This window comes from Bolinopsis microptera, chromosome 5, assembly GCF_026151205.1.
Source record: "Bolinopsis microptera isolate Bmic1 chromosome 5, MBARI_Bmic_1.0, whole genome shotgun sequence".
Taxonomy (NCBI): Eukaryota; Metazoa; Ctenophora; class Tentaculata; order Lobata; family Bolinopsidae; genus Bolinopsis; species Bolinopsis microptera.
The window spans coordinates 6548912-6667901 of NC_087076.1; the positions used below are offsets into that span (position 1 = coordinate 6548912).

The following is a 118990-nucleotide window of genomic DNA, read 5'->3' on the forward strand; positions in this document are numbered from 1 at the left end:
GCTGGGGAAAGAAAAAAAAATTCCACTTTACAGAATCATGTTATATTTTTGCTGCTGCAAAGTACCGTTCAAATGCAATATCATAAAAAGAAGAGACGAACGTCTAATCAAGACTTTTTGTAAGAGTAAAATTTGAGTATTTAATTGTGAACTGAAGGGTTTTAGCCTCAAACGTTGGCAGGTGCTTATCGTGAGAGTCATACGAAACTGCAGGGTTTAAAAGCAACCGTCGGTCAGTGTACCAACTTTTAACTGTTCAGCAGTCGTCCACCACCTGCATAATAATGAGACTCAGATAATAATATTACTAATCTTGACTAGAACTTCTAGAAGTTCATGTTCCGAGCTTCGTGAGGAGCTGTGCAAATTTAATGTCAAGACGTAAATTTAACAAGTGGTAGGTACTGGTAGCGTGTTATTTGTTGACGTTTATCAGTCTTTTTTAAATCCTCTGGTCGTTGCCGTTTTTGTATTTCTTTCTTATTGATGAAACCTCTGGTATGACTGGTTTTGTTCGCAAATGAGCATAATAAAGATACTACTTAAACAGGTGTCCTTAGAAAGGCGGATGTAGGGCGCGGTATCACGTAGACTTTCTATCAAATACGTGTTGAAATAAGAGATAATCTGCTTATCAACAGGACATTGAACAGTTGATCGTTCAAATTGACATGCAATTATTTTTAGTTACATCCTTATTAAATAATCATGTTTCGACAATTGTTTAATGTTTTCGGTTGAACTTGCCACTCCGTACTTTCTTGCTTGTAAAATTCAGCCCCATCTCAGTATTTAAACGTACATTAGACTAGGTTCATCGTACAGATGTAAGTATTATGGGATAGTTAGCCCCACTGTAATACCCAGTTTCCTGCAATCTAAGTTGGTACTGTACTCTATTTAGGTTCTTCTGAGGTAGTTTCTTTTGTATCTCCCAGTCCTTGCTCTATACATGAACTCACTCCACTTCATTGACATTGTTGCTTGTAATCACGATATTAGTCCTACGTTTTAGAGCCCCTTTTCAGTGAATGATTACCATTTTGTATATTTAAGGAATCAACTACTTACTCAGTGTCTTGACTTTAATTTCTACCCTAACTTTATTGATTTGCTGTGAGGCGCCGCTTTACTTGACTTGTTCGAGAATCGTACAGTATAGACGGGAGAGGACTTGTATTATGTAACACTAGCTCACAGCTGCTTCAATGATCTGCTCGTCCCATAACTGAATATCACTATTCTATAATACATGACACTGACAGTAAATTGGGACGTTCTTTACAAGTCAGATCCCAGTCAGATCCCCTGTCCCTTGTCGGTTGTCCCCGCACCATGACGTTAATCATTAGTGGACGTGTGTCTGTCAGATTGTTACTTTTGTTGACTATCTCAATTTATCAATATAATATAGTACTGCACCCACTCAAGCGTTGTAGGCAGCAGATGTCCACCTTTTTTCGAGTTACCAAATATTACAAATGCAATATTCGTCTCCTTACGATTTAGCTTCGAATTTCGCTGATTTCGCAAATATTGCTGTCCGATATCAAGTGGTAGATCTAGACTCTAGAGGTAGTAGTTTTAGATCACTTTAGAGCTGATAGTTATCATCGATTATAATGTCATTCGTATTGCAGCTGTATTTTCTAGATTACCAGTATTATTTACCAGAAATAGACAACTATTTACGATTACGTAAGTAGTAATTCAATGACCTCTATTTTCTATTTGTATATTATTTTGCCTCAACCTGCACGCAAATAATAATTATATCACTAGTATCACCCCAAATATCTCCGATGGTAGGTATTGAGCATATCCACGATACACTTTATTTCCTAACCTGACTTCCCCCATAGCTTGTATGATCTGAGCGGCTATGATGCCGGACGCACTAATCAGTGGAGGGCAGCTGTGTCAGAACAGAGCATTGAGCCCCACCCGTAGCAACAGCTGCAGACACCAGAGTGGAGTGATCAGGAGGGTGGCTGGCAGTCAGAGTCTCAGAGGATGCCCCACTTTACCTACCACTCGCTGTAGTTGTATCCTCATTTCTGCCAACGCTAGGTGAGTGGTCTTTAAAGAAAATCGATTCTTGAAATATTAATTTCATCCAATCAGATCTAAACTATGGATTTTTAGAATATTTCTTGATGTGTTAAATTATAAATAGTATTAACACGACTTTAAGACCTCACATAATTTTCTCCCGAGCCCAAAAACTTTTATTCTTAAAACTGAAAATATATCAAATTTCCCGATCCTTTATTCAGTTGTGAACCACATGTCTTCAAATTTGGAGTCGAGAATGTTCTAATTAATGTGCAATTGGTACTGATTAGCCGCAATAATCCACACGTGGTCAATTCTAGACTCGTCTTTAGTGATATAGATAATGAACAACGAAAATAATATTAGTGAAGACTTATAATTTATATGCGTGTCTATTCTGGTCAAAATTAACACCAAGCTCTGAGCTATTCTAAGCGTCGCTGGATTTTATATTTTCAAATTTTATTTTCTCACAAGCAGCTACCTACCAAACATTCCTCATGCTCTTTCACTGTGGACCACCACCCATTTTAGCAACTCTTGATTAACAGTTCTTTGTTGACTTCTGCCTCCCTTCTGCAACGTAAAAGTCGTAAATATCTTGCGAGCGTACAAGCCAGCACTAAGAATCCTCAACAATTGCACAGTTCCGCCCTTATCCTCCCTTTATTCCTATACTTATCACTGAAGAACACGCCAAACAATAACGGACTTCCCTGCTAACATGTTAAAGGCTCTTTCCCCGTCCGCCCTTGCATACTGCTGGCTCCGCCAACATATTCGTAAAAATCATTCATGTCAACATCAATCTAGGACTGAACGCAAATATTTTTGAATGGTGTGGTCTGATTGGATAGTGTCGTTTATGTGCTTTGCTCTGATTGGTTGATGTGACAAATACTGTGAAATGCTGTGGTTTGATTGCAGGTTGTTGTGAGCAAGTGCGGCTAACTTATTGTATCACTACTACTTGCTCGTACTTATACTTTATTCCGAGTTTAACGATAGATGAATAGTTTATTCACAGCCGACTTGTTTCAATGGAAATTAAAACCCTGTTAGAAATTTAAAGCAGAAATTTAAAGTAGAAATTTCGCTGAGATTGGCTGTTTTGTTCTCTCTGGATTCAGTTTGAAAAACTGCTTCAATGTGCTTCATGTAAGTCAACGAATTAGTTTTGACATATTTCACGGTTCTGATTGTTGCTTGATTACACACTTTCACACGATTTAAACAGTGACCAATCTCGATGATCACAAGTTATCACTCAGTATAGCCACCGTTCCAGTCTCTCTCTCTCTGGCTCAGTGGCTTAGTTGGTTAATCTGCTTGTCTACTGGCCCTGACGTTGCGAGTTCGAATCCCAGTTGGGCCAAGATTTCAAAATTGATGGGCAGCCGTCACTCACCAAACCATGGTGTGAATGGTAGTGGCTCTCATTAGAGCTGCGAAAATAACACGAGTGCATATGCCTGGGCCAGCGTCCCGACTATGCTGCAGGGAAATCTGTACCGAAAGGACCGTGGCCGCACCGCAAAAGAAAAGGAGATCGGCCCCTCGATCCTAGCTTGCTAGGTTCGCCATTGTTGTGTTGTTGTGTTGTCCAGTCTTTAAGTGGTACAAGCTCGTTAATTCTAACTTGTCATCTGGTATTATCTTGTCTGGGTTCCACCCTAACCAACCACTCACCACTTACCACCATCCTCAATCAACCTCATCTCTACAAAAACTCAAATTTAGCAGCACCTAGATTAGGAAGATCTCTCTCTCTCTCTCTCTCTCTCCCTCTCTCTAATGTCTCTTTTCTCACTGGGAGCAGGGAGGTGATGATGGAACAGTGTTGTCAGGTGCCTCTCTCTAGCAGTATATATTTTAACACCTTGAATCAGTGATGAGTAATGTGAACTGGCCCGGAAACGCGGACCCTCCAGGTGAGGTATCATCGGTGCTGCATGGTGCAGATATTTGTACCTGATGAGTGTTGTAATTGTTGGCCCTTTGACAGTTGCGGGAACACATTATTGATGATCGTATCTTTCAAGGATACGTTTTGCTAATGAAATCGTAGGAAAACCTGTTGGTAAGGCGTGATAAACCACGTGTTGTGATCACGTGACGGCCCACTTAATAGTTTCTAGTGATGTCAGTATTGATAATTACTGAGAGGTTGGAAAACGTTGTGCATTGTGCAATCAGGTTTGAGGATTTGAGTTGCCTCACATCTGACATTTAACCCTTTACATAACGTTCAGTTGACAGTTATCACGGTTTCTATTTCCATTGCTCTCACAGCTGCGACTTTAAGTCTTTCGTAACAAGCTTTGCTAACCGTTTTATTTTGAAGCATCCACTTGCGTGCAATGTTTATGTGGGAAAGGTGAGTCCGGGGAGGTCTATTTATAAAGGATTTTATACTTGTATTTGCCATATTCTTATCTACTTCCTGGAGTGGTAATTATTGCACCATTACCCTGAGTATTATCTAATTAAGATAACAAGTTTTATCACCGTGCAATGAGGTGCCCCATACTCAGAGAACCTTATCTTTCACCATCCGTGCCTTTAAGTCTACCCAGTTCCCGACTTTGTTCCTACTTCGATTGTTTCGCCCGTGTTGAATATCACAAATTAGAATCTCCTTCTTTTTTTTTGAGTTTGTTGACCTTGTTCGGTTTGCAGTTGCATGGAGTTCGAGATGAATTTTAATTAGTTGAAATGTTTGCACTCGCCAGTCACGAGGTTTGCTTTGATCTTTTAAGGATAGTTATAATGCAAGAACTTTATTCTTTACCTACGACCCTCAGTTTTTTTAAGTAGCATAAAATGTGGGGTTTGGACAGTTGTTACGGAAAACATTTTGTGCTTTGGTGGAGGTTTTCAGCATCTCTTTCTTAGAGGTTCTCCTGTCGTGAATCATCTTGGTTTGTTTCAAATTGATCTCCGAGCCAGACTGAGTCTGGTCCAAGTTTCGATTCCCAAGAAAATAACTAAACTTTACAGAAAAGATGACATAATGGTGGTCATTATATGGTTGCACGCTTGTTAATTGGGGGGTTGGTGTTCCTTCTCACGGACGCAGCATCTATACGTACCGGACGCGGCATCTATACGTACCGGACGCGGCATCTATACGTACCAATCTCTTAAATACTAATCGTACCTGTGATCCGACTTTTGTAATTGCCAAGACTTTTGTAAATTTTCAAGTGTCATGTCTGCTTTTGGCGTGTTGCCCTGGCACTATGACGGATGTAACTCCTCTCTATTCATTGTCATACCTCGTTACATGAACGTTGTGACAACAAAGCTCATAAGCTTGCTCGGCGACTATCCCATCCTGCACCGACATCATGCTTCAGTATTTTAAAGTTCAAATTTGCATATATCCGAGAACATATTCATTATTCAACGTCTGGTGCTTGACTCGTGCAGAGATGCTGAAAACTTAGTGACTTGTAGAGCTGCTGATTCAAGCTTGGCAACTTATAAGTTACAGTCGCCCTATGAGCTCCAAGCGGTTAACTTATAATTCATTGTCGCCCCACATCCAAAGCTTCTTCTACCACTTTTACCTCGTGTAGGTTTCTACTTCGAAACCTTACTTTAAAACCCAAACCACACCTTGCACATCGCGCGAAAATTGACAACTAAACCCGACTGAAATCGCACAAAGTCGCATTACCAAGTAATTGTTAGGTGACATCAAAAACATCTCACCTTCACGTGTCATCTACTGTTCCAATATTCTTCAGACAAACAACCGGAACACGACCGGGACGATTTCAGTAGTTGGGTCCCTGACTTTTACTTGTTTCAGTACGAAGAGATCGCCTGGTTCTCGGAAGATGAGAAAGAGTATCCTGCAGTTTGCCAAGAAGTTGTGGAGCTCGGAGGACAGTGGGACTAGGAGGGCGCTGTGTACTAATTGTAAGACAGACCCAGTCACCCTGAGTTCCCTCTGTAAGAAATGTTGTAGAAGATCCACTGTCTGCGCTGCTTGCTATTCTAGGTTTGAGCATTTTGTTTTAAATCACGTATATTTGATTTTTGATGTTTTCTTGGTCTATTAAGATTGTTGGTTTTTTTTGGCAGATAGTCTGCTTAAAACTAATGCTCTTTGGTTGTCAAATAATTTCGAATGTTGTGTAGTCTGTCTCAAATAGAGGTCTAACGTTACTCCTGTTACAGGATTCTGTCCCTGCACCACACCAGACTGGATAGATACGGCAGCTTAGAGGACAGGACCTACAAGTGTCCGGACTGTAACTTGTCCCCTGTCAATACGTCTCCTCACACCAACATTTTAGAAGACAACAGTGTCTCCTACATTACTCCACAAAAAGTAAACAACCTCTCCGCCAAGAAGGCAGACACTGATCCATTGTCGAGGTTCGTTAACAAGCGAACCCTCCCTAGCCTCACCTCGCCTCCCCCTCCCGCTAGGATGCCTCTCAGTTTCTCAACTTCAGCTCCTGTCACTCCTGTCAAACCAATCTCCCCTGTCAAACCCTTATCCCTGGAGAAACCCTCGTCACCAGGGAAACCCTTGACTCTGGCGAGACCTACATCACTCGTCAAAACTATCACTCCGGTGAAACCTCCCAGACCGGTGAACCATGTCAAACCGGTGACTTTAACAAAACAGAAATCATTCTCCAGCTCCGACTCTGAATATCAGTCCTGTTCCGAGAATGTAGATCCGGAAAGTCCCTTTACTCCGACCACTCCTACACCAGCTCTGGGAGACAGGACTAGTTATGTGTTTCCTGGTAAAGACAATCTTCCGGACAAAAACAAATACTCTTATCAAGATAACAATAGATACAATTATAATATGGAGGACAAAATAATGCCTGTAGTCCCTGAAACGATCAAATCGCCCAAAGTGCTGGAGAACATAAACAACAACAAATGCGTCATAGTGCTCAATAAAGATCACGAAATGCCACGAACGGTGGCCGTAGCAACCAAACCCACCCCTCCTGTGTCCATGGTAACAAGATCGCGGGTGTCGAACCCTAACCGCCCCGTCATGATAAGGTCACGTGCTATTGAGGAGTCTGACGAGTTCCAGAACGTCATGGTGAGTACAAGTTTAGTTTTTTTCTGTTATTGTTCGTTCGTCTTGTATTGTAGTGTAGTATTTTCTACAAGTTGTGTATAGTGACGTATGTTGTGTTTGTATAGTGACGTATGTTCTGTTTGTGTAGTGACGTATGTTGTGTTTACTGTTTTGATGTATTATCCGACCTCTAACTGGTTTGGTTCTAGGTTTGTTCATAGTTACATTAGTGTAAAGGAGTGGCACAGTTGGTCGGTGCTTGACACAGGGTTTTAATCTGATGTTGGGTCACTTGGGCACAATAGGGCAAAGGACTCCCGCCAATTCTGTGCCCATGACGTCACTAGGGACTACAGCAGAGTGTGTTGCCGCCCGCCAGATGTTCTATGTTGTCAGTGTTAATGATCATTACATCTGTTATTTGAAACTATTTGGGTGCTTACAAAGTGCATATCAGTGCAATTTTCACTTTTGTTAGCCATAACATACGAATCTTCGGGAAGATTCGAGGAGTTGCCTTTACAATTTCTTGCAACTCGGATTTTCACCCGGCCCGGTGCTCCACACAGCTAACATTTAGTGCTATTATTCCATATTTGAATCGATCTCAACACAGAGGATGGCTGAAATATAGCCGTTAGTGTATAGTGAGACACTTTCCTCCATTCAGCCTTTTGGAACTGTTATTAACTCTCATATTGCGATGTTGTTCACTCCAGCAAGCTATACATTACGTCTCCCCAGCATTAACCCCGTCTCCAGCAAGCTATACATTACGTCTCCAATATTATAATATGAGCTGCTCTGTTGCACGCTGGTCCGACCCCAGGGGCGTTGCCAGCCAGTTGGTTAAAGGACCATCCTGTTGTAAGTTTATCTGTGGTAAATATACTTCAGTATTTCTAGACCCCGTTCTTTTTTCTGAACTACTCAACCTTCAGTTTTGTCTCGGTTACCTCTCTGGTGGATATTTGAATTCTTGTTGCGTAATACTTATACCTTGTGTGAGTTTTATTTATTGGGCCATCTTTTGCTTTAGTTTTCAGTTCCTTAAATCACTGATCCAAGTCCGATGATTTCTATTTCAAAATTCCGTGTTTTGTACCTGGTTTTTGGTTAGTCGTTCTCAAATTTAGTTGCTGGATCTTTGCCAAATAAGTCTTGTTATCGATAGGTTATTATGTTTGTTTATCACAGTTACCGCTCTTTTAGCATAATATTTACATGTTACTTGCTTGACTTACAGTTACATCCACTAACAATCATAACTTATACAGCTAAGCTCATTCGTGATCCATTTATCTTGCTGTTCTGCCGTGTAATACCTCTTATTCTTAATTAATTTACCTAATTCATTAATTTGCGATAAGAAATTTGGATACAAGATAAAGTCAATGCTGTCGCAGTAACTTAATCTCATTTCCAGTCATGTATGCTTGTACTCAGTTATATTTTAAATATCGCTTTGTCAATAATCTAGTTTCCAATGTCTAACACGAATATTTGCTGCGTGAAATTAACGTTCCAACATTTCCAACTTCAAGAGAACACCCAATGTAAAACTAAAAGTCATTGCAAGATCAATGATAAACCCAGAATTAGATCCGGCTCTACTTCCTCTAACTGAGTATGTCCCCTAGTGTAACTCAACACCTTTCTTTCTTGCTCATGGGACTCAGCCAGCCCTGTAAAACTTGTGTTTCTCTAGGATGTCAGGGCGGCAGTGGTTCTCTGTCAGTCGCAGCTGGACTTTATTCTTTTGTTGTGGGTTTTTAGTAGGGCTCTAAATAGACGTCAGAGAGTAAAATGTGTGATTAGTTTGAAGCTTCTGGTTGGAGTATTATAGACTGGACAAATACACTCTTTTACGGTTCACATGACGATCATGTCTTATAAAGCTGAAGCTGAGGTTTTGTTACCATCATACAGCATGACTATCATGTCATAATAACTGACTATTATTAATATGCACGACCTATATAAACACCTACATGGAACTACTATTTTGAAACCTGCTGTAAGGTTGGTGTAGGTTGACACGACTATCAAATTCTTTGTCTCCTTTATCAAATTCTTTGTCTCTTTGCATTTAAAACTGTGAATTATCGTGTACACCTGTGACAAAAATAGTAGAATACTTTTCTATTTAGGATACTCGACACTATTTGAAACTTTTCATGCGTCACACTAAACTAAGATATACTTTGTTGAACTTCTGCAGCTTTTCCTTTCTTTTCAGAGTGTTCGTGATTCCAGATCCCTGAACTGCGTAATAAGTTGTCAGGAAGGTAAACACATTGGCTCTCAATCGTGCTATGAAATAGGGTTTCGCACTGTAAACCTATTGAATCCCTTTTACCCCTCAAAAGTTTCGAGAGGTCGACAGTCTTTCTGTCACTAAATGTCACCTTCTTCCACACATCTTCACCTCCAACAAAACTCGTAGAGAAACTTACTATAACTCCTGCCAGTTTAACTTGACATCCAGTGCTTCGCGAGTTTGCGATAGAAACGTTTTCTTGTGATGTCTATGGTTAAACCAGTTGTTGTTTAAATATTGGCCCGTGTGGCACCCACGTGTTGCTACAGCAACCCCACGTGCTGCTACAGCGACACTGATAAGCTTATGGTTTCAACTTTCATCCCCACCTCAACTCTTCCACGGCTTGATTGGTTGGAGTTTGTGGTGTTTAAACCAGAAACCATTCAACAAGTGCCAAACGTGATTGAGTGGTTGTCTTGCCGCCTGCGCTGTCATTATCTTTCGCTCGCTTCGTCATCACTTTGCCCTGTTGACGCTCGTTGCTCATTTAATAGACACTTTCTTCTTGCTGGTCAGTTTTGCCAGATTTGTTGATTGTCGTGTCATTTGAAGCAGGAGATAAGATTTGTGAGGTGTGATTTGAAGTGTGATCAAGAGAACAGACAGCTTTGTGAGGTGTGATAAACAGTTGAGATATGAGAGATATGCTGGTTGCTGGAATGGAGCTGATCGGTCCTGGGACTCTGGTAGACCCTCTTTCCCACATCGACCCTCTGTCACAGGTATGTCCCCACACGTGCAGACTGCAGATCACCGGGTCTGAAGTGGAGACAACTTGTTTAGAGCCTGATCTTCCTTATCTTCTATCAGCTCGATTAGTGATCAGATAGGTCACAGTTTGATAAGAATTCCCAACTATGATTACTTCCTGCACTGCAAGGACTACGATTTCTATTAGCTGAACATCTACCGATATAAGAAATAAGAATTAACGCTATACTGTAAGTGTAAACACTACTTTTCACGAAACACTTTGCCTTAGAAGTGAGAACTGTATCATTCGCTTGTTATCACCAGATTAACCGTAACAAATACTGTAGACTCGGCCTCTTAATACGCATTCTTTTCAATATTTTATTTTACCCACGACTTATATATTAAGATATCCAGTACATTTAACTTAGTGCCCATTGTATATGATAACTGTTTCAATTCGCCGAGTATAACACCATGCCATAATAGATGATAACCGTCCTCAGACTTACCAGACAAAGATCAGCATTATTGTCTCAGGAAGGGCTATTGTATCCGTTTACTAAAGACTAAAGCACAATTAAAATTCCATGGTAGAGTTTATTGGCATTGTGCGGACCGCAAGCTGTAACCACTGCTATTCTCACCTGTTCAGGCTGCGACTTCGCTCCTCCGTTCTCGTTTTTTTGGTTGGATTTTATTGACACTTGGTATTTTCATTTTTGTGTCGTCTCACTTTATTGAGACGCTAAATTGCCCTGAAAATTTGACACATTTTACTGATGTAAAAGTAGGCTAGGATCAACTATATGTTAACTTGTGAGTTTTCTTCAGGTTGTAGTTTTAAGCTATTGATAGGGATATGTATCGTACACATTCCAAAACAGCGACGGCGCGATAAAATTGTTCGGCCGCCGCGTATTGTAAGGTCCAGGTCCTCTGATCAGAATAAACTTGAGGAATTGAGCGGCAGCAGTCTTACACACATATATGCATGTGCCCAAAATGTACTCCACGCCAATAAACTGATAAATTCCTGAAATACCAACAGTTGTTAACTTTAAGATAAAGAACAATAGACTTCCATACATCGTGCCCACTTTAAGATCGATCTCCTCAGCGCCAGTTATCATTTCTTGATGATGTTTTCGGTGTTGTACATTTTTTATTGCCGTGGTGGCGTGCGATATAGTCAATTCTGGCCTTGCACTTTCGCTTCCTTGCGAGATTTGTATTACTTAAAGTTGTACTCAAATCATAACTTTTTGCTGAGTAAGCGTACGTATTATAATAGGAAAGTAAAGAAGTTTTGAACTTGACTGATGACGACACAACATGACAGATCCCTCTGATTGGGTGGTTACCCAAAATCTTCCCATTTAAGATGTACTACAAATCTTATACTATTATACTTGAGCGATGCACTTGTAGTGCACGGGTCCCGCGTCAAGCTCTATAGTATCACAACTTGAGTGGCCTCCTCTTCTCAATTTAGAATAACACCGTAACACCACTGCCGGGTGGCGTCATCTCGCCCCGCGTTTATTTTCAGCCACATAATTATACCACGTCACGTGGCTTGATAAAGGGTGATTATTGGTCTGGTTAGCGCGGCATTACAGCCCATTATTATAGTTCAGGGAATTTATTACCTGTATATCGCCGCATGTACATGAGTCCAGTTCACTCGCCGTTTACGTTTTACATGGTTTCTCTCTTCTCTTTTTCCCGCCTTCCTGACTTTTAGCATCGACTGTAACAGCAAGTTCACTTAACTTTTCAGTCGCTGTCTTTCTTAATAGGATTTTAAAAGCTTGTTAATAATATGATTTTAACTTCTAGTTTTTCTCTTTGTTACTAATTATTTGCTCCAATGAGTTTCAGTTTCGTCATAGCATGTCAATGCTCATTGCTCACTGCTCGGAAGACCTACTGTTTTCTTGCTGTCAGTTTCGATTTCTGGGAATTCCAATTTCTATTTGTAATTATCAAATCTCTATCTGAGCTACGTCAATAAATTCACCCGTCGTTTCATGGCTTGTTCCGATAAAAAAGGAACATGTGTCATTATCATGAAACCAGTTTCCCGTAGGTTGTCTCCAACTTCAAAGAGCAAATTATACGTTTCTCTACCAGATGTAATTTAGATCTGGCAATATTTGACAGCTAGTTTCTACGACCCAGACACCTTGCACTCGGATCGGAAGGGTATTATAACCTCATGATCGGTTATAATACCCTTCCGATCATCCAAGTTTCAGCTGCCTCAATGATAAAGTTATACGAGGGTTACGGCATTCAATAAAAGTTATTAGCTGAGGGTTGTATAAGTGACTGCAGATATCAGGATCGTCACTTTACTGGCTGTCTGTTCTCCATTAGCTCGTGTTTCTAGTTGGTAACTAATAGTTTGAGATTAGGTATTAAACGTATACGACTTACAAGTGTGTTTCTAATGTATTGGATCAATCCGATCCTTATTCCTTAGTGAATCCGCTTCCTTCAAAATATAACCTTATATTTTGCAAGTTCAAACTTCAAAGAGTACCGATTGTCGGAATACACGCATCTTTCCTACTCAGAATTCATTCCTTATAGAGTAATAGGATAAGTTGAGGACTATATTTCATCTATACAACCAGAAAGAATACTGTTTTGTATACCATATCGGTTCAATTGTTGAACTATTGTACTGTTCAACTGCTGAACCCTTATACCGTTCAATTGTTGAACCCTTATACCGTTCAACTGTTGAACTCTTGTACTGTTAAATTGTTGAACCCTTGTACTGTTCAACTGCTGAATTGTTGGATGGTTCACGACAGTGTCCATTGTTAACACACTCTTCTTGCAATAGTAATTATTCCCTTAGTCCCATACATGCTATAATCGATTATTATTCGGACAAAATAGTAATTTCTGGACTCTGGTTGACTTCACACTGTTACCAGCTATTTTCTTACTGGTCGTTTGAAGAGATGTAGATTGTAGTGTGCTGGTATTGGTGGAAGTATTGCCTTATCGTTCATGTTTTCATTTCTGGAGAGCATATTCTTATATTTGCTTGTTGATCAAACAATTCCTAACTTCACTACCAAGTATACCAGTACAGTATCTATTGTTATACTCTGAAACTGTATAGTTTTACTGTACACGACTAGTTACCTGCATTTACCAACTACAGGTAGCCGGCACCAGTAACATTACGTAAACTGCAACATTGTTTATTGTCTGTACAGGAAACGTATCACACCACTCATCATCACGTGACTCATGATCACGTGACAGGTGTGTGAAGTGCGCTGGTTACCGTGGCAACGCTGACAACCTGTCAAGCCCGTTAAACGGTAACTGGGTTAACAAGCTGGTGTTTGTAGACCACGTGACTACGGCTTGTTACCTATAGCAACGTGTAACATGCGCACACAGCACACGTGTACCCGTGTACAGGAAGTAAGCATACAGGGTACACTGGTACACTAATGAGCTAAGCGTCCCATTTAGTGAACATTAGCGTTAAGGTCCAGGGTTCTTAGTGATAACAAAAAGATTGCTCCCCACAGTCCCGGGTCACCATTGGTTGCCTGGTCACACACGTGATTCGTCACGTGATTTGTTGTATTGTAGCTAAAACAGGTTAAATTGAATAGCAGTAGTGGGTGCATTAGCGCATGTCACGTGTCTTCATCCTCTCCTGTGGTTGGCTGGTTTGTCATGCCGTTTGCTCTTCGTGCAGCACTAATTGTCTGCCTGGTTTCGTTCACCCGCTCTATTCTGCTTCAGTTCACCTCTGTTTTCCCTGAGGTATAATCCCCATAACCCCAACACGGATATCTCCTTGCCCAAGTTTCCTCGTACCCGGTGTGGTCGAACAACAGGAATCACCACGAGCTTGAAGCTCTGTCAACACCGACCGAGCTGTCCGAAAAGAGTTTGTAATTGTAGGCTCAGGAAAGAGTTCCGGTCATGTTCGCAGTCTGTTTTAGGGTGAGTTAACACCGTTTTCTGCTTTCTAATCTGCTAAATTCTTCGTAAAAGTCGCCCGCTGCCAATCAAATACATTCTCACCCCAATCCGCGTTTTGTTCCGTAAGAAGCACTAACAATTTCCTACGTAACACCACACCGGGTGAGTAAAGATGACGTCGTTCTAATCATTATATTGAAGAACAGTTCAACAGTAGTAACAGTTGACCGTGGTTATGTGTGTGCGTGTGGATTTAATGACCTAAGTGGAGTCACTATTTGTACGGAGACAGTTAATGAGGACTCGTCTTTACATTTCGCAATCCTCATCTCTGGTTTGGCCGCGGCTCTCCGCTCTTTGTATTACAATTACAATTTACTATTCTTTAGCATTGCTTTGTGTCGTCCATTATTATAGTAAGCCTCGGCATATCTGACATTCCAAAGTTCTTGAATCTTCAAGAATCCGCCCAATCGGAGAATCTGAATTGTGCCTTATCTACAAGTGTAAAAGATAAGATAAGAAGATAAAAGAGCTGATATTCCTGTAAAAGAGATATTCCTGTTGCAACTGTTTTGTGATGTGTGAGCTGTGTGAGCTCTGCGCCCATATCCAGGTAACCGTTTATTGACCAATCAGATTCAGTGTTACTGATCACGTGACTAAAACCGACCAATCACAGATCGGCAGGCATCCTAGCGACTGACCAACTGTAACCCTTGTTTTTTACTAAACAATGAACTATCCATGAAGTTACATGTTAAATTTGTTAAAGTTTGTGCTTTGAAGTTTTTGATACTGTTTCGACTGTTTAAAAGCACCTTCAAGTTACAGTACACTTCAGAACAGTAACTGTTATTTCACATTTCACACTTTGCTTTTAAAGCAACAGTTAGCTGTATTGTGTGCCTTATAGCTAGCCCTGTACGCTGCTAAATGGAGTACCATTCAGGATATTCTTTTTACTAAGTTACTAGTATTTTGATGTTTCATTAGTAGGAGAGCCTACTTTATTCTTGCTGTTATTATTTATGTCATAAAGTAGGGTATCATTATCATGCGTCCTGTAGTAGTGTATTTCATGGACAGTTCCTTCATATTGCTCACTGTCCACCTCAATATCCACCTCGTAATTGCTCTATTTGTGTACTGCTGGTGTAACGAGAGTGTGTGCTGAATAATGCACTAAGTGTAACATTCATTAACTAATTAGTCGAGAGATAAACCTTCTAATTGCCGTCTGGATCCATCTAATGATTCCCTCACCGACCTCCGTTTTTCCTAATTTCTCTGCCAGATACCGCAGAGCAACTGTTTCTTTCCTAGACCACAGCTTGAGTCAGATGTTGTGTATTTCTTTCTCACTTTCTGAACATATACTAGCCTCTTGTCTGCTATTCGTCAGTGGGAACGCCAAATCAGTGCTAAATGACGTTTCGTGTGTACTTGTGGTAATCGTGGATTAGCATAAGGGTGTATTGAGGGCCAGAACAAAGGGTTGCCATTAGATAGGGGCCTAGAAAACGGGGGCCCTTCTCAATTACGTAATTAGCGAGGTAATTATACTCAAATAGGGAAGGCAGCAGATTGTGAGAGGAAGTTCTGGAATAATGGCGGGAATGAGGGGCGTCCGCTCAGGAACATGTGCTGCTATATTCCGCTCCATTTAGAGTATAGACGTGTTCCAATATGTGTGATGTAGATTATAGCCCCCCCCCCCCCCCCCCCCTAGCAGACGCCCTTTTAGTCTCCAGTGTGTCTCTACAGAGCTCAATCAGCTCTTCATTGTTGTGCTGATTATAGGGTTAAATATTGCAGGTGGTTAAATATCAGAGAATGTTACCGATATTGGGTTGTACAAATGTTGCCAAACAGTCTCGTATGTTACTGTAAGTGCCATGACATGTAGTAGTGAGCTTTAATAACCTTGCAGCTTTATTAATCAACCTCTCCTGCATGCTGTTAGCTTGTTTAACGTATAATCAGGGCGTGAGCAGGCACCTTAGAGTGACAACCAGACACGTTGCTATTAATATATCGGGTACTGAAGTTACATGTACTATAACCATTTCATGCCAATTTAATTACAATTCCAGACGTTAATCTTACGTTAAGGGTTGTTATTCAGAAATCGTTAAAATCCCTCATTACAGCTGTTGTACCTGAACTTTCTACCTTAAAGTTCATTAACCTGTTTAAAATCCAAGCGAACTCAACAGCTGGTTTCCATTGACGTTAATCTTAAGTTTCTGCAAGCTATATCTCGCTTACTCTCCACCAATAACGTAGTTGCACGGCTTCAGTGGGGTGTTTATTTTGGTCAGTTATTAAACTTACTGCTATCTTAAACTCCACGTTACTGCAGAATACACACGGCCCCAAAAAGGAACACTAATCGATATGTAGGACGTATGAAGTAGTAAAGTTAATAAACAACTGATAAACCTTTCAGCAGATCTACGTACCTAACTTAATGAACCCTATAGTCTAATAGTCTATAGTCTTCAGACTCCTGTCTGAAGACTATAGACTATTAGACTATGGAGACTATAGACTATTAACTGGCGACCTTCAGACTCCTGTCTGAAGGTCGCCAGTTAATCTGGCCCCGAATATTAATAACATCTGTTAAAATGGGCTGGTTAGATGGGCTGTGAGAAGGGCCTCACTACTATTTAATGTGCAAATACCTCACTGTTCTGTACCTGTGAACTCTGGTAACGACACATTATATACTGTCTTGAAACACTTGTCAGCCCTTTTTCGCTTACTTGACTCTATTATGCGTGACATAATAGACTATATTTATCTTGAAGCCGACTTTAAATGATCGAGAGACTCGACAAGTGTTGTTACAGCTTGATGCACTTGTTATTACTATATATCCTTGTTCTAGTTTACTTCCTTGACAAGTGTAACTGACATCCTGTCAATATATTATATAGCTTGATCTAAACCTGTTTATAGAGAATACAACTACCAGCTCTATCTCTATATTTATGATATTATCTATGATATTATCGTGAGACTGGATGTCAAAGTCGCACGAGCTGCACGACGGCCAAATTAATATTGTCCGATCTACTGGAGCTGCAGTATTTATGTTTGTGTGCCTGATTTTATCGAGTCCACCTAATACGGGCACTAGCTCATGTAATATTGATCTGATTCTTGACATGAGACTCTTGACATGAGACTCTTGACATGAGACTCTTGACAGTAGTTTAGACTCTTTATATCAGAGTTCAGACTCTTATCTAACTAAAGTTCGTATTATTTTGTAGAGTTTACTCAGTTTGTGGTCTTTGTTAACCTTGTATTGAGGAATAATATGTCTTCCTGTGCCAAGACCTGTAGGTTCGTTCTGTGTGTTCTTGCCATTTTGTAAATATATCGCAATTTTTAAAATTATGTAAGATATAAGTGGGCTTTTGAAATGTCTGAGGAAACTGGAATCATTTCAGGGATTACATTCTAAGGTTTTATGTGATTGCTCAAAGTCCTCCAGAAATATGCAGACATTTAACCTAAACATTCCGCAGGTGAAGAGAACGTCTATGGGTGACAATGTGGTTCTCAAACCGGAAATAATCCTCCCTTCTCTAATGCTTGGCAAGCTGCCAGACAAGAAGGAGAACATACAGACAACCAAACCTACGAACGGTCACGTGATAGAGAAAGAGGAAGTTAACGAGCACCAGCCAGCTGTGATGAAACGCTCTTACAGCGAGAGCAGCAAGGATAGACGACTAATCGCTACTAAAAATGGTATTGTTAATTGTCTTCACTTTAGTTTTATCCTCACCACTCACACCGCCGCGTTAGATAATGATAAGCTACAATATTTTGCCAGTGAAATGAACCCTAAGATTTTAAAGCTGCTGATCGTTATCTAACCCTCGTTATCTCCCTCACAGAAAAGAACAGATCTCGACATGGCAGTGTAACGGAAGTCCGGTCCCCACGTGACATAAGTAACGACACTAACGGTACCCCTACTACACGCTCCTCTGTTAAACGTACTGTCCGCATTGCTGAGGAAGCGAACATTGAACACAGGTCCGTTCATCTCAATTGTACTATTTTACTATTGGAAGTTTCCTCGAACAAATGGTCTTATTTCTTGTATTGCAGACATACTCGTGCAATTGCTGTGTCTTCTTTAAAGAGTCTTCAGGTGAACTTCATTTAGTTCCACCTCCTTGTTTCAAAGCTAACCTGGTCCTGCCCTCAGTAGACCCTGCTCTCTGGAGCTAGAACACGTGACCGTGGGTGAAGTTACTCCTACAGTTTATGTTAAGGATAAAAACGATGTCATCGACGAGAGTATTCAGAAAAGCGAGGTATGTTGAGAGATAATCTAAATGCTCGTTGAAAGGAATGCTGAATTTCATAATTCTTCAAAATTTGATCCCCGCCATTAAATACAACAATTACATGTACATTGTACATTGTACACGACTCACCTAAAATCTCCCCACAGTCCGTCCTAAAGCGGTCCTTGTCGGTCTCCAACTCTCGGCTCCAGAGGAAACTATCCAAGAAGCTGCTGAATAAGGAGCGGAACAGTTCCAACTCAGACGAGACAGGGGCCCCAGTCTTCCTGAGAAGAAACCGGAGTTCCAGCTCAGTAGACAAATCATCGCCACCCCCTGACCTGAAACTCATGGCTAACGCAGGTACTAATCAACTTGTGTATAATTATAACAGTACAGCTGATTATTGAAATTAGTTATGTCACCTCAGTGTGCTGACCTTAACCCAGGATCAGCTTAATGTCCGGTTCATGTTCTCGGCCGATCGTTTGTTGTTATGACGATTCGTGCAAGAATCTTGGTACAGATAGTTAAAATCTTATTCCAAATTTCAAGTAATTAATTAGTAATTACAGTCTATATCGCAGGATTAGCGATGGAAGATATCCAAGCGTTTGGTTTGATGTACGTGCAGAGATTGGAGAACAGGATGAGGAACATTGACGCGATGAAAGAGCTGGAGAAGCAGCACAATATAAGGTACAAATAGTTCCACTTGTCTTACTACGTCAACATGTCTTACAGTTACACCAGTAACTTCAACATATGTCTTACAGTTTCAGTTGTAACTACATGTCTTACAGTTTCAGTTGTTACTTCAACATTTCTTACAGTTACAGTTGTATTGTTGTAACTTCAACATATGTCTTACAGTTACAGTTGTAACTTCAACATGTCTTACAGTTACAGTTGTAACTTCAACTTTTCTAACAGTTACAGTTGTAACTACATGTCTTACAGTTTCAGTTGTAACCTCAGTATTTTGTAACGGTTATAATTATTGTAACTTCAACATGTCTTAAAGTTACAGTAGTAACTTCAACAACTCAACAAGTGTTGGCTTTCAAATTAAGTCTATGTAGTCATGCAATTTGCAAATATGGGTTATAGGGGAAGCCAAGGGGTATTTTGTGGTATTTTGAGGAATGGATTTTGGAAATCCCTCATAATAAGGTCCCACATAATACCACAAAATACCCCTTGGCTTCCCCCATGGGTACGATAGACGGCACATTATTAAAGCTACCTTGATGCTGTACATTATTGAGTGTAAGAATCATACACCATTGTTGAGTTTCACACAACATAACCTCTATCTTCCTAACCTTGTTCTCCCTCAGTTGCAGAGAGCGTCTGAAAACAGCACTAGACACCCACGAACAGTTATCAGCCGGATTGGAGGACGTCAAACGTCAACTCAAGGAGTGCATGGAGAAATACCGCTTCATCAGTGAGACTTTCGTGTAGTTGTTATCATAACCTGGATTGTTGTTTCTTGGCCATGGTGATGGTTATCGCTGTCATGGTGATGGTTATCGCTGTCATGGTGATGGTTATCGCTGTCATGGTGATGGTTATCGCTGTCATGGTGATGGTTATCGCTGTCATGGTGATGGTTATCGCTGTCATGGTGATGGTTATCGCTGTCATGGTGATGGTTATCGCTGCCATGATGATGGTTATCGCTGTCATGGTGATGGTTATCGCTGTCATGGTGATGGTTATCGCTGTCATGGTGATGGTTATCGCTGTCATGGTGAGGCTCGTCCTGCACTGTTGTGGTGATGGATGTTGACTGTTGCTGCTGTAGCAAATGTTCATGTTGTAGTAACAAGGACCGTTGTTATCGGTTGTTTTTTATCGACCGCTTTTCATTAACAAAAGTTATTTTTCTAACCTTGGCCTCCGTGAGGCTTCATCATCTTGAATTTTATTTTTCGATTCGTGGAATTTCCACTCCGGTGGAAAATGAACACTGAAGCTCTGAAGTTCTCGCTGAATTTTAAAAGGGTTCTTTGAGGCATGATAACTTTATTTGTTTGATAGTTAACTGTGCACGTGTTTATTTAATTTGTTTGTTTCTAATAATCTTATGTTGATAATTTTAGACGTTTCCAATTGGTTTTATAACAGAAACGTGCCATGTTAAATTAACTTTACTTATAGTACTTTAACTAGACAGTTAACTGTCTGAGATAACTCCTGGCTACGAGTAAAATTTAGTTATACTTGTTTATTGCTGTCTCAGTTTATCGGTGATCCTTTGCGTATTATATAACTAACTACAAGTGGTTACAATACAGACGTAACCAGTAACGGTATTAACTATTATTCTAATATGACTTAATTACAATTATACCCTTTTTACTTTATCCATTGGAAGAATTCTGTGGTATCAAAGTTTCAAGATCATTTAAGTTTAATGTGCGTCAATATTGCGTGCTTAATCGAACTTGCAGCAGCTTTCATATCTACAAATCTTTACTGCTCACTTTCCATTTGGAACTGAACTTATTTAATAAAGTAATAATAATACCATTCTTTGATCATTTTATTTGTATACCATGATTTGAATATAGCTTAAAACCTTGCATTTGTCTGTTTTACTTGGAAATGAAACTTATTTGGTATAATTCTCAAGGTAGTTACACAATTCGTCTTATCTTTATAATATCATGTGCTCTTGTAGTCCAGTAGGAAAACTGAATAAAATGTAAAACCAGTATGTCAAATAATAATAGTACGTGGTCCTACTGCTACTGCAGATACATTAGAGGAATGCAGATGGTATGACAATAGGATCTATTGAGTCAATGGATCCTATTGTCTGGTGATGGACAGACCAGGTAAGGATAATGACCTGAGATTAGCCGGCTCACTTTGTCCTCAATTATTAATTAGATTATGAATGATTAAAATAAATTAAATTAAATCTGTCATTGTTCTTGAGATAATCATAAAGTATTTTGTGAATTTGTCTGTCAATGAATGATCCGTCGTAATTGCCCGGAAAATTTAATAAATTTGATCTCATTTGAAAATCAACGCTTGAATTAACGATAACGTGAAGATATAAGGAAATAAGCTATTTCTGATTTTTTGGTTGAACAATTAAAATTGATAATTATCCATCAATAACCGTGCTCATACTATATATAACGAGCCATTTTTGTAAATTGTTACTGTTAGCACTCCAAGTCCATGGCCCATGCAGTGTCGCAAACCACGGATGATCTTCATTACCAGCCACGCCACCGTTTTACTTTTAAAAATAAAACTGCGTGTTGGTGTAGCTTTGACGATTTTGCATTAGTTTTTTATTTAGTCTCACACCGTATTGTCATTTATGTACAATGTACATTGTACTTTTAAGTCTCTTTTAAACATTAACAAATACGATGCGACCACCGGACCACATGATGCTATTTTACTCAGCATGTTACTTACCAATAGCTGGGGATCTCAGGCTTCAGTGTTAGTGTTAGTGTTACTAATACTGTTACTAACACTGTTAGTGTTACTGGTAGTGGTAATAAACACGAATGAAGATATGAGTATGACGGAGTGACAGGCTGAGCAGTGAGCGCCGCCAAGTAACCTGATACATCAATAGTCTAACCAATATTTTTTTAATTAAATACTTTTCAAATTTTACAGAGTACAGCAATAGCTGATGAATATAAAATAGAATCGTTCAAAATATCGCCCCCATCTGTAAAAATAAAATATGATGGCCACCCAAACACGGTAAACACATAATCATATTCATAATGAACTATGTCCGCAGTTACTTGGAGTTAGACTTAGACCCATTACATCGAATCAATCTATAATAATATTGTTGACGTTTTACCATTCATTGTCATCTAATTTTCATAGATTTAATCGCTGCTGTTTTAAAAATGCGACGGCGTAAAAAGAACTTGCTCTGAATTAATTATACATCGTCAATGGTTCTTCAACTTCAAGTTCATGTCCACGCAGAATAAGGGGTCGTTCACATATTACGTAATCACTTTTTGGACAATTTTTAACCCCCTCCCCTCCCCTCCGTAATAAGTTTTACACATAGCTATTGTGTCAAACTTACACTAGCGTAATCATTTAAAAACCCCCCAGCCCCCTCCCCCCCCCTCGGCTGATTACGTAATATGTGAACGACCCCTAAACTATTTTTATTAGCACTCGTGGAAAGTTAATCATTCTGTAATATAATAGGTAACCACAATAATAATATACCTCCAAGTACATCAATGACAAATACGGAACCGAGGCTGGACTAAACTTGCACTATATATAATTAATTAGCCGTCTAAAGTATTATATTAATATTATATTAAATTTGATTGGGATACCAAAATTAACACAAATTGATGCATAAACCTTTTCTCTCCTATATATTATTATAGGCAGCTAAGCGAGTTACTATTGAACTCGATATTAACCAATACTTTCATTGCAAAACTTAGTGTTAAATATCTTTTTTATACTTAGTCAGCCACCTGGACCCATTATACTCGCAAATACTCTTTTTTGAACCCTACTATAATACTGATACAGTGAATACACGGACCAGTGATCCTGAGTATGATCGAGTTAAACCTCGTACATTTATATTTACTGATCATTCTTACAGCCTACTACTTTATCTAATAATCTATACTACGGTGATTTTTATTGGGTTATCTGCAGCAATGAGCATAAATAATAACTATGTGAATGTCTATAAGGTAGCTTTATATTAGTTTATCGTTATTCGATTACATATGAATACTATGATACCTGCCATCTTTTCAGCCATCGATCCGAGTCGAATAAGTTTTGTCCCTTTAGGTGTTAAACTTGAATAATATAATTAATAACTAAACTTTACGCTGCAAAGTTTTGTCCTAGAAAATGTGCTAGAAAATGATATTCTTCAGTAAAACTTAGTGTTAAATATCTACTTACAATTAAGCGAGCCACCTGGACTCGATGTGCTCGCAAAATACAATATTCATTATAGAAGTGATCCTGAGTATGATCGAGTTAAACCTCGTACATTTATATTTACTGATCATTCTTCCAGCCTACTACTACTACTTTATATTTATAATCTACTAGAAAGCCCGTGGTCACAGGGAGGAAGCTAATAGTAATAGTATTCTATTTCTTAGGTAGTCAGTACTTGAAACAGTGTGTCTAATAGTACTAAATGTTAGGTAACAGACAATGTAGCACTCTAGATAGACACTTTGACACGAGCTCTGTCCAACAGATACTGCCTTATAACTCTCATTGCAAACCATAATCGTGAGCCAGATATGTAAAGACGTTAAACCCCACCTGCCACATATACCTGACCTGATACCTTGGTATAACATCTTCTTATTCCGTTTAACGTCTGATGTTTTGTTGACAGGGTAAATATTTTCATGAATTAGAGATGTTTATATCGACTGCAGGTTTTTAAATATTCACCACCCAACAAACTAGCTGGAAACGTACCCTGGGTTTTGCGTGGCATTGGGTGTTGAGTAAGGACTTATTACCAATATTGGTCACTTTAATTTCTTTCCCTAGCTTCTGCAATGCTATTTTGTTGACTATAACTTCTCAGGTTCATATTTTTGTCAATCTAATCGAATCGTGCCCGGTACGACATACTCTTTGTTTATTTCTCTTTTTGTTAATTTTGTAATACATATGACATGTTGACACGAAGTCGTAACTAATACCGTACCACTACCAAATAGCATCTGATTAAAACATGACAATTGACAATCAGTATTTGGCTCATATGATCCGAGCTTGGCACTCAGTAGTACTCTATAGTACTCTATAGTACTATATAGTACTCTATAGTACATATTATGGTAAATGGAGCTAATAAGATAACCAAATTCACACACGGAGCTTATGTTACAAGAAGGCCAGGGTATTCAGTACACGGTCAAATTAACGAGCAAGGGACGAAATGAGCGCACCACCAATTATGTACATTTTGAGAATTCAGGTCCGCATTTATCGGCACTCCTGTTTGAACGTAGTTATCAATAGTAGGAGAATTGTATTCGAGCTTACGCATGTATTATTTTTTCACATTCATTCGATTATTATTCATTTAGAAATACAATTATAGCATGCCACTATTTTACATTCGTAGCACTAGCAGCGAAGTGCTCTTAAATACAAATTTGACTTCTCTTTTATTTTAAACACCTAATATTTGACCAGAATGGACTAATCCAGAAGTTCGCTAAGTTCGTTTTGCTAACCAAGAAGGTACCAACAAGCACTTCAGCTAGAGTTTCAGAAGTGAGATGTCACCTGACGAATACCACGAACAGACGGAACCTAGTACAGACGGTAATGTGGGTATCATAGCCCTGGGGCTGGCTGGGGTGGTGATCGTTATCATGTACAGTGTGGTTTGTTGGAGACACAGGTCCTTGGTGGCTAGAGCAAGACATCTGATAGGCAACAACAACAACAGCAGCGACAACAGTCACAACACAGATTCAGGCACCAGACCAACATCATCAAATCAGATCGCAGTTAAGAAACACAATAACTTTATCCAGAACTTGATAAAACGGCACCTGAACAAGAATAGGGTTGATAGTGATGAAAACAGCTGTCATATAAAGTTGAAGCGTGATTCTGATGTCACAAATGACTCTTACAGCCCCGTATCGAGTGATAACGACGTCATGACAAAAGGGCAGAAAATGAACACCATATCCGAGGAAGGCTCTTCTCGACCGAGTTCTGATGATTGATATCTATATTTTAAATCGCTTTAAATTTAAATGTCATTCTGCATGACCCACTTTTAAATAATATGTGATCGTTATTTGGATAGTACTATTTTGGGCAGAAGATTGTTTTCTGATAAGATACGATTTTGAATGTATTTGATAATACAATTTACAAAGTTAAACAACTAAATAGAAATGGTGACAGTAGTTTCTGTTCAGTCATGATTGAATATTATTCACATCGTAATTGTGATTTGTCAAAACTGTTGTGCAACGTACGTTTAATTCCTCAATCGCAAATCTAGAATAGAAAAATTAATCCATCGCTTTTTTTTTGACCAATTACTACTAAAAAATGTACGCCTGATCGACAGTGAAGTCAAATAAGTAATAACCTAATATTGGATTAAAAATAAAAGCTCCTCACAAGAAATATCATGCTGAGCATGGACAACAATATCCTTTAACAAATCTGTAAATTTATGATGAATAACAGTAAAGCACGGTAAATTAAACACTAGTTGAGACTAGAGAGCACATAAATATCAAAATTTCATCAATTCGTATTTTTCGGTTTAAGCAAGATAATCCCGCCGCTGATTGAGCTCCTCAGATTGAGCTCACATCAAGCCACAGTCCCACAATAAGATCTTAGTGCAATAACACACTCACTCAACAGCTCCTCATCTGCCGTGCCTCACGTATCTAAAGAGGAAGAAGGCTGCCACCCCAGCCACAGCAACCGCAGCACTGGTTGTTATTATCTTCGTCAGAGGCATCGCTGCTGACTGCTGCTGGAACCTGGAGTCGGGGTTTTTGTCAGATAGTAATACTCAGGATAAATAATCATTCAGCAGAAATGATCCTCTAAATTATTGTTAAAGTGTCGGCAAAATTCTCTGTTTTATAAATAACACTCACGGAAGAGAGGCGAAGAGAACACAGCTCTGGAATATCTTGAGTTGAGAAGACTCCCTGTCAGGCATAGCAGAGAAGAAGAGTGGAGGAGGGAGACCAGCCATTTGGGAGTACTGCTCGGGCGTGTAGTCGTAGTCCTGCTTTACTGTTGTCTTGTCGCTTTTAGCTCCTGCGTAATGAATCGTTAGTGAATAAACTTAGTGTTACTAGAGTTAGGGTGCTAGTGCACTGAGACTTCACCAATCACCATTGAAACTAGATCATGATAGCCGGGGTTGTACTTGCAATGATTCTTTAAATCAGTCAAACTTCTCATTAAAACAAACCTATGAAGACAGAGGGAACATCTAGTCGTTCCTGGATCTCGACAGCTCTGCTAAAACTGTCCTGTCTAGATGTATCGTAGAGTATTATAGCTAGATCACAGTCCCCTCCTTTCTCCAGAATCTCATCTTGGTCACCTGCTCCTACTTCTTGTACTATAAAGTATTTCTCTTCTTGCCCTTGGTACCTGGTTAAAGAGGGTAGAGTTTAGAAGATTGAGAATATACAACAAATTGAGAAAATACAACAAACTAGTTTTTCAAGAAATTTACCACGTCTGTTTACAATTTATTATGGTCTTTAAATCTTTCAATGAATTTATAATTTTAAATAAAAGCTATACCTGATCTTGTTGATGCAAATGTGTCTGTCAGTTTCAGGAGATATCTCAATCTCCCCTTTTCTTATCAGCCTGTTGATAAAACACGATTTTCCGCAACCTTTGGGTCCAAAGACGTAGCTGAGCAGAACGTTCCGACAACTTACCTGCCTTTTAAAATCCTCTTGTCTTGGGGGCGTCACTGTAAGGGGGCGACGTGTTAGGGGGTGTCACTGTAAGGGGGCGACGTGTTAGGGGGCGTCACTGTAAGGGGCGACGTGTTAGGGGGTGTCACTGTAAGGGGGCGACGTGTTAGGGGTGTCACTGTAAGGGGGCGACGTGTTAGGGGGTGTCACTGTAAGGGGGCGACGTGTTAGGGGGTGTCACTGTAAGGGGGCGACGTGTTAGGGGGTGTCACTGTAAGGGGGCAACGTGTTAACGGGACAAACAAACGTTTACAACTAGATAAGAACTCACACATCACATGATATATCACGATATTATCAAAATGTTGAGCATTTAATAAAAATATCCTCGTAAAGGGGATGAAACGATCCCTCTAAAATCTAAAAGCGAGCAAGGAACAATCCTCTTATACCTTGCACAGCAGTGAGCTGAGTGCCCCTGGTATCACTGTTATACCCCAGATAACCCAGATATTCCATGGTATGTTCAGGGTACAGCATCATGTTGAGAGTCCAGAGTGCTTCATACCCCTCCAGGGTTAACCAGCCCATCTCACTCGTCATTACGGAAGCGCTGAAGTCACCCCACGGGATGTTGGGACACACCTGATAACAAACAGTCATTAATTCTTATCGTGGACTTTCAGCCAATTCAATTCTTTACGGCTACGTTTTTAATTTAAACAAACAAGAAGTTTAAGCTAGAGATTTAAAATTGTTCGATCTTCTGAAGACATTAAACTAAATAATAGGGTAAGAAATAATTAGTACTTACGCTAAACAGATTGGCTAATTCAGAAGGTGACAAGATACCATCTCTATCAGTGTCGTGCTTGTGGAACAAACTTATCAGGTATTCAGACCTGAAAATATTAAGTCAATCACCTATTTCGCTTAAGAATACCGCCCGAAATATTCTTATTACACTAGGCCCTAAAAACCTCATCTATTTAAATCTATTGTTTAATAAATCTATTCTTCGGCTCCAACACAAACAGGAGACTCTCTAAAACAAAAACCAATTTCCTCACCCCTCATCAGTAAGCTCCACGCTAGATCCAGATTCCACGTGCAGATCAGGTCGGAGATATTCGTCTGACACCTCCAACTGGTCCGTGTATCCGAACTTCCGCAGAACTGTCCACGTGGTCTCGTGTCTAGCACGGAATTATAAATTAGAAGCTTATCTAGCTCCTTAACAAATGTTTAGTTATCAAGTCCTCGCTATTCAAGCTATCAACAATTTACCTTTATATTTTAGGTATAATTATATTATTGTCGTTTATACGGGATGAGGTTCATTTAATATGTATGTATACATCAAATATATATGATCTGACTAAGTATTATATTATACATCCACTCTTTGTGATGAATACCCTAATTAATTGTGTGTATTAGGCAACACACTGATCTAAACTAACCTTCCTTTTTGTATGAATATAGTGTGGAGAAACAGGAAACCCATCTCTGACATCTTGTTATCAATTATACCGTTATCACAATATTTCTTTATCAGATTCTTTACTTCCATTAAATTGCTCTGAAGGGAGTTTTTAAAATACTCCGGTCATGACCCCCCCTCCCAAGTGTAGAACTGATTTTAAATTTTAAATTCACAATTTCGGATACTTTTGAAAAATCATCAAGAAATATTGTATTACCTGCTGAAGCGGAGCATTAAAACACCGTTTTTGAAACTCGTTCAGTTCGTGATCACTTAGGAAACCGTCGTTGTCCATGTCACAAATTCTGAATACCCTTCTCAGAGCCTGAGAAAATGAATTGTGAGGGCTCCAAAAATGAAAATAATAGGAATAGAGCATTTCTTAACCTACTGAAACTCTGCATAAGTTGTCTAAAATACATGACAACAATCTAGGACCATTTTACAGAATCACCAGTCACAGAAACCACAATCCGTACCTCAGCACAGGCAGGTTTCAGTTTGCCAAGGTCTGGCAAGTAAAGAGGGGCAGTGGGATGAAGAACTGCTTTCTGAGCGTAGTAAAATAACTCTGATATGTTCTTCAGTCGTTTTGCACTACACTCTACACACGTTTCTATCTCAGGGTACTCGTTCATTAGAGGCAACACCTGTGATTATCAATTATTCCACCGGTTTGTCAACAAATTCACGGTTTAATTTTATTAAAATTCTTTTAGAAATAGGATTGTAAACTCTCCGAATGCTAAAAAAGCAAATTAGATATGTAATAGATATTTAGGATCCTAGATTGGATGACATAAATCACATACTGATTCTAAAGGTGACTCATCGAGATCCAACAGCAAGTCGTCCTTATTTCCCACTAGAATAACAGGTCTACTGAGATTATCCCCGTCGTTTATCTCTCTTACTTTGGGTAACCAGTAAGATCTGGTGCTTTCCAGTGACTTTTCGTCGTCCACTCCGTACACCAAACAGAACACATCTGCCTGACAAAATTAACGTTATCAAAAGTATTCTGGTAATAGGGACTATAGATCATGATTTATGGACGACAGTAACAAAGTGACCAGTCAAAACTGCAATACAATTATAATATTACTCGAGGAAACATGCCCATACTTGCGGCATTGTTTTTAAATAATTGGCGATGATTGTAATTGAGTGTTCATTGCCTCACCCGCTGCATCTCTTTTATTAGGAATTCTTCTCCGAGGTATTCCCTGGATGAAAAGTCGACTATGTGGGTAGGCACCCCTTCTGGTGTTACGGCGGCTGGTATCGTTATCTCCTCTGCCCTCAGAGGTACCTGTGATTTTACCCAAATAAAAAGATGTTTGGACTCAACGGCGATGTACAGAAAGATTTTAGTAAGGTTGTCTGGATTTTTTTTCTATTTTTAGACAATCGTTTGCTGGATAATGATAATATTATATCGGGATAATAATATGTACATTTAACCACATCGTACAAATCGGAGAACAAACAAATTACCAAATTTCAAAGTGTTGTGCGCGCGCGCGCCGCCCGCGAGAAATAAAGCCATACTTTTATCTTCGCGGCATCCAAAAACGTACAAATTTAAGTGTGACCATTTGCCAAAAAAAGGATAACGTGGTCTCCTGATCATTCGATCCTGATATTCGCAGGGTAACAGTTATTATGTTTCTGTGATTATTCGCAATGAACCACCTCGGGAACGAGTTTTCTCGCAAAAAATAGTTGGGTCAAAGTCGGTTTAACAAAAACAATAGAACTTACATGTTGAGGAAATTCTTCGCTGACCAGAGAAAGTATGAGTGACGTCTTTCCAACATCAGCTGAAACATACTCTGCATTACAAGACTTCAATAGTTCAGATATTTACGGAGTTGTTACGGGTTTCAATTCTATAAAACTTCAACATTTAGCTTGGATGTAAGTAATTATAGGAGAATATTATGTCACACTTACCGTCTCCAAGAAGCAATATTCTTACTTCTTTTTTCATCCTAGAAAACAATTGGAGAATTAGTGTTTGTACTCATCAAAAAGAAATAAATATCAAATAACGTTTTTTGAAACAAAATTCTATTTCAATGCCAATATGAACAAATACATTTTTTGTGGAATTGAACGTAATTTATTTAATTTCACTGTAATCATTGTAATCACTGTAATCATTGTAATCATTGTAATCATTGTAATCATTGTTTGAATCATTGTTTGAAACTACAAGAACCACGATAAATTTAACTAATGAATCATATTATTGTATACCATTATAGGTATTGTAAGTATAAACAAATAACAAATGTATAAATGTATTTCATAATAAACTGATGATAACTAATTTCAATTTCAAAAAAACAATTTTAAAACGACGGCACATTTTCCTATGTCAAAACTTCCCGTGTTACAATTACTAACACTAATGTACAATCAACTGAGTTATTAACGAGTCAACACTGATCAAAACCGATGCTAGCATACGACATAGCGGTCTTCAATCTCTCCTTCAGCATTTCTTTGAAGTGTATTCTGGCAGCAGTAGCAAATTAAAACAGACACTTGATTTAGGGAGGTTGTTCACAGTTCCATTCCCCTTACTGATCTTGATCGGACCTGAGCTGCCAATCACAGCGAACTGACTGAAGCCACCGTGTGGAACTCGAGAATAACCGTGATAAACTTCAGCAAAGCAACCAGTTCATCTTGATCAAACGTTTCCATTATTTCCCAAAACCAAACAATCATGTCATCCTCGGCCGTGAAATTTATGTATTTTGTGTTTTTCCGCCAGTCTTTACGGTCAATAATACTCAAGCCACACAGTATAAGTTCCAGTTCGTCAGGACCGAAAATGGCGAGGATCTTCCTAGGAACAATACTGTAGAACCCACTGAGAAAACTGTTGATCTGGGGCTTAATGGAGCCGGTCATCTTGTACTCAGTCAGTAACCTGACATATTCCACCTTGTTTTCCTCAGTTACAATTATATCTGCTCCTCCTTTCTTTAGCTCAACTGTTCCTTGCTCCCCAAACTCTTGTTCATCAACACTAAACGTCAGCTCAACCATATCTGAGATATCGTTATCTATAACCCACTGCAAACTCATCGCCAAATCGTTATCTATACTTGCCACGTCCGTGAAATCTAGCGGATCCCCCAAAATATGCTTGCAGAAACTTCTAGTGAAATGGATCCCGATAGTTATCTTGTAGTAAATCATGAGAGCGACCACCTTGCCAGCAAACTCAAAATGTTGCAGATGATCTGGGTTTACTTTTGAGGAAGGGGTAGGTTGGAAGTTAAGGCCGTTATTATACCGCTGAAACAAACCATACATTGGATCAGTTATTTTTTCAGTGAGAAGAGTAAACCATTCTCTCCTCACTCCAACCCCCATGCCGTCGTCACCGTGAAAGTTTATAGTCAGACTGCCCCTAAGGAATTTATCATCTGCATTCATGACCTGCTCGCATGATGTTGTGAATATCTGATCTCGGTCTATAAAGAAAATGTTCAGATTTTCACTGAGAAAGTTAGGGTTGTCTGGTGGTTCGTTGCCGTACAGTCCGTCGTAAAACCAACTCTTTCTCAGCTCTAGAGGAACGTCCAGCACAGCCCGTCTAATGTTCTGAAACTCAAGCATAGCAACTGGAGAATCCATGAGGAAGTCCAGTGGACCAAAGATAAGCTCAGTGTTGAATGTCAAGAAAAGTTTCAGAACGGAACTGAACTCTGAGATAAAGTCTAGAAACTCCCTGTAATGCGTCGTGTCTTCTGACCAGATGTGATAACCTTTGACAAGTGAGCAAAGTTGCGGAGCAATGTCTCGTAAATCATTGGCATCAAGCTCGTAGGGCCGTCTCATAAAGCGATAGTTACTGCCATCTTTCGTCCTGGAATGATAAGATTTAACAAGTCTCATCCATTTGTTGAGAAACTTCCACACATCATCCAACGCAGCAAAGGCATCTACTTTAGAGGGTTCACCGTGACTTGCTATATTCTGAGTTTCTATCTCAATTTGTCTGTTGAGTATTAGTTTTTCCTCTTGCTGAGGTGTTTTTGGGGAAAATGATAACATCCGTTTTTGAACCTTACTTTTGTTTCTGATGTGATCGACGGATGAGATGCCCAGGGAGCGTACAAATTTAAGGAGCTTTACAAAAAGAGGGAAACTATGAACGGTTCTCTGACAGTCGACAAGATCTTGAGCACAGTCGATAACAACATTCCTCAGGTCTGTCCACAAATCCCACACTTCTTCGGGGTGCTCTCTAAACATGTACTCCACAAATTCCTTCATAACTTCATAACTTACTGCATTACATTCGATAGCTTGTTCCAACTCTTTCATAAAACTCGGATATGCTTTTGTGACGAGATAAGCTTGGGCAAAAAGATTCTTTGTTAGACAAAGCTGAAGAGCACTTTCGTTGTGTTTGCTACGAAATGTGACGCAAGCACCAAACTTCAACAAGGCATCAACGCAGCTGACATACTTTTTAGTTAACGCAAGAATAAGAGCACACTCGATGTTTTCATCAGTAACATCAACATCTATCTTCTTGGAGAAGGTATCCAACAAGTACTTCAACACAGAGTAGTGACCATTGAGAGCAGCGTAGTGCAGGGCAGTGCGGCCATGGTTATCTTGTTGGTTGATATTACTGGTGATAACACCAAGTGACTTGATATTGTCAACCTGGCCACAAGAGGCGGCCCAGTGTAACGGCAGCAACCCCTCGTTATCACAGATGTTCGGATCACCCCCTTCTGACACCAACTTTAGGAGAATATCATTGGAAGTCTTTCTGCAGGCAATGTGGAGCGGAGTCATGCCCATTTTGTCTTTTAGATTAGGATCTGCTTTAAACTTGAGAAGTGTTTTGACGACTTTGCCCTGTTCAGCACTGACTGCCATGTGAAGCAAGCTTCTTGCATGGCGGTTCTTGGTCGTGTTGATGTCAAATATCTCAACATGCACATCATCAATGGACACAGACGTGGCATTCCGACTGCGAGACGGTAAGTCCCGTCTAGGCCTAGGTTCCGAGTAAGACAGGCGTCTGGAAACATGTGATTTTGGTTCTGGAGTTACAGGATCAAGAGAAATATGAGCAGCTACAGCCGCAGGATGATCATTGTAATACTTCTCCAGCAGCTCGCTGACAGCCTGGTGTTTACCCTGCACAGCATACTCTAGGAGCAGGTTGAAGGCCTGGTTGGGATCCTCAGGAAGCTCAGTGGTTGCTCCACGCCGGAGCGTTAGTAGATTGAGACGGTAAGGGCTGCTCCCGCCACAACTCATCTTTAGTTCTACATAACACACAGTAGTGTTGGGTTGTCCATGTACCTTGCGGGGGAAATTGGGAACTGTTAGATATTTTTGTGGACAATTTGAGGTTCAAGATCAAACTTACACGCTATAATGGGTATAATTACCACGGTAAGAATGTGTAATGTAAATTTGGCATGGTATGGAAGTATGTACCGACTAGAATACAGGTTATGTGAAATGTATATATTCATCTCCCACTATTAGTATATTTATTACATTATAGATAAATTGTTGTTATTAATCAGTTATACTCGCTTATGTTTGATAATGATTTAAAAGTATAACCTTCTCAAAAGTATACAAATTATGTGACTATTTGATGTTCATAGTCGTTAAAAGTTCAACACTACTAAAAGCATAAAATAAAATTTAAAATTAAGCATAAACCCAAACAAGGATAAAGCAAAACCGGAGGTCTTGTCATGGATTTAAAGTAAATCCCGGTAAATAAACAGAACTAATAAATTACTCTCAGATTTCCCACACAAAAAGAGTTAGAAACTTCTAAACCAGCAGAACCGCATTGATACACCCATCATTTTCAGGATGGTTAGTAACCTGGGCATATTTACCCCACACAACTTTACCTCCCGTAGTAACAAGTCCTAATTCTGAAACGTTAACTTCAATCACGGTACCTTTAGTGATAACTCCCAGCTGGGTGTACATGGGACTGTTTGGGTTTTTCTTTACTCCGATTATTGGTAAACAAAATGTGGCTTTAAGTTCTGGATGGGTCACGTGGGCCTTTTTGAAACGTAGACCCATGGGTCTGATAAATCTCTCGTATTTTGGTGGTTTTCTCGTGAATTCTTCTCCAACATACGTTACTTTTGTTACCATTCGTTTCCAAGTCTTCTTCCTCCTTTTGCCCGTTGCAAGAACTTTAAACACTTCATCTTCACCGAGCGCTTTCACTTTCGGTATGGGAACCGTCCACTTGCCGGCTTTCTCTTTCCGTTTCTGTTTGACCATGTTACTAAGAACCTTAGCACGTGTCTGAGTTTCACGATCCAGCAGATAGGCGGGTACTGCTCCCTCCTCTACATTATCAGCATCCTTAGCTTTAGTCTGCTTCTCTTCGTGCATCTTTATTGCTTTCTTCATCTGTACCTTCTCCGAGTGTCGCTTCTTGTTGTACAGTTTCGCTTTTAAGCCGTGCAGTTTCTTTGCTTTCATGGACGTGAGTCTGCATGACCTGGCGTTCTTCTTACGGAGCTTCTCTTCGTGATCAAACCGGCGACCATGTCGCTTTTGTGCTAACTCTATGTGTTCGTTTTGAGGCATGATCTGGCTTTACATGTACCTGTATTAGGAGAATGTTAGATTAAAGTTTATATTGTCAGGAGTTTATATTTGAAATTGAAAATATAATAATTCTAAATTACCATAAAATTAAAGGTTGATACCGTGGCATTTTTGCTTTTTTTAAAAGCAATAGACGTTAGTTTCTGAGCAGGTTTATAAACCGTAACTATTGAAACTCAATAATACTAATTTTAAATAACCAGCTACAATCATTACTGTCCCTATCAAGACATCTATAAGTATACCAAACATTTTCAAAAAGTGAGCTAGTAAAGCTAAAAAACAGTGATGTCTGTGTATAATTTGAATGATTCCATCTTCAAAGTAACTGTAAATCTACAGCTCTGACATAATCCACACAGTCTGAAAAAATAACCAGATTATCAGCACCTTTTTTATCACAAACTTAGATTTTAAAAGTAAACCATTAAAAAAACTGCCTTTTAAAATAAGAGCTTTAATTGCAGGGTGTCGACGCCAGTATACCAGTATATTATAGGGACTCCCGAATAGATACCAAATTAAATATGAAAGTAGATCATAGCATATTGTATAAACGGGATCATAATAAATGCAATTATAAATACCCCATTATAAATTGACCATTCAGATTGAAGATACCAACAAAACTAGATAGTTCTCTTATTCTGATTTCTATTAGCATGATAATAGGACAATGTTCACAAACATTGCAAACCTGAAACCAGGATAAAAGTGTACATCATAACAATTTTGACGTTAATCATATATCCAGGTTAACACTATCAAAAGTGATGTAAAATTTTCGTTTAAAAATTGTGGTATTTTCATTAAAAATTGTGGTATATTAGAGATTGCGGATATAACTTGCATATAAAATGTTTGAGGACTGCTTCACTACAACTAGTTTTTAACTTTCATGAAGAGTAGTCCTCTCCTAACTTGAGCTACGATATTAGCCATCAGTTTCTTCATAGCTTCATCACTGCCATTGAACTCAGGTTTCTTCCAGTATCCGCTACACCCACTGTATACTACAAACAGAGTGTCCGCTGGCAGCGCGGCGTAGATTTTCTGAACACTCTCGTCAATGTAGTTCAGGGCATCAGATAGCTGAGGATTGTTTATCATATCGTGTATGGTGGTGCATTGCCGGTAGATGGGCTCCAACTTGTACATGTGGAACCAGTAGAACTCTGACTTGGAGGAGAGTCTGCGGAGGAGAGTGTCGAGTCCCTGTTCGTCGGAAGTAGCGGGAAGCGCATGCGCAAGTCCTCGACAGTGCTGCTGCGCTACTATTGGTTTGTCGATGAAGACACCGGTTTTGCTTTGTTTCGTCAAGTATACTGATAAAGAATTTTCGTTTCCACTGGCTAATATTCCAAATTTAGGTCCCTTTTTAACTTTGAGTTTGACAAGTCTCATACACGTCATGGCATCCTCACAAGGATCATGACCACTGGCTGAGTCCTGAATCTTTGCTCTCAAATACTTCAATGCTAGAAACCTCAGACCAGGTTTCAAACTGCCCCCTTTGCCGGAGCTGTATATCGTAGCTGTGTCAACTACTTTGTCATGGTACATTTTTAGAGCTCTCAAATCGTTTTCAAGAGAATGTCCCACAAAAATAGCTTGTGTAGGCAGGATATTGTTCATGTGTTTCACCACATCTGCTAGGGTAGTGGTCACATCTTTTAATATTTCTGCCGTAATTCCACTGTAGGCTGTTACGTAGTCTATAATAGGGTTGGCTGGCTTGATGTACGTTTTGTAGAGACAGTTGAAACACTCGTCAATAATCGCTATCTGCGTAACCTCTGATCCCTCAGCTGTTTTACACATCTCACAATCAATAGCGTACAGAGGGTACTCTTTTGCTTTCACAGTTATGTTGCCAGTGAACCTGAAAGTAATTAAAATTATAAACTTTGCTTATAATTGACAACATGTTCTGTGACATAGCAGTCATTTGCATTATGAGAAGAATTATACAAATTCAATACAATTTTACAATTTTACAGTAAAAACCTGATTTACTGAGGAATTTGGGAAAGGGAAACTCCGCAGTAAATCGAGGTTTGAGGAAACCAGGGCATGATAAATGAGGGGGGAGGGGGGGCTGGGGGGAGGGGGGCTGGGGGGGGGGGGCAAATCGTTTTAATAGTGTGGGAGTTTACAACCCTTTACAAACCTTCGCCAGCCAGGTTCCTTATTGAGTGTATCCTCAGAAGGGTACTCATGAGCTAACATATACTCAGGAAGTAAGATGTAGTCCTGCACTGGAGGTAGCGCTGGTTCATCTCGACCATTCTCTGAAACAACAAGTTATTCATTTAACTTCAATTAAACTTCTTCTCCAATAAAAGACCAATTGAAGTGTTTTCTTCTGCCTGAGCTGTTTGAGGTAAAATAATTGTGCAAATTTATTGTTTAAAACTTACTAGAAGAGGAATCGTTTGCTCTTTTCTTGGGCTCTTTTTCCAATATAGCTGACCTGATCATTTATTATTGAAAATTCAAGATATGATGTAAAATATTGAGAAAAATATTCAGAGAAGTTCATAATCATGATTCCTGTCCTGCAATACGTCTAGAGAAAACAGGCACAATATAAACAGATTGCAAACTAAAACACATACCCAGCTGGTGTAACGTAGAGTTCACTGCCAGGATTTTGTATTTCAATGGGCCCGTTAGGAAAGAGGGTTGTGAAATTTGGCATGTTCAAACTCATCGTCCTGAGGATTAAAAATGGGGTAAAATATTTTACTCAATCAAAATTTCTAATTGAATAACACTGCCCCCTGGCCCTAGTAGAGGGATATTGCATATCATGTAACCTCGGGTGTACAACTTTTAACTTAACCTTAATCTAAACCATATAATTATATGAAAATATTCAGAAAGCTATTTAAATAGATTTTAAAACAATTCTTACTTGTACACAAAAGGGTAAAGGGCTTCAAGCATAACTACACAAACATTGTGGCCGGCACCTCTGTTGGTTACCAAACACCATTCTGGGCAGTGCTTAGTGCAACCTGTATTTACAATTTATAACAATCATTGTAATATTAAGTATTATCAGTATTGATTGATCACTGAGGACTACAGGAGAGTCTTGCTCACTAAAATCGTAGTGAGTGGAGATTCTCATTTCGTCCTCAGTAACCAATCATGGTTCAAGAGAGCAAACAATAAAAAGTATTATCAGTATTGGTTAAAGGATAATGCCTTGAATATAGACTAATTGAAATAGCTTCCAAGTCCTGCACCTACCTAGATAGTGAAGGATAAGAGTTTGGACATCTTTAGTCTTGATATCACCAAAGTTTTTTAGAATACTGATATCACAGGTCTCAAAAGGATTTTCCGCCTGTCAAAAACATGTATTATAATATAACATGAAGACTTTGTTGTAACTTGTATGAAAAGCATTGATAAGGTGGCAGCTATTGTGTTAATGCTAAATGGTAAAAGCAGTATAAAATGAAAGTTATGGTGTTTGCGTAAATATCCACGAGAATAACAGTAATAATTCTATACAGTTACATAATTGAAACATCCATGAGAAAGTATCATGAAACAGAATTATAACTTGGTTAATTATCAAATTGCAATAAAACTGATGCATTATTGAAAGTAGGGACTAACAGTTTCTGCACTTTTCTTTGGTTTTAATGCTCCTCGATTGAGATCTCCTTTTGACAACCCCTTCTTTTTTCTTTTATTCTTTCTAGACATTTTTGCAGTAGTTTCTTGTCTGAAAAATATTTACAGTCATTCTCACATAATTGCATAGAACTGATCATTATGAGCATTCAGATGAAGACAAATCTTGGCGATTGGAAAATTCTTGTTCATATTGTATGTTTTATGATGTAAAATACTCAATATAATCTAAACTTACTCAGTAACGTTAATTTTAGGAGCTTCGACAGAGGTATCCACAGTGGATTTTTTGTTAGATTTTTCTTCGTCTATAATTTCCTTCAACTTCCTTTTCTTTTTCATAATCTATAAAAATTTACAATAAGTTGTGCATAAATTGAGAAGTCAAATTATTAACATCTTACAACCATTTCAAATATACTGTCATCACTCCTGGAGTAAAGGATATTATATGTTTATTTCAATAAATATAATTTAATCAAAAAATTAGAATATAATCTTGTCTTTTTTCAGCTCACTCTTCTGAAACCTCTTACTCTACATTCTCAACCTCATCATCAACTTCCTCATCTTCATCATCAACATCATCACCCCTGTCTTCATCGCTGGTGGTGTGTGCGAGATTTAGGTCCAGTTCGTCAACAGGTATTGCTTTCTCATAATACCGTCCTCTGTGTCCTCTCACTGCAATCAAAACTGTTTTAAGTAGCTCAAATCGCAAAAGACGTCTTAAATTTGCCATGATGAGGCTTTTGTCCTGGCTGGTCTTGGCTGCCAGAAGTGTTGCCACTCGTTTAAGGAACATGGTAGCCTGTGTGCCCATACCTCCGGTGGTCGAGAATACAAGGCCATTGCAGGTTCCTTTTTTGCACAGCGGTCTCTATATTTCCTTTCTTTCTCTCTCATGCTTATTGTACATCTTTGCTGGGGTGTTGTGATTTGCGTTGGATTTGGCTCCAGGGTGTAAAACTCTGATATCAAAAAATACCAACCATTTCAAATCACTGCAATTTCTACTAATATAAATATATTTTACCATACGTTTTCCACAAGATTTGCGAATTGAAAATCGTTACTACATCAATGCAATGTTGTGTCAGATTCAAATATAAAATGAATAGAAACATCAGAAAAATAGAAGGTCACATGTACAATTCAACACACTCGAGTGAGTACAATGTATGTGAGACATGGTGGATCAAGTAACAAATATTGTCATTTCTTTGCAGTGTTGCTCTTTGGCAAACGGTCCCTCAAGATCTTTTAAAGTATAGTATTAGAAAGTGTCCTTCAAAGATTGTCCAATATTGTAATAGTTTCCTCCTGGAAGTTGAGATTTAGCAACCTAGCTCTAGCTCTCGGTGTAAGTCTTCTACTTTATAAATAATCTGCTTTATAAATAATCAACATATTCGAATAGACATGAGATATTAACTAAATTTGAATTAGTTTAACAGTAGACAGGTCGTTCAATAATTTAATTTTGATCGCCCAATGCAATGTTTTTTTTCTTCACTTAGTTAAGCAATTTTCTGGCAGTACGTGAACGAATGGTAATTCATTTCTTTCTCCTTCAATCCCAGGAGGAAAGTTCAGGTCTGTGCAAGCTTCTGCGATGGTAAACAGTGATTGTGGGCTAATTAAGGAGCCCTGAAAAAGGTTTAACATTTATGAAACTGATGAGGGTACCCAACAGTAAACTTTACATCGAAAATCTCAAACCGAAAAAGTACATTTCAAAGCTTTGTGTTTTGATCATATGATCGTTGTATCACGTCGTGACCCCCACGGTCGTGACCCCCACGGTCGTTTCCTGACGATACAGGGGGAGCCGCCCACTCGTGCGCGGCGGGTCATACAACGTATGACAATAATGATCTTTGGATGCAAGATTTTCGTTTTAATTGGGTAGTAATGGTGGGAGTGCAAGCCAGTATCTCTGTCAAATGAACAGCCCGCTAGAGGAGTAGGTGAGCGCAAAGTACAAACTCGAGAACAGCAGAGGGGGCCAGGGCGGCACAAAACTACATACACGGAAATGACGCAAAAGGGTAAGCCGTGCGCGGTAAATTAGCCAATGTCTGAGAGCCTTTGTTGCCCAGCAGGAGGCCTTCAAATGAGGTCATGAAGGTAACGTTCGATCGAGAGCGATGCAGCTCTAATTGATGATTGAAACTGAAAAGAGAGACTGAACGGGAAATTAAGAAAAGGGATGGGAAGGATCCAGCGAATGTTTGGCTCATGTCAGGAAATGGTGAAAAACTCACAAACAAAACCATCCGTAGCTGTCTACCCCCCCCCCCCCCCCTCCCCCCCCCCTCTAATTACGTAGGCAGTGTCTGAGATTTCAAGTATCTGATACACGAATACCCCACTACACCTCAGAGGTCGACCATTGTGCATTTTTGTATCACGTCGTGACCCCCATTGTCGTTTCACCCTGTAGCGTTTCTACGATACAGGGAAGCCGCGCACTCGTGCGCGGCGGCGCAGTTGACGGTTGTTCATAAAACGTATGACAAGTGTGGTTGCGATCATAATTATTTAATGCACGGCGCGGTCTTGTAGCGCAATTTGTAGGTTTACAACCTACCAGGACGCGCGCCGAGTTGGACTAGTCGACGAACAAATATTTTACGAGTATCATGCCCGTTAAAGTGCAATGCACCACTAATATAAGCCGCGCCGTGAATTCAATAATGCTTTTTGCAACCTTCGCTAGATCGCTGAGCTGCAAAGGATTGACATTAGGGGGTGCAAGATAAAAATAAACTTGCTCGGATTTAAAAATTTTGTGTACCACTGTTTTCTAAAGACTGTGAGAATTTTCACAATACTAAATTTGTCAATTGTCATACCTTTTTGGAAAGATCAGTGAGTTTCGCCTAGGTGCCATATTTGATGGTGCGCGGCTTTTGGAGCAAAAGTAGCTGTAAAAGTTAATTGACGATGTCAATTCATCTCAGCTCGGCGCGGCACAGTAGCGCATCTCGCCGATCTAGAGAAGCTTCATTGAGTGCGCGGCGCGGCACAGTAACGCATCGCGCTACAATTGTAAAAGTCGCGTAATTTGACCAAATTCGTTAATTATTGTCGTATTATTCAGATATATCTTCGGTTCCTTGAATGAGATAATTCTAAAAATTGGCGACGACCTTCGATCCAATAAGGCTTTCACAACTGTCCGAAAAATTTGGTAGATATCAGAGTTAATATAGTTGATAGTGATCAAAATGGGGCAAAATACGCTGCTTTTAGCTGTAACATAATGTTTGATGGTTGGATATGCTTTAAATTTTTTCGGACACTTTCCTTGTAAGTCTATGAGTAAGCTTACTAATTTTTGTTGCAATTGGAAGTCGGGAAGGATACTTGACGGATGTTACTCGTCTAAATTTCTTCGAAGTAGCGCGCGCCGCTTTCTTCTCGAAATGTTAGGCAAATGCTACGAAGTAGCGCACACCGGGCCAGACCATTAACAATGGTCAAGAAGGATACTCCATATCTATTTATTTGAAGAAAATTGTAATTGTGCTGGCCGAAATTAGCGCTAAAAAACCATCCTACAGTCGGCACGCGCGGCTGACTGTCGATGGTGCACTACCTATTGACATCGTGAATCGAACTGACGGATGTTACTCGTCTTTAAATTTCTTCGAAGTAGCGCGCGCCGTTTTCTTCTCGAAATACAATGTTACACTGGCTTGTAGGTTTATAACCTACCAGGACGTTGTATCACGTGGTGACCTGCACTGTCGCTTCACTACCCCTGTAGAGTTTCAGCTACGATACAGGGGGAGCACTCGTGCGCGGTGGGTCATACAACTTATGACAACCAGGACGCGCGCCGACGGTCCTAATATATGGAACATTCACATAGCCATGTGCCTACGCGTACTGCGTGACGCGCTTGTTTCACAAGAAGGATTTGCCGCCTCCGGCGGTCGCGCGCTACTGCAAGCGAGAGGGCTCTGGTTAGAGCAATATGGAACACATATTTTACAAGTATCACCCGTTAAACACTGCACACTGGCCCGAGGCAAGTGCTACGAAGCACGAAGTACAAAGTAGCGCGTGCCGGGCTACTATAAGTATGACAACTATGAGAACTTTATTGTGCCGTAAGTTAACGACGGAAAGGTTCTCCGCGCTACTTGGCCTGCCGGAGGCAAAGAAAACTTTACTAGTATATGATGTTTTCTTGTCATACGTTGTATGACCCACCGCGCACGAAGTGCGCGGCTCCCCCTGTAGCGTCGAAGACGCTACTATAGTGAAGCGACCGTGGGGGTCACCACGTGATACAAATGTTTTCAAGGGTCACTCGGTGACTTGCATGACGGAATAAAGTCAACGAAATTATGGCACTCAACAACATAGTTCATGAGCTAGTCCCCGCCAACATGACAAACTTGTTCCAGCTCAGCCTTTAGATATTACAGTAAATCGTACTGTTGCCAAGGACATTGTCCGAGAATGTCCGACGTTGTTATATAAGTTCTTACTGGGCCGCGCTCAGCCTGTCATTCCGCCGAATCTCTATTTTATGAAAATGATAGCCTGACACAGAACTCCGAGCGCGCTAAATCACTTTACAGTCGATCTTCGAGATTTTTCTAAAAGGGCCCCGACAGTTGAAACCAACTTGAATCGATGTATTTTTGGAGGCTGATTTAGAATCACCCCCATGACATAGGGTTAAAATGCTCTCCTGGCGAGATATCGGCAAAAAACTGTCTTGATCACGTGATATGATCGACCGTATAACTAACTATAAGGAAGTTGGTCGAATTTCTCGTTAGCAGTTAGGGTTTCAGCATATGCTTTTGTTAGGGATTGGGTTAGGGTTAGGGTTGGGATCAGATAAGAGGGTTAGGGTTTCGAATAGTCGTTCAGGGCCAGCTAGATCTAGAGAACAGGTTGAAAAAGTCACGTGACAGTCGAGTGTAGAGAGATTTATCATCATCCACAGAACTCATATTTGTGATCTGGCATTGGTTACTTAAACTAATTTAATTGAACATGGAGTTTGACGTTGCATGGAGCTTTACACTTTACACTTACAGTTTACCTACAATTACATAACCTTACCTGAATAATTGAATAGGGTGAATAGTGAACACTGAATAGTGAATACTGAATAGTAGTAGTACATTAGGCACTTGCACTCCCGCCACTCCCAGTGTGACGATTTATTAACATTATTAACATTTTGAATTTGTAGCGTATATTTGACGCTTTGCCCTTATCAGAGGGTCTATCATATTGAGTTGAAATTGAGATTGGCTTTATCTCCTTTGAGTTACATACAAATAACACACGTTATTGCCGACGTTTCGCCACCATGGCTTCTTCAAGGCGGAACAAATACTTTGTTACATTATGACCTGATAAATATCATTAATATCCATATTAATGTAAAACTTAGAATAACAGTTAAAGTGAAAAGGTTTCAAACGGTACAAAAGTTCAAAGCAATGGATTGAGGTTAGGTCAAAGAATCTAAAACTGTCCATTATTTTAGAGCTAAAACTACGTAAACATACAGCATCAAAAATAGCAGGTACGACACAGCGTGACTGTGCTTCCTACTCCCTAACACTTTCAAGAAACTGAAAGAGTCCCACGTACATATATGTTGGTGACATTTATTTAACTGGGTTGGGTCAGAAGTCTAATCATGCAGCTCACTGGATTAAGGCAGTAAGGTAGTACGTTTTCGTGAAAAGTAAGGGTGAGATGTACCGAGAGCGGGAATTGAACCCACGACCTCCCGATTAGCGCTCGGATGCTATAATCATTAAGCTATCTCGCCACAAATCAATCCCAGCACTACTTGTACTACTATACAGATTACATGCCTTATCAGTTGCTGTATTACACACAAGTGTGTAATACACAATTTATGCAGACTCTCGACTAAGGATCGTTGCAGATATAACCATTATGTTAAGTGGGGGTGGAAACTCGGCCGCACCCGTATTTCAGGGCCTAGCATTTAAGCAAGCATTTAAGTAGTTAAGCAGCCAAGAATCAAAGAGCAACATTCTGGTACATATATCTAACTGGGTTGGTGAAATTTCATAGGTGAAAGTTGAGTGTTTATTTTAGGAAGCGACTGCCTTGAAGAAGCCATGGTGGCGAAACGTCGGCAATAACGTGTGTTATTTGTATGTAACTCAGAGGAGATAAAGTGTAAAGCTAATCTCAATTTCAACTCAATCATCAATATTATTAACATTTATTAATGCTTTCTTTACCCGGAGACAGCCCAAGACAGACCTAAGTGGAGAAAGATATTTTAGTTTTAGTAGGTTACTTATAAGATTTTTAATTTGTTTATACAATTTATTTATTTGAATAAAGTTTTACAATAATAATAATTACCTGGAGAACTCTGTTTTACTTGTCCCTCGGTAACACAAAACCGTGAGCCACGACACTTAGTCACAATAATTACTCGTAAACAAAAATCTAAAATCGATTTCATGAAACCCATGATTATTTTAAATCAAGATTGACTCCAGTCTCCATTGTTCAATGATTTTATCAAAATGTTTTAGGAAAATGTTTACAGATTTGCGAATTTTGGACTCAAATTTACGTTGAAAAAACTGAATTTATTTTGGAAAAATCCCGGCTAAAACCAAAATCCCGGCCGGTACCGGTACTGGTACAAAATCGCCAAATACCGAGATACGAAGCATAGCGTCATACGTGTGATCAGGTGATTGGCTTACCTAATCACGTGATAAGGTGACCCCATTAATTAACCACCCCGTTCAACATTATATGGGAATCGTTAAGGCTGGCCAATTAAGGCGTCGTGTCACGGTGTAATATAATTACCCAGTCAATTTTGTTAACGAGATACGCAAAATGCTTGATTACTTCGTCATTTATAATCCGTTTTGCCTCATTTTTCAGATCAGATGCAATATTTCATAATCTACCGTCTCTGAGGTGTTTTAATATTGAATGGGCGTGGTCTAAAATATTCTAATTTCCAAATTTTAGGGACGGAGTCCTCGAACAGTATGTCATCTGCAAAAGCATCAACTCTCAAATATGAAACACGGCGGTGGTATAAGACACAACGTATGGAAACTTACTTTTGCCCCCCCCCCCCTCCAGTTCCTGTAGTATGGGGGGGGGGGGGGGGTATAAGGGTGACGGTCGTGCTTACCAGCACTGGTATAGATAGATAGATAGATATCAGTAATCAGATATACTTCACGACAATCTGTTGTAATTTATTACAGCGGTTCCAGAAAACCCACCTCCCGATAATCCTACATTTTTTTGCAGCACCTGACGATTTTGGGTTTTTACTGAATTTCGAAAAACAGTGCTCAGTGCTGTTAGTGTTACTGTTATGTGGAGGTTTCTTAAAAACCTCCGCATAACTTTTTTAATTTTAATTCCTGTCATCTTTGACATTGAATTAAAATTTTTGAACTCAAAATATGCCTGCTGAACGACTTTCGATGAGTCTTAATGCCTGGAAAAACAGTAAAGAGGGTAAATAGTATAGGGGTAAATAGTATAGTGAGTATTATGGCGGCGGCCCGCCGCGGCCGTGCTGGCGTGCTTGCCAACACTGTGACTACTACTCTAGTACTATATAATTGTCCAGAATAAGTTATTTGCAAAAAGACCATATTTTACTGAACCTGGGTACGTGGTATGGTCCGAACCATTGTATGAGTGTGCACTTTACCCCCCACATAGTGTGCACTGTGCAGGTGACCAAAATCCTAGCAGACTTCAATTAACAGTTTAAAATAAAACCTGACCCATTGTAAAACTCCACTTGGATCCAAAAATCAAATTATCGATGTTAATTACTCAAATGGACAAACTTTGAATTTGTTATCAGTGTTAATTTACCTGGGGACCCAGGCTAATGTGTTCATAGACATAATAAAGATTTGGCGGAATTTCAGGCTGAGCGCCGCCGAGTAAGTGTTAATTTGATCGCCAATCTTCAGACGATCTTCATGAGACATCTTTCTCGGAAATTATGTTCACTGATTCTGTTCTTGGTATATTCGTCATTTCTAAAATATTATTTTACTGAGTCCGTTTATTATCAGTTACAAATTTGCTATGGAAGAGGACCTGGATTTTAATTCAATTTACATTTAATTTAACGAGCTGCTTTGCATGCTTTGGTTATCGGGATTTAATCATAAATTTGTCAAATATTTTTACCTATTTCAACGGTTAATGTCGATTATTTACAGAGCCCCTCGTTTTTTAATAAAAAAGGGTAAGCTACCAAACCATCTTACTATATACATATAAAGCGAGAAGATACATATATATGGATGGATCCGTGCCATTTTACGACACCACGGCATCAACAATCAACTTTAACGCGACTTTCCGCAAAAACCGTAAAAGATATACGACTGAAACTTTTTTGACAGGGGCAAATTCTTTTATGGCCTTTAAATCAGCATAGAAAAAATAAAAAATTGGCCAGGGAATGAGAATTTGAATAGGTAATAATTATTTTAGTCCCTCGAGTCTTGACACCACTTTAGGTTTAGACGGGTTCCTGCTAGTTGCTTATAATGCATCAATTTCAAACAGTTGCTGTCACCAAAATGTAACTAGGTCGAACGGAGAAATTAGGTCTCACGCAGGAATTAGGTCTCACGCAAGCGCGTGATATATAAATCATAAATTCACTTAAAAGCCGCGCCTGCTTGAGACCTAATTCCTGCGTGAGACCTAATTTTTCCGTTCGACCTAGTTACATCTTGGTGACAGTAACTTATTGAGTTATTACCGCTACTAACTACTTTTTTCATTTTCTCCATCGACAAAGTCTCTATTTTATGCCATTGCCCCTCCAGTTAGGGGCATCTACTTAGGACGTCCGCCAAAATCGTACATTTTCAGACCACCCCCCTCCCCCTGTCCGGGTGTGTCCGAATTTTCAAAACCACCCCCTCCCCTCCCCCGGACGTCCGGATTTCCAGCTACTTTTAAGAGTACAAATAAAATCAACTCAATTTCATTGTGTAATTAGTGTCAAAGAGTTGAAATTAATGGGACTTTTTCGTTAATTCTGCCAAAATTTCCGGACGTCCGGATTTACAGAAACCCCCTCCTGGCCCTGTCCGGATTTGTCCGAAATTCCAAAACCACCTCCTCCCTATTTTCCGAACGTCCTAAGTAGATGGCCCCTTACTTTGAGTATGCATACCGAGCTAATTTTTTGACCATTTTAAAATTGAAGTTGAACGTGTTGGTACTGGTAGTGGTACCTTTCAACTTGAAAGGTACCAACCAGTAAAGTTATAGACTTTATTTCAAACATTTCTTTATTTTAAATCTTTGTTTTTCAAAGCAAAAAGTCTTCACATCATATTAACTTTAAACTCTTAAGCGATGAACATGTCGATATTTAAGATATTGATGCTCCTGCAAGTTCTTCGTTTATCAGCCAGTAAGTAACTCATTATTTAATCAATGTGATAGCAGTTAAAACAGTTAATGGAATAATAACAATTCGTAATGCTTTTTAAAAAAGCATTAACTGCAATTGCAAATATCTCAATGAAAAAGTAAAGCTAAAAACACTTCGATTTTTGGAATTCTAAACGATTATCTAACTACCGTAGATTATCCTACTAAATCGCTCGCCAAAATTTTAAGAAAATTCTTGTGAAAAGGCCCTTTGGGTGGGAAATTGATCTGAATCGGTGTAACTGTATTTTTTGGACGCTGATTCCGAATCACCCCCCTGACGTAGGGTAAAAATGCTTCCAGGGAGAGTTATGGGCAAAAAACCGTTTTGGTCACGTGACAGGCTAGTAAAACATGAATTCGATAATTGGTAACCATCATTTTGGTTACCATAATTTAGTCACAAATTCCGCAAATTTTAGTCTAGAACAATTTTAGTCACATTTTTCGACTTTTCGAGACCATTTTCCATTCCATTTCCATTTATTTGATTTTTCCATTATTTACCTATTTTTTTCCTCGATTTCTCATATAAAGTCATACTTTATAGTTTAACGTTAGGCATTTTGATTAAATAATTTGTTGCAATAAAGAAATAAAACAAATAATTTGTAAAATAAAATGCTATCTAGGGGGGTGACAATGACATGTCCGCCTATGTCCTGTCCTTTTTGGATTCTATGAGACAACGGACGTGTTTTTGGGACATGAGCGGACTTCACATAGCCATGTGCCTACGCGTACTGCATGACGCGCTTGTTTCACAAGTAGTCTTTTGCCGCGACGGCGGTCGCGCGCTACTGCAAGCGAGAGGGCTCTGGTTAGAGCAATGAGCGGACATTGACGGAAATTAGCGGGCTCGGACGGACATGGGCGAACATTAGCGTACAAACATTATGAGAATTTTTCGCACATAATTTGGACAATTGGAAAGAGTTTATATTCATAAGATTAAGGGGCCTATATTCATAAACTATCGAGGCATCCCCCTTGGGATTCAATCTCGGAAAGCAGGCCTCCCTTTAATTTTTCAAACCGAACTTGGAAATTGGAATCGGATTTTCGGCTCATCATGATCAGTGTAGCATGAAACATGAACAAAAGAAAAACTTGGACTTACAAAATTTTCGATCCGAGTGATTCTCAATCTCAATACTTACCTCTGAAGGCAGAGCTGATCTCGCTTCCGACGGGTCAATCTTATTAATATTTTCATTTAAACTACCCTTTTATTACAGCAGGTTGTGCAGACAACTCCGAACATGCTGAAAACTGCGCAAGTTGGACGGTTTCTGGATATTGTTATAAAGGTACAAAAGAAATAGGCAAAAAGGGGCATAATTAATATTATCATTAATTATGGAATAATGGGGCAATGGGGTTGGCAATGATTTTCTTTTCTCGCAATTTATATCAAAATGTTTGCTACGATCTGAAAACCCGAATGATCCACAGGTAGTGAATACTATGAGTTTATGACCGCTAATTGTCCGAGGACGTGCGGCGTTTGTGAAGTGGAGGAAGGTAAGCAATTACAAATTAAAGGACCAGTTAACTGAACAATTTGTAGTCTCCAATTTGGCTAAGATTTAAATCAGCTGTGACAAACTGGTAAAGAATCGTATCGCCGAAAGAACCAACTCTCTAGCGTACGTATAACGCGTGTTATTGCAATAATAAGCTGTGGCCGCGTGACGTCATAAAGTCCCTCAGTGCGCGCTTGCATAGCGTAATACAATGCACAAATGTTTATCATCGTCAATAAAACACGTGTAACTCACTCAAATTTTAGAGTTATGACTATTTCCCTAGTTCTACAAAATCCTTATAGTTTTGGCTATCACCCTAACTATATGAATAGCTGATTGGATGTACAGTGCTCACGTCAGGATTTTAAACAGTGACATAAGTTCTTGAACAGTGGCGGGTGAATGTACGGTTAGAAAGTCTCTGCTATTACAAGTTATGTCATATGTGATAATTTTGGATTGTTTTCATTGCTTCATTACAAACGAAGGGAGACTGTACCGATTATTTTTCCCCAGTACATGAAACTAATACACAAAATAATGTGCTATATATTAAATATAGCTGATAAGAGTGTAACTCTGTAATATAATATTACAGTTGTTTGGAAGAATGCGAGCAGTCGAATGGTTCGCTGTCCTAAAAGACATAGTTCCGAGAGCAATTATATTTTTAGCATAGCGAAATTTCTTACTATACTTTAATCCACACGTGCCAGACAGTACTGAGTACAGGAGACAAGAAGTCTGGCTATTTAACGGCCGTTCCCATGGGACCATTAGTAGAAGTAGCTCCTATCAGAACGGTGCCGTGGGAACCGAAAAATACCCGGTCTACTAAATACTGATTGGACTGTACAGTGTGCGGAGTGTTTTGAATTTGACTTACCTAGTTATCGTCCTACTTGTATGATCATAAAATTAAATACCAAGTGCAAACGTGTTCAGTCAATCGACCCACTGAACAACTATAGAATTTCCAAGACCCTATTATTCTTTGGCCATATATATTACGGCACGATCGATTCTTAGATGGCTAAACGACAAACTTTAATCTATACAATTCTTAAACTATGAGATAGCAATTTAATCTAAAAATACACTTTTTATATTACTCCTGATTTTTACATTTCAATTTTCACATAAAACATTGTAGCCATAGGTTGATCATGGACACTGACAGCTTAATTTTAGATAATAATGATTTATGAGTTTCTCTAAAGTTAACTCTAAACTTGTGTAGTCCAGTCATTTATGGACATTTATGGAATTGAACCTGCAAATTTTCGTATACTCCCGAAATTTTGCAAAGACCTTCCCAAAAGTATGAATAAACGATTTTCGGTTGGAGACATATTGACCACGCCGATATTGACCCAATAACGTAACCGACCCTTTGCTTCTGAAGGTCGTGGAGACTTCAAAATAGGCTTAAACGAAGCCGCATATGCAAGTTTATATAGGAGTTATTGAGCAACACATGGCCTAAAATCCTTACTTTTCGAGAAATTCGCCAAAAACCATTTTGGGCGTGGTGCTGAGCCCATTTTCGATAGGATCGTGATAGAGTCTTTAAACAGGGTGCAAAAGAACCGCATTTAGCATATTAATATATGACTTACGAAGAAACAGATGCCTTAAAGTGCTTACTTTTTCAGTTATTGGCGAAAAACTGATTTCCGGTTCCAGAAATCATGCAAAAATATGGGTGTCTCGTAAATTGGGCTATGAAGGCCCTACAGATTTTTGAATGGATGCAAATTGTGCAGAATGGCCATGTTTATATACAACTTATGAAGCAACATGTACCCTAAAACACTTACTTTTCGAGTTATTTGGGGGAGAAACATTGTATTATGTCCATTTTTACCTGTAAAATACAGTCTCACGAGCTGCTCTGTGCGCGCAAGGGACTTTATGACGTCATCGCCAAAATAATACAAACGCTAATTACACGCGTTAGAGAGCAGTTAGAGATTTAGGAATTTCGACTCGTTGCTCAGTTTGCTATTTGTCACAATCTGTCAAAATATGAGGATAACTTTTTTTTCAGTTAACTGGTCCTTTAAGAATTTGGTTCAAAATTCCTTGCACTTACAATTAATAGATATGTACAATATTGGGTGGGGGGGGGGGGGGTGACATGTCCGCCTATGTCCTGTCCTTTTTGGATTCTATGAGACAATGGACGTGTTTTTTGGGACATAAGCGGACATTGGCGGAAATTAGCGGGCTCGGACGGACATGGGCGGACATTAGCGGACAAACATTGTGAGAATTTTTCGCACATAATTTGGACAATTGGAAGGAACTTATATTCATTAGAAGCCTATATTCATAACCTATCGAGGCATCCCCTTTGCGATTCAATCTCGGAAAGCAGGCCTCCCCTTTTTCAAACCGAACTCGGAATCGAATTTTCGGCTCTTAATGATCAGGGTAGCATGAAACATGTCCGAGTCAGTGACTCAGTCGCACGATCAAATATGTAAATATACTGGACCAATTTTGAATTTTCCCATAATGTTGAGAAACCTTTGTAAAAAAGTTGGTCCCTATTGGCCCCTTGCCCGGATTTTATGGGGGCGACGCCCCCTCCCCTCCCCCGCTTCCTACACTCCTGAAACAAATCAATGATCATGATTATGTTATACTTCTCTTCTTGATAGCTTGATCCTGAACTTCGCCACTTATTCCCTCTTCTACCAGCATTGTGTTTGTTTATTCGTCACTCCTCTCTGATTCTCTACGGGATATCAAGGTAACGTGACCGAGCGTGCTAAATCACTCTACAGTCGATCTTCGAGATTGTTCTACAAGGGCCCCCGACAGTTGAAACCAACTTCAGTAGATGTATTTTCGGACGCTGATTCCGAATCACCCCTTATGACATAGGGTTAAAATGCTCCCCTGACGAGATATTGGCGAAAAACTGTCTCGATCACGTGATATGACCGTATAAGGAAGTTAGTCCAATTTCTCGTTAGGGTTAGGGTTTCAGCATATGATTTTGTTAAGGATTGGGTTAGGGTTAGGGTTGGGATCAGATTAGAGGGTTAGGGTTTCGAATAGTCGTTCAGGACCAGCTAGAGAACGAGTTGAAAAAGTCACGTGACAGTCGAGTGTAGAGGAGTGATTAATCATCATCCTAACGTGACTGCATACTGGTAACTGGACTCTAGACAGTGACTCAGCTCTAGACGGTGATTATCACTGTTCCAGACAACCGCTCCATCACTCCATGTGTTTGTAGATCACGTGATACCAAATATGTAGTGCACGTATTGGCTTGCCCATGGTCACTGTAATAGCTCGCTTAGCTTGAACAATGGATACACATAGCTGTTACTCTAATCAGAGGCTGAAGATAATATCATTAATAATACATAACATAAATAATACATAACACCTTCCCTTCGCAAATGAATTTACTTTCATGATAAAATCGAACAAAAGTTAAAATAATACGTGCGTGCTTCGCGCATTAAAATTACCTAAAATGCTCGTGGTGTTAAAAATCGTACACTAAAATCCCGTTTGGCGTCGCGCCCTACGTCGATAAATTCCTATTTATAAACAAAATCCCTGGATTACACTGTCATAATAGCCCTAAATAATCTTTTTAAAAACTATTACTGTTTCTGAACTCCCTGGATTGTTTACAAATTCCATTAAAAACAATTAAATGCTGTATAAAAAGTATAAAAGTGTACTACATGTGTGCATAAAACATGTGCTTTACAAAACATAAAAAATGTGCTTTACAAAACGTAAACAATGTGCTTTACAATACATGCAAGAATCACGGGTTCACAAACCCGGTGTTAGCATTATACCTGATCTTAGGTTTTGAACTCAACCTCCCCGAGCGTCTAACTGGCTCCTGACTACTGATCTGAGTGTTTGGTTGTGTCGGTTGGTTACTAGTCACGACTGGCGATCCTTCTCTACTTGGACCCGGCTGCTGCCCCACTGTTATTACAGGTTGTTCAATATTCCTCGGCTCAGTGTTTCTTTCTGGTATCTCAATTTGCTGCTTCTGTAACTCGATTACTGGCACTAACCGTTTCTTCATCGCCTCTACATGTTTCTTTATGATCCTACCCTTGTAGTTCACATCATACCACAATGATTCTCCGTGTCTTTTTTCAATCGTTGCTGGTTCGTACTCTTTCCGAGTGTCAGGTCGAACCCATACTGTTTGTTTCTCCTCAAATACACGTTCGTTTCTTCTACTGTCAACAACTTTCTGTTCATTATCAACATTTAGTCTCTCCGCTTCCATCTGATCACTGGGTCTGAGGTGATGTAACTTAGATCGTAAAGTTCGTCCGTACATCATTACTGATGGTGGTTGCTTAGTTACAGAGTGTGGAGTATTCCTATATGCCATTAGGAAGTTAGCGAGATTTAAATCTAAATCCTTAGACTTTTCGTACATCTTTTTCATCGCTGACTTAAAACTCTGGACAAACCGTTCGCAGCTTCCGTTACTCCTCGGGGAGTATGATGGGCACAAAACATGTCTTATCTGATTCTTCTTTAGGAAGTTCTTGAATTCTTCACTGATAAATTGCGGTCCGTTATCGCTGACTAGAACCCAAGGTACCCCTGTTCTTGAAAATACTCTTCTCATTGCTTTTATCGTAGCTGGCGCAGTAGTGTTATGAGACATCTTGATAACTTCCGGCCATTTTGAGTAAGTATCGTACATCAGTAACCAATAGTTATTTTGGAATTCTCCAGCGAAGTCCACATGTACTCGTTGCCAGGGTCTTGTTGATTTAACCCAGGGATGGTCGATGACTTTTGGTAACTTTTTCCCGTGTTTTTGGCAGGATGCACATGCTTTAACTAAAATCTCTATATCTTGGTCTATTCCTGGCCACCACACATAGCTTCTAGCCAGGCTTTTCATTCCAGTCATCCCTACATGTGTAAGGTGTAGCATCTTAAGAACCTCTGCTCTTAGTTTATGTGGAATGATTACACGATTTCCCCATGTGATACATCTTTTTTCAGTCGTGAGTTGGTTCTTTCTGTCGTACATGGCTTTCATCTCCTTGTGATCTTTGTCTATCTTTTCCGGCCAGCCATCTACAATGTACATCGCTATCTTGCTCAGAATAATGTCTTTGGATGTCTCCCGGGCAACTTCTTTTGCATCTATCAGTGCGTCCTCCATGGTCAAAGAAAATGCCTCTTCACATTCGTTTGGCTCGTCCACATGAATGACTTTTTTCGGGAATCTGGACATTACATCAGCATTAGCATGCTCTTTTGTATTTCTGTATACTATGTTATAATCGTAATTTTGTAACAGCAGTGCATATCTGGATAATCTGTTCGCCGTCATCTCTGGAATGCCTCTCTTAGGTCCAAATATATGTACTAACGGTTGGTGATCCGTCACTAGTTCAAAGTGTCTTCCATACAGATACATATGAAACCTTTTTATAGCCCAGACTATCCCTAAAGCTTCTTTGTCAATCTGGCTATATTTTTTCTCAGCATTCGATAATGTCCTTGAAATAAATTCAACCGGACGTTCATTTGTTCCATCATCATCTATGTGTGACAATACAGCTCCCAAACCCACGCTGCTTGCGTCTGTATCCAGCTTCAAACGTTTCAGCGGGTTGTAGAACGTCAATACTCTGTCAGAACAAAGTAATTTCTTTAATTCTTCGAAGGCTTTCTGTTCAGTCTTTGTCCATCGCCATTCAACTTCAGTCTTTCTCAACTCGTCCAATGGAGCGATTATTGTCGACAAATCTGGTAGATACTTGCGATAATACCCAACTGCTCCCAGAAATGCTACTAAATTTTTCACATTTTCAGGTGCCTGTACTTTTAACAGATCGTCTATCTTGCTGTTGACTGGTGACATACCATGCTTGTTCACCTTGTGTCCTAGATAAATCACTTCTTCATGCATCAGCTTAGATTTATTCAGTCTGCATCTGAAACCGTTTGCTTCCAGTCTTCTCACAACTTTATTCAGATTATCTAAGTGCTCTTTATCGTTCTTTCCTGATATTAAAATGTCGTCTATCCTACAGCAAACCATAGGTATACCCCGTAGTACATTGTCCATCAGATTCTGAAAGATTGCTGCGCTGCTATTTATTCCATACGGCAAGCGCGTCCACACATACTGTCCCATATGCGTATTCATCGTCGTGATGAGTTGATCTTCTGCTGATAGCTCCACGTTATTGTACGCTTGTTTTATGTCTATGACTGAGAACTTTTCTCCTCCTGAAACGCTTGCAAAACATTCTTCTGTAGTTGGTAACGGGTGATGTTTCATTTCCAATAGTTTGTTGACTGCTTTAAAGTCTCCACAGATTCTCACACCGTCTCCTTTTTTCACTGGCATAACTGGAGTTCCCCATGGACTTTCTTTTACTTTCTTCAAGATTCCTTGTTTCACCATGTTGTCTAACTCCTTTTCCAGTAAGTCTTTAATAGCAAAAGGTACTGCTCTTGATTTCTGCGTCACAGGTCTGCTTCCCTCCTTCAATTGGAATTGCACTTTATAGTTCTTTACTAGACCTAGCTCATCTTTGAAGATGTCACTGGACATTATCTCTTGTACTGTCCGTGTCTTTGTTGGTGTTCCAGGATCGGTTTCGTCGTCCACACTAACAAAATTTCTCAACTGATGTATTTCAGGATCAGTCTCTTCGTCCCCACATCGTTGTCCAGTTTTAAACTCTCTCTTGGCGATATCTGTCACTGGTTCTGATTCCATAACTCCCAACACGTTCACTGTTTGTACTCCTTCTCGAGTCTCAGGAAATTCTCCTTTTTGTGCGCTACAGTTTCCATCAGTTCTCACCAGTTTAACCTCTCTTGCTGGTCTCTGTCCAACTTCTGCTGTTTGGCCCTGTGTTCTCGTTACTAACTTTTCTAACCAGTTTTCACCACAAAACTCTGTAATCCAAGAGCGTCCAAACAGTGCTGGAAAGTGATTATCCACCACATACAGTTCCAACCCTTTCACAATCTGGTTGTTTATCGCCACTTCCACAACTGCTTTACCGCATACCTGCTGGTATTGACCATTCGCCACACGCAGTTGTTTATCACTACTTTTCAACTTAAACTCCACACCAGCTTTCTTCAGCATCTCTCTACTGCACACAGATACACTTGATCCACTGTCAAACTCCATCAGACACTCTCGGCGATTGATCCAAACCTTGATCAGGGGTCTAGAATCACGCAAAAAGTTCACGTTATCGAAGTAAACAGTGTTATCATGCAAAAACCTGTTATCATGCAAAATAATGTTATTGTCATGCAAATCAACATGCGAATCATCATGCAAATTACTACCATACAGAACACTATTATCATCATCCTGAATTTTAGAATCATCAATACTTGTCAGGTTGTTGCCCAAATTTGAAGATTTTTGAAACAAAACATTTAACTGGTCATCTAAACTTACGGATTTCTCCGACAATTCACAATAGTAAATATTTCGACTCACAAACTGTTCTGTGTCCTGGTTTGAATCGCTGTTTGAATCGCTGTTGTTGCAGTCTGTTGATACATGATGTGTAGATTTACCACTCTGTTTCCAGGACTTGCGTTTCGTCTTCTTACGGCAGTCCTTAGCAGTATGATACAATTCACCACAGTTGAAACATTTAGTATAGCAGTCCTTGGTTGCATGCGATTTGAGTTTGCATTTATTGCATCTTGTCTCCTGATTGGAACTTCCCTGTGAAGATTTCCCTTGAGACTTCTTGCTGATCTGTACCTTATGTACAGTTTGCTGGGAGTTTTTAATCATTGCAGCCTCTGATTTAGATCTGTCCATTGCCACCACTTTTCTATACGCTCTCTCTAGTGTCAGTTGTTCGAAATCCTCTCCAATAGCAACTCCTGTGCTTCTGAGTTAACAATTCCCATTATAAATTGATCTAACATTGAACTGCCGAAGTCTGTAAACTTGCATTTGACTGCCAGTTTTTTTAACCTCGCAACAAAGTCTGCTGTTTTCTCCGACTGCTTTTGGTGGCATTTGTAGAATCTGAATCGCTCTGCCAAAACAGTCGGTTTCGGGACCATGTGATTTATGAGAATTGTCTTCATCTCGAAATATGTAAGTTCGTTGACGTCATTTGGAGATGCTAAAGACGTAAGTAGGGAAAAGATTTCTGGATCAATGCTCGTTAAGAAGTGAGGTTTGATCGTTTGACATAGCTGATTATATTCCGCTAACAGTTGTGCATGCGCGGTTCGTTGCGCTTCATTCGGATTCTCTACTAACGGTTCCGGTTCAACCGGATAGGATTTTTGGGACTTGAGAAACCATGTGTACTGCTCGAACCAGTCTTCCGGCGCGCTGACTGTAGCGGTCAGAGGATAGGGGTAGGATTTTGTCATACTCGTCGCCAATTGTAATAGCTCGCTTAGCTTGAACAATGGATACACATAGCTGTTACTCTAATCAGAGGCTGAAGATAATATCATTAATAATACATAACATAAATAATACATAACAGTCACGTGATATCGATCCTGCATTCTGATTCGCTCCAGGGCTGCATGTCTATAAATACCCACACACAGACCACTAAGTCAGTGACTTCTTAGTATGTTCTGATATTGTTACCTAGCAAGCTAGCAGTGGAAATTATTTCTTATGACCTCATATTCCGTTCTTTTTCTCTCGTCTTTTTAAACCATAACAATTTTGATGAGTTTCGAGATGGCCAGGCCTACTCTCATGCTGTCTATAGGTGATGATTAACTCTGAAAAACTAGGGACAACAGGAATTTCAATAGCATCAGATCCAGAGTCTGTGACTCTGTAAGTGTATCACAAAGTTCTTCAGTATGCTGTTCGCGGTTTCTTTTTCACCCTTTTTCGACTTTACCATTTCTGTCGGTACAACCTAATTTATGTCGATATGATCCTTCAGCCGTTTTAACAAAACATGTTGGGATAGATCGATTAAAAATGAAATGCAATGTCCAAGAGGAGCTCTATAACCCTTTTAGTGCAATAGCTCAATAGGACTTTGGTAAAGTTTTGTGCTTCGTAGTTTCACAACGGTCTTTCCTCCCAACAAAGTAGTTCAGCAGTAGGAACGGTGATGTCATTACTATATTATAATTCAGAGAATGTACGACCGCCCACGTGCAAATTAGATGAAAATAAGAAGTTGCATAGTAACCATAGTAACGAGGGTTATTACACGCACGTGCACGTGCATTGTATCGTTTTGATCGTTTTTGTTGTTATTACGTTGTGTTCAGTGCGAGCTACATCTTAAGGGGGGGGGGGGGGGGGGGGGGGGGGGGGGCCAATGGATATTTTTTTGTGAAACTTGATTTCGAGATAGCAGTTGACCAACAAACTAGAACCAGTGACCGAACTTTTGAGGGGGTCCCGGACCCTAACCGCCAAACGGTGCCTGCGGGGCAGCCACGCCCATATTTGGTCCAAATTAGGCCCAATTTAGCCAAATACCCTGAACATGCCCAAAACCCAAATTTTAGGTGCTCTACTTGTAGCTAGTGGTCTCTTGAACTCGTATATGAAATTTCATCAAGATTGGACAAAAAATGACTGAGTTATGAGCCAAAAAACATATGCCCATATTTGGGCATACGCACCAAATTTGGTAGATTTCGTCCCATAAATTGGTTAAATATCAATATTTTTCACTGAAACTTACTTTATATGAAAGGTAAGCCTAAACTAGATATTCTCTGTAAGTTATAGCTTTATATCTGTTTAAATGTGGATACTAAGGCGAAAAGACCACAAAAAATGAACTAAATTGCCCATATCTTGGTTCGCGATATTCGCGGAATTGATCTCATTAAAATTGTAACAACTCGATCAGTTTTCAAAATTTTTCCATGAAATTTTCGGAATCGACTCGAAATCGCATTTCCACCTTAGTTTGAGAACAGATTTTTGATTTAGGCCTCCAAAAAAATTTGGCGGCCAAATTCCAAAATTTTCCCGGAGAAATTCAGAATTTGGCCGCCAAATTTTTTTTGAGGCCTTAATCAAAAATCTGTTGTCAAACTAAGGTGGAAATGCGATTTCGAGTCGATCCCAAAAATTTCATGGAAAAATTTTGAAAACTGATTGAGTTGTTACAATTTTAATGAGATCAATTCCGCGAATATCGCGAACCAAGATATGGGCAATTTAGTTCATTTTTTGTGGTCTTTTCGCCTTAGTATCCACATTTAAACAGATATAAAGCTATAACTTACAGAGAATATGTAGTTTAGGCTTACCTTTCATATAAAGTAAGTTTCAGTGAAAAATATTGATATTTGACCAATTTATGGGACGAAATCTACCAAATTTGGTGCGTATGCCCAAATATGGGCATATGTTTTTTGGCTCATAACTCAGTCATTTTTTGTCCAATCTTGATGAAATTTCATATACGACTTCAAGAGACCACTAGCTACAAGTAGAGCACCTAAAATTTGGGTTTTGGGCATGTTCAGGGTATTTGGCTAAATTGGGCCTAATTTGGACCAAATATGGGCGTGGCTGCCCCGCAGGCACCGTTTGGCGGTTAGGGTCCGGGACCCCCTCAAAAGTTCGGTCACTGGTTCTAGTTTGTTGGTCAACTGCTATCTCGAAATCAAGTTTCACAAAAAAATATCCATTGGCCCCCCAATGACAACAGGAATTTCAATAGCATCAGATCCAGAGTCTGTGACTCTGTAAGTGTATCACTATGACTAAGTTCTTCAGTATGCTGTTCGGTTTCTTTTTCACCCTTTTTCGACTTTACCATTTCTGTCGGTACAACCTAATTTATGTCGATATGATCCTTCAGCCGTTTTAACAAAACATGTTGAGATAGATCGATTAAAAATGAAATGCAATGTCCAAGAGGAGCTCTATAACCCTTTTAGTGCAATAGCTCAATAGGACTTTGGTAAAGTTTTGTGCTTCGTAGTTTCACAACGGTCTTTCCTCCCAACAAAGTAGTTCAGCAGTAGGAACGGTGATGTCATTACTATATTATAATTCAGAGAATGTACGACCGCCCACGTGCAAATTAGATGAAAATAAGAAGTTGCATAGTAACCATAGTAACGAGGGTTATTACACGCACGTGCACGTGCATTGTATCGTTTTGATCGTTTTTGTTGTTATTACGTTGTGTTCAGTGCGAGCTACATCTTAAGGGGGGGGGGGGGGGGGGGGGGGGGCCAATGGATATTTTTTTGTGAAACTTGATTTCGAGATAGCAGTTGACCAACAAACTAGAACCAGTGACCGAACTTTTGAGGGGGTCCCGGACCCTAACCGCCAAACGGTGCCTGCGGGGCAGCCACGCCCATATTTGGTCCAAATTAGGCCCAATTTAGCCAAATACCCTGAACATGCCCAAAACCCAAATTTTAGGTGCTCTACTTGTAGCTAGTGGTCTCCTGAACTCGTATATGAAATTTCATCAAGATTGGACAAAAAATGACTGAGTTATGAGCCAAAAAACATATGCCCATATTTGGGCATACGCACCAAATTTGGTAGATTTCGTCCCATAAATTGGTCAAATATCAATATTTTTCACTGAAACTTACTTTATATGAAAGGTAAGCCTAAACTACATATTCTCTGTAAGTTATAGCTTTATATATGTTTAAATGTGGATACTAAGGCGAAAAGACCACAAAAAATGAACTAAATTGCCCATATCTTGGTTCGCGATATTCGCGGAATTGATCTCATTAAAATTGTAACAACTCAATCAGTTTTCAAAATTTTTCCATGAAATTTTTGGGATCGACTCGAAATCGCATTTCCACCTTAGTTTGACAACAGATTTTTGATTAAGGCCTCAAAAAAAATTTGGCGGCCAAATTCTGAATTTCTCCGGGAAAATTTTGGAATTTGGCCGCCAAATTTTTTTGGAGGCCTAAATCAAAAATATAAAAATACTAGCTTCATCCCTGTTACCACGGGCTTCATAGTTCTTAATAAAATAGTTCTAAATAAAAGGATTGTACACAGATATCATTTGGTTAGCTGGACTTTCGTAAACTCAAGAAAGAGATCACGTCGATTAATATTTTATAATGGTAGTACACGATACAAATTTGAAATTTTGAAGTACATTTTTATGTATTTATGTTGTAATAGAATGATTGATATTTACCCACTATATTTCACAGGGTGGATTAGTCCAAAATTACAACAGAGCTACAGCCTAGAGTTAAGTCAAACCCTGGAACTAAAGACCACCATGAATCAGGTTGAAGCCCCCATAACCGTTTATTTTATTTTCCCCGAAGACGAAACTCAGTACATCAACTTCAAATGCACGGATCTTAATTCAAGCAGATGGATCCTCGTGATCCAACAATGCATGCCTGACTCGTGGGATGCGGCCCAGCCCCTGAATGGAGTTTCAAGTGACCAGATAAAAGTGTGGCGAATCACCCGAACAGAGACCAGCTTGCTAGTGGAGTGCAATGGTGTGACTGTCCTTATCTTCAACTTCGCGAGTGACTACAAGGACGGTTTCTCAAGCTGTCATAGCTTCTGGACTAGGCATTCCACAGCGATCAAGTTTAACTGGAGTGGCGGATTGTATAAAAACAACGGGCATTTGTCCATGAGAACAGCTGTATATAAGGGTATATATTTTGTTAACATTCATTAACTAATTTTGGTCTACAGCATTTTGGGTTGATATTATAATAAACCACGTGCAAATTAGGTTTTAAAAAAAGGTTGCAAAGTAACCATAGTAACGAGGGTTATTACACGCACGTGCACGTGAAATGATTATTCAACGTCATTTTGATCGGTTTTGTTGATGTTACGCTGTGTTTAAGTGTTTAGTACGAGCAACATTTTAATTGGCTGTATCTTCGGTTGTGTAGGATATTTTTTGAACTTACTAAAGTATAACTAACAAAAAATACTATTAGCTTCCTCCCTGTGACCATGGGTTTTCTAATTCTAGTCTTACTTATAATTCAGAGAATTCCCTTTGTATGTACAACTGCCCACGTGCAAATTAGATGAAAAATAAGAAGTTGCATAATAACCATGGTAACGGTGTTCAAAAGCTCACGTGCACGTGCAAAGATTTGCGACCGGCATTTTGATCGGTTTTATCGAATTACGTTGTGTTCAGTGCGAGCTACATTTTAATCGGCTGTATCTTCGATTGGGATGAATATTTTTTGATGCGATAAAAACTGTCTACCTAAGAATACTATTAGTTTCCTCCCTGTGAGTGTGGCCACGGGCTTTCTAGTATTAATTATAAAGTTATAAACAATTTAAGCTCAATAATATTCATGTCATATTTTCTCTACTGAAATTTTTGTCTCTCTAAAATTAGTCGCCGAAAAATTTAGTCTCATGAAATTTGGATTACAACAATTTTAGTCAAAAGTTTGAACAACACGGACATTAAGTTTATGAAGAGATAATAATTTAATTATCTAAGATGTTTATCAAATAGAACCCGACCGACCGACCTGCCTTGTCTGTTCTATGACCGAAATATGATTAGTCATCACTTTCAGAATACGAGATACTAATAGTGGAGAAAGGTACTGGTTCCAGTTTAGGAAGTGAATATGTCGGAATGTTCGTCCCAAGAGACACAGACGTATGCAGTAAGTATTTCCGAGTTCTTCAAACAGTTTCCAACGTTATGCTCTGAAGAAAAGGCTTCATAGGTGTTAGAGTTGGGAATGGTAATAAATTGAATGTTTACTTTCAGAATGTTCAAGGTCTCATCCCTTTTGGTGAACTGAACAATGCCCATCCAATGATTGATACCACTAAATGTCTTGAAGTGTCGACTTATCTTAATGAGGCTAAGATAGATATTGCAATACTTAACGAAACCTGGTTTAAGAGTTCTATTGCTGATAGTGAATTTCTGCACCCTGACAGATATAAGATATTTCGCTCTGATAGATCGAAGAAAACTCATCCACCAGATCCTTCTAATCCAACCCGGTTTAGGAGGTGTTGTAATATGGTATTTAGAGATATCTTTTAGGATATCTTAGTTTTAGTATAACGTTTAAGGGACGTAGAATTTAGTATGTATTTCCGGGTATATAATAACCAATGTTTTTATATGTTCGTATTTGGGAGTTACACATTTTGAGTGTAGGTCGGTTGGCTGGCAGAACTACTGTCAGACTAACTGTCTGAAACGAGCCGTCCGCTCACTTTGCACCTGACTTACAGCCAGGTTGGTCCTCGCGACCACAGCGTGACTGCTAGTGGAGTGCTCATTGGCGAGACGGCGTGCCACGTGGTACAAGCAGATGCGTTGTGCCGTCACGCAGTGTGGCGTGACGAAGTTTTTAGAGTATACCCGGAGAGCCGGATGTGGAGAGCTCACTTCTTAGTTGCCCCTTAATCATTTTTAAGGGATTCAAATTGACGGTAGCCAGTCTTACTGAGCACTACCATTTGTGATTAGACACGTCGAGTGATCTATTAGTCACGTCAATTGATTGGAGCGAACACTTAGAGGTTTTTATCTGTTGACGTTCACTTTGTATTACTTTTCCATTTAATTAATTATCCATTTTAATTTACTCGTTTCCTTTCTACATACGGTACGCCCTGCCGTTCGTGCTACGTGACTAGAGCTTGACTAGCATACACTAAACACTAAGGAACTCAGTTTTCTATATCTGGAGGCCACTTTTAGTGTTGCTATTTTCTCGCTCGTGATCCTTCTAGTATCACCTATATTCAGTATAGTTTCGTTTAAGATCCTAACGTTTCTCATTTGATAAGCTAAGTTCGGTGTACGTTGCAGTGCAGAAGAATTACGTGGAGATTGTTCGAGATCTTTCAGTACTTCCTACTAGATTTGGTAAGTGTGGCTACCCATTTTGTGGTACCTGTATATTCCAGTTGAGTGCTATCGTTTTAACGAGCACCTAGTTTACAGCCGTTTGTGAGCTTCAGTACTGTTAAATCTATATAGATAGCTCGTATTCGTGAGATTAAGCTACCATGAGAAGTGATGATCGTAGGAACACGTATGTTTGGTCACGTTATCAGCCAACTCGCAACGTGGGTAATTCTAATAATAGGGGATTACGTAACGTTCGTCATCAGTTTGAAGGTTGTTGGGAGTGTGGTGATATAGGACATTTTCAGAGAAACTGTCCGAGCAGATTTGCTGGTAATAGAGGTAGATATCAAGACAGAGGGTCTTCATATCAGAGTGGTTATGGCCAACAGAGTTGGAACAGAGTGTATAGACCTAACAGTCAGGTGCCTTTAAACTTCTAAAGGGTGGCCCTAGATTTAAGAGGAGGTCACCCGCGGTCAAAAACACACGCATTTATGAGATTGTAATGAGATTTTCGAAAGTGACGTCTTTTGTCATCAGGAAGCTTCAGGAGCTTGCTAACTGTACTTTTACCATGAAGCATATCTCGGGGAAGAGAAACCAGAAGTGTGGTGGATTTAACCGCTATAAATACCAGGGTTATGGTAAATCTCGAGAAAATGTAGCGAGCATTGGTAGCAGTTGCACTTTTAGTCTTGAAGCTGCCTTAGAGGGAGTAAACCGGGTGACACGTGAACATTATAGATGTAAACACCCGATACTGTTTAAGAGGATGCAAGTACCGGTTAGCAGCGAGACAGTGGTTAAGGATGATTGCAGTAATATGATCGAGGAATCTTGCAATGAGTTGAGTGTTGAGGATAGTATGATTCCGGCGTTTTTGTTTGATGAGAAGTTTAGTGATGACCATAGCACAGTAAACATTGTTCAGATTACGCCTGAAGTTGATAGCCGCCATTGCAATTGTAGTCTTACTCAGGCTGATACTACAGAGAAGGCATCAGTAGTTGCGGGAGCAGTTGATGCGGTGGAAAATGTTTCAGCGGTTACTAGAGATGTAAGCTCTCTAGAGAGAGGGGTCTTGTGTGCAGCAAGTAAGCCACCTCAGGCATACAATAAGGCTAAGAGCAGTGGAGCTGAGTTAAAGACGGACTCATCGGAGCGATTTTTAGATTATTCCGATAGTAATAGTGAAGAGGAGACAGATTTTCAGCTGAGAAGAGCACCAGTTGTAAGGAGAAGAGAGGTTCATCCGAAGAAGTTTCGTCTGGAGAAGGATGGTGCAGCTAGCATTTACAAGCAACCTAGTTTTAGTTCTACTCCTAGAGTGGTAATTAAACCTGCTCTCCTAGATCTCAATTCGACTAATCCTAGTTTACGCACTGTAACACCTTTCACACATAACATTCCCTCAGGCGATAGTGTAGAAACAGTTGATAATTCTGCAGAGTTTTTCACTCCAGCTAGAGAGAGATCGACCGCTAGAAGAGCATCGAGTCCGCTCGTTAGTGAAAGAACAATAGGACGTAACAGTTCTATGTCACATGATGCTGAGGAACGGAGACAACCTGACCGTTTAGAGTACGAGAAAATAAGTTTGGTCAAGGATCTTTTGAAACTCTTGAGCCAGTAAAGGACGGGGAGATGCCCAGATTGAGGGAATTTCACTTACTTTGGAATCTAGTTTCAGTACAGTAATTTCTTACGTAGCTAGCTTTTCTACTTAGTACTTAGCAGTGGTACTGTACCTTACTGAGGATAACACGTGGTATCTTTCAGAACAGTACTGATAGGGATAATAGGATCTTTACTCGCAACACGACTCGCTCAGGGCTGCTTTAGTGGCGGAAACGTAGAAACTTTCGAATTTATTTTGACTTCTTTGTTTGCTTGTCAAGGACGAATTAGAGATTCGATACATCTCTATCTAAGGATGAAGACTCAACACCAAAGACTCTACAGCTTGGTGCAAGAGGGAAGTATTTGAAGGTTTTGAAAGATTTGTGAAAGTCAATTTCAGTTTTAACTTTAGGATTTTGATGATTTAAATTTAATGCACAGGGTTAGGGCCGTGTATTATATTTTGAGACTTGACTTATTTTAAGTTTTGGACTTTTGATGCGTGGGAGCATTGAAATTTAAATTTTGAGAAGGGCGATTATTTTATTGTTTTAAAAATATTCGAAAAAAATTTTTGGGTAGAGATGTTGTAATATGGTATTTAGAGATATCTTTTAGGATATCTTAGTTTTAGTATAACGTTTAAGGGACGTAGAATTTAGTATGTATTTCCGGGTATATAATAACCAATGTTTTTATATGTTCGTATTTGGGAGTTACACATTTTGAGTGTAGGTCGGTTGGCTGGCAGAACTACTGTCAGACTAACTGTCTGAAACGAGCCGTCCGCTCACTTTGCACCTGACTTACAGCCAGGTTGGTCCTCGCGACCACAGCGTGACTGCTAGTGGAGTGCTCATTGGCGAGACGGCGTGCCACGTGGTACAAGCAGATGCGTTGTGCCGTCACGCAGTGTGGCGTGACGAAGTTTTTAGAGTATACCCGGAGAGCCGGATGTGGAGAGCTCACTTCTTAGTTGCCCCTTAATCATTTTTAAGGGATTCAAATTGACGGTAGCCAGTCTTACTGAGCACTACCATTTGTGATTAGACACGTCGAGTGATCTATTAGTCACGTCAATTGATTGGAGCGAACACTTAGAGGTTTTTATCTGTTGACGTTCACTTTGTATTACTTTTCCATTTAATTAATTATCCATTTTAATTTACTCGTTTCCTTTCTACATACGGTACGCCCTGCCGTTCGTGCTACGTGACTAGAGCTTGACTAGCATACACTAAACACTAAGGAACTCAGTTTTCTATAGAGGAATGGTGGAGGGGTCATGATTGCAGTGAGAGCAGACCTTGATCTAACTTCAAAGGAAGTTCATCTCAAGTATGGTGCAGAAATTCTTGCTGTGGAATTTAAGACATCCACTGGAATTAAGTTTGTTGTATGCACATGTTATCGTGTTGGTACACTGGGCTCCGCAAATCATGAAAAAATTGTTGAGTCTTTGAAAACTCTTCTCAGAAGAAGAGGACTGAGTAAAGTCTTCATACTAGGAGATTTTAACCTGACCGGAGTTTCCTGGTCTACCCTGGCCAGCTCCTGTCCTATTGAGCAATCTTTTGTTGAATCTTTTGTTGATCTAGGCCTTCAACAATGTGTGTTAACACCTACCCACTGCAAAGGCAAAACACTTGACCTATTGCTCACAAACTCTGTGTCAAATATTAATGACCTAATGGTAGGTGAGAGAGATAGTGCTTGCAAGTCTGACCACTTCCCCATCAATTTTAAGATCAACGTTAAAGTTGGTAGGAAGAAGCCAGTCAGGCGTATGTGCTATAACTTTAAGACTGTGAACTGGGAGAGGCTAAACCATGAACTCCGACACACGAATTGGGATGCATTGCTCAATGGCACAGAACCTGAAATTGGATGGAAAAAATTTAAGGACAAACTTTTTAATGTCACAGATAAATTTGTTAAAAAATGCTCTGTCAAGACTGATGGCCAAGATCCATGGTTTGACTCGGAGTGTTATGATGCATGGCGTAAGAAAGTGAGATTACATAAAGAAAGGCATAAAAGTGATAGAGCTGAAATTGCATTCTCCCTTGCTAGGAAAAATTTCAAAAATGTGGTTGCTCAAAAAATGAGGGAAACATTAAATGAATCTGATGATAGTGCTTTAATAACAAAAAAATTTTGGTCCTATGTCAAATCGAAGACAGCTAGTCAGCGGATCCCTGAGTTTGTAAGCCACAAAGGCACTGTCCGCAACTGCCCTGAAGACCAGGCCAACCTATTTAATGACTTTTTCTTCGAGCAGTTCTCTGAGGCATCAACTTATGACATAGATATAGATTACTCTAATGATTGGCGCTTTGATATTGAATTTGACCACAGAAGGGTTCGCAAAATCCTTTCCAATATTAATGCTAATAAAGCTTATGGACCTGATGGTATCCATGGGAAACTTTTGAAAAACTGTGCGGTTGGGCTCGCATACCCTATATCAATACTTTTTCATTCATGCTACAACATTGGGACACTACCAAGGGAGTGGAAACTGGGGCACATTGTACCAATATTCAAGAAAGGGGATAAACATGAGGTTTCAAATTATAGGCCAATTTCTCTTACATGCTTAATCACAAAAGTTCTTGAACGCATAATAAGAGATGAGTTATTGGCACTTACTAATGGCATGATCAATGACAAACAGCATGGTTTCCGAGCTGAGAGATCTTGTGCAACTAATCTTGTAGGACTGTGCGACAGCCTAGCGCTCTCACTGAATGAAAATATGAGAACAGATGTAGTCTACTTTGATTTTGCCAAAGCATTTGACTCGGTTAACCATGATCTTATATTATTTAAGCTAAAGAGCAAATTTGGTATTGATGGGAGGCTACTGAAATTCATCACTGATTATCTAAGAGACAGGCAACAACAGGTCTTGATAAGTGGCAAGTTTTCTTCTATGAGAAACGCCCAGTCTGGTGTACCTCAAGGGTCAATTTTGGGACCATTGCTGTTCATTATGTTCATTGATGATATATCAGTGGGGATTTCACCAGGCACACAACTGTCACTGTATGCCGATGATACTAAAATTTGGCGTAAGATTGTTTCGGAGTCTGATATCCTGCGACTGCAGAAGGACATTGATTATCTCCATGACTGGTCACTTTCTAATAAAATGAGATTTCATCCCGACAAATGTAAGGTCCTCACCGTCGCAGGAAGGATATCCGAAACAGTTTCCCTCCTTAGTGTCCTACCACTCTTTAACTTTGTATACTCCATGGGAAGAATCACACTTGACTATGTTGATCATGAAAAGGATCTGGGTGTAATTGTGACATCAAATCTCGATTGGAAAGATCAGTGCTCCAAAGTCCTTTCTAAGGCAAACCAAAAATTAGGCATGGCGAGAAGAAATTGTTATTTTGTCCAAGACGTAAATCGTCGTAGAGTACTGTATCTCACTTTAGTGAGGAGCCTATTTGAGCATTGCTCGGTTATATGGAGACCAGTCACAAAATCCCAGATAAGCAAGCTGGAGGGCCTCCAAAAGCGTGCTATTAAGTGGATTCTTCACGAGGAGTATATGAGTTATCCACCATCCACATACATTCAAAAATGCAGACAGCTGAAGATTATGCCGATTGAAGACCGCTTTGACTTCTTGGATCTCATCTTCTTCTTTAAAATTGTGAAGCAACATATACCTGTCACTTTACCCTCATATTTGCAACCATTTCAAGGCCACTCAAGGCTCAGAAATAGTCACATGGACTCTCTATGTTTTGTAAGCTCTATCTCACCTCGAGCAAGCTCCAACGCTTTTGCCAAGAATTTCTTCTATAGGACCCACACTAAGTGGAATCACATTCCTCTAGATATCCGTGAGATAGAGAGTATCACTGATTTTAAAAGTAAACTTTCCACTTACATGTGGGGGAAAATTATCCCGGTGGATTCGGACTCTGAACTTGACTATTCAATAGAAACAAATCCGTAAAATAGTTTATTCAAGATTATCTATTCTTGCTGTCTGCATTCACATATTTCTCAATTTCATCTCACAGCACAATATTTTATGAATTGATTGAATGGGTGTGTGATTTTGTTTAAAGTAACTTATTACAATTTTATAAGGGCCCATGCTTGTGCAGGAGCTGCATTTGCACTCAATATCTGTGTTTTGGTGACCCTCAGGTCCTTTGGTTACATACATTTTGTCCGAGACAATTTCAACTTTGACAATCCATGCTTAGAGGACAATATTATATTTAACTAATTCATTGTGTAAACTTGTATGTAATTGACTGATTTGAAAGATTTCAATAACATAACATAACATAACATAACATTATAAATAATGCCTCTCTGGGCATCTCAAAAAGAAATTCATAGAAAATGAACACTTTACGTTTGAAACCATATAATTACAAACTTTTAAAAAATGTAACTAAATACCTTTGATATTAACCTTCTTCCTCTTAGCTACCAATGGATTATCTTTCATATAACTTACATAACTATTCCTATTAGACACAGACACATCTATCCTATCAAAGATGTCATATGAAAGTTCCCAGTGATGACCAAGCTTATTAGCTCGATATCCATGAAGCCGAAAGGCATCTAATCCCCTCTTGAAACCAGTAACTGACTCACAAGCTTTCACAAGTGGTGGTAGACTGTTCCAATAGCGCAAGACCCTTTGGGCAAAGAAATCAGTCTCATTTGTGGTGAATCTATGAGTCTTTGATCTAGCAGCAACGGTCCTACCAGAACGACCAAATAAATCGGAACCATAACCCACAAAGCCTTCCTGGATCTTGAACATCTCAATGAGATCTCCACGAACCCTGCGTTCAAGCAGGGTTGTGAGGTTCAGCTTATCCAGTCTCTCTCTGTACGTCATGAGTCCCAATCCATCAATCATACGGGTGAACGATCTTTGAACACCTTCCAATTCAAGAATCAGTGACCAGTTTCCATGCCTAGCCATTGGAGCCCATGCCTGTGAACAATACTCTATATGAGGCTTTACTAAAGACTTATACAAGCCCAGCATAACGCTTTTCTCTCTTGATATAATATTTCTTGTAAGCCAGGCAATGGTACTATTAGCTTTAGCAATGCACTTTCTCACATGACCCTCAAAGTTGAAGCTGGTGTTAAAGACAACTCCAAGGTCCTTCTCGCTTTCAACACATCTCAAAGGCACACCACCAAACAAGTACTGATTCTTAGGATTACAAGAACCAATTTGCATGACCATACACTTATCTACATTAAAATTTAAACACCAACGAGACTCCCAAAGTTCTAGCAACTTCAAATCAGCTGTTAGATTAATAGAAGGATTAACAATCATTTTAACATCATCAGCAAAAAGTTTGATGATAGCTTTGATTCCTTCTGGAAGATCATTTACAAATAAAAGAAAGAGCAATGGTCCCAAAACACTGCCTTGGGGCACTCCTGAAAGTATATACTTAATCTCAGAAAATTCATCTCCTACTTTAACTTTCATAGACCTCCCTACTAAAAAGTTTTCTAAAATACCAATTATCTCCTCAGGAACACCAACATTTCTTAATTTAACTAATAAACGGTGGTGTGGTACGCTATCAAAGGCCTTAGAGAAATCAAAGTATAATATATCAGCACAGCCACCTTCAGCCAGCAAGTCATTGACAGCGTCAATAGACTCCAGTAGGTTAGATAAGCATGACCGACCCTTCATGAAGCCGTGCTGCGTGCTACTAAGCACCTGTTCAACACCGTCGAGAATATACTCCCTAAGAAGCTTCTCATAGGCTTTGCATAGTATACAAGTCAGTGACACAGGCCTGTAATTATTAGGACTATGTACTGACCCCTTTTTGTGCAAGGCCACAACAGTGGCAGTTTTCCATACCTCAGGAATATACTGCTCAGAAGCACAGGCACTAAACAGCAACACAACCGCATCCACAAAGGAACTGTTCTCACTTAAATACCTCAGGAGTCTAGGATGAACACCATCAGGACCCATAGCTTTACTAATATCTAGTGATCCCAAAATCTTGGCAACACTTTCAGGGTGCACCATAAATTTACTCCAGAAGTAATCATTATTACATTCTGTATAACAATTTTGAGGCAGAGGGCCAAAAGGTTCAGGTTTAAAAACTGACTGGAAAAAATCAGCTAACACTTCTGCGTTTCAGAAGGAGACTTGGTCTCAGAACCATCATCTGTTTTAAGTCTTTCTACAGATTTTCTTAAAACACTTTTAGATTTAAGGTAATTAAAAAGAGGTTTACAATTTAACTTAAACAATTTAGTCACTTTATTCTCATATTTGATCTTTGCCTTAATCTCAGCGTTCTGGTACATCGCTGCTCGTACTCGCTGCGTTAAACATCAACCATCGTAGGATCCTCGTCAAAATCCTTCCATGCCCGGTCCTTGCACTTTCCTTTTCCTAACCAGACTAGAGCAATCCCAGGGAACCTCTGTAAGATCTCCCACCATTTAGTTGTTTTAAGGTGGGTGGTTGGAACACGATCTGAAATGACACTAAGTTTTTGGTGTAATTCTTCCCACATCTCTTCGACCTGAAGATCTTCTCTAGAGTACCCCCAGCTGATGTCTGATGACTGTGTGTTAACAAAGTCCTGATCCACCTTATACCAGCTTTTCTTCTTAGATGTAAGGAACTCGACATTGTTTTTGACTTTCAGCTCGACCAGTAGTGATACATGATCGCTTTTACCCAGAGGAGCAAGGATATCAACATTATTTACAAAACAATCATTATTGCAGAAGACCTGATCAAGCAAGGGAGCATTGAGTTGTATCACCAACCTTCCTGACACGTGTCGAAGACCCAGTGACATACCACTTCAAACCTTTCCTGGTAAAGACATTCAAGAATTCTGATTCATCAGCAACCTTCTGTCACATGAGTTTGGTGGGCGCTCGACTAAACTTTTGTCCCAGTTAACATGAGGTAGGTTCACATCGCCAACTATCACCAACTCTTCATCCGCATTAACTGGTAAACCTTCAAGAGCACCTAACAGGCCAGCATTGTCCTTCATATCAACAAGTGAAGTAGACCGATACAGACAAACAACATTGAACCTAACAGAGTCGATTACAATATTTACCGCAAGTGATTCAAGACCAGTAAACCAATCCAATCGTTCTACCCTCAGTGCTTTGTGGACAAAGATAGCAGATCCCCAAAACGTGTATCATTAGGTCTGTCTGCACGAAAGAGGTTGAATTAGGAATAGACACTTCAGCGTCAACAATATCTGAATTTAGCCAGGACTCTGTCACACAAATGATCTGAACGTCGTGAGTCTCTGACAAAACCATGAGTTCCGTCATCTTATTGTACAGGGAATTAGCATTAGTGTACAGCATCCTGATACCCTGTGATTCCTTTACGCAACTCGCTACGTCTTTTTTTGACTTCACAGCATTCTGGACAACATCTTCTTTATTATCCGCATGCTTACATTTGTTACAGAAGCCACATCAGTTGGCAGTTCCTCTTTGGGTGGTTTGTCAGCAGTTACTTTCGTCCTCTTATCAGTTTCCAGTTAGCATTGCGTGTGTTCCACCGGATATCTCGATCCGCCTTGATCAAGTCAGGATTTATCCATACATCATCACTTTTCTTTTTCCATGATAAGCAAAACCCGCGTCCCATGGTTGTGTGTGTAAGTAGCTAACTCTTCACTCTTTAGCTTCGCAATGACCATTTCTCCCCTGTACTTTGTACGGTTGACGTTGCCAAATACACCTATTCTCTTTGCTGATACAATGTCACTCTGGTTAAGATCTGTTGCATGTCGACAGATGATAGCCTTTAGTTGTTCCTGACTCTCATTTTCCTTATCTTCATCAGGTAAGTTTGACAGAACAATGTTATTCTCCCGCTTTTTCCTTTCTGCATGTTAGCATCAATCTGTTGTGGAGATGGTGGTTATTGCAGGGCCTGCTGCGTGCTGACACACTTCAGCTATCAATTCTTCTGCTGCCCACTGGCTATCCTCAGCCCAACTCTTGTGTATCTTCTTATTGGCTTCTGAAACAACATCATTTACAAGAACCTTCTGGATAGATTGTTCCACACTGGCGCTGACAGCAGTCTGTATAACACTTGTCAGTTCTTTAGCAACGTCATCAGTAAGTTTTTCAAATTTGAGTTTCTCAGGCAACTGGGCTGTATTCTAAAAAAAAATTCTTTAAGAATACAGCCCAGTTGAAGTTTCTTTCAAAAGGACCATCCCTGCACCACGCACGAACTCATTTCCCGATGATCTTTGTATTCAGATCCCACATTTGTAACTTGTGGTCAGATAGTCTATTCTAAATACCACAACTTAGCTGCGTACACATTTAACAAACTAACCCCTCCTACCATCAGATACACGAGCCTATCTTCACTACACCACCAAGACACTGTTCTATTACACACCAACCCACTGGTGCTTCACCAGTACTCACTATAACACCATCAAAGGGTGCTCAAATGGTTTGGGATACTTCTACACCAATTCTTTCAAGAACGACCCCCTGAAATCTACATTCAATACGCCTATCAATAGTAAGTGTATTAATCGTTTCCTATTCATCTTAAAGTTTGAACATATGGCGGATCTGTAGCTGTAACTGTTTTTTTCCTCTTTTCTCATTTCTATCGAAATTCCTTCTACCAAACCATCTAACTCCTTTTCAACAGTTTATGAAGGGTGTTTTGTTCCGGATGTGCACAAAGCCACCGAAGTGAGGACCTCTGTTACTAACGGAGCGAGAGTGGGAGAAGAGATAACAGTTTCGTGTCCTGATCTTGGGGACAGAAAGTTCCTTTGTCAGACAGGGAACACGTGGGAGCCACCTGACGTGGCAGGTGCTTGTTTAGGTAAGACACATGACACACACAAGTTAAATGGAAATTACAGGTGTTGTATTGTGAGACTCAGGTTATTACAAAAGTACTGCTGAGCTACACCTTTCCAGCTGGTTCATACAAAACTCACCATTCTCAGTAACATCATCTCATAACATTTGTCACTGAGTACGTTGAGTCATCAGGTGGCTCAAATTTGGAAAATATGGCCGCGGTAAATCGGGATTAACCCATAGATCTTACCCCTCCCACCCCCACCCCGGGCCTCACAACTCACATAACGCCTCCCCCGTTTCCATATTTCTTCATCAGCACTTACCACAGTGATTGCATGACATGATTCTGGATGATAGATCGTCAATCAATAAAGAGCATGAAATGAGACGAGAAAGTTCGTTTCCCTAACTCAGATATCAAATAAAACATTAGATAAGTAGAAACAAGCTCTTATACCATGATGATCATACAAACATGATAAAAAACCACATCGTGAATCAAGATACACGGCGGATGTATCACAGAAATATGCAATAAAAGGATCCAATCATACGGTTTATGGAGACCGAGAAGTTGATAACGGATCATCACGGGGTCCGGACCTCTCGGCGTAAGACTCTACTGCGGTTAGGGTTAGGGTTAGGCTTACGTCGTAGTAGTCCCGGACCCATCATCACATCTGGATTATGTTGCTCAGTGAAAACTTGAACGAGGCATTTCAATAAAAAACTTGAACGAAATTGTTCTGTATTATCAGTGGTTTTGATATTTTACTACTGAAATCTCAATGGACTGTGAGGCTTAAATAATAATAATTTCTTATATTCTCTTCAACAAAAGTTTTTCTTTCAGGATACCCATTATAAAATGTAGTAGGTTGCTTGTTGAAGCACTTATTTTGATGATATATTTTTTAATATCTTAACTGTGTCTGGCCAAATTGAATTGATATACTTTATTTATCTGAAACAACATCCAGTTTTGTTATACTTGTAATTTTTTTATAATCATTATTATGTAAAAGAAGAGATTCAGTTAAATTTTAGTCAACAAGTTAAGAAATATTGGGCAGAAAATATAAATTCCCTATATTATTATGATGAAGTTGGTTTTCAACATTTAATCAATCATCTATGAAAATTCTGCTTCATTTCACATTATCATACCTATGTCAAGTTGATGCATTAAGTGATTAACCTAATTAGGTGATTAACCCGAGTAAGTGATTAACCCGAGTAAGAAACCCTATTAGCTCCTATTTTCCTATAGTAGTCTCACTCTCCCAACAATAACATTGTAAGCTGTACCAGCATAGGGGGGGGGGGGCAACGCCCCAAAAGGCCCCGATTTCTAGGGCCCTTTTTGGATTTTCGATATGTGTAGGGCCTTTTGGGGCCCTAGAATTAACTTCAATTTCATCAAGTTTGATATATGCTAAGTGCTTTAATGATATTATCTGACTACTTGCACAGTACTTTTATGTTTATTTGAGTGTATTTACATGGAGATTATGGTCCATAAACACTATCAAATAGTGGTCAGGGCCAAAAGGCCCCAAAAAGCCCCGATTTCTAGGGCCTTTTTGGATTTTCGATATGTGTAGGGCCTTTTGGGGCCCTAGAATTAACTTCAATTTCATCAAGTTTGATATATAGCTAAGTGCTTTAATGATATTATCTGACTACTTGCACAGTACTTTTATGTTTATTTGAGTGTATTTACATGGAGATTATGGTCCATAAACACTATCAAATAGTGGTCAGGGTCAAAAGGCCCCGATTTCTAGGGCCCTTTTCGGATTTTCGATATATGTGGGGCCTTTTGGGGCCTCACGCTTAATATAAGGTCATATTAAAATAGCCCATATCTACGCATTTTGTATTGCTATTCGGTAATCTGCCGATGTAATTGTTGGGACACAGTCCGGTCACGGACCTAACACTTTGGGATACTGCTGAAACTAACGGACTTGTTCCTGGACATTGTACCATGTATTTAGCCGTTTTAAGCCGGGGCTCTAGTCACCCAAAATGTTTTGTTGAGCAGCTCATTTCACTCAAAGTAATGTTTGTAATTGTCAGGTATTCTCATACCATCCTCAAGCGATGACAACCTAGGTTTCAGCAGCTCTGGAAATAAATCAATGACATAATTTTTTTTTACTAGTCAGTGTAATAAGCGCCAAGCGCGAGCACAGAACTTTTTTTTCTCCGATTTCGATAAAATTTGGTACCAAAAGTTGTCAAAAAATGTGAATAAAATAAATCCACCGTGTAGCAATTTTCGCTAAAAATTCTACACGGCGCTTGTTCGCCGCGCGTGCTTTTTTCGCGCAATTTTTTTGTTTTTGGCCTATAACTTCCACATTTTCAATTATTATCACATAGTTATTATGGTATCGTAATCAGCTCATCGAGACGAAACTTTTAGTACTAATATTTTAAGATTTAAAGGAATTTTTTTTCAAAAGTTTTTAATCTGAACACCATGGGTGTAAATTTTGAACAATTTTCGAAAATTTGGTGCTTTAAATATTATAATTTTTGTACCAAAAGTTGCGTCTGATTAAGCTCATTACGATCCTGTAAGAATTATTTCAAAATATTCAATATTATAGGAGTTATTATTATATAGGCATTTTAAGCGATAAATTAACCATTTTTCGTACTTTGTACACTTTTGCAATGCACAGGAGGCCCACATACATCTCGACGTTATCGTGCTACACGGTGAATTTTCATTATTCACAGTTAAAGGCAACTTTTGGTACCAAATTTATCAAAATCAGAGACAAAAAATTCTGTGCCAACTCATGGCGCTTATTACATAGACCATACTGAGGCCCAGATGTTTGAGCCCCTACCCGGTTGCAGAGATACATTGCAAAAGTTTATCTCGGATAGAACCGAAAAAACCCGGGATCGTAAAATGCAAAAAATGCTAATATTCAGTCGACCCCAAGGAGAACATGGAGCGGAAGGAGAACAAGGAAACCAAGGAGCGACTTGGAAGAAAAGGTGCTCAAGGAACCGAACGACTTTTCTGCTCAACGGTTGGCTTGGATCTGTTTCGTTAGAAGGATCAGAAGGTCAACCTGGTGAGGACGTGCTGACGGGGAGAATGGACCAACTGGAGACTCGGGGGTGATGTGTGAGCAAAAGGAGAGATGGGTAAGAAGGTAACTCCCGGATTTCCTGGACTTATTCAGGATTAAAGGGATAAAAGGGTGGTCGAATAGCGGACAGGATTAGTTTTTCGCTGGAATGGAACCGGAACCCAGAATTGTGGAATCTGAGAGTCTGCGCCTACGCTGGGACCTTGTTATGGATGCGGAAGTAGCAGTGTTACAGTCGCCAGTGTATGGAGGGGTACAAGCGGCTAATGGCATTTGCGAAATTCCAGGTTTTTGGGGACTGAGGAGTAGCAAAATTGTTGTAAAATGAACAAAATTTGTGACAGCACCTTTTTTATAAGCCATATTATAGTAAAACATGATTATAAGTAAAACTTGTATTATTTTGTATTTCTTTTTGTCACTCATTATATGAATGATACCAGATCATTATTACTATTTTATGAGATGATAGTCGAGAACAAATTGAACGACTGAAAAGGTATGCTTGTTATGATATTATGATAAACCAGTGAAATGATATAGATTAAGATACTCATACTCGTAAAATATTTAACAGGTGATTCTTTTGTCCATTGTTTAAGTGACGATGTCAATTCTTTGCAGCTCGGCGTGGCCCAGCAGTGCATCTCGCCGATGGCATCAACTTTAACGCGACTTTCCGCAAAAACCGAAAAGATATACGACCTGAAACTTTTTTGACTAGGTCAATGGTTTGATGGCCTTTAAATCAGCATGAAATAGTAAAAAAATTGGCCAACGGAATAAGATTTAGAGCCAAAATTATGGACCTCTCAAGTGGTGTCAAAAACGCGGAATAAAAGGTAATAATTATTTTGTCTCTCGAGTCTTGAACAAACCACTTTAGGTTAAACGGGTTTTCCTTCTAGTTGCTGGTGCGAACGAGAAATTAGTCTCACGCAGGAAAATTAGGTCATCACGCAGGCGCGTGATATATATATATCATAAATAACATAAAAGCCGCGCCTTGCTTAGACCTAATTCCTGCGTGGGACCTAATTTTTCCGTTCGACCTTGAATTGCATCTTGATAGTTGGATATTATCCGGTTGGAAGAGACAAGGACATTTGTCCTTGTCTCTTCCAACCGGATAATATCCAACTCTCAGTAGTTCAATCATGAGACTCATCAACTAAAATGCTTCCACAGAGAGTTATGGGCAAAAAACCTTTGCGAATTAATCTCGGAAAGCAGGCCTCCCCTTTTTCAAACCGAACTCGGAATCGGATTCATCATGATCAGTGTAGCATAAAACATGAACAAAAGAAAAACTTGGACTTACAAAATTTTCGATCCGAGTGATTCTCTATCTCGACACTTACCTCTGAAGGCAAAGCTGATCCCGCTTCCGACAGGTCAATCTTATTAATATTTTCATTTAAACTACCCTTTTATTACAGCAGGTTGTGCAGACAACTCCGAACATGCTGAAAATTGCGCAAGTTGGATGTCTTATGGATATTGTTATCAAGGTACAAAAGAAATAGGCAAAAAGGGGCATCATTTTCATCATTTATGGAATAAAAGGGAAATGGGGTTGGCAATGATTTTCTTTTTTCGCAATTTATATCAAAATTTTTGCTACGATCTGAAAACCCGAATGATCCACAGGTAATGAATACTATGACTTTATGACCGCTAATTGTCCGATGACGTGCGGCGTTTGTGAAGTGGAGGCCGAAGAAGAAGGTAAGCAATTACAAATTAAGAATTTGGTTCAAAATTCCTTGCACTTACAATTAATAGATATGTACAATATTGGGGGGGGGGGGGGGGGGGGGGGGGGTGACATGTCCGCCTCTGTCCTGTCCTTTTTGGATTCTATGAGACAACGGACGTGTTTTCTGGGACATAAGCGGACTTGCTCTAACCAGAGCCCTCTCGCTTGCAGTAGCGCCCGAAACAAGCGCGTCACGCAGTACGCCATACGCGTAATCGTATACACATGGCCGGCTAATGTGAATAAGCGGACATTGACGGAAATTAGCGGGCTCAGACGGACATGGGCGGAAATTAGCGGACAAACATTATGAAAATTTTTCGCACATAATTTGGACAATTGGAAGGAGTTTATATTCATAAGATTAAGAAGCCTATATTCATAAACTATCGAGCCCGAGGCATCCCCTTTGCGATTCAATCTCGGAAAGCAGGCCTTCCCTTTTTCAAACCGAACTTGGAATCGGATTTTCGGCTCATCATGATCAGTGTAGCATTGGAAATTGGAAGGAGCTTATATTCATAAGAAGCCTATATTTGATATTCATAACCTATCGAGGCATCCCCTTTGCGATTCAATCTCGGAAAGCAGGCCTCCCCTTTTTCAAACCGAACTCGGAATCGAATTTTCGGCTCTTAATGATCAGGGTAGCATGAAACATGTCCGAGTCAGTGACTCAGTCACAGGATCAAATATGTAAATATTTAATTATACTGGACCAATTTTCCCAAAATGTTTAGACACCAATATAAAAGTTGGTCCCTTTTGGCCCCTTGTCCGGATATTATGGGGGCGACGCCCCCCCCCGCCTTCTACACCCCTGGAACAAATCAATGATCATGATTATTTTATACTTCTCTTCTTGATAGCTTGATCCTGAACTTTGCCACTTATTCCCTCTTCTACCAGCATTGTGTTTGTTTATTCGTCGCTCCTCTCTGATTCTCTACGGGATATCAAGGTAACGTGACTGCATACTGGTAACTGGACTCTAGACAGTGACTCAGCTCTAAACGGTGATTATCACTGTTCCAGACAACCGCTCCATCACTCCATGTGTTTGTAGATCACGTGATACCAAATATGTAGTGCACGTATTGGCTTGCCCATGGTCACGTGATATCGATCCTGCATTCTGATTCGCTCCAGGGCTGCATGTCTATAAATACCCACACACAGACCACTAAGACTTCTTAGTATGTTCTGATATTGTTACCTAGCAGTGGAAATTATTTCTTCTGACCTCTTATTCCGTTCTTTTTCTCTCGTCTTTTTAAACCATAACAATTTTGATGAGTTTCGAGATGGCCAGGCCTACTCTCATGCTGTCTATAGGTGATGATTAACTCTGAAAAACTAGGGACAACAGGAATTTCAATAACATCAGATCCAGAGTCTGTGACTCTGTAAGTGTATCACTAAGTTCTTCAGTATGCTGTTCGGTTTCTTTTTCACCCTTTTTTGACTTTACCATTTCTCTCGATACGACCTAATTTATGTCGATATGATCCTTCAGCCGTTTTAACAAAACATGTTGGGATAGATCGATTAAAAATGAAATGTGCAATGTCCAAGAGAGCAAGAGGAGCTCTATAACCCTTTTAGTGCAATAGCTCAATAGGACTTTGGTAAAGTTTTGTGCTTCGTAGTTTCACAACGGTCTTTCCTCCCAACGAAGTAGTTCAGCAGTAGGAACGGTGATGTCATTACTATATTATAATTCAGAGAATGTACGACCGCCCACGTGCAAATTAGATAAAAAAATAAGAAGTTGCATAGTAACCATAGTAACGAGGGTTATTACACGCACGTGCACGTGCATTGTATCGTTTTGATAGTTTTTGTTGTTATTACGTTGTGTTCAGTGCGAGCTACATCTTAAATCTCAATCGGTTGTATCTTTGGTTGTGATGGATATTTTTGATTTGATAAAAACTGACTGCAAAAAATATAAAAATACTAGCTTCATCCCTGTTACCACGGGCTTCATAGTTCTTAATAAAATAGTTCTAAATAAAAGGATTGTACACAGATATCATTTTGTTAGCTGGACTTTCGTAAACTCAAGAAAGAGATCACGTCGATTAATATTTTATAATGGTAGTACACGATACAAATTTGAAATTTTGAAGTACATTTTTTTGTATTTATGTTGAAATAGAATGATTGATATTTACCCACTATATTTCACAGGGTGGATTAGTCCACAATTACAACAGAGCTACAGCCTAGAGTTAAGTCAAACCCTGGAACTAAAGACCACCATGAATCAGGTTGAAGCCCCCATAACCGTTTATTTTATTTTCCCCGAAGACGAAACTCAGTACATCAACTTCAAATGCACGGATCTTAACTCAAGCAGATGGATCCTCGTGATCCAACAATGCATGCCTGACTCGTGGGATGCGGCCCAGCCCCTGAATGGAGTTTCAAGTGACCATATAAAAGTGTGGCGAATCACCCGAACAGAGACCAGCTTGCTAGTGGAGTGCAATGGTGTGACTGTCCTTATCTTCAACTTCGCGAGTGACTACAAGGAAGGTTTCTCAAGCTGTCATAGCTTCTGGACTAGGCATTCCACAGCGATCAAGTTTAACTGGAGTGGCGGATTGTATAAAAACAACGGGCATTTGTCCATGAGAACAGCTGTGAATAAGGGTATATATTTTGTTAACATTCTTAACTAATTTTGGTCTACAGCATTTTGGGTTGATATTATAATAAACCACGTGCAAATTAGGTAAAAAAGAAAAAGGTTGCAAAGTAACCATAGTAACGAGGGTTATTACATGCACGTGCACGTGAAATAATTTTTCAACGTCATTTTGATCGGTTTTGTTGATGTTACGCTGTGTTTAGTACGAGCAACATTTTAATTGGCTGTATCTTCGGTTGTGTTACACAACCGAAGATACAGCCAAGAAGATACACAACCGTTGTGTAGGATATTTTTTGAACTTACTAAAGTACTAACAAAAAATACTATTAGCTTCCTCCCTGGGTTTTCTAATTCTAGTCTTACTTATAATTCAGAGAATTCCCTTTGTATGTACGACCGCCCACGTGCGAATTAGATGAAAAATAAGAAGTTGCATAATAACCATGGTAACGGTGTTCAAAAGCTCACGTGCACGTGCAAAGATTTGCGACCGGCATTTTGATCGGTTTTGTCGAATTACGTTGTGTTCAGTGCGAGCTACATTTTAATCGGCTGTATCTTCGGTTAGGATGAATATTTTTTGATGCGACTAAATTTATGGTAGACTAATTATTAATTTGTCGCTCTTAAAGTTAAGGTACATGTACAACGGAATCTCAAATTATTAATTAAATTATTCCTTATTATGGTGAAAAAATCGAATTGAAAAGTTTTCACTTTGTTAAAGATAAAGTTTAAAACATGCACGTTACTGTTCTCCGTCTCGACCGTGAAATATCGAGAATCCATCCTGATTTAATATTTGGATAAGAAATGCGTGTTATTTCAGGAATGAGAGAATTACTGGTTGGTCAGGTATTTCCGGTCAGATCTGAACACTCCCGCACTAGGGAAGATAACGAGGAGTATTACGGTGCTGCGAACGCTGTAGACCAGAAACTGGGGACTCGCTCTTGGACAGAAGCTGACTCTGACGGTGGTGTCTGGTTAAAACTAACACTGGGCCAGGTCACTTGTGTTCAACAGATTGTGTGGTACTTCACTACTGGTAATCCTATTCTGACCTATTCATGCTCAAATACTGACTGCACCTGTGAGGGTAAAACTGAATGGTGCGCCAGCTTCTCTCTAACAGTCTATAATTTGGGGTCAGAAGACACTATCCCTCCAGTTTCGGGCTGCATATACGGAGACACGGTCAAGATACATGCTAGTTATTTGGATTTTTATGTGTACGAGATACTTATAACAGAGAAAAAAGGTGAGATAACATATTGGCAGGAAAGATAAGTGTAAAGTTAAACGTAGTTAATATGTGTTGCAGTGTTTTACGATAGTTTTCATGGCAGTATCTGAAATAGTTGTCAGTAAAAATAATAATGCTTGTAATTTCAGGAATGAGAGAATTACTGGTTGGTGAGGTATTTCCTGTCAGTGCTGAACACTCCCGCACTAACGAAGATAACGAGGAGTATTACGATGCTACGAAAGCTGTAGATCAGAACATGGGGACTCGCTCTTGGACAGAAGCTGACTCTGACGGTGGTATCTGGTTAAAACTAACACTGGGCCAGGTCACTTGTGTTCAACAGATTGTGTGGTACTTATACGACAGTAGTCTTTATCAGACCTGGTCATGCTCAAATACTGACTGCACCTGTGAGGGTGAAGTGTGTAATTACTACACTCTGGCAGTCTATAATGAGGGGGCAGTAGACAATATCCCTCCAGTTTCGGGATGCATATACGGAGACACGGTCAAGCTACTGAAGACTAATGATAATATTGGTTCTTTCTTTGTGTACGAGATATCTATAACAGAGAAAAAAGGTGAGACAACATATTGGCAGGAAAGATAAGTGTAAAGTTGAACGTAGTTAATATGTGTTGCAGTGTTTTACGATAGTTTTTATGACAGTATCTGAAAAAATTGTCAGTAAAAATAATAATGCTTGTAATTTCAGGAATGAGACCAATACTGGTTGGTGAGGTATTTCCTGTCAGTGTTGAACATTCGCGCACTAAGCATGATAACGAGGAGGAGAACGGTGCCCACCTCGCTATAGACCTGAACTTGTTGACCATTTCGAAAACATATCCTGGTGCTGACGGTAGTACCTGGTTCAAAGTAACACTTGACCAGGTCAGCTGTGTTCACCAAGTTGTTACCTACTTTGATGGTCGCCCTCATCTCATCTGGACATGCTCAAATACTGACTGTAGCTGTGAGGGTTACTGGTGCAGCAGCTTCTCTTTAACAGTCTATAATGAGGGGGCAGTAGACAATGTCCCTTCAGTTTCGAGCTGCAAATACGGAAACACGGTCAAGCTACAGAGAGATAAAAATAACTTAATGGAAGAGATATCTATAACAGAGAAAAAAGGTGAGATAACATATTGGCAGGAAAGATTTAAGATACGTGCACAGTTGAATTACTGCTAGCAGTATCCTGGAGGAGTTTATAACACAAAACGCCTCACGCTTAATATAAGGTCATATTAAAATAGCCCATATCTACGCACTTTGGATTGCTATTCTGTAATCTGCCGATGTCAGGTTGGGACACAGTCCGGTCACGGACCTAAAACTTTGGGATACTGCTGAAACTAACGGACTTGTTCCTGGACATTGTACCATGTAATTAGCCGTTTTAAGCCGGGGCTCTAGTCACCCATAATGTTTTGTTGAGCAGCATTTTACTCAAAGTAATGTTTGTAATTGTCAGGTATTCTCATACCATCCTCAAGCGATGACAACCTAGGTTTCAGCAGCTACGGAAATAAATCAATGACACAATGTTCATCTCGCGATAGAACTCGAAGAACCGGCATCGTATAAATGCTATATTTTTCAGTCGGACCACAAGGAGAACAAGGAGCTGAAGGAGAACAAGGAAACCAAGGAGCGACTGGAAGAAAAGGTGCTCAAGGAACCAACGACTTCTGCTCATCGGTTGGATGGATCTGTTCGTTAGAAGGAGCAGAAGGTGAACCTGGTGAGGACGGTGCTGACGGGGAGAATGGACCAACTGGAGACTCGGGGGATGTTGGAGCAAAAGGAGAGATGGGTAGAGAAGGTACTCCAGGATTTCCTGGACTTTCAGGAGTTAAAGGGATAAAGGGTGGTCGGGGAATAGACGGACAGGATAGTTTTCCTGGATGGAACGGACAACAGAATTGTGGATCTGAGAGCTGCAGCCTACGACTGGGACCTTGTTATGGGATGGGGAGTAGCAGGTTTACAGTCAAGTGTATGGAGGGGTATGCGGCTAATGGCATTTGGCGAAATTCCAGGTTTTGGGGACTGAGGTGTTGCAAAATTGTTGTAAAATGAACAAAAATTTGACTGCACTTTTTTATATGGCTTACAGTAAACATGATTATATTTATATTTGTATTATTTTGTATTTATTTTATGACTATGAGATGATAGGTCGAGAACAAATTGAACATTGAAAAAGGTATGCTTGTTATGATTATTGATTAACCGGTGATGTAATATGATATAGATACTCGTAAAATATTTAACAGGTGATACTTTTGTCCATGTTTAATAGACGATGTCAATTCTTCGCAGCTCGGCGTGGCCAAGCGGTGCATCTTGCCGATGGTTGCGAGAAGCATGGGGGGGGGGGGGGGGGGGGGGGGGGGGGCAACCATATTAAAGTATATTAAAATGTAGGATTTTTCCCGATTTTGACCCGGGATATACTTTAATATATCCCTATCTCCTTGGAGGCCTACATCAAAAATTGTTGCCCAAAATAAGCTTGAAATGCAATTCTTAATCGATTCCAAAAAGTTCTTGAAAAAATATTGAAAACTGATGGAGTTATTTCAATTTTAATGAAGTCATTTTGGCTAGTATTCCGAACCGAGATATTATGTGCAATTTTCCCAATTTTGTTCATGGAGGTCTTTTTACTTAGTATCCACTATATTCAACAAACACTGAGTTATATCTTTCACATAGAGTTAGTCTCATTAAAAAATATTGAAATTTTTATCGAATTTGGGCAAAAGCGTATGCCCAAATATGGGCATATTTTTTAAAGCTCATAGCTCAGCCAATTTTTGACCAATCTGGATGGAAATTCATGTACTAGTCCTAAAACAGGCTTATCTTGCGAATCTGAGTGAAAAATATAGTTCATCATATAAATCTTAACGAAGAATATAGATCTTCTAATTGTAGGTATATTAAAGTATATTAAAATGTAGGATTTTTTCCGATTTTGACCCGGCGATATACTTTAATATACTTTAATATGGTTGCCCCCCCCCCCCCCCCCCAGCATTATTGGATGCACGGCCCAGTAGTACATCGCGCTACAAGTACATTAGTACAAGGTAACGAGAAATAGACTAGCAAGCTTTGTAACGTTACGGTTAGGGTTTTAGCAATGCTTCAGTTGGGGATTGGGTTAGGGTCAGTTTAGAGTGTTAGGGTTTCGAATAGTCATGCAGGGCCACCTAAACGGCTAGAGAAGTTAGAGAACGCGTTAAAAATTCACGTGACAGTCGAGTGTAGAGTGATTAATCATCATCCCGTCTTGGTAGGTTATAAAGTTTATAATATAAACCTACAATAACACTACTGTCTTATTTCCCCGTAAAAAGAACAATAGCGTGAGTAGCATTTACGGAGGTGGTTCGAAAGTGATCTTAATGCAGGATGCTTAAACGATTCACCGTTCAATTTTGGTTGATACACGTCAATTCTTAGTACTATACAGTAGTGCAGATAATAATCGAGCAAGTTGAAGAATTATATCATACGTATCAGATTAGATGTTCTTTCTGTGCTATTTTTACCTATATTTTACCTAGATTCTGTGCAGGTATAGTATATACGCCATAATACATCGGTTTTAACTGTTTTCAACTGCCGGGGCCCTTTTAGAACAATCTTGAAGGCGATTTAACACGCTAGTCAACTATAGTCATTCTGCTCATCAATTCGAAGGTAAATTTATGTTCTATTGCGGAAGCCATAAGAAGGCACTGATTACTGATGGACAAATCAAACCATGTTATCATGAACTGTAACTTTCAGAAGTTAAATATAAAACTATTTATAATCATCAAAATAGTTAAAAGTGGTAAAAGTGGTAAAACACATATTCAATATTAATATGATAATGAACATTGAACATATACCATTACCACTCAAGTCAAGTTTCAATTCAATATAACCAATGCACATATTATAGCTATAATTTAAAATCAAAATTAAACATCAAAATCGCACAATGGTAAATATTGGTAAATTTTGAACTATCGAAAATTAAAAATTAAATAATTTAAACTCTTTAAATATTATATAAGACTCCAGTTAGACCTAACGCAGAGGTAGGCCTAAATTAGGCCTAAATTAGGCGTTAGGCCTAACAGTAACTGTCACCAAGATGCAGTTAGGCCTAACGGCTAATTTAGGTCTGATTTAGGCCTAACCCTGCGTTAGGCCTAACTGGTTAGGTTTAACTGGCTAGACCTAACTGCACCTTGGTGACAAAATTGCAAAGGTGACGGGGGCCGCATTTTCAAACTCAATCTTAACCTCAGAGGGAGATTACTTTGAGGTTTCTATGACTATACACTGTTCACTTTCAAAAGTTTGATAAAGTACACAAAGTCGTCAAATTTATCTGGAATTGTTGCAATTCTTTTCGCCGTTTTAAACATTTACACCGCGGCGAAAATAACGAACAAATTAAGGGGCCATCTACTTAGGACGTCCGGCAAATAGAGAGGGGAGGGGGGGGGGGGGTGGTTTTGGAATTTCGGACAAATCCGGACAGGGGGAGTGGGGTTGGTTTCTGAAAATCCAGACGTCCGGAAATTTTGGCAGAATCAACGAAAAAAGTCCCATTTATTTCAACTTTTTGACACTAATTACTCTGTATTCTGTAAGTTTAGATCCCAGTATTTTGAACGAGAAGTCGATTCCCAGAGCAGAGAATATGTGTCTCTGCTCTCATGAATGAGAGCAGAGACACATATTCTCTTACTGCCTTTTATACTTCATGTCGCCAGCCTCTTTTCATAATGCCAGGCAGTACCAGTTGGTTAAGATAAACAACAGGAGAGCAGTTGCAGTAAGGTTCGATGCAGCAACTCGCGGAATGCATACGTGCTCTGACCCCACCAACACTGCAACAGTCTCTGGACACCTTGAGGAACATGGAGAGCACTTTCTAGGATTTCTCTTATCTCTGATGCTCTTTATTATTTATGTTTTTTGTCATTTATGTTTTTTTTTAATGACCTTGTTGTGCGGAAGGAGGGTGTGGCCGATTGCCTAAAAATCCTAGACTGGGAGGAGAAGGTGCCACCCTCGCGTCAGGATATTCTACAAGCCAGAATTAAACATGGGAGCAAAAAGATACGCCGAGCGCCCCATACACAAGGAGGATTCTTGTGGGTGATGGTTCAAGACATGAATTGGTAATAATAATTCGCATTTTAAAGATACTTTTTTGCACAAGATGTGCAATACATGTTACATCACTGTAAATCCTAACATGTACCGGGCTTTTACTTATTTTTATAGGCTAGTGATGTAAATCTACGAAGAATTCACCTATATTTGTGCTGTCTTACTATGTGTCCAAACCAAATTGATTTGACACATGACAACCCCCTTGACATATAGGGAGACGGCACAAACCTAACATCATCATCTGTGGATCTGAGGAGACACTTGAGCACCCCCCCTGTTTTCGTGTGAACACGTTAAGACCAGTCTGTGTTTCGAGTGTCATAAAGACCTGTTATGGAGCCAAGTGATACAGATGATTTCAAAATTAGGTTACATGCGATTAATGAAAAACTTATCAAAAGAGAGATGCAGCTGCACCTGATTCTGGGTATTATGGATAGCAGGGAGTTATCGGGATCGAAAATTTTGTCGAGTGTTAAGAATACACGCCTTTTCGGTAACTGTTATGCTCTGTTGTCCATTCTACCTAGCACATTGAGCTCGTTTGTAAAGTTTCAGATTAAAATCTGTTTTAAATTTTCAAGTGGTTAACTTTTAAATTTCTTTCATTGGTCTAACCTGATTTTATTTTTATAGGCTAGTGATGTAAATCTACGAAGAATTCACCTATATTTGTGCTGTCTTACTATGTGTCCAAACCAAATTGATAGGGCTTTTACTTATACTCTACAAAGATGGAGGACCCGACGAGGTTTAACTGTAAGTGTTCACATTTTACCACCCTGCAACGTTTTGCTTGATTGCTTCAATGAACACTCACATGTAATGCAGTCTTCATTCAGATAAATAATACGATAAATTGGTCAGTCCTCAGACTAAAACAAAACAGGAGGATACCGATAATCCGATATATTATTAGTACATATAAAGAAGAATAGGAAGGTACCATTAAAATGTGCAAGAAATGCCTGTATTATTTTACTCATTACATTTTCAATTTGCTATAGCAAATCTAATATTAATCTAAAAATGAAGTTTTCCTCCGTATATAGTAGTCAGAAGTTCGTTAGAAGTTCGTTAGATTTGCCCCGGACCATTTTGTCCACTAAAAGAGTAGTACAGTTTTTAGTTCTAAGAACTCAACAAGAAATTCGCAGTTCTTGGAAATTCAGAAAAATAAGCATATTATTTATTTCTATAAAATCTTTGACATTTCATTTAATGATGAATTTCAGCTGATGATGACCTTGTTGTGTGGAGGCAAGGGGTCTGGCCGATTGCCTAAAAATCCTAGACTGGGAGAAAGTGCCACCCTTGCGACGTATCCGAATATTCTACAAGCCAGAGCTAAATTACACAAAGCTCTGTTGAAAGGGAGAATCAGCAGATTTCTCCAAATTTAAATGTGTAAATCAGCGCATCTTGTATTAGTCAGGTACGTGTTCTTATTTCATTTAATTTAGGATTTATATTAGTATTTGGAATTAGGCTAGTTGAATTTAATGATAAGGATTTACTATATAATTGTTTCCTTTCTATCTTTTCGGTACGCCCTACCGTTCGTGTTACGTGACCAGAGCTTGACTAGTATACACTAAACCCCAGAGAAATCCGTTTTCTATATCTGTTATCTCCAAACAGTTTGACGTGAATATAGACGGGTGAATATAGATCTCGATAGGATCTATCACGGGGTCTATCACAATTTAGGGCAGCTCAATTCTACTTATAGAAAACGGAGTTCTCTGGGGTTTAGTGTATACTAGTCAAGCTCTGGTCACGTAACACGAACGGTAGGGCGTACCGAAAAGATAGAAAGGAAACAAGTATATTAAAAGGAGAAACTAATTAAATATAAATGTAATACAAAGTGAACAACAAACGAGAAATACTTCTTAGTCCGCTCCAAACAGTTTGGCGTGAATATAGACGGGTGAATAAATGTATATCGAAATATGAAGTGGTTACCCTTACACTTAAGAAGACAACTCCATCTGTCAACGTATATGTATAAAATTCTTAATGAGGCTGCACCATCATCATTCACAGATAAATTTTCTTATGTATCCGGAGGATCACGTGATGCTGAGAGGTGCAACCTCTATATTCACAAATCCAGAACACACAAAACCTTTACATATTTAGGTGCAAAATGTTGGAATACAATTCCAGAGAACATAAGGACTATAGAATGTAGTGTAAAATTCTCACAATGTATGAAATCTAAATTTATGTCAGATGTAATTCAAGGAGTCTCATCCTATGAAATAAACAATAGTTTCGACTATTTCTACACTCTAGCTATGTGACAACTGAAACAAATTTTATGGTGCTGGAGTTTTTGTCGGGTGGAAAGGCCCCCTGCGTTATATATGACCTAGGTATTTCCAGAAGTATAGAACTTTAAACATCTCCTTTATTCGTTCCCATTTGTTATCATTGCCAATCTATTATTGTTCTATACTTCTCTGTATATAACTGTAAATAACATTACTAACGTAATCCCAAAGTGGGCATCTATGTAATCTTAATTGTTACCTTCATGCCCACAGTTCACTGTTAAATCATATCTTATTTTATCACTCATTGATTTATTACTCATTATGTTTTACATACTATATCCTTATGTCCCTAGAAGGGTGTTCTGCTAACAGTTTTCGACTGACTTGAATGTCCTGCACAGCAGATTGAAGCTTCTTAAATTATTTTTATTCTTATTGTATTGCTGTGTAAATTTGATTCTAATTCTAATTCTAATTCTAATACTGGAACCTATGAGGAGGGTGCGGGACAGACTGATGTCCGCCATCTCGACTGTGTGTAGAAGAAGAAGATCTACATTTCGGAACCAAAGGGAGTATCAGAAGGCGAAGATAGACAAGAGGAATTGCAGTAAGGTTCAACGCAGCGATTCGCGGGATTAGCGAGATTCGCCCGAACCAGCCGTACACACAACTGCAAAGGGACCTTGATGGACTGGTTCACCTCAGGAACATGGAGGTGTCCTTCTAGATCGTTACTTTTCTTGTTTGGCTATTTTTGTATTATTAGATTATCATTTGATTCTTACTCTGTGTTTCACTCTGTGTATTTATATTTCCCTCCTCGACTTTCAGACTAGGTTTGCGTTAATCATATTTTTAGTATATTTTTTTAACTTTGTTACGTTTCTAACACTACCTTCCTTTTAGCGATTTTATCCATGTCAACGAAAGATCTACTCCAGGCGCTGTCTTCTGTAACTCAGAGCTATAAGGATGAGATGAACGAATACGAAGCAACTCGTAAGAGGCTCCGCCGATCGGAGTGTAAGGTTAGAGACCTTACTGTGGAAATTAATTATATGGCTGATCTTATTGAGCAGTTAAGGGCAGAGAGCAGCCAGATGGAATACGTCAACTCCCCCGTATACGGTCAAGTGAACCCACCAGAGTACAGCCCAATCACACCTACCAGCCCGGAGAGCAGTTTGGAGCGGACTAAGAAGTATTTCTCGTTTGTTGTTCACTTTGTAATACATTTATATTTTATTAGTTTCTCCTTTTAATATACTTGTTTCCTTTCTATATTATCGGTACGCCCTACCGTTCGTGTATACAGTTACACTAAACCCCAGATCTACTCCGTTTTCTATAGCTCTAACTATACAAGGAAGATTCTTGTGAGTGGTGGTACAAGACGGGAGTTGGTAATAATAATAACTCTTATTCTTTAAGATAATTCCAGTTTATATACATATAAACTGATACTATACATGTATCAAATTATTTATTCATATCAGTCTACTGTTTCAATAACAGGATAATTTAAAGTTTATATTTATTGTAGGCTGAGAGTGTCCATCGATCCGTCATCTCTCATACTATCTGCAAGGTTACGGTATACTGCAAGCGGGTCCATCTGCAAGTAGCTGTATAAAAATTAAGAAGAGCAAGAAAAAGAATAAATTAAACTTAAGAATCCCCTACTAGTAGTAGGCTACTACCATCCAAACCTAAAAAACGAGATGCTGTACCACTAAGAGAACCACCTCAAAGAAAAGAGGGAGTCCAAGAAAAGAGTAGCGGGAGTAAAAAAAACAACGAAGAGGCCATTCCTCAGACTAAAACAAAATATTAATCTAAAAATTAAGTTTTCCTCTGTAGTTGGAGAGCCGTTTATAGCCCCGAACCATTCCGTCCACTAGAAGAATAGGACTAAAGAAGTCAGTGTTAAAAAGTCAGAAGCAACAGCCCCGAACCATTCCGTCCACTAGAAGAATAGGACTAAAGAAGTCAGTGTTAAGAAGTCAGAAGCAACAGCCCCGAACCATTCCGTCCACTAGAACAATAGGACTAAAGAAGTCAGTGTTAAGAAGTCAGAAGCAACAGCCCCGAACCATTCCGTCCACTAGAAGAATAGGACTAAAGAAGTCAGTGTTAAGAAGTCAGAAGCAACAGCCCCGAACCATTCCGTCCACTAGAACAATAGGGCTAAAGAAGTCAGTGTTAAGAAGTCAGAAGCAACAGCCCCGAACCATTCCGTCCACTAGAAGAATAGGACTAAAGAAGTCAGTGTTAAGAAGTCAGAAGCAACAGCCCCGAACCATTCCGTCCACTAGAAGAATAGGACTAAAGAAGTCAGTGTTAAGAAGTCAGAAGCAACAGCCCCGAACCATTCCGTCCACTAGAAGAATAGGACTAAAGAAGTCAGTGTTAAGAAGTCAGAAGCAACAGCCCCGAACCATTCCGTCCACTAGAAGAATAGGACTAAAGAAGTCAGTGTTAAGAAGTCAGAAGCAACAGCCCCGAACCATTCCGTCCACTAGAAGAATAGGACTAAAGAAGTCAGTGTTAAGAAGTCAGAAGCAACAGCCCCGAACCATTCCGTCCACTAGAAGAATAGGACTAAAGAAGTCAGTGTTAAGAAGTCAGAAGCAACAGCCCCGAACCATTCCGTCCACTAGAAGAATAGGACTAAAGAAGTCAGTGTTAAGAAGTCAGAAGCAACAGCCCCGAACCATTCCGTCCACTAGAACAATAGGACTAAAGAAGTCAGTGTTAAGAAGTCAGAAGCAACAGCCCCGAACCATTCCGTCCACTAGAAGAATAGGACTAAAGAAGTCAGTGTTAAGAAGTCAGAAGCAACAGCCCCGAACCATTCCGTCCACTAGAAGAATAGGACTAAAGAAGTCAGTGTTAAGAAGTCAGAAGCAACAGCCCCGAACCATTCCGTCCACTAGAAGAATAGGACTAAAGAAGTCAGTGTTAAGAAGTCAGAAGCAACAGCCCCGAACCATTCCGTCCACTAGAAGAATAGGACTAAAGAAGTCAGTGTTAAGAAGTCAGAAGCAACAGCCCCGAACCATTCCGTCCACTAGAAGAATAGGACTAAAGAAGTCAGTGTTAAGAAGTCAGAAGCAACAGCCCCGAACCATTCCGTCCACTAGAAGAATAGGACTAAAGAAGTCAGTGTTAAGAAGTCAGAAGCAACAGCCCCGAACCATTCCGTCCACTAGAAGAATAGGACTAAAGAAGTCAGTGTTAAGAAGTCAGAAGCAACAGCCCCGAACCATTCCGTCCACTAGAAGAATAGGACTAAAGAAGTCAGTGTTAAGAAGTCAGAAGCAACAGCCCCGAACCATTCCGTCCACTAGAAGAATAGGACTAAAGAAGTCAGTGTTAAGAAGTCAGAAGCAACAGCCCCGAACCATTCCGTCCACTAGAAGAATAGGACTAAAGAAGTCAGTGTTAAGAAGTCAGAAGCAACAGCCCCGAACCATTCCGTCCACTAGAAGAATAGGACTAAAGAAGTCAGTGTTAAGAAGTCAGAAGCAACAGCCCCGAACCATTCCGTCCACTAGAAGAATAGGACTAAAGAAGTCAGTGTTAAGAAGTCAGAAGCAACAGCCCCGAACCATTCCGTCCACTAGAAGAATAGGACTAAAGAAGTCAGTGTTAAGAAGTCAGAAGCAACAGCCCCGAACCATTCCGTCCACTAGAAGAATAGGACTAAAGAAGTCAGTGTTAAGAAGTCAGAAGCAACAGCCCCGAACCATTCCGTCCACTAGAAGAATAGGACTAAAGAAGTCAGTGTTAAGAAGTCAGAAGCAACAGCCCCGAACCATTCCGTCCACTAGAAGAATAGGACTAAAGAAGTCAGTGTTAAGAAGTCAGAAGCAACAGCCCCGAACCATTCCGTCCACTAGAAGAATAGGACTAAAGAAGTCAGTGTTAAGAAGCTAGCAGCAACCCAAGGTGCAGGACAGATAAAAACAAACTATGTAACAAGGGTACCAAGAGATTAGGTTAATTTTACTTTTAGTTCAAATTATACTTTTTTAAACTTTCCATAATTCATTGCTCCTACTCACTGGGCTGTGAAAGAACTCTCGAGTTTTTTTAGGATACCTCAAAGAAACCAAAATGTGTGGGGAGTTTAAGAATGAAAAACAATAGTCTTTTTGTTATGCGGCCAGGCACTTGCAAGGAGTGAGAAGAGTTGAAGCTTTGCTCACAAATCTTCTCTAAAACGACACAAAGCGAACTGCATTCTGTAACGAGTACCGAGACACCAGATTTGCAGGTTTTCCTTGAAGAGATGTCGGAGAGTCAATGTAGTGCACAGGTGTAAAGATTAAAATATTATAATGAAATTAAGTTATCTTTATTTGTTTCGTACATTCATTTCTGTAAAATGATAAGATAAATTGGTCAGTCCTCAGACTAGAACAAACCAGGATGATAACGATATGTTATTGGTGAGGCAACGTTACGCCACTACCCTTGGTACCAAATATTTTACCGATTGGGAGATATTTCCTTGTGTTGCTGCACAGCAGTTAACAGCAAGGAATGTGAAGTATATCAGTGTTATGCCGTGCCAACAGCAGACGGATAACGTCTTGTGTGGACCTCTATGCCTTGGGTTTCTATGGGCACTTAGCGGTGGAAACGACCCCAACAGATTCTGGTTCAACTCTATTAAAATCGTCAACAATATTAACGCGATACACATCTTGGGATAGAAGCGCAAAAAAGAAACCGAACGTCCGCGTCAACCCCTCTGGTAACTGTGAAAGTAGGTACTGTTGATTCAATGCACCTTTAGATCAGTCACACCACCCTACTACTCTAGTGTAATATGGTATGATGTTCACAGCAGGGTTTAAGCGTAATGATCGATATTTTAGAATGTTCTAGTTTGAGTGTAGAATAGCCAATAGAGCTGAGTGTAAGATTAGGTAGGATTAGTGTATAGATTTTGGATGGTTTTGCGGAGTAAGACACGCGTTAGTCGGGTGCATTAGTTAGCAATTTGTGTCCAATTGCAACAGCTTATTCTACTGATAGAAGAAATCGACCAATGGCAGCAGTTTTTATTAAGATTACACTAAAAAAGGCTGCTGAAATTCTATAAAGAGGATTTTTGTGGATGGTGGTTTAAGACGGGAGTTGGTAATAATAATTATTATCAAAGATACCTTTTTTGCATAATTTATATCATATGTTAACGAGCTTAATCAATCATTTATTCAACATATTATACTTGGACTAATGTGTTCGAGTTAAGTTATAGTTGCTTCAGTCTCAGTACATGATTTAAATATAAAATAACACAATTATCCTCAGCAAAGAAGGAGTATGCTCGGGTAACCCTACCCCCCTTGCTACATGGTCTGACGAGAGCCGCTATTATCTCATATATAAGAATGCCTCTAAAAACGACATTTGTTAACAACAACCAAGCCGTTGAGAGGAAGTGCTGCGGGCTGCCAACCTCACATCAGAACTGACTGACGTTATTAGTAAAGTCTGTGACCCAGCCAACAACGACAGATTCAAAATCGAACTCAGACATGGTGGCACGTCCAGGCCAACAGACGTGGAAGTGAAAACGTTTGAGTGTAGAAAAACCGTTGGAGCGGAGTGTAAGTTTAGGTGGTTTTAGCGTTATAGAATTTGGATGGTTTTGCGGAGTAAGACACATGTAAGGCGGGTGCGTTAGTTTAAAGATATTTGTAGTGCCATGCAAACTCCGCACAATAAGTATATTATTTATTTATTATAAAATCTTTGATTTAATGATGAATTTCAGCTGTTTTCCGGCTGACAAAGAGCAAAAGAACAAAATCAAAACTGATAAGTTACTCGCTAGAAATTCAAATTATAAGACCAAAGGTACACCCATTCCATGTTACTGCTGGTATATTTATAACATGACAAAAAACGTCGTTATCTGCAGATGAGAAATGTATGTGTCTACGTCCCACGAAAGCTTATGTGTACGACTTACACGCTCTTCTAGGACCTATCTAGATCATCATAGAGAAAAATATTGTCCTCAATATTAGTCCTACACGCATTTACAGGATGTGACACAGCGAGCTGCATCTTCGGAATATGTATATGCCAAGACAAATTGTTAAGCATTCGGGAAAAGTTTTTTTTTTTATTAATTTTTATTAAAATATTCTACAATCGTACTTTAACAAAAAAGTTAGCCGGGGGGGATTTACCTGCAGCCTAATGATTTGGGACGGAAACTCGACAAAGGACAATATGTTCCAGTAACTACACAACTTCCGACAATCCCCAGTGAGATCCTTGAAGAATATTATTCATGAAACTCCATCTCACGAGTAATCTTCAGTGAGTATTCAGTTAGTTTAATAATCAGTTAGTGTAACGTCTTGTTATCTCAGGGAATAAAGAGCCAACATCCCGAATAAGCTAAACACAAAGGTTGAGAACGAGAGGCGGCAGAAGAGAAAGAGTTACCTGATGACTCACTTCATAGCATAAGAGACTAAGATCACACATGCGAGCTTGGACCGGTCAGCCAGATTACCCTGGATTTTGATAACCTGCAAATGAACGTGGTCTTATATGACCTGGAAACTGTAGGCTTCCAGCGTGTACATGATATCCCCCAGAACAGTGCCTTGCTGGATGAAATGAAGACTAAACTGTTGTGGTTTCTGAGCACATTCCAACCAACAAAATCAAGTTACAATCTAACTCCTGCACTTCCTATGGTACTGCAATTTCTACAATCTCTACAATCTCTACAATCTCTACAATCTCTACATCAGAGTGTATTCATTTTATTTCAGATACTGCTGTGCGCAACTTAACAAAAAGTTATCATTACATTCTTGTTATTAGAAATATTCTATTTCATACTTTGGGATTTTTTTCAGTGTAATCCTGGACAGCGATACCCCAAGATACTCCACTTAGTATGGAACCAAACATTTACCCGTCGTCGAAGAACACTGCAAGGAACTCGGAATTGACATTTCTGGACTAAAGTGCTGCGGCTGTGAGTGTACGAGTACAAACACAGGAAGACATTCTGGAGTTATCGTCCTCTTCGAGAAAAAGCTGGGAAGGGAACTACAGAGAAGAATATTTGTTTTATTAAATATTTGTTTTATTAATATATTTAGATTTTACAATAAAATTAGTTGTAAAGTTGGGGGGTCCAACCCGATGTCCGATATGAGGGTTGATGAGGCCAAAATCGGAATCGGAAAAATCGGAAAATTGAGAAATTTTAGAGAATCGATCTCTAAAACCTCTCAGAAGTGATAAAAAACCCCTACATATGCTATATTGTTATGAGAAAACGAACTAATTGGACATTCCAATATAGACTGGAGTACCAAAGAAGAAGGTTAGAAAGGGCACAACAGCAATAACTCCAACGGTGCTGAAAAGGGAGGCCGTGTCGAGGTCAGGACGTTTGAAAGCTAGTCTCCTGTTGAAGTTGGAGAAGGAGAAGGTATGTTTGCACAAATCGCTTGAAAGCTAGGCTCCTGTTGAAGTTGGAGAAGGAGAAGGTATGTTTGCACAAATCGCTTGAAAACTAGAATAGAAGGTTTTTAAATTTAGTCGAGACACCATTACAAAAGCACTATTTCTATGGGGCTGGTGAAATTTTAGTTTTGACATTTTTCAGCGCTTTTTGGCGCGTTTTTGTCGCTTTTTTGTAGCTTTTTGTCGCTTTTTGTCGCTTTTTGGCGCTTTTTGACCCTTTTCTGACGCTTTTAGCACCCAGTGCTTCAGAAATGGGGGGTATAGTATTTAGTTAGTTCATGTTTTGGATGTAATTCAAAAGCTAATTTGACAAGAAGTTTGGCTCCACACGACACTTAACGTCTTAAGCTCAGTTAAGCGACCTTGTCTAGCGACTTGATCCAGTAAGAGGCCATATGATCCTTGTACAAAAGATCCTTGTGCTTGGCTTGTGATATCTGTTGGTCGGTCGATATACAATATAGTTAAGCACTATTTCTATGGGGCTGGTAACATTTTAGTTTTGACATTTTTCAGCGCTTTTTGGCGCATTTTTGTCGCTTTTTTGTCGCTTTTGTGTCGCTTTTTGTCGCTTTTTGTCGCTTTTTGACTCTTTTCTGACGCTTTTAGCACCCAGCGCTTCAGAAATGGGGGGTGTTTATTTAGCTTACGACCTAGTTACACGTCCCCTCTTTATAGCGGGACTGTCCTCACTTTTAAATTATATCCTTCGTAAAAGGCCAGTAAGTGCCGAAACGTCAGGTGCACATGTCCGTATTATTTCCATTCTTGTTATCACATTTGCCTAGTTTCATTTCGTATTTGTACTTTGTTTCTGTTTTTGCTGTATAGCATTTTAGTCACTCCGCAGTTTATTAACTGTGTCTCAACTCTGCTTTGTTGAATACTGCTGGGATAGGCCAGCTACCATGGGGTAAGACCCATATGATAAGACAGATAGTATGCCTGGTTTTGGTCTTTAGGTTGGGTAGTCCCAAAGTTATTTATTAATTAAAAAAAAAGAATCAGTGAGAAAAGAAATATATGTGTCCACGTCCCACGAAAGCTCAGAAGAGGAAGAGTGACCTGGTGGCTCACTTCATAGGATGAGAGAGTGAGATCACACATACTCTTACCTCATCAATACTCTTACTCATCAATACTCTTACTCATCAATACTCTTACCTCATCAATACTCTTACTCATCAATATTCTTACCTCTATTCTTGTGATGGTCAAAACATCGTCTTAAGTCAGATGTAGCTCCAGAACATACCAAGAGCAACAGAATCAATGGGAACAGTGCCATGCTATTTATTGAAATGAGAAATAACAGGGTTAGGTGTTATAATGAACAAATGTTAGTACACTTTAAGATTTCAACATAATGAATAGACATTATGCCAGTAACAAGGCTTTTCTTAATTTCTGAATGCATCGAACGTCTTGAAACAGTGAGACTTCAGATATAGAAAATGTTTCTATCAAATAATGATAATGTAAATAATGATAATGTAAAATGATGCTTACAGATTTGATTGTTCATATAGAAATACAGGTTTACCATCCCCTGATGTATGCAAATTGGTTAAGCAATTAGAATCCGAAAATAATGTCAGAATCGAACATATCAGACCAATAATAAATAGGTCTACTGAGGAGGAAGAGGAGGAGGATGAAGAGAAGGAGGAGGACTGGGGAGGAGGAGGAGGAGGACTACGGAGGAGGAGGACTGTTGAGGACTGATGAGGAGGACTGAGGACGAGGAGGAGGAGTAGGAGGAGGACTGAGGAGGGGAGGAGGAAGAGGACTGAGGAAGATCAGGAAGACCCAGGAGGAGGAGGAGGAAGAGTAGGTGGAGGAAGCATCTAAATCTAAATGTTATTTCCATTTTTGTTATTTCTTGTCTGTTTTTGTCCTTTTTTGTCCGCTCTATTTTTTGTCCGTTTTGAAAATATAGGGTACCGAACGGACAAAAAACATGATCCCCCACATAATCAGCATCCTCCGGCTAGCAGCTCCCTAACACTGGCAGCCACTTGTAATACTACGTCCGTACCAGATGGCTTCAGTTTCACATCTCCACTGCCTTTACGCAATCTACTACAACAATGTCCTACAACACCTATCCTCACACCACCACAATAATAAATTATAATGGACCTGTGACAATAAACAAATATTACAGCAATGATGATACCAACAGATGAAATGTCGTCATTGTTATAAATTAAAGGTTGTAACTAAGTCTTAACTGATATTGATAATGTGTTTTATTATGTGAATAATTGAATTTGATGTAACTTTTTTGTAAATACATACAATTGTAAATCCAAGTGGGAGCGTACTGCAAGGTCAGCATTTCAATTGTTGTTTCAATCATTTATATAACGACTTCAACTAATTTCGTAAAACCTTGTATGTAACCCTCTGAAAAGGAGCCTCACAAATATTCTGGAGGGCCCCAAATATTCATGGTTTGCCCGGAAATAAAGAAGCTGGAAGAGGAAGCTCGAAAGTTCCACTACGAAAGGGATTTTCCCTCCTTTTTCAGCAACGTGAAGAGAGTCGGACATGTTGCTACAGTTACAGGATCATATGTTTCGTGGTTCTTGGAAACTAAGAAGAACCTGAAGGAACTGTTATGAGCCGCATGTAAACCACAGCAGAAGGATATCACACTCTACAAGAACTCCTGCCATCCGGAATCTGTGAAGACCAGCACCTCTGATAAACTTCTACAGAGAAGTGGACATTGGTAAAAGTTTTACTTGCAGCCCATATTGCCACAGGATGTGACACTCTGTCAAGAAAAGGTATCAAATCGGCGTCATTGAATGCTATTCCTGAAATTTACCTTGAAGGCTTTGGTAAAGGAGAACTCGATGAAGCACAGATTAAGTTAAATTAAAATGACACCTGGTTGGAGTTGGATTCCTGTCGATGAAAAAGGGCAAATAAACTAAAAAATATAATTAAATAGTGAAATTAATTTACATCTTTATTCTTTTTGCACATATATTTTTGATATATTCATTCTGTAAAATGTTTTATAGAAACAGTTTTTTGTTCAGATAAATAATACGATAAATTGGTCAGTCCTCAGACTAAAACAAAACCGTCGACTGGATGATACCGATATTTTATTGGTATACATAAGGAAGAATTCGTGGTTCTTGGAAACTAAGAAGAACCTGAAGGAACTGTTATGAGCCGCATGTAAACCACAGCAGAAGGATATCACACTCTACAAGAACTCCTGTCATCCGGAATCTGTGAAGACCAGCACCTCTGATAAATCGACTTCACCTTACAATTTACATACTCTAAATAGTAGCAATTAGGAAACATGGTATATATAACAGGTTGTTTAAGTATAAATATTATCAATATTATCAAAACAATGATATCATAATTACTGCGCTTTTGCTGCTGGTAGTAAAGGAGCGGTAAAAAATGAACAGTTAAGCCAGTTTCAAGACACCAAAAAAGCCCAGGATGGCATGATTAATTTTGTATTTAACTCCTTTGCTAGAGTCCTTTGCTAGAGTCCTTTCAGTGAAAAGGTTTGATGAACACAACGCGGAAAAGGCAGCTGTAGCTGTAGATCCAGTGACAAAATGTAACAGAAACCTGGGAAACATGTTAACGTCAGTGCTTTTGGATCGCTACAAAGGTAAATGGTTGTTTTATCTTTAAATGTCAATCTAGACTGTTTTAGTACAAAGTATCTGGAGAGATAGAATCGCAAGGAATATTTCAATATGCATTACTTAGACAATAATATAACCTTCTAGTAATTACTATAATTACTATATGCTGTCGCCATCCAGCGATAGTTGTCGCGTTTTGACTGTCGCAAAAGAACCGTTAAATCCCTTTAAAATTTTAAATCGTATTGCAATATATTTAGATTTTAAAATAAAGTTAAAGTGAGAAAAGAAATGTATGTGTCCACGTCCCACGAAAGCTCAGAAGAGAAAGAGCTCACTTCATAGGATGAGAGTGAACGATCCTATGGTGCTGCAATCTCTACAATCTCTACACACTCTACAATCTCTACAATCTCTACAATCTCTAAAATCTCTGCAATCTCTACAATCTTTACAATCTCTACAATCTCTACAATCTGTACAATCTCTAGAATCTCTACAATCCCTACAATCCCTACAATCTCTACAATCTCTACAATCTCTAGAATCTCTACAATCCCTACAATCTCTACAATCTCTACAATCTCTACAATCTCTAGAATCTCTACAATCTCTACAGCAGAGTGTATTGATTTTAATTCAGATTTTGCTGTGCGCAACTTAACAGAAAGTTATCATTACAATCTTGTTATTAGAAATATTCTATTTCATAATTTGGGATTTTTTCAGTGTAATACTGGACAGCGATACCCCAAGATACTTCACTTAGTATGGAACCAAACATTTACTCGATGTTGGACCAGAGATGTGGATCCGCTTCTCCTAAAGTCCATAATGGACATTGTCCACACAATTAATACAATTACATGACAAATTTGACATGTCAGGAGTCGACACTGTCAGAGCCATCGAAGAACACAGCAAGGAACTCGTTATCGACATTTCTGGACTAAAGTGCTGCGGCTGTGACTGTACGAGTACAAACACAGGAAGACATTCTGGAGTTATCGTCCTCTTCGAGAAAAAGCTGGGAAGGGAACTGCAGAGAAGCGTTTGTGCCATTAGGTGAATGAAATTATTATACATTATTTCAAAGCCATGTTCTTGCTTGAAGCTGTTAAATCCCTTTAAAAGTTTTAATCGTATTGCAATATATTTAGATTTCACAATAAAGTTAGTTGTAAAGTTATTTATAAAAAAAAAGAATCAGTGAGAAAAGAAATGTATGTGTCCACGTCCCACGAAAGCTCAGAAGAGAAAGAGAGACCTGGTGGCTCACTTCATAGGATGAGAGAGGGAGATCACACATAATCAGCATCCTCCCGCTAGCAGCTCCCTGGCAGCCACTCGTAATACTACGTCCGTACCAGATGGCTTCAGTTTCACATCTCCACTGCCTTTACTTATATTATGTGTATATTGTTTGAATTTTTCAATAAGGGAGTCAAATAGAATGTTTAGGGCACAGTGAGAGACGGCATCTTTCACATTGTGACATTCGAGGCCATATAGCGCATATTGAGGCCATAGAGTATATATAGTGCACAGAGTGCCTTTGCCCTCAGTTCAGTGTTTGCTGCTGCGAATGATCCGTTTTTTGGAATATGACGCCTAGACCAAGGCACATTTGTCAGTCTGTTGAATTGGCAGCCCACCACCCTCTATACGTGAAAACCTCGTGAGATTTCTTTCTTCTAGAATTACAGAATATGAAAATATTTGTTGTTTTTAATGTTAACTTCAAGACCCATGTGTGTAAAGTTACATCTGCAAAGTAATTGATCTATATTTTTATATTTATTCTGTTGACAAAATGAAAAAAGATTCATATTTAGCTAACAGAATCAAGAATGCCTGGAGCTAGAAATCGGGGAAGAGGAGTAGGAGGCCGAGGTAGAAGAGGGGCAGCGGCAGGAAGAGGGATAAATAAAGCACCGGCTCCACTGGTCCAAGCTAACCGGCCGGTCCAAGCTAATCGAGGACTAAAATCACACGAAATAGTTAATATTTTGACAAAAGAAGAACACATCGTGTGCCTGATACTGTACGCGTGCAGATTCTATGTAAGTAGCTGTCAACTAATATACAATAATAGTAATATGTTTTCACCGTTATATTTTTAAGTTTGATGTCAGCGGAGAGCGCAACTAGAGGCATTCTTAACCAACTTAACTCGTGCCTATCGCGTGCTGAACATTTTAGATAAGTATGTTAGATTGTTAGTGCCTATCACGTACTGAGCATTTTAGATAAGTATGTTCGTGCCTATCACGTACTGAGCATTTTAGATAAGTATGTTCATGCCTAACGCGTACTGACCATTTTAGATAAGTATGTTAGTGCCTATCGCGTGCTGAACATTTTAGATAAGTATGTTCATGCCTATCGCGTGCTGAACATTTTAGATAAGTATGTTCATGCCTAACGCGTACTGAGCATTTTAGATAAGTATGTTCATGCCTAACGCGTAATGAGCATTTTAGATAAGTTAGTAGTAGTGGAGTAGTGGGCTGATACTTAGAGGAGTACCTAGTAGAGAATTGGTGGAGATGGAACAACAGATAGTGGAGAGGGCAGGAGACAACATCATCTTCGTCGATCAGCTCAGTTTTTAACATCAGAAAGGAGAGACAGTTACAGGAGAGACTTATTAGGAGAGGGTGGCAAGTGACTTTTTTAAATATTTAATAAGTTTATATTGTATGACGTGTGGTGTTACACGTGGACTCATTTAATATTAAAACGGGCCCGTGACCATAAATTATAATGGACCTGTGACAATAAACAAATATTACAGCAATGATAATACCAATAGATGAAATGTCGTCATTGTTATAAATTATGGGTTGTAATTAAATCTTAACTGATATTGATAATGTGTTTTATGAATTGAATAATTAAATTTGATGTAATTTTTTGTAAATACAATTGTATTTGTAAATCCAAGCGGGAGCGTACTGCAAGGTCAGCATTTTAATTGTTGTTTCAATCATTTATATAATTACTTCAACTAATTTCGTAAACCTTGTATGTAACCCTCTAAAAAGGAGCCTCACAAATATTTTGGAGGGCCCCAAATATTGATTGTATTCCTGTCACCGAAAAAGGGCAAATAAACTAAAAAATATAATTAAATAGTGAAATTAATTTACATCTTTATTCTTTTTGCACATATATTTTTGATATATTCATTCTGTAAAATGTTTTATAGAAACAGTTTTTTGTTCAGATAAATAATACGATAAATTGGTCAGTCCTCAGACTAAAACAAAACCGTCGACTGGATGATACCGATATGTTATTGGTATACATAAGGAAGAATTCGTGGTTCTTGGAAACTAAGAAGAACCTGAAGGAACTGTTATGAGCCGCATGTAAACCACAGCAGAAGGATATCACACTCCACAAGAACTCCTGCCATCCGGAATCTGTGAAGACCAGCACCTCTGATAAACTTCTACAGAGAAGTGGACATTGGTAAAAGTTTTACTTGCAGCCCATATTGCCACAGGATGTGACACTCTGTCAAGAAAAGGTATCAAATCGGCGTCATTGAATGCTATTCCTGAAATTTACCTTGAAGGCTTTGGTAAAGGAGAACTCGATGAAGCACAGATTAAGTTAAATTAAAATGACACCTGGTTGGAGTTGGATTCCTGTCACTGAAAAAGGGCAAATAAACTAAAAAATATAATTAAATAGTGAAATTAATTTACATCTTTATTCTTTTTGCACATATATTTTTGATATATTCATTCTGTAAAATGTTTTATAGAAACAGTTTTTTGTTCAGATAAATAACACGATAAATTGGTCAGTCCTCAGACTAAAACAAAACCGTCGACTGGATGATACCGATATGTTATTGGTATACATAAGGAAGAATTCGTGGTTCTTGAAAACTAAGAAGAACCTGAAGGAACTGTTATGAGCGGAATGTAAACCACAGCAGAAGGATATCACACTCCACAAGAACTCCTGCCATCCGGAATCTGTGAAGACCAGCACCTCTAATAAACTTCTACAGAGAAGTGGACATTGGTAAAAGTTTTACTTGCAGCCCATATTGCCACAGGATGTGACACTCTGTCAAGAAAAGGTATCAAATCGGCGTCATTGAATGCTATTCCTGAAATTTACCTTGAAGGCTTTGGTAAAGGAGAACTCGATGAAGCACAGATTAAGTTAAATTAAAATGACACCTGGTTGGAGTTGGATTGGGACAGACATTAGCCCAATTGCTTCATATTAGGAGAGTTCTCACCCTGAGGTAAAACCTTCCGGCTAGATCACCTTCATCAGCAGACACGCCCCTAAAAACAGCCTACTCGGAGAAATATTACGAGATAAACGACATCGCGTTCCGTCCGTCCCGTACGTTAATAATCTTTTGGTGGACAATATTCAAATTTTAAACGACATTATAGCCAAAAAACGACGTTGTTCGTGGGAATTGCGCCAGCTGACCACCTGCCCATTGGAAGACATCAAACATTCACTATTTCACGCTGATTTAATTACAGTTGGTTGTCTGTGGGACGCAAAAGCTGCTGTTGGAGACTGTGTCTCGTGAGACTAAACAGAAGGAATACAATGGGAAGAATTAATATCAAATTATATACAAACACACAAAGAACATAAGAACGCTAAGATCCTGTACGTTCTGAAACTGTTCAGAATCTACTTGGAGGAGGAGTTGTTTGTCAACCAGCGGAATCAGCGACCATCATGTCAACGAGGCTTTTGCTACAGATTTGTTATCCATGCTTCGCATGTCGGTGGTGAGACTGTTGATTTGTTATTTGAAGAAGAAAGAGGAAGATTCTCTGCAGAATGAGATACCTAAGGTTAGAAAGGCCCTTAAAAGGTTTTACGGAAATTTATTCGAACGGCCTTGAGGTAGCTCAAAACTTTGGTCACACCTGATTTCCCGGGGGTTCGACTGTCTAACCCAGAATTCTTGTCTTATAAGTTGTAAGTGAACGTAGGTCGATCTTGCTCAGGTACTGCGAGGTTTTAAATAAATTCATTATTATTATATAATTAATAATACACTATACAGTATATATATTTACAATACGGCTGTTTATTAGGCGGTATTACCACCCACAAAGACATTTGCTACGATCCCTCGATGAACCTCTAGGATCAGCAGATTTCTATCATACCTCGCCCTAATTCCTCCTAATAAATGGTTTATATATCAAGAGCGCTCGCATTAATGAAACATATTGACACAGGGTGCAGAGTTGAGTCTGTACGGAAACTAGTAGTTTCAGATCCTTGTTTAAACTTGCGTACAGCCAAGGTCATCCACTACTTTCCTTAGCCGGCCGAGGGCACTTACTCCCTTACAAACTCCATGACAAATGTTTCATATATACTAGCCGAGTTCACAAGTTATATCCTGTGTTTGAGAAGAGCTCGTTAGAACGGATTCCTTCCCTTCAGTATCCCACAGGTCTCTCGAGATTTCGTACCAGCAGAGAGAACTCCCCCCCCCCCCCCCCCCCTCTTAAGACATTACTAGACTCGGTGATTATAAATCAAGAGGCTTGATATAATGACATATTGACACGGGTTGCAGAGTTGAGTCTGTACGGACCTAGTAGATTCAGATCTTAACCGACTGATTTTTATCTTCAGCTATTAATATTTTTCTTTTAAAATCACGCACAGCAAAAATTTAAATAGCGTCATTTTGGGAAAATTTTTTCAAATATTAATTGATGAAATATAATGATTCCATCCCATCATGTTCGAATACCATTGTCCTTTACTCATTACGTTTTATTAAATTAGGTTCCTTGTCAAAGTAAAAACACCACATTTGAACATTTGGGGAGTGAAAGCCGTCCCAAATTATTACTAATAATAATCTTTTATTCTGTATCACATCCGCAAATTTGGCTACAAAACACGTGAGACATTGCTATTCTCTTGTTAAGACACCCTTAAAATCGTGACGTCATAGCACGTGGCGTTACATATAACACGTGATGGTGACAAAACAATCGCGAGGTGTGACGTCAAACCATATTCATTATTCTCCCAAGACCCAAACATACAGGCGATTCAAGAAAAGATGAGAGTGACATTGATACCCAGAGGATTGAACCAAAAGTAACGGTCACGAAAGAAAAGACTTTATCCCTTTAATGATGGGGGGGGGGGGGGGGGGGGGGGTGGGTCAACCCGATGTCCGATATGAGGGTTGATGAGGCCAAAAATCGGAATCGGAAAAATCGGAAAAATCGGAGGTGAAAAATGAGAAATTTTAGAGATCGATCTCTAAAACTCTCAGAAGTGAGGGAAGTGATAAAAAACCCCTACATTGCTATATTGTTATGAGAAAAAGAACTAATTGGACTTCCAATAGTATGTTTTCTGTGTTTTTCCACTGCAGGGGCTAGTATGCTCACTATTGTTGGAGTTGTCATGTATCCAGACCCGAGTGCTTTGGGCCTATTGACGCGGAGATCGATGGTTTCTGCTCATTAATTTTATCTGTTACTTGTTATTATGTATTAGGTACAACACTAGGTTATTTTTGTGGTCGGTCTTTAAACAGACCATAATATCACTAGTACACTGCACCTTAAATGTATAGTCAAGTACATTTGTATCGTAACACATGCTTGGCTGGGGGATCATGTATTGTGTTCCGTTCGGTACCCTGTATTTTCAAAAACGGACAAAAGTAGGCGGACCAAAACATGACCCAAACATTAGTGTCCTCCTCCTCTCTCCTTAAGTCTTCCTCCTCTGGTACTTCTCCTCCTCAGTCCTCTTCAGTCCTCTTCCTGATCATCTTCAGTCCTTTCAGACTCTCGTCCTCGTCCTCGACCTTCTCCTCAGTCTCTCACCCTCCTCCTCAATCCCTTCTCCTCTCAGTCTACTCCCAGTCCTCCTCCTTCTCCTTCTCCTTTCTCCTTCTCTTCTCCTTCTCCTCCTTCCATCTCATTTCTCCTCCTGATCTCCTTCTCCTCCCATCAGTTTCTCCTTAGTCCTCCTCATAGTCGTCCTCCTCCTCCTGCGTCCTCATCCTCCTCCACTCCTGTGTCCACCTCCTGAGTCATCCCTCCTCAGTCCTCTCCTCCTCCTCAGTCTCATCCTCTTCCTCCAGAGTCCTCCCCCAGTCCTCCGGGGGTGATGCAAACGTCAATTAATGTCAGTATTCCATAAAAACCCCAACTGACATGACATTAATTGACATTAATTGCATTAATTGACATTAATTGACATTAAATGACATTAATTGACATTAATTGACATTATGATGTTCTTGTAATTTGAGTTATCATTATTCGATAAATATTCTGATATTCACGTCTATGTAAGTTGACCGGTTCAAAAACAAAATGTCCTTTAATAATTATGAATATGTTTTATCTGTTGATCTTTTGGTTCAAAGACCACCAAAAAAATTCAGCTTCCAAACTCTTCCATCTTCGGTACCCACGGCCAGCCCCATAATTTTATTGGTTTCTTATACAGGTAAAATATCTAGATTCGCTTTTTTAGTATGAAGGAGTAATGTTAGCTGTTTAAGATTCGTTTATTCAAATATAAATGGTCATGAAGGCATTTCGTTTAATGTGGGGTTTTAAGTTCTGATGATGTTGAGAACACGCCTTGGATGGCCACCCCATTTAAGAAAATTAAAATTCGGGAAACCGTATTATTATAAGTTATATTGTTTAATGATCTGACAGTTTTTCACATTTCACAATTCATATGTGATAGGTAGATGAGAGATAATTGATGATATAACGTTCTAAAGTGCTAAAATATGGTTAGAACTTTTGGGGGGGGGTTTTTGGGCACCATCAGCATTTTGGGGGGTTGGGGTTTGGCTTGCAAGGAAGGTTATAGAGGCGGCACGACAAGGTTCCTGAAGCAGTATTGAAAGGGTTTCCCTTGTTTTCTTGTATATTAAGTACAAATGCTACCTAATCGCCTAAAAACCCCTCAAGGGAAGATTTAAATTTTTTCCCGTTTTTTCCCGATATGGGTTGATGACCCCAAAATCGGGGGTCGGAATCGATGGGAAAAAATCGGGTTGGACCCCCCCCCATAATTGAGGGGCCGCATAATTTGCAAAGCACCATTTTTGGTCTTTCTGGTTTTTTTTCCCCAAAGAATAGTAAAAAAATGTCTAGAGTCTGTTTCCATTTAGGTAATAAACCCCACATTTAATCTCTTAGCGACAATTTGGAAAGATTAAACGACTTTTTATTTTCTGACGGCCCTAATTTTTAATGGGATCTTGCTATGTGTTGGTTCGCCAAATTAAATTTTTAAATAGGTTTTTTTTTTTTTTTTTTTTTTTTTTTTTTTATAAAATTTTTTTTTTTTTTTTTTTTTTTTTTATTATAATAATTAATTGAATTTTTTAAATTAAAAAATTTACAAGAAAAAGACATTATATTTTTTTGTTAATGACAAAAATTTTCAAGATAAACGACATTATATTCCAATGACAATATTGCAAGATAACACAATTTTTGTTAATGACAAAAACAAGAAAAAACCTTTAATTTTTTTAAATTTAAATGAAAATTTTCGAGAATAAACGACTCGAAACTTGGGGTGACAATAAAATTTTTTTAAAAGACATTATTGAAAAAAACGCGATGTTCGGGGGAATTGGCCGGTGCCCCCTCCCCATTAGGAAACTTCAAAAAATCATATTTAGCTGAATTTTAATTCCCTTGGTTTGCTGTTGGGACCCCCAAAAGGGTTGGAGATGTGTTTCGTAAAAGAAAAACAGAAGGAAAAAAAAATGGAAAAATAATATCAATTATTAACAAAAAAAAAAGAAAAAGAAGCACAGATCTGAAACTGAAATTTCAAAAACTAGGGAGGGGGAAATGTTTGTCAACCAGGGGGAAATCCCCCCCATGTCAACGGGCTTTTGTAAATTTGTTATCCGCCGGCATGCGGTGGAGGGGAATTTTGATGTGGTTTTTTGGAAGAAAGAGAAGTTTCTCCGAGAATGAGTCCTAAAGGTTAGAAGGCCCCCTTAAAAATTTTTTTACGGAATTTATTAAAAAGGTTTTGAGGTAGCTTAAAACTTTGGTTTAAACCTGTTTTTCCCGGGGGGTTCGACGTTACCCAGAATTCCCTTGTTTATAAGTTGTAGTAACGTAGCGTAGATCTTGCAGGAGCGAGGGTTTTTCAATTCTTATTTTAAAAATTTAATAATCCCCAACAGTATTTATTTCGTCGGGTTTATTAGGCGGTATTACCACCCACAAAGACATTTGCTACGATCCCTCGCTGAACCTCTAGACTCAGCAGATCTCTCTATCATACCTCGACCCTATCCTCCTATAAATGGTTATAAATCAAGAGGCTTGCATATAATGAACATATTGACACGGGTGCAGAGTTGAGTCTGTACGGAACCTAGTAGTTTCAGATCCTTGTTTAACTTGCCGTACAGCAAGGTCATCCACTACTTTAGCCCGGCGAGGCACATAACTCCCTCTACAACTCCATGACAAATGTTTCATATATACTAGCCGAGTTCACAAGTTATATCCTTGTGTTTGAGAAGAGCTCGTTAGAACTGCTTCCTTTCCCTTCAGTATCCCACAGTCTCTCGAGTTTCGTAACTGCCAGAGAACTCTCTTAAACAATTACTAGACTCGGTGATTATAAATCAAGAGGCTTGCATATAATGAACATATTGACACGGGTGCAGAGTTGAGTCTGTACGGAACCTAGTAGTTTCAGATCTTATACCGACTGATTTTATCTTCAGCTATTAATCTTTTTCTTTTAAAATCACGCACAGCAAAAATAATGCGTACATTTTGGGAAAATTTTTAAATATTAATTGATGAAATATAATGATTCCATCCCATCATGATCGAATACCATTGTCATTACTCATTACGTTTTATCTAAATTAGTTCCTTGTCAAAGTAAAACACACATTTGAAACATTTGGGGAGTGAAAAGCACGCTCCCCAATTATTACTAATAATAATCTTTTATTCTGTAATAACATCGCAATTTGGCTACAAAACACGTGAGACATGCTATTCTCTTGTTAAGACACCCTTAAATACGTGACGTCATAGCACGTGGCGTTACAATATAACACGTGATGTGACAAAAAATCGCGTGGTGTGACGTCAAACCATATCATTATTCTCCCAAGACCCAAATACAGGCGATTCAAGAAAAGTATGAGAAGTGCCAGTTGATACCCCGAGGAATTGAACAAAAAGTAACGGTCACGAAAGAAAGAACTTTATCCCCTTTAATGACTGGGGGGGGGGGGGGGGGGGGGGGGGGTCCAACCCGATGTCCGATATGAGGGTTGATGAGGCCAAAATCGGAATCGGAAAAATCGGAAAAATCGGAAAATTGAGAAATTTTAGAGAATCGATCTCTAAAACCTCTCAGAAGTGAGGAAGTGATAAAAAACCCCTACATATGCCTCTATTGTTATGAGAAAACGAACTAATTGGACATTCCAATAGTATGTTTTATGTGTTTTTCCACTGCAGGGCTAGTATGCTCACTACTAGTTGGAGTTGTCATGTACTCCCAGACCCGAGTGCTTTGGCCTCTTGACGCGAGATCGATTGTTTCTGCTCATTAATTTTATCCTGTTACTTGTTATTATGTATTAGTACAACACTAGGGTTATATTTTGTGGTCGGTCTTTAACATACCATAATATCACTAGTACACTGCACCTTAAATGTATAGTCAAGTACATTTGTATCGTAACACATGCTTGGCTGGGGGATCATGTTTTGTGTCCGTTCGGTACCCTGTATTTTCAAAACGGACAAAAAGTAGGGCGGACAAAAACAGACAAAACATTTAGATGTCCTCCTCCTCCTCCTAAGTCTTCCTCCTCCTGAGTCCTTCTCCTCCTCAGTCCTCTTCAGTCCTCTTCCTGACTCCTCTTCAGTCCTCTTCCTGACTCCTCGTCCTCGTCCTCGTCCTTCTCCTCAGTCCTCCTCACCCTCCTCCTCAATCCCCTTCTCCTCCTCAGTCCTACTCCCAGTCCTCCTCCTTCTCCTTCTCCTTCTCCTTCTCCTTCTCCTTCTCCTCCTCCTCATCCTCATTTCTCCTCCTGATCCTCCTTCTCCTCCCCATCAGTTCTCCTTAGTCTCCTCATAGTCGTCCTCCTCCTCCTGAGTCCTCATCCTCCTCCACCTCCTGAGTCCACCTCCTGAGTCCTCCTCCTCAGTCCTCATCCTCCTCCTCAGTCATCATCCTCTTCCTCCTGAGTCCTCCCCCAGTCCTCCGGGGGTGATGCAACGTCAATTAATGTCAGTATTCCATAAAAACCCCAAACTGACATTGACATTAATTGACATTAATTGACATTAATTGACATTAATTGACATTAATTGACATTAATTGACATTAATTGACATTAATATGTCTTGAAATTTGAGATTATCATTATTCGATAAATATTCAAGATATTCACGTCTATGTAAGTTAGACCGGTTCAAAAAAACAAAATGTCCTTTAATAATTATGAATATGTTCTTATCTGTTGATCCTTAGGTTCAAAGACCACCAAAAAAAATTTCAGCTTCCAACTCTTCCATCTTCGGTCCCCACCGGCCACGCCCATATTTTATTGGTTTCTTATACAGGTAAAATATCTAGATTCGGCTTTTTTAGTATGAAGGAGTAATGTTAGCTGTTTAAGATTCGTTATTCAAATATAAATGTCATGAAGGCATTTCGTTTAATGTGGGTTTTAAGTTCTGATGATGTTGAGAACCACGCCCTTGGATGGCCACGCCCATTTAAGAAAATTAAATTTCGGGAAACCGTATTATTTTAGTTTTATTGTTTAATGATCTGAATTTTTTCACATTTCACATTTCCATATGTGATAGTAGTGAATAAATTGATGATATAAACGTTCTAAAGTGCTAAAAATATGGTAGAACTACATAATCTCTGGTCGAAAAATATCGTGTCAATTAATGTCAGTATTCCAAAATTTTGCAAAACTGACATTGACATTAATTGACATTAATTGACATTAATTGACATTAATTGACATTAATTGACATTAATTGACGTTGCATTCCCCCCAGTCCTCCTCCTCCTTCTCCTCCTCATCCTCCTCCTCCTTCTCCTCCTCATCAGTCCTCATCCTCTGTCCTCCTCATAATCGTCCTCGTCCTCATCCTCGTCCTTAGTCCTCCTCCTCCTTATCCTCCTCCTCAGTCCTCCCCCAGTCCTAATCCTCCTCCTTCTCCTCCTCCTCCTCCTACTCCTCCTCCTCCTTCTCCTCTTTCTTCTCCTCCTAATCATTCCTCCTCCTCAGTCGTCCTCCGCCTCCTCCTCGTCCTTAGTCCTCGTCCTCTTCAGTATTCCTCCTCAGTCCTCCTCAGTCCTCATCCTCCTCATCCTCCTCCTCCTCCTCAGTCCTCCTCCTCATCCTCCTCTTCCTTCTCCTCTTCCTTCTCCTCCTAATTATTCCTCCTCCTCAGTCGTCCTCCGCCTCCTCCTCGTCCTTAGTCCTCGTCCTCTTCAGTATTCCTCCTCAGTCCTCCTCAGTCCTCGTCCTCCTCATCCTCCTCCTCCTCCTCAGTCCTCCTCCTCATCCTCCTCCTCCTTCTCCTCTTCCTTCTCCTCCTAATCAGTCCTCCTCCTCAGTCGTCCCTCCTCCTCTTCATTAGCCCTTGTCCTCATCCTCCTAGTCCTCGTCCTTAGTCCTCGTCCTCATCTTCCTCAATCTTCCTCCTCAGTCCTCATCAGTCTCATCGTCCTCATCCTCCTCCCCAAGTCCTCCTCTTTCTCAGTCCTCCCCCAGTCCTCCTTCTCATCCTCCTCATCCTCTTCAGTCGTCATCTTGTTATCAATAAAGATTTTGATAAATAAAGTGATTTTCATCCCTTTTAATGTTATTGAAAATTGTGTAGACTATTTATATTCTTTGTATCTAACTGAGGATTGGAAGTTTGAGAAAGGACCATAGTCATTAACCGTGCTACCCATTTCTGCAGACAGCCTGTTACAAATTGTGGAGACAATTTAAATCAAAAGTTACTAAAGCGTTCGCTATTTGTTACGATTGTTATTACCAACCGTACCTCTTTCAATTGTGGACCGGGGTGGATGTTTCTGTCAAACAAGAGTTGGTACGACATTGTGTTGTTTTTTCGGACGAAACGATTCTTGTTTGGAACAAGATACCGTTTTGGGGTTCTGGGACCACCACCAATCGATTTCTTGTCATATTTAAGTACAGAAATAGCTACCTATATCGCCTAGAAACCTCAGAGGGAAGATTTAAATTTTCCCGATTTTTCCGATATGGGGGTTGATGAGGCCAAATCAGGGGAAAAAAATTTTGGGGGGTTAGGGGGGGGGGGGGGGGGGGGGGGGGGTGGGGGGGGGGGGGGGGGGGGGGGGGGGGGGGGGGGGGGGGGGGGGGGGGGGGGGGGGGGGGGGGGGGGGGGGGGGGGGGGGGGGGGGGGGGGGGGGGGGGGGGGGGGGGGGGGGGGGGGGGGGGGGGGGGGGGGGGGGGGGGGGGGGGGGGGGGGGGGGGGGGGGGGGTCCAACCCATGTGATATGGGGTTTGATGAGCCAAAATGGGAATGGGAAAAACGAAAAAGGGAAAAATAGAAATTTACAGAATCGATCCAAAACCTCTCAAAATAAAAATTCACCAGAACCCCTACATATGCTTATTGTTATGAGAAAACAACAATTGGGACATCCAAATAGTATTTTTTTATGTTTTTTTTCCACTGCGGGGGCTATTTTCTCACTACTATTGGTTTTTCATGTATCCCGACCAGTGCTTTGGCCTCTTGAGTAGATGTGTTTCTGCCTTAATTTTATCCCTGTTACTTGTTATTATGTATTAGTACAACACTAGGTAACCGGGTTATATTTTGTCATTTTGTGGTCCCGTCTTTAAACATACATAATATCACTGTACACTGCACCTTAAATGTATATCAAGTACATTTGTATCGTAACACATGCTTGGCTGGGGGATCATGTTTTGTGTCCGTTCGGTACCCATATTGTAAAAACGGCAAAGAAGTAGGGGCGGACAAAACAGACAAAAACAGACAAAAACAGACAAAACATTTAGATGTCCTCCTCCTCCTCCCTAGTCTTCCTCCTCCTTCTCATCAGTCCTCCTCCTCCTCCTAAGTCTTCCTCCTCCTCCTGAGTCCTTCTCCTCCTGAGTCCTCTTCAGTCCTCTTCATGACTCCTCGTCCTGATCCTCCTCACCCTCCTCCTCAGTCCCCTCCTCCTCCTCAGTCCTACTCCCAGTCCTACTCCTTCTCCTTCTCCTCCTCCTCCTCCTCCTCCTCCTCCACCTCCTCCTTTCTCCTCCTCATCCTCCTCGTTCTCCTCCCCATCAGCCCTCCTCAGTCCTCCTCATAGTCGTCGTCCTCCTCCTGACCTCCTCCTCCTCAGTCAGCCTCCTCTTCTTCCTTAGTCCTCCTCCTCTTTCTCCTCCTCATCAGGTCCTCATCTTCTGTCCTCCTCATAATCGTCCTCGTCCTCATCCTCTTCTCACCCAACCCGATGGTCCAACCCGATGTCCGATATGAGGGTTGATGAGGGCCAAAAATCGGAATCGGGAAAAATCGGAAAAAATCGGAAAATGGAGAAATTTACAGAATCGATCTCTAAAACCTCTCAGAATTGATATAATTCAACAGAACCCCTACATATGCTATATTGTTATGAGAAAACGAACCAATTGGACTTAAAATTTTTGTTTTATGTGTTTTTCCACTGCGGGGGCTATATCCCTACTAGTTGGGTTTTCATTACCCCAGACCCGGGTGCTTTGGGCCTTTTTGACGTGAGATCGTTGTTTTGCTCATTAATTTATCCCTGTTACTTGTTATTATTTTTAGACCACTAGGTACCGGGGGGGTTTTAATTTTGGGGATTTTGGGGCCCCTCTTTAAACTACCATAATATCACATACCTGCCCCCTTAAATGATATCAAGTACATTTGATCGTAACACAGTTTGGGCGGGGGGAAGTTTGTGTCCTTGGGTACCCTAATTTTAAAAACACAAAAATAGGGCGGAAAAAAACAACAAAAACAAAAAAAAACAGAAAAAACTTTAGATTCCTCCTCCTCCTCCTAGTCTTCCTCCTCCTTCTCACATCCCCCCTCCTCCTAAGTCTTCCTCCCCTCCATCCTTTTCTCCCCCTATCCCTTCATCCTCTTCTGACTCCTCGCCTGATCCCCTCACCCTCCCCTCATCCCCCCCTCCCCTCACCACTCCCTCCTACCCTTCTCCTTCTCCCCCTCCTCCTCCCCTCCTCCTCCCCCCCCTTTTCCCCCTCCTCTCCCCCCGTTCTCCCCCCATCAGCCCCCCTCAGTCCCCTCATAGTCGCGCCTCCCCTGACTCCCCCTCCTCATCACCTCCTTTTCTTCCTTTAGTCCTCCTCCCTTTTCTCCTCCTCACATCCTCTCTTCTTCCCCCAAAATCGTCCTCGCCCTCACCCTCTTTCCCACCCCAACCCGAGGGCCAACCCGAATTCCAAATTGGGGGTTTGTTTGGGGGCCAAAATCGAATGGGAAAAAAATCAAAAATCAAAATTTGAAAATTTACAAATCGATTCTAAAACCTCCAGAAGTATATAATTCAACCAGAACCCTACTATGCATATGTTATGAGAAAACAAACCAATTGGACATCCAATATATGTTTTTATTGTTTTTCCACTGCAGGGTAGTATGCTCCAAATATTTTTTGGGGGGGTTGTAACCCAACCCAGTTTTTTTGACGGGAGTCTTTTTTGGGGCACATTTATTTTTCCCGGGTTATTGTTTTAATGTATTATACACACTAGCCGGGTTAATTTGTCTTTGGGGGGTCCCGTTTTTTAAAAAACCATAATACACATACACTGCACCTTTAAAATTTGTTTCAAGAAAATTTGTACGAACACATGTTGGCGGGGTCATTTTTGGTCCTTTTCGGAACCCATATTTAAAAAAGGGACAAAAGTGGGCGGAAAAAAACAAAAAAAACAGACAAAAACAACAAAACTTTTTAGATGCCCCCTCCCCTTTAGCCCCCCCCCCCCCCCCCTCCTCATTTTCTAAATCAGCCCCTCCTCCCCCCTCCTAGTCTTTTTTTTTTCCTCCCCCCTCCTGACCCCTTCCCTCCTCCTACCCCTCTTCATCCTCTTCATGACTCCTCCCGTTCCCCCCTTTTTTTCCCCCCCCCCCCCCCCCCTCCCACCCCCCCCCCCCCCTCCTCCTCATTCCTACTCCCTTCCTACTCCTTCCCTTTCCCCTCCTCCTCCTCCCCTCCCCTCCTCCACCCCTCCTTTTTTTTCCCCCTCACCTCCCGTTCTCCCCCCCATCACCCTCCCTCCTCCTCATATCGCGTCCTCCTCCTGACTCCCCCTCCTCATTCCCTTCCTCCTTTTCCCCTCCAGTCCCCTCCTCCTCTTTTCTCCTCCTCTCAGTCCCCCCTCATCTTCTGTCCTCCTCATAATCGTCCCCGACCCACCTCTTTCCCCCACCCTCCTCCCCCCATCCCCTCTGAGTCCTACTCTAGTCGCCTCCCCCCGACTCCTCCTCCTCCCCTCC

At 39.8% G+C, this 118990-nt stretch overlaps 7 protein-coding genes across 14 annotated transcripts; 3 read left to right on the forward strand and 4 right to left on the reverse strand.

Annotated features, from left to right (window-relative positions):
• The first annotated feature begins 1860 nt into the window (after positions 1–1860).
• LOC134816042 (uncharacterized) lies at positions 1861–21008 on the forward strand. Of its 7 annotated transcripts, none has more exons than XM_063824751.1 (9): positions 1861–2070; positions 5873–6064; positions 6244–7138; positions 17642–17867; positions 18017–18158; positions 18334–18442; positions 18583–18778; positions 19003–19114; positions 19756–21008. In XM_063824751.1, exons 1-9 carry the CDS (start codon positions 1883–1885, stop codon positions 19880–19882), a joined length of 2187 nt encoding a protein of 728 aa, XP_063680821.1. In that variant the 5' UTR covers positions 1861–1882; the 3' UTR covers positions 19883–21008. The 7 variants fall into 7 exon arrangements, with proteins under 7 accessions (XP_063680821.1, XP_063680822.1, XP_063680825.1 ...); XM_063824752.1 differs by having other exon boundaries at positions 18337–18442; XM_063824755.1 differs by lacking the exon at positions 1861–2070 and adding an exon at positions 3152–3213.
• Positions 21009–25345: 4337 nt separating this feature from the next.
• Positions 25346–30433, reverse strand: LOC134815256 (mitochondrial Rho GTPase 1-like). The gene is made up of 14 exons (XM_063823770.1): positions 30305–30433; positions 30113–30171; positions 29532–29660; positions 29161–29340; positions 28828–28998; positions 28566–28673; positions 28326–28444; positions 27933–28058; positions 27677–27764; positions 27315–27507; positions 26741–26918; positions 26400–26584; positions 26077–26242; positions 25346–25956 (listed from the first exon to the last, which is right to left on the reverse strand). Exons 1-14 carry the CDS (start codon positions 30339–30341, stop codon positions 25839–25841), a joined length of 1857 nt encoding a protein of 618 aa, XP_063679840.1. The 5' UTR covers positions 30342–30433; the 3' UTR covers positions 25346–25838.
• Positions 30434–30693: 260 nt separating this feature from the next.
• LOC134815258 (E3 ubiquitin-protein ligase HACE1-like) lies at positions 30694–33696 on the reverse strand. Its single transcript, XM_063823772.1, is given in 3 exon segments — positions 30694–30854; positions 30857–30986; positions 30989–33696. Coding segments are annotated over 3 exon segments (2856 nt in total). The 5' UTR covers positions 33653–33696; the 3' UTR covers positions 30694–30792.
• A 351-nt stretch (positions 33697–34047) lies between these two features.
• Positions 34048–34984, reverse strand: LOC134815257 (ribosome biogenesis protein NSA2 homolog). Its single transcript, XM_063823771.1, has one exon. It carries the CDS (start codon positions 34967–34969, stop codon positions 34187–34189), a length of 783 nt encoding a protein of 260 aa, XP_063679841.1. The 5' UTR covers positions 34970–34984; the 3' UTR covers positions 34048–34186.
• Positions 34985–35173: 189 nt separating this feature from the next.
• LOC134814816 (uncharacterized) lies at positions 35174–38993 on the reverse strand. The gene is made up of 8 exons (XM_063823102.1): positions 38880–38993; positions 38624–38732; positions 38249–38345; positions 37908–38010; positions 37609–37707; positions 37411–37463; positions 37161–37281; positions 35174–36872 (listed from the first exon to the last, which is right to left on the reverse strand). The coding sequence occupies exons 1-8, from the start codon at positions 38981–38983 to the stop codon at positions 35873–35875; spliced, it is 1686 nt and encodes a 561-aa protein (XP_063679172.1). The 5' UTR covers positions 38984–38993; the 3' UTR covers positions 35174–35872.
• Positions 38994–48042: 9049 nt separating this feature from the next.
• LOC134815005 (uncharacterized) lies at positions 48043–86059 on the forward strand. 2 transcript variants are annotated; one of them, XM_063823437.1, is made up of 8 exons: positions 48043–48101; positions 49360–49431; positions 49577–49645; positions 61828–62292; positions 63196–63288; positions 74518–74697; positions 74833–75012; positions 85386–86059. In XM_063823437.1, the coding sequence occupies exons 1-8, from the start codon at positions 48044–48046 to the stop codon at positions 85862–85864; spliced, it is 1596 nt and encodes a 531-aa protein (XP_063679507.1). In that variant the 5' UTR covers position 48043; the 3' UTR covers positions 85865–86059. The 2 variants fall into 2 exon arrangements, with proteins under 2 accessions (XP_063679507.1, XP_063679506.1); XM_063823436.1 differs by lacking the exons at positions 48043–48101; positions 49360–49431; positions 49577–49645; ... (2 more) ...; positions 74518–74697; positions 74833–75012 and adding exons at positions 79573–79623; positions 79763–79840; positions 82065–82529; ... (1 more) ...; positions 83926–84360; positions 84495–84914.
• Positions 86060–92174: 6115 nt separating this feature from the next.
• On the forward strand, positions 92175–95196 carry LOC134815393 (uncharacterized). Its single transcript, XM_063823925.1, has 2 exons — positions 92175–92467; positions 93159–95196. Exons 1-2 carry the CDS (start codon positions 92175–92177, stop codon positions 95194–95196), a joined length of 2331 nt encoding a protein of 776 aa, XP_063679995.1.
• The last annotated feature ends 23794 nt before the right edge of the window (positions 95197–118990 follow it).

Coding starts and splice junctions, on each gene's coding strand:
- LOC134816042 (XM_063824751.1), top strand. CDS start 1,883: ATGATGCCGGACGCACTAATCAGTGGAGGGCAGCTGTGTCAGAACAGA. Junction 6,065..6,243: donor TGCGCTGCTTGCTATTCTAG/GTTTGAGCATTT, acceptor CTCCTGTTACAG/GATTCTGTCCCTGCACCACA. Junction 7,139..17,641: donor ACGAGTTCCAGAACGTCATG/GTGAGTACAAGT, acceptor AACATTCCGCAG/GTGAAGAGAACGTCTATGGG.
- LOC134815256 (XM_063823770.1), bottom strand. CDS start 30,341: ATGAAAAAAGAAGTAAGAATATTGCTTCTTGGAGACG. Junction 29,341..29,531: donor TAATAAAAGAGATGCAGCGG/GTGAGGCAATGA, acceptor TAATTTTGTCAG/GCAGATGTGTTCTGTTTGGT. Junction 26,585..26,740: donor ATTTGCATCAACAAGATCAG/GTATAGCTTTTA, acceptor CTCTTTAACCAG/GTACCAAGGGCAAGAAGAGA.
- LOC134815257 (XM_063823771.1), bottom strand. CDS start 34,969: ATGCCTCAAAACGAACACATAGAGTTAGCACAAAAGCGACATGGTCGC.
- LOC134814816 (XM_063823102.1), bottom strand. CDS start 38,983: ATGAAAAAGAAAAGGAAGTTGAAGGAAATTATAGACGAAGAAAAATCT. Junction 38,733..38,879: donor CCTAAAATTAACGTTACTGA/GTAAGTTTAGAT, acceptor AATATTTTTCAG/ACAAGAAACTACTGCAAAAA. Junction 38,011..38,248: donor TCTTATCCTTCACTATCTAG/GTAGGTGCAGGA, acceptor TTGTAAATACAG/GTTGCACTAAGCACTGCCCA.
- LOC134815005 (XM_063823436.1), top strand. CDS start 79,599: ATGTCTTATGGATATTGTTATCAAG. Junction 79,624..79,762: donor TTATGGATATTGTTATCAAG/GTACAAAAGAAA, acceptor AATGATCCACAG/GTAATGAATACTATGACTTT. Junction 84,361..84,494: donor ATCTATAACAGAGAAAAAAG/GTGAGACAACAT, acceptor TTGTAATTTCAG/GAATGAGACCAATACTGGTT.
- LOC134815393 (XM_063823925.1), top strand. CDS start 92,175: ATGTCAACGAAAGATCTACTCCAGGCGCTGTCTTCTGTAACTCAGAGC. Junction 92,468..93,158: donor CGGACTAAGAAGTATTTCTC/GTTTGTTGTTCA, acceptor TCCGTCCACTAG/AAGAATAGGACTAAAGAAGT.